The following is a 144,179-nucleotide window of genomic DNA, read 5'->3' on the forward strand; positions in this document are numbered from 1 at the left end:
AAGGCACCAGAGAAATCAAAAACTGTGATTCTCACAATGCCACCAGCATCATCAAGTGGGAGTGAGCTCTCTGCAACAGGTAGATGATGGCATCATCCATAAGGTTGAGGGTCCAATGAAGACCACACCTGCCGCCCAAGGTAAGTCAGGACCAGCCTATCCAGCACCTTCATCACATGATATGTGAAGGCAATCGGTCCTTAGTCATACAGTTCAGATGGAGTCGCCTTCTTGGGCACAGGAACCGAGCAGGAAGTCTCCCAGAGATAGGGAAGAGAAGGAAAAATGTAGGACAAAGAAAGAAATGGGGATAACTGGGTGAGGAAAGTACAGTCACACGGGCCATCACAAGACGACCGTTTTATTTTTTAAAAAGTACGGTTGGGGATAATATATTAAAATAATTATTTTATGATGAGACTTTTGTTGAAGTGCCTGCATTATTTCGTTCAGAATTCACAGTCTAAACAGTTCAAAAGCTCGTTTCCGTTTTTTCGCAACCTATATTGCTGCTGTTGAAGGCAGGGCTTCAACCTTGTTTGACACTTGATTAGCCAATGAAGCGTCGTACAGGGTGGCGTCCGGGAGAACGACCGGCGAATCAGGTCACCGCCGGCAGGCATCAGGTTCGGTTGACGTGCGACTGAAAAGGTGCGCATGCGCCAACAGGCCGCCAGTAATGTCGGCGATGATGGCGGGAGATGTGGCTGTTGAGAGGAAGCTGCCGCACCGGCCTTTCCTGATCGCTGTTAGCGGCGGCACCGCCAGCGGCAAGGTCAGTAGCGCTAACGGTATTCACCACGGGGGCCTTAAACTGGGTTATTGAGCTAGCCACAAGCTTTTAGTCCGGTATTAGATTGGGAACCGCGTGTCAACGAAGAGGCAGGCACACATTGTCGGTGGGTGTCCGACGTAAGCGCCGTGACGTTTTACGGTTTACGTTGAGGGGCGGAGCTAATCCATACGTCTGACGTTTTCAGTACTTTTGGATCAACTTGCCAAAGTTTTTAACCTCATTGAGCCTGTCACCAGGCAATGAAAACAAATTGACCTCCAAGACTCACAGGATATTAATTTGGAAATTTATGTCTAGTTTATATTAGGTATGCTAACTTGTGTTTGTCAAAATGTTAAAAGTAAATTTATTATCGAAATATATATACAGTGGTGAAGGGTCTCAGCCTGAAACGTCCTCTTCCTAGAGATGCTGCCTGGCCTGCTGCGTTCACCAGCAACTTTGATGTGTGTTGCTTATATACAGTGGTGCTAGGCAGTTTATGAACCCTGTAGAATTTTCCCAATTTCTGCATAAATATGACCTAAAATTTGATCAGATCTTCATGTAAGTCCTAAGACAGATAAACAGAACCCAATTAAATAAATAACACAAAAATTACACTTGTTCATTTTTTTATGTAACCAATTTTCCCCGGGATCAATAAAGTATGACTATGACTAGTGAGAAAAATGATTCAATAGTACATGTGTTTGTTGGAAAAAGTATGTGAATCTTTGCTTTCAGTATCTGGTGTGACGCCACCCTCCCACGTACAGCAATAACTTCAACCAAACGTTTCCTCTAACTGTTGATCAGTCCTGCACATTCGTTTGGAGGAATTTTAGGCCATTCCTTGCTGCTTCATCTCTGGGGTGTTGGTGGGCTTCCTTGCATCAAGAGCTTGCACAATCCTTCCACAATATTTTTATAGGATTAAAGTCAGGACTTTGACTCGTCCATTCCAAAAAAGTTTTCTTCTTTTTAAAGTGTTGTTTACTCTTGTCTTTCGAATCATTGTCTTCTTGCAATTTCCAACTTCTATTAAGCTTCAGGACAGCTACCCTGACGTTCTCCTGTAAAATGTTTTGATACAATTTTGAATTAATTGTTCCTTCAACAATTGCAAGCTGTCTAGGCCCTGAGGCAGCAAAGCACGATGCTCCTTCCACCATGCTTCACAGTTGGGATGAGGTGTTGGTGTGCAGTGTCCTTTTTCTTCCAAACATAGCAATGTGCATTTCTGCCAGAAAGTTCAACTTCTGTCTTATCTGCCCACTGAATATTGAGATGTGCAGCAATGTTTTTTTTGGAGAGCAGTGGTGTCCTTCCATGAACACCATTCTTGTTCAGTGTTTTTCTTATAGTGAACACGTGAACAGAGCCTTTAGTAAGTTCTGGAGATTTCTGCAGGTCTTTTGCTGTTACCCGGGTTCGTTTTCACCTCCTTCAGCATTGCATGTTGTGCTCTTGGTGTGATCTCTGCAGGATGCCCACTCCTAGGGAGAGTAGCAACAGTACTGAGTTTCCTCCATTTGTAGACAATTTCTCTTACTGTGGACTGATGAACACTCGGGTCTTTAGAAATGCTTTTGTAGCCTTTTCCAGCTTCATGCATCTCTACAATAATTCTTCTGAGGTCCCCTGAAAGTTGTTTTAATCGAGGCATGGTGCACATAAACAGATCTTTCTTGAGAAGAGCAGGTTCTGTCAGTAACCTGACTTTTTGTGACTTTTTTTTAAAGGGCCGGCCACCTCTACAACCCACACCTCCAATCTCATCTCATTAACTGGAACACCTGACTCCAAATAGCTTTTGTAGAAGGCATTACCCCAGAGGTTCACATACTTTTCCCAGCAAATACATGTAATATTCCCCCTCCCCCTCCCACTTTCAAATCTCTTACTAACTCTTCCTTCGGTTAGTCCTGATGAAGGGTCTCAGCCTGAAACGTCGACTGTACCTCTTCCTAGAGATGCTGCCTGGCCTGCTGCGTTCACCAGCAACTTTGATGTGTGTTACATGTAATATTGGATCATTTTTCTCAATAAATAAATGAACGAGTATAATGTTTTTGTGTTATTTATTTAATTGGGTGTTGTTAATCCAGCTTTAAGACTTGCATGGAGATCTGATCACATTTTAACTTATATTTATGCAGAAATAAAGAAAATTCTGCAAGGTCCACAAACTTGCTAGCACCACTGTATGTTACCAAATACAGTACTACAAATGGAATTTACAGCAAAAACCATATGTTCACAAAGACTGACAAAATAACATGCAAAAGAAAACAAAATGTGCAAATGAAAATAATACTGAGAACATAAGTTGTAACAAGTCCTTGAAGGTGAGTCTGTAACTCCTACGGTGGTCATTTTATGCAGCTACTTTTTATGATATTTGTACTATGTGTGTATTCAATTGACAACTATAACATTGAACTATTGCTGATCCAGTTTTATACCTAATGCTAGTGAAGGAATTTTCTACTTGACTGCATCAGTGTGCTTCACAACAAACTCTGGTGGTTCAATAGCATGATGTGCTCTGTTAAAGGCAATAATGTAAAGGTTAGCTGCAGATTATTTTTAGAAAAAAAGAATTTCTCACAACTCTTCGATTCCTGATGGAGTGGCCCTCTGGTTTGGCGACAACAAGAAATGTAATGTCCATTTCTGAGTTATTCGTGAGTATTGTGTGCACTGTCATTGATACTTTCCATCACTTTGCTGATGGAGAGGAGAACGAGCAGTAATTAGCTGGAATGGAATTGACCTGTCTGCAAACTACCTGGCTAATTTCCCCTGTTTGATAGATGGCAGTGTTATGCCTGTTCATAACCACTAAGTCAGGGGTATTGGTCATATTTTGATCGTGTTTAGATCCTTTGCTATGTTCAGGAATTTTGTCCCCACCTTGGTTAGAGGTTATCAGCTCCAATAAATACTCTGTCTGAATTTTGCAGTGGGCAAATGTGTCTCTGTCTGATTTTTGGTGCAATTAGAGCTGTTGAATAAATTAGAGAATTGAATTTGATGTTTTCTTTCTCTTGGACAGTCATCTGTGTGTCAGAAGATTGTTGAGCTGCTGGGACAGAACAAAGTGGATCAAGACCAGAGGCAAGTGGTAATCCTGAGCCAGGACAGCTTCTACAAGGTGCTGACTCCCGAGCAGAGGATGAAGGCCAGTAAAGGGCAGTATAACTTCGACCATCCAGGTACCTGTCGCCATTACAGATCAGAAGTTGATTGGGAGGACAGTGGAGCCGGACAGAAAAGCGAGCGAGGAGAATGGGAGGGGAGAGAGTGCCCACGGGAATTTTGCTGGGGGATGTGTGGCAAAGCTGGTGGTGGTGGGGATGTTGTTGTGGACATAAAGCATGACACAGTGCGCAGGGATAAAGGGAATGATGCAGTAGGAATTCCCTGTATAGAAGCGATTGTGTGTTACACTCGTGTCATGCTAGATCTTTGGGTCTTGCTGTTTTCTCCAGGCTCTGCCTTGTATTGATTGCACATTTCCACCACCCACAGATGCATTTGACAATGAGTTGATTCTCCGCACGCTCAAGGACATTATTAACGGACGGACGGTGCCAATTCCAGTTTATGACTTTGTTAATCATTCACGGTTTGTATCAAAGCAGTTGTTACATAAACCTTGAATTCTGAGTATTCTAAGGATAGGTGATCTACCCTGGCATGGAGCCCCAGTCAGAGTGATCTAGTGTCCTTGAGTGGAGTGTTCAAGAGTCTCAGTTTGTTTTACAGAGAACGGTGGGTAGGAGATTCACTTTGGTGTGTGACTAGCCCATGTGTTACCCTGGACCTTGTGCTTGCTTATTTATTGAGACATAAGGAACCCAGCAGAGCAGCTTGCTCAATCCCTCTCCCCCTTTTATTTCCCTGTAACTACGACTATTCCTTCTCGCATGCCTATGAATTGCTCTTTGATTCTTTTATCAGTGAATTACATGGGGGGGGGAATTAATGGTTTCCTAACCAAACCATGAATTATGAGGTGAACGAGAACATCCAAGAGGAAATACAAATGGCACTAAAGGTCAATCTGAGTCACTGAATTGTGAGGTAGCGTAGATGAGTCCTAATAAAGGGTCTCTGCCTGAAATGTTGGCCTTTTAGTCTTCTCCATAGATGCTGCCTGACCTGCTGTTCCTCCAGTATTTTGTATGTGTTACTCTAGATTTCAAGGTACATTTATTATCAGTGTGTGTACCGTACATCTCTGAGATTTGTCCTCTCCAGATAGCCATGTAACAAAGAAAACCATGGAAGCCATTCACAGAATAACATCACCCCCCCCGCACACACACACACACACACACACACACACACACACACACACACACACACACACACTCTCACACACTCTTACACAGCAAATGGCAACAAGACAGAATGGGCAAACTCACAGAATATATATATAAACATAAGACTGAAAGAGTCCAAGTGAGCTTCAGACCAATCCATAAATCACAGTTCCAGAACTTTGGTCCCATCCTCCGACAGCTTTGAGAGAGAGACTATTTGAAATTAGGGGCTCTCCCTCGGGAGCAGCACGCGAGAGGCTGCAGACAGCGCTGAATACTGGCTCGCTTCTATTTCAATCTTCAGCGAGAAATGTTTGATTATTTGAGGGCACTTGCCTCCTGGAACCTTCTCAGAGACAGCAAAATGCCAGATTGCTCAATTGATCTTCAAATTGTAGATCACAGGCTCTTAACAGGATCAGAAGCACGTTTACAATCGAAAGATGTAAAGGAAGTGAAAGAAACGGTTTTGTGGGCTACCTGAAAGGCGTCACATGTGGGAGCGATGTTCACTGGCGCCATCTTGAGCAGACTCCCAGCAACTGCAGGATCCCTTGTGTTCAGGTAGCATAAACTACTGTGTTATCCTGCCACCTCATTGAACGATGCATTGCCGAGACAGAGTGATTCTGTTTGGATCTTGGACAATGCCCCCGGTTTGACCAGGGTTCTGTGCTGCTTATTTGGAAGGTTCCTTTTTTTGAAAAAAAGAAAAGGATATTTATTTGTGCAGGATACACACAGAAGGAGGCAGGGTGGATGGATGGAGATGAATCTGATTGAAAGGCAGGGTAGACAGGAGGGTTTGGGAAGTTCATATGTCCTGTGATGAAAATCTGTCTGACAAGGTTTCTTGTTACAGGAAGCCAGAGATGGTGCCAGTTTATCCTGCGGATGTGGTTCTTTTCGAGGGCATTCTGGTTTTCTATTCCCAGGAGATCAGGGACTTGTTCCACATGAAGCTGTTCGTGGATACAGATGCTGATACTCGTCTCTCTCGCAGAGGTGAGGGGTCTGTGCTAGCAGAGGGGGGGAGAAGTTGGTGAGTGGGTTTGGGATGGTCATCTAGGGACTGAAATTGGTTGATGGGGCAGAGGAAACAGCTTTGGGAAAGCATATTAGGATGGGTCTCCCCTGTTGAAGCCGACTTTGAAATGCAAACAGTTAAGAATACCGTGGAATAGATGTATGGATTGATGGATGGAGAGAAGTGAAAGGATCATGTGGGGGATGAAATGGTTAACATGCATTTAAGGGAGGGGTGGAACTGTGGATATGTGGGACGAGGACCTGGGTGAAGAATGGATGGAATGAGAAGTGAGAGGGGCTTGATCTTATGGAGAAGAGGAGTTCTGTGGGTAATAAAATGGACGAGTTGACGGTGCTAGCCAGGAGTCAGAGAACATTTCGGAAGTGCAGTGATAAGTGTTTTACTGAAATGGGGCTGCACGAGGACATTCTCAACTAAAACTTTTCCATGGACGGCTTCCAGACCGTTTGGGCTGACCGTAACTGCACTGAGAGCGGTAAGCGTAAAGGAGTTGGGTGCTTACTGATCTGGTTAACAACAGATGGTGCAATCCGGGTCATATTACGATCGAGGAACGTGTTTGAACACCGGATATTGAACTTTTTGCTGTTGGACTCTGGCCATATTCCACCGAGATACAACACTGGGCGTCACGGGAGGTTGTTCCTGCCTGTGGCCATTGAACTTTGCAGCTCCTCCCGTGGAGGGTCAGACACCCTGAGCCAATAGGCTGGTCCTGGACTTATTTCCATCTGGCATAGTTTGCATTTTGTTGTTTGATTGTTTGTGGTTTTTGTATTGCTATATTTATGCTCTATTTTTGGTTGGTGCAGCTGTAACAATACCCAATTTCCCTCGGGATCAATAAAGTATATCTATCTATCTATCTATCTCACACCATCCTCTATTGCCATCTCAGAATTAAGTCCCATTGTTTCGATCCACATGAACTTGCTTCCAGTCAGATCCGAGGACTTTTGCTTTCCACGTATCCCCTCACCCCATTGCTCAGACTCCTGTTTCCCCCAAACTGTTTTGGTTCTGGTATTGGGGCAAGGGTCAGTGTAAAAGTGTGTTTGGATCACTGTTGAGCCAGTTTCCACCCTCTCCCCATGTTGGTGCATGCATTTTCCAATCTCACTGGCAATCCTAGTGCAGAGAGTGTAGCAAACGTACACATTTTTAATCCTTGTTTTATTTATCCTTCGCATCTCAGTTTTGCGAGACATCAATGAGAGGGGCCGTGACTTGGAACAGATTTTGACGCAGTACACTACATTCGTCAAGCCTGCCTTTGAGGAGTTCTGCCTTCCGGTGAGAAGGGGTATTGTGCATTGGGGTACAGGGACTGTTCTGGTCATAGCAGTCATCGCTGTAGGACCAATGAATTTCAGTCTGTCAGAGAACAGTCCAGGCCTTTGCTTGTGGAGGGGTTGTCCCAGTTGCATGACTGTTTGTGATGGGAGTGGTCCTTGTTCTATTGAGAATTTAATCATTTGTGTCTCATTCACAGACCAAGAAATATGCTGATGTTATTATCCCCAGGGGAGTTGAAAATCTCGGTGAGTTCAGAACCACTTGCAGTAGTTGACCTGGGCAGCATGCTGGTTATCAGGGGGGTTGGTACAGATCTACAGAGGTGTGAAGTTATAGAATCATTTTGTCTGCTGCTGTGATGGTGAGCTTGGATCAGTATGGGGGGGGGCGGTAGATGAGGGCTAAATGCTTTGGTCAGATTGAAGGGTGTTGCCAGTGGCGATGTCGGGAGGACTCAGACTTGAATGGGAAAGCTTAGAATTGTAGAACAAAGCAGCGATGTGGCTGGCAATGCTTGTGCTGTCTTTAGTAAGAGCAATGATGCTCAACTCACGACTGCTGATTTCTGATCTTAGTCACCTGACAATGAGGGTGTGGTAATCCAGAGATCGGAATTTAAATTCCTCCAATGCATTTACTGAATTTGAATCTCATTTCTAAATTGAAAATTAAAAAAAAAACTATTCAGTAATCTCAAAAATATATCCTTCAGATAAGGAAGCCCAGCCTGTGTGAATTCAGACCTACTAGCATTCTGGCTAGTTTTACTCTAATCGTGTCATTGAAACACAATCAATTTGTCATCTAGCATTGACTTGGACACTGAATTGACTAAACTTGATGTGCGGGCTTTGGTGTCTGATGCGCCCAGAGTTGACCGTGGTCTGCAAATTCCTGTCCAAATCACCGTTTGTCAATCACCATTAACTCCGAATCCTGGAACACACTCTCCAACAACAGTGGGAGTACAGACTGATGAGGTTTAGGAATCTCCATTTACACAGGGATGTAGGGGTGAACAATAAATGGTTCAATGGTTCCATGTAATATCAGAGAATGTATACAGTATACAACCTGAAATTCTTACTCTTAGCAGGCATCCGTGAAACAGAAGAAAAACCCCAAAGAACAAATAAACTAAATAATAAATGTTTGCGCTACCAGCACTGCTCCATTGGGGAAAGATTAAAAACTCCATTAAAGTTATTGATTGTCTGTTCCCATTGTCTTTTTAAATGGAACACAAAACATTTCCATTTCTATTTCTCTCCCCTTTTGGTCTTCTGCCAAAATAATCTTCTACCGATTGACTCACCAGTGGAAATATTTTCTAGTTTATTCAATCCAAATGCCTGATCCTGTAAACCTGGAGGTTGCCTCCTATTGTGGGTTGTCTCCAGCCCTGTCTAACCCCCGAATGCAAACTTGGTGTTCCTGCTCGATCTCTTCCAAGGACGTTGCATCTCCTGCAGCGTGGTGAGAATTACTGACAGTTCTCTGAGGGAGCTCTTCTATGTTGTTCTGTGGGTTTAGTATAATCCAGAAGGGCAATGGTTGAGGGTGTGGGAGTTAGGAAGTGTAGTGGGTTGGGGGAGGTTGCCTGGTTTGTCTGGTGCGTTCATTTGAAATCTTTGCTCTCTCTCTCTCTCTCTGCAGTTGCCATCAATCTGATTGTGCAGCATATTCAGGATATCCTGGCCGGTGGCCTGACCAAACGCAATGGTTACGTGAATGGACACACCATACTACGCACCCGCCACGCCTCAGAGTCCAGTACCCGGCCGCACTGATCCCAGACAGCAAAGACGGGGAGAGACCATCACTTGTTTACTTCCTCACAGTCGGAGTTTTACCTTGTGACTGACGATGCTACTTCTTCCTCACTTAAAAAGAGTCTCATTTTACTGTGGCCCTGGGTTTTCCCTCGTCTCTAGGTGCTGTTGGCAGCAAGTGAATGGGAACATTGATCGTTGGTTGGGATATACCGTCTGCAACTCTGGAACCAAGGGTATCGTCATCGTTGACTTGCTTTCCATAGTGTTTCACTCTGGGGAGAGGGGTGGAGCATTTGTGGTAAATAACGCCCTTCTTCTTGGTCTGGGGACTTTACCCCAGGATGTGTGCCATTGTGATATAATTTGGGTCTTCTCAGACTGGTGATTATAGGTGTTTGATTATCTGTATTATAGGATTGAGCCACCCCATACTGCCCTGTATGTGATGGTTATATTCAGTGAATTGACTGGAACAGGTAGCCATTTTGTTCGGAGCAAATTCCTAGTGCACAAGGAGACCCTGAAATAAATGTCATATTTGGCTCAGCTGAGCCAAGAAATGATTGTGCCACGTAAACTGTTCTTGTGTGGACTTGGTACAGGAGAGTGTGACTAGTGTCATTAATTTGCTTGTCTGTATGTGCATGCACACATGCATCCCAGCAGCACTTCCTATCCCTGCTGCAGGCTGCAATAATTGCCTTCCATTCATTCGCATTTGATAGATAAATCCTTTCTAAAATACAGCCCCATGAATGTGCACCGGGAGAACAGGGCTTTGAGTAGCTGCAGTGAAACAAGCTTTGCTCAAGCTGTGAAGTCTTGCACTTTGGTGAATGAGTTCAGTTACCATTGTCTAAAGTCGGAAATTCTGGCTTCATTTTGTCTCTCCCCCGGTTCCTGGAAGTGCTGTGTTTTGCTGGTGCACATTTGCCTTTTGTGTGACATGTTACAAGGCTTTTTTAAAAATTCAGTCGTGACAGTGTTGGCACAGGCAATGGGATGGGCCTGGATCATTTACAGTACCTACTTGGAGAAACTCAACTGGCAAGAATTCTGGCTGGTTGGCTCAGTGTTTCTAAGCCCTTTGTGGCTGTTTGTATTATCTGGATATATTCATGGGGTCACTGGAGGAGCCCAGCTGCATCAGTTGAATAAAAGGTTGCTGCTGATAGTTTAATGTTTGTGATTCTAAGGCTGGAATCTCCTTGGGATTTTTCTATAACGCAAAATTCTGGTGGGAACGTCTGCCTGTCTTTGAGTTGCAGCTCTCTGGTCTTTGTTGCAGCCCCACCATCCAAAGGTTCAGTGGGACTTATATAGCAAAATGAAAAACTTTATTAGCTTGGCAGTAGTCTCTGAAGAACAGCTTCCAGGTCTGTCCTGGGCTTGTAGTGTCAGATGCTGTGAAGAGAGTGTTTAACTGTGGAGATTGCAAAGCTGTGTAAAATCAAGCCTCCAGTTTTCCAGGAATTCATCCTCTGACTGGGTCATACAAACTCATCACTGGAATTCCCTGAAATAGTCACGAGGAATGGGGCATGGGGAAATAGTTAAGGGGCTTTGAGGGGTGCCTGGTGTATTCCACGTTTTATGCGGTAAGTCGATAACAAACTGTCAAATTCCTTGAAATGGGAATGTTTTGTTTAAGAGTTTCAAGTAGATGCAATGCTGCAATTTAAGGCATTCTGAGCTCGCACTAATCCAAGCCTGTTTGCCTCTAGATGTCAATTCATTCCTTCTCTGATCTCCTTGTGGCTCAAGGATATTTCTGAATTGTCTAATTTCAGTTCCCTAAATCCACCACTGTTCTGGATGAAGCGTAATCTCTGAACATCGTTTAATTAGTAGTTGGGATTCACCAGTTGCCTGGATTCCATTGCACTTTCTATAATCATGTAGTTTTTTTTTGATTGTGTGTTTGGGAGAGTGCCAGGACTTCACGGGATGTTTTTCCAACAGCTGTTGCGTATTTCTCTGTTCATTGGTCTACTGCCTGACACTGAACAGCAACCTTGCACTTAATAAATATTACTTGAACTTTATTGAACTGACACAATATTTAAGGATATGTCTGTGGCGTACGTGGTGAATATGCACTGAGCAATGAGGTGAAAAGACCAAGGTTTAATGTTGTGTGATTCATGCAGCTTGATTTATGTAATCTATTTGTTCATTACTACTCACGGTGAAGGATGAACTGAAAGTGTTCGTTTCCATCAGATGTTTATTTTTAGTATATGTACTGTATATTAACTTAAAAGGAGTTAACTCAATAAAAGGCTAAGGCTTGCAACACTGCTAACACCTGGCTGTTGGTAAGATTCTCTCTACATAATGAGCCACCCACTCTGAATTTGAGAAGTAGCAAAAGGCGGTCACTCAGATGGTGAGTATTCTCACTCTGTCAGAGCTGCCTCTTGAACTTACGGTCAGCTGATTCAAGAGGTAGCCACCCTTCACATAGGCTCCACCTGGACCCAAACAACAAGCAAGTCAGAGATCCGCATTCCATCCACATACAGGCGTAAATTGCAGAAGAAAAGGAATTAGGGGAGGATATGATTGGTGATGTCATGGCCTAGCATATGAGGCTGCAGCACTTGTATCTTTCCCATAAAGGGGTGACTTCCCGAGATTCCCATCATCACAACGGCAATTCCATTCACATCACACTGTATTGAGCATCCAGGTATGTCAAGTACTATCCAGGGAGATCACAATGAAAGAAGTGGTTCAGGGCTAGCTGGTTCTCTTGACTCAATAGCTCCAGCGGTTAAAACACCAATTTGCCTTTTGATATCAAAAAGGTATAGTCACATCCTCAAAAACTTCAATCAGGCTCATAAGGCACGGACTGCCTTTGACAAAGCCATGCTGACTATTCCTAATCATATTATACCTCTCCAAATGTTCATGAATCCTGCCTCTCAGGATCTCCATCAACTTACCAACCACTGAAGTAAGACTTGCTGGTCTATAATTTCCTGGGCTATCTCTACTCCCTTTCTTGAATAAGGGAACAACATCTGCAAACCTACAATCCTCTGGAACCTCTCCCATCCCCACTGATGATGCAAATATCATTGCCAGAGGCTCAGCAATCTCTTCCCTCACCTCCCATAGTAGCGTGGGGTACACCTCATCTGGTCCCAGAGACTTATTCAACTTCACACTTTCCAAAAGCTCCAGCACATCCTCTTTCTTAATGTCTGTATGCTCGAGCTTTTCAATCCGCTGTCAGGCATCCCTACAATCGCCAAGATCCTTTTTCATAGTGAATACAGTATTGAAGGAAAGTGTTCATTAAGTACCACTGCTATCTCCTCCGGTTCCATACACACTTTTCCATTGTCACACTTAATAGGTCCTATTCTCTCACATCTTACCCTCTTGCTCTTCACACACTTGTAGAATGCCTTAGGGTTTTCTTTAATTCTGCTCGCCAAGGCCTTCTCTTGGCCCCTTCTGGCTCTCCTAATTTCATTGTTAAACACCTTCCTGCTTGCCTTATAATCCTTTAGATCTCTATCATTACCTAGTTTTTTGAACCTTGTGTAAGCTTTTGTTTTCTTCTTGACTAGATTTACTACAGCCTTTGTACACCACGGTTCCTGTACCCTACCCATCCTTTCCCTGTCTCACTGGAAAATACCTATGCAGAACACCATGCAAATATCCCCTGAACATTTGCCACGTTTCTGCTGTACATTTCCATGAGAACATCTGTTCCCAATTTATGCTTCCAAGTTCCTGCCTGATAGCCTCATATTTCCCCTTACTCCAATTAAATGTTTCCCTAACTTGTCTGTTCCTATCCCTCTCCAATGTAATGGTAAGGGAGTTAGAATTGTGATCACTGTCTCCAAAATGCTCTCCCACTGAGAGACCTGACACCTGACCAGGTTCATTTCCCAATACCAGATTAAGTACAGCCTCTCTTGCAGGCTTACTTACATATTGTGTTAGGAAACCTTCCTGAACACACCTAACAAACTCCACCCCATCTAAACCCCTTGCTCTAGGGAAATACCAAATTAAAATCTCCCACCAGGACAACCCTGTTACTACTACACCTTTCCATAATCTATCTCCCTATCTGCTCCTCGTTGTCCCTGTTACTATTGGGCGGTCTATTTAAAAAAAAACACCCAGTAGAGTTATTGACCCCTTCCTGTTTTTAACTTCCACCCACAGAGACTCAGTAGACAATCCCTCCATGACTTCCTCCTTTTCTGCAGCCATGACACTATCTCTGATCAACATTGCCGCCCCCCCCCCACCTCTTTTGCCTCCCTCCGGGTCCTTTCAGAAACATCTAAAGCCTGGCACTTTAAGTAGCCATTCCTGCCCCTGAGCCATCCAAGTCTCGGTAATTGCCACAACATCATATCTCCAAGTACTAAATCGCGCTCTAAACTGATCTGCTTTGTTCATGATGCTTCTTGCATTAAAATAAACACATCTCAAACCTTCGGTCTGAGCGTATCCCTTCTCTGTCACCTGCCTATCCTCCCTCTCGCACTGTCTCCAAGCTTTCATTGGGTATCAACTGGAACGGAGCGCAGCATCTCTGAGCTGCTCAGCTTATGTTCTACAAGGATCACTACCCTTCAAACGAGGTGAAAGGGCCGAGTCCAGAAATGTGACTGCCCTTGACGAACTCAGTCTTTGATTTGGCGTAGCAGCAAGAGATCCAAATCAAGCTTATCACTGGACTAAATGTCACAGTTCCTAAGGGTGTGCAGTAACAGAGGATGCGTTAAACACGTAAAAAGACCCAGGTTTGTAGCGTCCCCCTAATTGCTGTACTGTAAGAGAAATGTGAAGGTCCTCTAACTGGGTCTTGACCAGGGTGATTCCAAGTACAGGTGATGCTCGTGTTATGGTCCAGCCTGCTGAGACTCGACCTACTAGGAAAGCATTTAGGATTTGGAATTAATGGGATTGTATAGCTGATGAGAATGGATTCAGCACTGAATAATCCTTAATGGGTGTTCTACTTACCCCACCCCCACTTCTTGAGTGTGTACATTTACAAATGTACCGCATTTACTTCCCCAAGCACCACCGTAAAAAGACAAAGGCAGCATATTAATATTATATTCTGCAAGTTGCTCCCGCGTTGCGCACTCCTCTGACTTGCACCTTGTATCACTTCTTCCTTGTATTACTGTCTAAATTCTGGAACTCCTATCCCGTATCACCCTGGGAACATCTTCACCACGATTCAAAAATGTGACTCCTCCAGTTCCCTACCAGCAATAAATGCTGGTCTTGATGCCCACAACCGGTGAACAGAAGAAAAATCAGACCTTTCCGGTTACCCTGTTGCCCTGATCACAAAAGCCTGTGAGACTGAGACAATCCCTGTCACCTGTACCCCGGCCCTTGTGTCTGACGGGTGGCGGTATTCCTTTCCCCGTTACTGTCCTGGAGCCAATTGTAGCTCAGGCTGACCGCAAGCGTGATTCGTTTTAATTCATTTATCTATCTCTCTCACTCACTCACTCACTCACTCACTCACTCACTCACTCACTCACACACACACACACACACACACTCACACACACTCTCACACACACACACTCTCACACACTCACACTCTCACACACACACACACACACTCTCACACACACACACTCTCACACACACACACTCTCACACACACACACACACACACACTCACACTCACACACACACACACACACACACACACACACACACACACACACACACACACACACACACGCACACACATCAAAACATAAAGAGAAACACATTGTTTGCGTTAACGACCAACACACCCAAGGATATGCAGAGGGCCAGCCAGCAAATGTGGCCGGAATGTGTGGCGACAGCACAGTATGCCAACCGTGTTCGACAGAATGGCGGCAGCAGCAGGAACAATAATTTCCCGCCTGGTGACCAGACTCTGCACCCAGTCACCTCACTAGCAGAATAAACTCCATCCTCACTCGCATAGTCAGGCTTCTAAATCCCAGGACAGACACCTCTGGGCCTCCAGGCCCTGACCTCAGACCCTCAACCTCCCGTAACCGGCCCGGACTCTCTGACCTCCGGACAAGCCAACCTATGGGCTTCTGCATCTGTCCACCCCAGGAATCGCCAAACGTGGATTTGACCTTCTGGACTCACAGCTCACCACCCCTCGCCGGTGCCCGGGAGGTGTTGGGGGGAGCTCCCCGGCCCCCGTGACTCCTGTGGCACGGGATTCGCCGATCTGGGGGTCGCTCGTCTCTTCAGCATCTGCCACCCCAGCCTCTGGGATCGCTGACACTCGACAGCGGAGTGTTCCGACCCGGACCCCGAACACCAGCTTCTACCCCCGACTTCTAACTCTCTCTGTCCCCGACCCCCAGCTCCCTGCGCTATCTATCCCCAAAACCATCCCCACGAACCGAAAACAACAACTAAATCCGACAGCTTATCCACTGATGTCTACTATAAGCCTACTGACTCTCACAGCTATCTGGACTATTCCTCTTCTCACCCTGTCTCTTGCAAAAACGCCATCCCCTTCTCGCAATTCCTCCGTCTCCGCCGCATCTGCTCTCAGGATGAGGCTTTTCATTCTAGGACGAGGGAGATGTCTTCATTTTTTAAACAAAGGGGCTTCCCTTCCTCCACTATCAACTCTGCTCTTAAACGCATCTCCTCCATTTCACGTACATCTGCTCTCACTCCATCCTCCCACCACCCCACTAGGAATAGGGTTCCCCTGGTCCTCACCTACCACCCCACCAGCCTCCGGGTCCAACATATTATTCTCCGTAACTTCCGCCACCTCCAACGGGATCCCACCACTAAGCACATCTTTCCCTCCCCCCCCTCTGCATTCCGCAGGGATCGCTCCCTACACAACTCCCTTGTCCATTCGTCCCCCCCATCCCTCCCCACTGATCTCCCTCCTGGCACTTATCCGTGTAAGCGGAACAAGTGCTACACATGCCCTTACACTTCCTCCCTTACCACCATTCAGGGCCCCAAACAGTCCTTCCAGGTGAGGCATCACTTCACCTGTGAGTCGACTGGGGTGATATACTGCGTCCGGTGCTCCCGATGTGGCCTTTTATATATTGGTGAGACCCGACGCAGACTGGGAGACCGCTTTGCTGAACATCTACGCTCTGTCCGCCAGAGAAAGCAGGATCTCCCAGTGGCCACACATTTTAATTCCACATCCCATTCCCATTCTGACATGTCTATCCACGGCCTCCTCTACTGTAAAGATGAAGCCACACTCAGGTTGGAGGAACAACACCTTATATTCCGTCTGGGTAGCCTCCAACCTGATGGCATGAACATTGACTTCTCTAACTTCCGCTAGGCCCCACCTCCCCCTCGTACCTCAGCTGTTACTCATTTTTATGCACACATTCTTTCTCTCACTCTCCTTTTTCTCCCTCTGTCCCTCTGAATATACCTCTTGCCCATCCTCTGGGTCACCCCCCCCCCGTCTTTCTTCCCGGACCTCCTGTCCCATGATCCTCTCGTATCCCCTTTTGCCAATCACCTGTCCAGCTCTCGGCTCTATCCCTCCCCCTCCTGTCTTCTCCTATCATTTTGCATCTCCCCCTCCCCCTCCAGCTTTCAAATCCCTTACTCACTCTTCCTTCAGTTAGTCCTGACGAAGGGTCTCGGCCTGAAACGTCGACTGCGCCTCTTCCTATAGATGCTGCTTGGCCTGCTGCGTTCACCAGCAACTTTGATGTATGTTGCTTAACTAAATCCGAGCCAGGCTGGGTCTGCGGATTATTACCATCCACACTGCATAAAATCCCCTGTTTACAATCTATTACTGTAGTCATGACCTGGAAAGAGATGAGCTGGCCAGGACTCTCGGCCCCTGTGTGCTGTGGGTAAATGAATAACTATTTGAGGAAATGAATGTATTTCTTGAGTTGTAAATGGAATTGAACACTCGATAGCTGTGAGGAAAATTGTTTTAAAATTCGTTCTGTGTTCTTTTCTGATTCAGCCCCGGGCAAAGGAGGCAGTGCACACGCTTTGAATGCCACAAGGAATTAGAACCAGCACAAATGCAATACAGAAAGGGGTGGGGGGGGGACAACTACAAATATCTATAAGTAGTACAAAAAGCAAAAGAATACTCGCAGTATCGTCTACAAAACGAGCTGATCTGCAGAACGCCAATAAACTTTCACACAGCCTTTCTCTCTCTAACTTGGTAAGTTTCTGGATGTACTTGTCCCCGTCTTCCCCAACTCTCAACACTCGCACTGGTCGTGACCTAGAATAGGAAAGCTCTCTGCTTTGTATGCCGTTTAAGATTCCTTCAATGCTGAACATAATCATAAGCCCAGTACTTCTCCACGCACTGGGTACCCTGCACCTGCACAATGATCTCAACTTCCCCAGGCCAGCACGTTTTTCACCATTACGGCCGTCGATGTGCCCTCCTTTAACTTTTTCTAAACATTGCTGTGGACTGCTTCTCTTGTACTTTCTCTAAACAATCTCACTCCAAGCTAACACCATTTTGTCTTACAATCCTCCATTTTTGTTTTAGCATGTACCAAGGAGGAATCACATTTAACTCTTTTTCCTTACAATATCATTAGTGGATCTCCCTTGTTCTGCCTTAATATTGGCAAGAAGGTCATACATAAAGTGGCTGAAAATGATTGGACTTACGAGTCTCCAACGGCAAAGTTCCGAAGCAAGGATGATTCACCTTATCCAGCCATAACCATCTTCTTTTGTGGTAGGCATGATTCCAACTCTTGGAATATTTTCCTCTTGATGTTTCAGTTATGCCTACATCGGTAATGCTCCCCAACTCTTTCTCTGCTGCATTAGTGAATGCATTGCTGCTGTTTCTTGCACCGATGTCGAGTTCATCAATTTTGCCTCCAACGTTCATATTGCTCTCAAATGTATTTGGTTCACCTCTGACCTTTCTCTCCATCTCCCCAGACAGATTATCTACCAACATCTTTTACAAAACCGTTGATATCCACATTTATCTTAACTATGCCTCTTCCCACCCTGTCACTTGTAAGGATGCTGTTCCCTTCTCTTAGGATGGGTTTTTCCTTTCCAGGACATCCGAGATATCCTCTGTTTTTCCTGAAATCAGGATTTCCTTTTCATCACTATTGATGCTTCCCTCAACCGTATTTATTCAATTTCTCACACATCAGTCCTCACCCCCTTTCCCTTCCCTGGGATAGCATTCTGCTTCTTCTCACCTAACATCCCATAAGCCTCGACATCCAACACATCATCCACGCAACTTTTGCGGCCTTCAATGGGATCCCAGTGTGTGCACACCTCTCCGCCGCCCCCACTCACACTTTCTGCAGGGATTGCACCCTCTACTGCTCCTTTGTCCACTCATCCCTCCCCACCCAATCTCCTTAGTGGGGCAAATGCTACACTTGTCTCTACACCACCACTCAAGGCCTTGAACTAGTAGTCTTCTTTTGGACTACTCTCCTCTCGTATCAGGTTCCCCCTTCCTCAGCCCTTTACCACTTATCACCTCCTAGCATCTCAATTCATTCCTCCTCTTCCCACCCACCTACCCACCTTCCCCTCACCTGGGCTCACCTTTCACCACCCCCCCCCAGCAATTTTATTCTGGCTCCTGAGCCGCCTTTTCCAGTCTTCCTGAGGGATTTCAGCCCGAAACTTCGATTGTTCATTTTCCCTCCATAGATACTGCCTGACCTGCTGAGTTTTTCCAGCATTTTGTGTGTGTGTGTGTGTTGACCATGGCAATTTGTTGCCTTGCTGCCAAAGGCAACCATTCTCAATCATCCCTTGAGTTCACGTTTAGAATAAGAGCATGGCGAACGAAATAACAGGACGGTCCTGGTAAAACTACTTATCGGTGAGTTGAGTACTGGCGGGTAAATTCTGTTTCCATCACGTTGCCAATGAATGAGATTAGACTGAGTTGGCAGAAGTCCTGCGATCCGTGCGTAAGACGTTCCCTAGATATATGCCCAAAATAACCAGCGGAAAAAGGATCTAGGGCTCGCCAAGCGGACGTTTTTACGGAACTGGCAGAGCTCGATCTCCCACCCTTCATCTTTTTCACAAAGGTCACTTCCTGCTCATTTTTTTATACGCGCTAGGCTTTGATTCCGGAAGTATCCATCTCCATGGTGACGGTAAACTATTCGAAATGACGACATAGCGGTAAAAGCCGGTGAACTGCCAGTTCGGAAGGGGCGAGGTAAAAGTCGGGTGACTTCATCAGCATCCAATCAGGATTTGGGTTAAGTTGATTGACGTCAACGAACGACAGCTCTGCTCCAGGGGTAACCGGGACCAAAGTTACGTAGGTGGTACAGGAGAACCAATCACAATCGGCAGTCATATGATTGACGTGAGGGGGAACCCAATTGCCGCCATAATAAGGCCAAATATTCAAAATTGGGAATAGATTAACCCAATAAGACTCGGCATCACTTTGATTGATGGGAACGTTGCCAAATAATATTAACGCTATAAATGATTGACGTGAAGGATAGTGCTACCCACTTCCTACAACCAATGTTTGATTAGTTGGATAGAGATGATTGACAGTACTTGTGACCAATGGACAAGGTCACAGGCAGGGTGGGAGCGGAAGCACAGGCCGCAGGCGGTGAGAGTGAACGAGTCCGGGCCGGGGGCCGGGATCGGGATCGCCGCCATGGGGAACCGGGGGATGGAGGAGCTGATTCCGCTGGTTAACAAGCTGCAGGATGCCTTCAGTTCCATCGGGCAGAGCTGTAATCTCGACTTGCCGCAGATCGCTGTGGTGGGCGGGCAGAGTGCCGGCAAGAGCTCGGTACTCGAGAACTTCGTCGGCAGGTGAGGCCCTGACAAGAGGCGGTAGGAGCTGCTACCCGCGGCCCTGCAACCGGATCCGAGGTCTGGCGCCGGGGGGGAGACTCGTAGTTCATCAGTGGTCAAAATAGGCGCCCCCCCACTTCCCGTTATTGAATTCCATTCCACCCACCGCATCCACACAGTGCACCCCTCCCATTCAACACCGAACCCTCCCGGGGAACTATTCAGCCCCACAGCCACCACCCCACTTACACTCTCATTCATCCCTCACCCCGCTCATTCACTCCCCATCCCCCCATTCAACACCACATCCACCTGCTGCACCCCTCCCATTCACTCCCCCACCCACCCACCCACCCCCATTCACCACAGCACCCATCTGCTGCACCCCTCCCATTCACTCCCCACCCACCCCCATTCACCACAGCACCCATCTGCTGCACCCCTCCCATTCACTCCCCACCCACCCCCATTCACCACAGCACCCATCTGCTGCACCCCTCCCATTCACTCCCCACCCACCCCCATTCACCACAGCACCCATCTGCTGCACCCCTCCCATTCACTCCCCACCCACCCCCATTCAACACCACACCCACCTGCTGCACCCCTCCCATTCACTCCCCCATTCACCACAGCACCCGTCTGCTGCACCCCTCCCATTCACTCCCCACCCACCCCCATTCAACACAGCACCCATCCGCTGCACCCCTCCCATTCACTCCCCACCCACCCCCATTCAACATAGCACCCATCTGCTGCATCCCTCCCATTCACTCCCCACCCACCCCATTCAACACAGCACCCATCTGCTGCACCCCTCCCATTCACTCCCCACCCACCCCCATTCAACATAGCACCCATCTGCTGCACCCCTCCCATTCACTCCCCACCCACCCCTATTCAACACAGCACCCATCCGCTGCACCTCTCCCATTCACTCCCCACCCACCCCCATTCAACATAGCACCCATCTGCTGTACCCCTCCCATTCACTCCCCACCCACCCCCATTCAACACAGCACCCATCCGTTGCACCCCTCCCATTCACTCCCCACCCACCCCCATTCAACACAGCACCCATCCGCTGCATCCCTCCCATTCACTCCCCACCCCCCCATTTAACATAGCACCCATCTGCTGCACCCCTCCCATTCACTCCCCACCCACCCCCATTCAACACAGCACCCATCCGCTGCACCCCTCCCATTCACTCCCTACCCACCCCCATTCAACATAGCACCCATCTGCTGCACCCCTCCCATTCACTCCCCACCCACCCCCATTCAACGCAGCACCCATCCACTGCACCCCTCCCATTCACTCCCCACCCACCCCCATTCAACATAGCGCCCATCTGCTGCACCCCTCCCATTCACTCCCCACCCACCCCCATTCAACACAGCAGCCATCCGCTGCACCCTTTCCATTCACTCCCCACCCACCCCCATTCAACATAGCACCCATCTGCTGCACCCCTCCCATTCACTCCCCACCCACCCCCATTCAACACAGCACCCATCCGCTGCACCCCTCCCGTTCACTCCCCACCCACCCCCATTCAACACAGCACCCATCCGCTGCACCCCTTCCATTCACTCCCCACCCACCCCCATTCAACACAGCACCCACCTGCTGCAATCCTCATCTTCACCCACCGCCTCTCCCCGACTCAACACTTCATCCACCTGACAAGTTATCTTCAACCCCCATCCACTACACCCCGGCGTTTGCCACCACACCCACCTGCTGCACCCCTCCCATTCACTCCCACCGCACCCTGTCACTCACTACACTCTATCATTCACCCACCTGTCTCTGAGATCTAATTCCCTGGGTCTCAATAAGCTGTCAACCATTTAGCATTGAAAATAGGAGAAGTACCCGTGCTTATGAATTGATTCTTTGGGGTTCTGTATTTGGCTGTGAAGGTTCAGTTTTCTGTGTATTAAAGAAATCTAGGAATATGTTCATAACAGAGCAGAATGGTGTTAAAGTAGAAGTTCAGACACAACCTTGAGTGGTCTAACTCTTCCTTATGTCAGGGGGAGCCTTGTTCTAGCTGCTCAACCCATGTCATGCCAGCTCTAGCCAGGGATAATTGTTTTTATGGGCAGCCCATCAAAATCAGAGATGGCGTTCATGTTTTGTGGTTGATGGGTCCTGTGTGGGAACAGGAGTGGCTGATAAGGTGACCAGGCGGAAAGTTTATGAAATGATACAAGGTCATTTCTCCTTCTTCCTGGTAACTCTCTCATGACGAAGATCAACACCGGTATTCCTCTAATTCTTTAGTTCCCCATTGTATAGTCAATGTCTCCTTAATGTGTGATTTGCCTCAAACAATCCCCATAGAGCAAGTTACGTGTTGATTTTCTTGTTCACCAACTTGCACTTAACCATTAGCTTTATGCTCTTAATGAGAATATCACTGGTTGGTCGGTGATCTTCCTTTAAGAGAAAGAGTAATATCTTTGAAAGTGATTCCAGAATCCTTTGAATTTTTCATCTTGCCGGACGCCAGGCTTCGTGAATGGAATTTGCTATGTGCTTTGTCAGGGCTCTGCCTGACAAATGTAACGTGGAATCTGATGTCTACCGGCCGAGGTTAAAATGGGAATTGTTGCACATTTACTGTCTCTGGGAGGGGACATTTTCCAAATATACAGACGAGACAACAGTAGCAGGTGTATCAAATACTCTAGGGAACAGGTAATCGACCGCCGTAATTTTATCAGGGCTAATGAAGTATTTACTAAATGTTGAAATTTTAAAATGATTAGCCAAGCACACTTCTGTTTACCTTAGTGAGGATGCAGAGGAAGTTCAGTAAAATTGTCCCAAAAGTTGGAGGTTTAAGCATAGGACACAGAATGGTAGCACACAAGAACAGGCCATTTGGCCCTCGGTGTTGAGCTGAACCAATTAAATTAGTAATCGGCTCAATTGCTTTCATGAAAATTTATACAAAAATCAAGGGGACTGAAGTGAATATTGCCGAAAAGAGAAATAAGGAAAGCCACTCCAATTGGTGGTTAGAGTGCAGATATAAGATATGGAAAGGAGAAGTTTAGAAATGTCTTCATTGGGACTTAGTGGTAAAACACTTGGACCCCAAGTGCTATAACACCCCTTACTAAACCTCAGTGCAATGATTCCTGATTTCTGAAAGCAAATTCTGAATCTATATTTGGGGTACAGCAGGAAAGAATGAGTGAGGAATTGGTAACGCCTGGAACTATGGACGGTTGTTTTGGTATGGTTTTACCACAAGGTGTGCATGTATTTGGTTTTTTACTGATCTTGGTCATCTTTTAATTAATAATGATCCCTAAAATACAATGTTACTGTTATGCTCTCCTTTACAGCAACCACCTTTCTTCTCAGATGTCTCTTGCCTATTGACCTAATATGACTTAGGAGATAGGGAGGGGAGCCATGCCCTCATTGGCTTTGGGCAAGGAGCAGGCTTGAGAATATTGAAATTAATCCAACTCTGGAGGCTTATCAGCTTGTCGAGGGGTGTGAATGCTGAGCGTTGAGTATTGCTGCAGCGCTTGGAGTGTGGCACCGATTATTTGTTCACTCAGCAGTCCGTGTTGTGATCGTCGACTGCGGTTCGTGGTTTCAGGGAGCCGATTGGCTGACAGCAGGCGCTGCGCCACAGCCCCCGTAAGGTTGGCGTGGGCTGCATGTCTGTGTCGCAGCGACGACCACGTGAGCGAGAGCGGGTGTGCTGCTGGATGAGCAGAGGGGTTATATGTAGCTTGATTTATTGTCACGTTACTCGCAGAGCAAGTGTAATGCTTGTGATTCATGAAAAGGAGGCTGGAGGGTTTGAGATAGAAACATAGAAACATAGGTGCAGGAGTAGGCCATTCATTTATTATGATCATGGCTGATCATCCAACTCAGAACCCCGCCCCAGCCTTCCCTCCATACCCCCTGACCCCCGTAGCCACAAGGGCCATATCTAACTCCCTCTTAAATATAGCCAATGAACTGGCCTCAACTGTTTCCTGTGGCAGAGAATTCCACAGATTCACCACTCTGTGTGAAGAAGTTTTTCCTAATCTCGGTCCTAAAAGGCTTCCCCTCTATCCCTCAAACTGTGGCCCCTCATTCTCGACTTCCCCAACATCGGAAACAATCTTCCTGCATCTAGCCTGTCCAATCCCTTTAGGATTTTATATGTTTCAATTAGATCCCCCCTCAATCTTCTAAATTCCAATGAGTACAAGCCCAGTTCATCCAGTCTTTCTTCATATGAAAGTCCTGCCATCCCAGGAATCAATCTGGTGAACCTTCTTTGTACTCCCTCTATGGCAAGGATGTCTTTCCTCAGATTAGGGGACCAAAACTGCACACAATACTCCAGGTGTGGTCTCACCAAGGCCTTGTACAACTGCAGTATTACCTCCCTGCTCCTGTACTCGAATCCTCTCGCTATAAATGCCAGCATACCGTTCGCCTTTTTCACTGCCTGCTGTACCTGCATGCCCACTTTCAATGACTGGTGTATAATGACACCCAGGTCTCGTTGCACCTCCCCTTTTCCTAATCGGCCACCATTCAGATAATAATCTGTTTTCCTATTTTTGCCACCAAAGTGGATAACTTCACATTTATCCACATTAAATTGCATCTGCCATGAATTTGCCCACTCACCCAACCTATCCAAGTCACCCTGCATCCTCTTAGCATCCTCCTCATTGCTAACACTGCCGCCCAGCTTTGTGTCATCCGCAAACTTGGAGATGCTGCATTTAATTCCCTCATCCAAGTCATTAATATATATTGTAAACAACTGGGGTCCCAGCACTGAGCCTTGCGGTACCCCACTAGTCACCGCCTGCCATTCTGAAAAGGTCCCGTTTATTCCCACTTTTTGCTTCCTGTCTGCTAACCAATTCTCCACCCACACCAATACCTTACCCCCAATACCGTGTGCTTTAAGTTTGCATATCACTTGTATTGTACTTCTCCATAATTGACTTATTCTGTGCACGTGCCTACCCTGAGTACGTGTGTGGATGTGTATATGTGCAAGCTCCCTGTGGAGCTTTGAATTAGAAGCATATCAAAGTAATTAAAAGTAAGGCAGTGTGTTGGAAATAATTTGGAAAATGCGTAGCTCGGGTGGCTCTGCTGTTCTCTGATTCTTTGATCCTGAGGGGACACAACTAACAGTGCACTGACGATGTCCCCTCGTATGGTGACAAAATGTTTGCAGGTAAATTGCCATATCAGAGAAGAACTCAACCCAACCAAGCAAAGCAATATGTTCTTTGTAAGTGCCGTTCTTTGCAATTATCGGCCTGTGAGTTTGACGTCAGTGGTGGGTAAATTGATGGAAAGTATTCTTAGAGATGGTATATATAATTTTCTGGATAGACGGGGTCTGATTAGGAACAGTCAACATGGATTTGTGCAGGGAAGGTCATGTTTGACAAATCTTATTGAATTTTTTGAAGAGGCTACTAAGAAAGTTGACGAGGGTAAAGTGGTGGATGTTGTCTATATGGACTTCAGTAAGGCCTTTGACAAAGTTCCACACGGAAGGTTAGTTAGGAAGGTTCAGTCGTTAGGCATTAATATGGAAGTAGTAAAATGGATTCAGCAGTGGCTGGATGGGAGATGCCAGAGAGTAGTGGTGGATAACTGTGTGTCAGATTGGAGGACGGTATGTAGCGGTGTGCCTCAGAGATCTGTACTGGGTCCAGTGTTGTTTGTAATATATATTAATGATCTGGATGATAGGGTGGTAAATTGGATTAGTAAGTATGCAGATGATACTAAGATAGGTAGTGTTGTGGATGATGAGGTAGGTTTTCAAAACTTGCGGGGAGATTTAGGACAGTTAGAAGAGTGCGCTGAAAGATGGCAGATGGAGTTTAATGCTGAAAAATGTGAGGTGCTACATTTTGGTAGAACTAATCAAATTATGACATACATGGTAAATGGTAGGGCATTAAAGAATGCTTTAGAACAGAGGGATCTAGGAATAATGGTGCATAGTTCCCTGAAGATGGAATTTCATGTGGATAGGGTGGTGAAGAAAACTTTTGGTTTGCTGGACTTTATTAATCAGAGCACTGAGTTTAGGAGTTGGGATGTAATGTTGAATTTGTATAAGGCATTGGTAAAGCCAAATCTGGAGCATTGTGTACAGTTCTGGTCACTGAATTATAGGAAAGATGTCAATAAAATTGAGAGAGTACAGAGGAGGTTTACTAAAATGTTGCCTGGGTTTCACCTCCAAAGTTACAGAGAAAGGTTGAACTAGTTAGGTCTTTATTCTTTGGAGTGTAGGAGGTTGCGGGGGGACTTGATAGAGGTGTTTAAAATTATGAGGAGGATTGATAGAGTTGACATGGCTAGACTTTTTCCCATTGAGGGTGGGGAAGATTCAAACAAGAGGACATGGGTTGAGAATTAGGGGACAAAAGTTTAGGGGTAACATGAGGGGGAACTTCTTTACTCAGGGAGTGGTAGCTGTGTGGAATGAGCTTCCAGCAGAAGTGGTTGAGGCAGGTTCGATATTGTCATTTAAAGTTAAATTGGGTAGATATATGGACAGGAAAGGAATGGAGGGTTATGGGCTGAGTGCAGGTCGGTGCAACTAGGATAGGGTAAGAGTTTGGCCTGTTTCCATGCTGTAATTGTTATATGGTTACATAAGGTTCTGAACCCTGTAGAGAGGGTTCTAGAATCCTGTTGCTCCGATGACACCTTGTGACCACCATTCAGTGGAGGAAAGACTCAATGGGTCTCTTCTGCTTTCAGGGATTTCCTTCCTCGTGGCTCAGGGATTGTCACTCGCCGACCGCTCATTCTGCAGCTGATCAATGCAAAAACAGGTACCTGTGTGACTGTGTCATGTAAGAGCATAAGGAATTGGAGTAGGAGTTGTTCATGTGGCACCTTGAGCCAAATCAGCTATCCAGTAAGGCCACAGTTTTGATTGTGATTGTTTCCTGCCTGATTCCATAATCCTCAACTCCCCTGTAGCCCGAACATCTATCTGTAGTCGGTGATGAAGTCTCCGCATTGAGAATTTTGAACAGTTTGTTTCCCTTTCCTCAGTCTCCATCTCAAATGGGCAACCCTTTTATTTTGAAACCATAGTCCCTGCTTCCAGGGAAGTAAATGACCATTCAGCATCCACCCTGTCAAGCCCTTTCATAAACTTGTATGTCTTGATAAGATCACCCTGTATTCTTTGAAAATCCATAGGTATAATCTACTCAAACTTTCCTTGTGGGATAGTTCCATGCAACCTTGCAGCTGGATTCCCCAATACCTACTGTCCACTTCAAGCCTTTTGCCATAAAGACCAATGTCCCATTTACCTTCCTAATTACTAGATAGGCTGTGTGATAAGCTCTTGTGTCTAGTGTATCGTATGAAGACATTGAGCTCACCCTGTAGCACAGCATTCTGTAGTATCTCTCCATTTAAAAATTATTCTGCTCCTGTATTTTTTAGCTTATTATTCCTATCGCTGTAGCTTAGATTGCTCATTGTGCTGTTGGAAAGCAGCAGCCTGTCCCAACACAGCTTCCTCTAACTCATCACTAACCTTTGGCTCCTTGCATGCTGGCATCGTTGTTGAAGGGTCTTTTATATTGTAGTACTCCCACCCCCACTATATTGGGTCCATTTCTGAGTCTGCATAATGGTTTGCTTTCTCTTCAGAACATGCTGAGTTCCTGCACTGCAAGGGGAAGAAGTTTACAGATTTTGATGAGGTTCGGCAGGAGATCGAAGTTGAGACAGACAGAGTCACCGGGAGTAATAAGGGGATCTCAGCAATTCCTATTAACCTAAGAGTGTATTCTCCACATGGTGAGTGGGATCTTCGAGGCATCATAGAAACTCTGAAGCACGCCTGGCTTTTAGGGCTGTACGTGGAGGAAGTGTTACCTGAGGCACTGTCGCCATCTGTAAAAGGGGTAGACCAGATTAAACATGGCGAGCATTTGAGTCTTTGCTGAATGCAAGTAACGTTCATAAACTGACCTTTGTAGTGTGTTGTATAGCTGCTGACTTGGCAAGTAAAAGAGATGTAATTGTTACCATATGGACTAAGTAACCACAGGAAGTGAGAAGTCCTAGTGACCGAGCTACTAGCTTCAGATTAACAGGTTTATGAGTAGGTGGTGCAGCAACACCAGGAAGATGTGGAAGATGAAACCAGTCTCACAGATCCCAATACGGTTGTCAGTGTGTGCTCAGTACGCGGTTATATCAGGGAAACTCTACTGACAGCTGGCGAAAGGTGTGCTTAACTTGATTCATACTTGTATTTGCGAAGATAAAGTACAAACAGTTCCAGCTTCAACAGTATACTACCCATCAAGTCGTGTGGGTAACCAGTCTCAGATGGGTGATTTTCCCTTGCTCCCAAGTCTCAGATTCATGTTTTGTCCTTCGTCCAAATTTCTCCTTGCATTAAGGTTCTCGTGTTGGTCCAGGGTTCAGTAACAAGTTACATTGCCAGATTTCTTCTCCCTCCTGCTTTTCTCCAGTGGGTTACAGTCCAGTCCAGGTTGGACCCATTTGTTCTATTGTTTCTGAGCTGTCGCTTTTTATGCTTCCACCTTCATTTTCCACTTCAGTCGTGTAACATCCCAGTTACTGGTATTGACTGAATCAAGTAAACAGGGAGACATACTATTGATTTCTCCTTACAGTTGAAGCAGGGACTTCACACCTCACGAGTTTGATCACGTCTCAACACGAGCTATTTTGCAGTGTTGAATTAGGCATCTTGTTATCTTACTACTATGTTTCGGCTAGCTTTTCTGATGCTGAGACCTTGGATGCCATCAGAGTATTCATAGACTAAACCCATTGCGCCTTATCTCAGGGCAGCCAAGTAGCCAGTTTCTGTATTGCTAAATTTCTTTAATGCTAGAGGTTCCCACCTTCAAAGAAGTCGTCTTAAGTCTTGGTCCTATTTGGCAATTATCAAGAACATCCTGGACTGTTAACCATCTCTGTATGAAGTAATCTCCAAATATTGCTTCAGACTGAAAACATTTGTCGTTCTGTTTCTCTGTGATTGTTTTAACCCTTTGACTGCTACACTAGAGACAGCTGTGTGTGACTGTGTTCTGAGCACCCGATCCTGCAAAACGTGTGGCAAGACCATAATTTCTCACTGGCGGGTAGGTGTTGACAGTTTGTTATCATGCGGGCTGCATTGGCCCTGAATAAGGCGGGTGGCTGCCTCTAAGGTGAGGGTGGGTTTGTCTTCAGTAGTGTGGGCATATCATGGTTTCCGTGTTAAGTTACTATTGGTCCTAATTCATCCCCCTGTGTTCTCTGTTGCTAGTTTTAAATTTGACTCTGATCGATTTGCCGGGCATCACCAAGGTGCCTGTTGGTGACCAGCCTGCCGACATTGAATACCAGATCAAGGAAATGATCATGCAGTTCATCAGTAAGGATAACTGTCTCATCTTGGCTGTCACTCCAGCAAACTCTGACCTTGCCAATTCAGATGCACTGAAGATCGCGAAGGAGGTGGACCCACAAGGTAAGAGTGTTCTTCACCTTGACCACCTACAGTACGGGTACTGGTAATGGATTGACGAGGCAAAACTCGAGCATACTAATACATGTTCAGATCTGCCTCTGATATTGGGAGAAATTCCCAGATGAGGCAAAGACAAAAGGATTGCCTGAAACCAGGGGTTCCCAACCTTATTTATGCCATGGACCCCTACCATTAACTGAGGGGTCTGTGGACCCTGGTTGGGAACCCCTGCCCTTCACTGGGGCGTACCTAGGAGCTTACTTATCTGTTTTGTGAGTGCACTGACCATAATATCCCTAATGTACTTGGTTAATGTTGAAGTCTATCTGCGGTTACTGAATGGAGAACTGAAAGAATGGTAAAAGCATGCAGTCTGCTCAGGAAGTTCATTTATAACACCACTTCACAGCTTCTACGTTCGCATTTTCAAACCCGTGAAACTGTCCTATCTTTTGTTATCTATTATCTATTGTTTAGATAATGCAAGCTGTAAATTGTTTCTCTCTCTGCATAGGTTTAAGGATCATTGGTGTGATCACTAAGTTGGATCTAATGGATGAAGGGACGGATGCGAGGGATATTCTAGAAAATCGTCTCCTGCCTCTCCGTAGGGGTGAGCGGAACTCAGACCATTTGACACAACTGTCCTGTATCAGTGTTTATGCTTCAAATTGCTTTATCTTCTGAATACTACCCATCCCTCTTTATCTTATCCCATCATTGTGACCTCCGATCTTTTCTTTCCCTCTTTTTTTTCAAATCCAGCTACTCCTTGAGTGTTTTCCCCTCAATCACCTGTGTGACAGTGAGTTGACTTTCATTGGACAAGGTTGCACGAGAATTCCCATTGGATTTATTGAAACACATTCTTTACCTGCAAGTGAAAATGTGTTCACTTCCTTCTGTCCAACCCACTCGCAGCCTTAAAGGGTCAAGAAAAAGAGATCCACCCAGTTCAATCACTCGTGAGGGGTAGTTTCTCTTGGGTTCTTTTCTCCAAGTATTTGACACTTGGGAACATAATGTACAATAACAAGAACTGGACCCAGTGCTTTGCTCTGTTGGTTCCATCACCCTACCCAAAACCCTGTTGCTTATGAATATCATAAACCATAGTTTATGGTATCATAAATTATGCTTATTTTCTCTCAAATTGCTCGGTATAGGAGATCACTCTGGCTTGAATTTCCCTACCTGCTGTAAGAGGTGCCATGTACACCCTACACAAATGGATCCATCGTTGGAACTCAGAGGTTCAGAAGTGACTGTGAGCTCGTTACCCTTTTCAGAGACACCCTGTCATGGCCCTCATAGACGGGTCTAGTCATACCTTTCTTCAAATTGGTATATAATGTATGATCTATGGATTCGTCAATTCAGTTCCACTCAGCAGGCCATAAGCCACCCTTCCTTTCTGCCTTTTTACCTATACTTACCTGGGAGCCGTCAACAGTAGGTTGAAGGACCGCACAGCGCCGTGTTTAATAATTACCATGAACTAATGGGAAGAAAATCTGTGTATTAGAAGATAAAATAGGTTGACGTCACAGATTTGCCCAGTGCTCAGAAATGTGGGCAAATCGAGATAGACGTCTGGGTACAGAGCCTTCACACTGGGGGAAGAAAGACAATCTGCCCCCCCCCGAAAAAGCCAATAAAGTCACACTGCACAGGCAAATAGTTTGCAAACGCATTTGCAAACATTGCAAATATTCAAATCAGATCATTTAGAAAATGATGTAAAATTTAAAGGTATAAAGCTTTTTCAAAAAAAAAAGCTCAAAATTGCAATACAAAAAAACACAGAAAAGGCACACTTATTTATGCTTATACGGAACACGGTTAAGTTTCTGGAAGCTTAACTATCAACTTTGGTTCCTCTGATTTCTGCTAGAAGACAAAACAAATGTTGATGCTCCTCTTACTGGATATGTGAGGAAGTCCAGCATCACAATATGTTCAGAACGAAAGCATGGAGGACCTCCCAAAGTTTTGAAATTGTGCCCTTGAAATAACTTGGATTGTCCATTCACGTTTCCCATTATTCTGTACACCTTAACCTATCTTATACTAGCATCAAGAGTATGGTGATACTGGCTACTCAAAATGGGGAATGTTTCACTCAACAGCAAGAGCTTGCATGCAGGGAGTACTAAAGTCAAACAATGAAAGGCTTTTTTCTGAACTATAATTCTGTTCCTATTGTTCACAGGTTACATTGGTGTGGTGAATAGAAGTCAGAAAGACATAGATGGGAAGAAAGATATCCGTGCAGCCCTTGCAGCTGAAAGGAAGTTTTTCCTGTCGCACCCCTCATACAGGCATATGGCTGATCGCATGGGGACTCCGCATCTGCAGAAGATACTGAACCAGGTGAATGGCGTCACACACTCAATGGCCACTTTATTTGGGACTTCCTGTATCTAATAAAGTAGCCACTGGGCGTATGTTTCTTGTCTGCTGCTGCTGTAGCCCATCCACTTCAAGGTTTAACGTGTTGTGTGTTCGAAGATGCTGTTCTGCACACTATAAGACATAGGAGCAGAAAACAGGCTATTCAACCCATGCAGTCTGTTCTGCATTCCATCATAGCTCATATATTATTCTTCTCAAACTCATTCTCCTGCCTTCTCCCTGTTAGCTTTGATGCCCTTTCTAATCAAGAGTCTTGTCAACCTCTGCTTTAAATATGCCACGTTACTTTGGCTTCCACGGTTGCCTGTGGCAATGAATTCCACAGATTCACCACCCACTGGCTAAAGAAATTCCTCATTTCTGTTCCAAAGGTATGTCACTCTATTCTGAGGCTGTGCTCTCTGGGCCCAGACTCACCCAGCTAGGAAACTTCCTCTCCACATCCAGTCTGTCTAGGCCTTTCAATATTTGATAGTTTTCAGTAAAAACCAACCCTCCTCCTCCTCCTAAATTGCAGCGAGTACAGGCCCAGAGCCATTAAATGCTTATTATACGTTAACTCTTTAATTCCTGGAATCATTCTTGTGAATCTTCTCTGGACCCTCACCAATGCCAGCACATCTTTTCTTAGATATAGGGCCCAAAGCTGCTCCCAATACTCTCGATGCAGTCTGATCAATGTCTTATAAAGCCTCACTGCTACATCCTTGCATTTATATTCTGGTCCTCTTGAAATGAATGCTAGCAATTGCATTCTCCTTTCTTATCACTGACTCGACTTGCAAGTTAACGTTTAGGGAATCCCAAGTCCCTTTGCAACTCTGATTTCTGAATTTGCTCCCTGTTTGGAAAATAGCCTATGCCTTTATTCCTTCTTTCGAAGTGCATGACCATATACTTCCCTGCACTATATTCCATCTGCCACTTCTTTGCCTATTCTCCAAATCTGTCTAAGCCACTGTTGCAATGTGTGTTTATTTGTGATACTGGTGCCTTCCTGTCAGCTTGAACCAGTCTGACTTCTCATTATCAAGGTATTTTAATCTACAGAACTGCTACTCACTGGATTTTTTTTTTTTGTTTTTCACACCATTTTCTGTAAACTCTAGAGACTGTTGTATGTGGAAGTCCCAGGAAATCCAGCAGTTTCTGAGATACTCAAACCACCCCATCTGGCACCAGCAGTCATTCCATGGTCAAAGTCACTTGGATCACATTTCTTTTCCATTCTAATGTTTGGTCTGAACAACAAGTGAATCTCTTGGCAATGCCTGCATGCTTTTATATATTCAGTATCTGACAATGAATAGTTAATTAGATATTTGAGCACTATAGTCATTAATGCAATGTTACAGCTAGGGGTGCTGGAGTTCAGAGCTCAATTGTGACATCATCTGTTAGGAGTCTGTATGTCCACCATAAAACATCAGCAGAATTAGCCCATTCACCCCATCGAGTCTGCTGTGCAATTCTGCCGTGGCTGACTCATTATCTCTCTCCGCCCCATTCATGGGTTTTCTCCAGGTGCACCGGTATCCTCCCTCAGTCCAATGACATACTGGTAGGTTAATTGGTCAATGTAAATTGTCCCATGATCAGGCTACGGTTAAATTGGGAAATTGCTGGATGGTGGCGTGGCTCGAAGGGTCAGAAGGGCTTGTTCGCTGTATCTCAATAAATAAACATTTGCATTAATGCGCAGGTGTACTATTTCTCTATTAAAATGCTGTTCTTTTTATTTTCTTCTGTGGGACGAAAAAGCCAATGATATGAATAACCGTGTTGGGAGTTTGCAAATTAATGTTGTTATCTGAAATCTTGTAGTCCATCTGCAGGGGTTGGAACTGTATCAGAAAGCTGTAGCTTTTTTCTGAAGTCCAAGATGACATTTGGTGGTATCTACAAATGCCACCAAAGGCAAGACGTGACTGAGTGGAATGATCGGTAACATCATGGGGGTTAAGCAAAGAGTCTCGGGTGGGGGGCCCCATTTCAGTGGGAATTGGAAGTTCAGCTGCGGCTGGGTTGCTTGATGGGACGCAGTTTAGGTTTGTGCCCCAGTTCCCGCCACTGTAGTCTTCTGTTTTGATTTTGTTTGTGTTCTCCATCACAGCAACTGACAAACCACATCCGTGAAACCTTGCCTGCATTACGAAACAAGCTGCAGAGCCAGATGCTTTCCCTGGAGAAGGAGGTAGAGGAATATAAAAACTTCCGACCAGATGATCCCACAAGAAAAACCAAAGCACTCCTCCAGTAAGTGGCATAGTGAGCCGGGTAAGCTCTACTGGTCTGTTTGCTCCGCTGTTCGCCCAGAGTTGCATGATTTGTGATTTCTGGTATGAATGAATTCATTCCAGAGCAGAGTTAGGTGGCAATTGATTTGCTGTGGGTTTGAAGTAATAACACCAATACTACAGCCTCTCCCTGGTGTTGTAATCTTTTATAAACCAAACTGTTCTCAATGTTCAAGTTGTTACTGCTTCTCATATACATCCATTAGCATTGGTAAGTTAAGCATGTGATTCTTGGCCTTGGATTCGAGCTTTTAATCAGACTTTAGCAGAGAAGGACAATGTGATGGTTATCATTACTGGGGTGATTTTATATTTTTTGGGGGATCTGAATGTTTTATAGAATGCCAGCATTTATTGTCCATCCCTAGCTGCCTTTGCTGGGCTAGTTAAGAATGGAGAACTTTGCTGGTGCGGAGTTTCAAATATGTGGGGGCAAATTCTCCCCGGTACGACCAAGTGCCTTTTCAGATCTAAAGGCCTTCTTCTGAGGTTATGAGTTCAGGTACCACCGTGGTGACTGAGGGATTTAAACCGTAAAGGTGACTGTGAACGACTGGCTAGTTGCAGAAATCCACCTGCTTCATCAGTCTATAGGGAAGGGAATCTGCTGCTTCTACCTGGTTTGGCAATCATGCTGCTCCAACGCTATCAGTATGTTTAACTTCCTTTGACAAAGCAAAGCAAGCCATTTGCTGCAAAAAAAAAAGGAGTGTTCAGGAAATATTTGTATAAAACAAATAATTGGTAGCCATTAGCAGGAACACCCAAATCTTCACAGAAACAGTCCTAACAGGTTCTGTTTTTATTTTGGAGGGAGATGCTCACCTTATGAGGTGTTCAATTAAAGCCCTTCAGCACATGAAGTTGCGGAAGAGTTGACCTATGTACTGGTTATTGTTCCCTTTTTAAGCTGGTTCCGAATCGGATGGTGGTGTGTAAGGCACTCCTTCCCTCTGCTGACCTGCAGTTTGCTTGGGCAAGGTGTAGAACCTGCTTAGCCTCCCCACCCCCAGCTGATTCGGGTCACGTGAAGCTTTGGAAGCAAGTGGTGCATGTCACAAGTCCCAGTTATGCGACCGCCAGCACTAGGCAAACAATCTCTGAGGAGTATTGATCAAGGTTGGGGTCACCCGTCTTGTGGAGACGCTGCCCAGAAGAAGGCAGTGACAAACCATTTCAGTAGAAAAATTTGCTATGAGCAATCATTTACGTATAGAGAAAAGAATAAGAACAACAGCATAAAGGCAACAATCAGGTTAAAGACAGATGGAAGAGTGTGATCGCCTTTGTCATACGACACAGCACATAATAATGGTAATGATGGTCAATAGGGTGGTGGACGGAATATTGGTGCTGGTTATGAGAACTGCTTTGATTGTGGGGCGCCTAGGCGTGCCTTGAGTGGCAGCAGTACTCTCAATGGATACATTTAAATATTCCCGTTTCAGCCTGGTACAGCTAAAAAGCACAACTTCAGTACAGTCGGCAAAGATGTCTTAATGCATTTAAACAAGCTATCGCTGCTTAAAACTGATGGAAACAACACCGATTATGGTCAGAAATGCCCATGGAGATCTATAGAGTCTCTCAGAAGCAGAGGTGGAGGAGTATGCCTCATGATCAACTCTTCTTGGTGCACAAATATTTCTGTGCTGTCCCAATTCTGTTCAGCAGACCTGAGATATCTAGCAGTAAAGTGCCTTCCTTTTTACCTACCACGAGAGTTCTCTGGGGTCATTTTGGTAGCAGTTTACATTCCACCTCAGGCCAATGTCAAGCAGGTTTTAGATGATCTGAGTAATGGGATCAACATGCACGAAACAGCGCACTCTAATGCCTTCACCATCGTTTTGGGAGATTTTAACCAGGCCAGTCTGAAAAAAATCACCAAGCAATTACCATCAACAGATCACTTGCAATACCAGAGGAAACAACACACTGGACAATTGCTACACCACCATCAAGAATGCCTACCATGCTATTCCACGCCCTCACTTCGGGAAGTCTGATCACCTGGCTGTACTTCTACTCCCTGAGTATAGGCAGAGACTGAAGACTGCAGCACCAGCAGTGAGGACCAAGACGGTTTGGACAAGGGAAGCACAGGAGCACCTACAGGACTGCTTTGAATCAGTGGACTGGACTGTATTCAGGGATTCATCTTCGAACCGGGATGAGTATGCTGCAGATGTGACTGACTTCATTAAAACCTGTGTGGATGAGTGTGTGCCCACAAAGACTTACTGTATATTCCCAAACCAAAAGCTGTGGATGAACCAGGAGGTACATTGTCTGCTGAAGGCTGGATCTGTGGCATTCAAGTCTGGTGACCCAGGCCTGCACCAGAAAACCAGGTATGATTTACAGAAGGCTATTTCAAGGGTGACGAGACAATTGCGAACGAGGTTGGAGGCAACATTGGATGCACGGCAACTCTGGCAGAGTTGACATTAAGTAAGACATTACTTCCTACAAAGCGAAACCCAATAGCATAAATGGCAGCAATGCCTCACTGCCAGCTGAACTCAACGCCTTCTATGCCCGTTTTGAAAGGGAGAATATAACTACAGCTGTGAAGATCCCTGCTGCACCTGGTGACCCTGTGATCTCTGTCTTAGAGGCCGATGTTAGGCTATCTTTAAAGAGAGTGAACCCTCGCAAGGCGGAAGGTCCCGATGGAGTACCTGGTAAGGCTCTGAAAACCTGTGCCAACCAACTAGTGGGAGTATTCAAGGACATTTTCAACCTCTCACTGCTACGGGCAGAAGTTCCCACTTGCTTCAGAAAGGCAACAATTATACCAGTGCCTAAGAAGAACAATGTGAGCTGCCTTAATGACTATCGCCTGGTAGCACTCAAATCGACAGTGATGAAATGCTGTGAGAGGTTGGTCATGACTAGACTGAACTCCTGCCTCAGCAAGGACCTGGACCCATTGCAATTTGCCTGTCACCACAATAGGTCAACAGCAGACGCGATCTCAATGGCTCCCCACACAGCTTTTGACCTCCTGGACAACACAAACACCTGCGACAGGTTGCTGTTCATCGACTATAGCTCAGCATTTAATACCGTCATTCCCACAATCCTAATTGAGAAGTTGCAGAACCTGGGCCTCTGTACCTCCCTCTGCAATTGGATCCTTGACTTCCTAATTGGGAGACCACTATCTATGCGGATTGGTGATAACATATCCTCCTCGCTGATGATTAACACTGGCACACCTCAGGGGTCTACTCTATATAAACTAGACTGTGTGGCTAGGCATAGCTCAAATACCATCTATAAATTTGCTGACGATACAACCATTGTTGATAGAATCTCAGGTGGTGACGAGAGGGCGTACAGGAGTGAGATATGCCAACTAGTGGAATGGTGCCACAGCAACAACCTGGCATTCAACGTCAGTAAGACAAAAGAGCTGATTGTGGACTTCAGGAAGGGTAAGAGAAGGAACACATACCAATCCTCATACAGGGATCAGAAATGGAGAGTGAGCATCTTCAAGTTCCTGGGTGTCAAGATCTCTGAGGATTTAACCTCGTCCCAACATAGCGATGTAGTTATAAAGAAGGCAAGACAGCAGCTGTACCTTATTAGGAGTTTGAAGAGATTTGGCTTGTCAACAAATACACTCAAAAACTTGTACCGTGGAGAGCATTCTGACAGGCTGCATCACTGTCTGGTATAGAGGGGCTACTGCACAGGACCGAAAGAAGCTGCAGAAGGTTGTAAATCTAGTCAGCTCCATCTTGGGTACTAGCCTACAAAATACCCAGGACATTTTTAGGGAGCGGTGTCTCAGAAAGGCAGAGTCCATTATTAAGGACCTCCAGCACCCAGGACATGCCCTTTTCTCACAGTTACCATCAGGTAGGAGGTACAGAAGCCTGAAGGCACACACTCAGTGATTCAGGAACAGCTTCTTCCCCTCTGCCATCCAATTCCTAAGTGGACAGTACCTCACTTTTTTTTAATGTACAGTATTTCTGTTGTTGCATGTTTTGTTAATCTATTCAATAAATGTAATTGATTTACTTGTTTACTATTTTTATTTTATTTATTATTATTATTATTATTTTTCTCTGCTAGATTATGTAATGCATTGAACTGCTGCTGCTAAGTTAACAAATTTCATGTCACATGCCAGTGATAATAAACCTGATTCTGAGAGGTGACTTCTCATTCAAATACAGTTTATAATTATGTGTGTCCTGAAACGTGGGATGGCAATGATGTGAATGAAAGCCTCTCTTTCACTGCTACTTTTCTACTTTCAGGATGGTGCAACAGTTTGGGGTGGATTTTGAGAAGAGAATTGAAGGCTCGGGGGACCAAGTGGATACAGTCGAACTGTCTGGTGGTGCAAGAATTAATCGTATCTTCCATGAGCGGTTCCCGTTTGAGCTTGTGAAGGTTCGTGGTGCCGTGGAAGGATAATTATACTCAGTGGTCACTTTATTAAGTACTTGTGTGGACTCCTGCTGCTGTAGCCCATCCAGTTCAAGGTTCAAACATGTTGTGTATTCAGAGATGCTGTTCTGCACACCACTGTTGTAACATGTGATTACTGAGTTCCCGTCAGCTTGAACCAGTCTGGAAATTCTCCTCTAACCTCTTTCAATGTGTTTTCATCCACAGAACTGCCGCCCGCAGGATTTTTTTTTGCACCATTCTCTGTAAACTCTAGAAACTTGTGCAGGAGCATCCTATGAGATCAGCAGTTTTTGAGATATTCAAACCTCCTTGTCTCACACCAACAATCATTCCATGGTCATGGTTACTTAGAACTCATTTCTTCCTCATTCTGATGTTTGGTTTGAACTATAACTGAACCTCCTGACCATGTCTGCATGCTTGTATGCATTGAGTTGTCTCACGATTGGCTGATTAAGTATTTGTATCAACAAGCAGGTGTACCTAATAAAGTGGCCATTGAGTGTATTTCTTCATGCATGCTTTGCTGATATTGGTCTGACTCAGCAAATTCACAGTGTTGTAAATTCAAACTTTTCTGTACAGATGGAGTTTGATGAAAAGGATCTGAGAAGAGAGATCAGTTATGCAATCAAAAATATCCATGGCGTTAGGCAAGTATAATCGGCCACACGAACTCTCACAGAGAACGGAGTGCGGCCAAAACCAAGGGCCTCCTTGTAGCACTAAACGAGAGAGAGAGAGAAAGGACTAGAACAAGACACAAACCAGCTGGAACATTGCACTGTTGGGATTGATTCATTAATAGCATCCTTGATCGTTCCTGATTTGCACAGTGAGTGGTACTGTGTACTAGATCGTGTCTGTTCATGTAGTGAGTGATGCAGTGTCTTCGATTGTGTAGTGTTTGTGCAGTAGATAGTGTGGAATCCTGGACTGCAAACCGTGTGCGGAGTGACTGTTCCATCACCTTGGATTATAAACCCTTTGGACAGTGGGTGTTGCCACATCTAGGAATGTGTGCTTGGTACTGGATCGCTAACTTTATATGGTATGTGAGAAGCAATATCTTGTGTAATGTTTGCTCAGTGGATAGTGCTGTGCCCTTGACCAAACGTTGTTTGCTCAGTGAGTGGTGCTGTGTCGTGGATTGTATTTCAGAGTGAGTGGTATTGAATTCTGGATCACGCATTCTTTGTACAGCGAGCGGTGCTGTGTCCTGGTCCCTAATCTTTTATGTAGCATGGCTGCTTGAACAGAACACACCCTCTCAAGCAGCAGATTCAGGGGTGTGGGATGTGCTTGTGGTGAAATGAGTCATGCGCTTGTTATGGGGCAACCCTGCTGATCAAATCTTCAGCAGTAAAAAAAAATGTGTAAGTGAGTTTAGTGTTTTGCAGATAGGACTGTAGGAATCTTTTGTAAATTCAGCAAGTGGCTGAAAATGGGAGGGGTGGAGAGTTGGGGGTTGGGAGAAAGGAAAAAAATACAGATGTTGTCTGCCTGGAATAAAATCACAAAATGCTGGAAATTCTCAGCAAGTCAGCCAGCACCTATAGAGTGAGAAACAAAGATGATATTTCCAGCCAATGGTCTCTCATGATCAGTGATGAAAATTCCAATGAAAGGTTATTGTCCTGAAATGTGAACTCAGTCTCCAGAGATACTGCCTAACCTGTTAGCAGTTCCCACCATCTTCCCGTTTAATTTATTTTGCAGAACGTGCTCTTTAAACCCACAAGTTAACGTCTCAATTGGGTTTGGGCAAGTGCTAAGTGTTGTGGGGGGGCGGGTCATGGCACAATGCACAGCAGCAAGGGACTGAGGATTTACATTTGCAAGATCACACACCAGATGTGTTGTGAGTGTGAGGCTGCTATGGCCATACGCATGGATATCTTTAGAATAAAATTCACTTTCAGGGCAATAATCGGATGAGCTAGAGAGGCTGCATTGTCATCACCTTGGCTCTCTGAATGCAGCCAGCAATCTTAACCCACATCTATGGATGTAGGTCCTCATACGTTTACAAACACTCAATTTGCATACGTACAAAAGAGCATTTAGGAGACCAGAGGGACGGATTTGCTGGGTGCTGTCGGGCTGCAGGCACCTTCTACCGCAAGCAAGCGCTGATGATGGCAACGTTTCTGACTTGCAAGCTGCTCCGGTTGTGAATAGTTCACAAGAACAGAACTCTGTCATAACCTGGGAAAGACCTGCGAGTCTGTCACGTCTTGCCTGAAAGATTGGGAAGGTGCTTGCCCGACAGCACGTTGTTAATGAATATGCGAATATAGTGTACAGATCACTCTGAATTGCACGCTGCAATCACATAGAAGCGTGGTTGAAGAGCTTGCTGACCAGAAGACAAAAAGCCCCAGTCTCATGCAGGAACAAATCTCCGCGGCTTTGGGACCGTAGCCTTGTAGATCCTGCTCGTTCCGAGCTGGCTTCCCAATGTTCCAAATTGTGTTTGACTTTTTTTTTTGTTTTGTTTTGTTTTGTTTTCTTTCCCTTACCCGGCTTTAGAACGGGGCTGTTCACCCCGGACTTGGCGTTTGAAGCAATTGTGAAAAAGCAGGTGGTGAAGCTGAAAGCTCCGTGTTTGAAGTGTGTGGACATGGTAATCCAGGAGCTGGTAAACACAGTCAGACAGTGCACACTGAAGGTTTTCCCCTCCGCCCCCCCCCCCCGCCGCCCTGGTGGCTCACGTGCACCAGCACCCTTGTCCTGTGTAGTTGTGTGCATGATCTAACATGTAAACGGTCAGCTATGCATGAGGACCAGTTGGGTACAAGGGGCTGCAGACGAAGAGTACAGTGTGGCTGCAGAGATCCTGACCTCTGCAAACGTCCCCCAGCGCCCTTTTTGGGCGGAAGGTACCTATTGTAGATTGCACAGTCAAAGGGCAACGTTTGCAGCATGTTACTGATACTTTACAACCGAAATACAGGGAGATGTGGCCATTCTGTCATTTTGCTTTTTCATGCCTGCTCTGTGCCCCATCTGGGCAATGCAGATGGCTCTCATCAGTTTCCTGGAATCCTTTTCCTCCTCTCAAGGCTATGGAGACCTACAACGTGATTCACTTTTAACAGTCTGGGGAAGGGAAGCTTCCTGACTGGTGATGGCCACTGTGTTTCTTTGTTTTGGGGTGATGCTGATTTGATAAATTTACTGCTCTGCGCCTCCCAAGTGTTTAATCCTTGGTGTGGGTATCTGAGTTAATCGCACTGACAGTAATGCATTAGACTTGCTGCCATGTTCCTTCAGCTGTCCCACGATCTGTGGAATTCTTCCCCCTGTGCTGCAGTGGGTGAGGCCAGGTTGGATATTGAGACGGAGTGTGGTTATGTGCCGGTAAATCGTGATATTGATGTTAATAAATTCAGTCAGCAAACATTTTATTTTGGGAAAGATTGTGAGAAGGATTAACCAGGTAGCCAATAGACTTTGGTACCACTCTTCTGATTCAAAGAACACGCCGTTCTCTGTGGCTTCATCCGACTGAAGGTACTTTCTGGTCTGTGTCTTAAAATTTTAAACTGGATCAAAGCAAACCTGGCTGATATTCTATTCCCCAGGCCATAGTTGCTGAATTCTGAGTTGTTCACTAACTGTTTAAATAGTTCATTTTCAATATCCCATTTTGGGGGGGGAAAAAAAGGGTTTCCTTACCTTTGTGAAGTACCCAGATTCTTTAGGTTCATCACTTTCGAACATAGAACACAGGAACAGGGCATTCGGCCCACAATGTTGTACTGAACCAGCTAAGACAAATCAAAAACACATCGAACAGGGAGAGTACAGCACAGGAACAGGCCATTCAGCCTTCTTTGTTCCAGTATCACTCTGTTAGTGCTGAGTGAAAACTATGGGGACTACACTTCAAGTGTAGTGTCACTTCCTACTTTGTAAGCTCCCTTACATTAGGGTCTGGTGAAAGATCTCCTGGTGTGCCCAGTGAACTGGATCAGTGTTGGGGGGTGGAGGTGATTGAAACTCACACACAGCAGTCCACTGCTGTCTTGTTCTTCATGCATTCGGTGGACATGAGTCCGCAGTAAATGTTTCCGTTTTCATACCCCTGTGGAAAGGGGCACCGCTGGGCAGGAAAACTTCTGGTTTTATGGTCGATCTGGTAGTGAGAGAAACTGTCTCCCCCTGCCCTTCCCAAAAACAGAACATCTGAAGGAACACAAAGTGGGTGTAATGGTTTTGTCATAAGTAATGGTGCATGCATTACTTAGCAGCGAGAAGCAAACTGAGTTGGCAGAGGCTTTGTGAGTGCTGTGGATCGTTAGGAGGGTTGAACTGTCTGGAGTATCTGTTTGAAGCAGTCACCTACGATGATCTTGGGATAACCCAGTGGTAATGCCCCGTAGTTCTCCTTGTGCTTGCTTTTGGGAAATTAAAAGCAGCAGATGTTATGCCACTCAATGGGTTGAGGGTGATACCTCTTTCCCCCTCCCCCTCCCGCCCCAGATTCTTGCCCTCTGCACACAGGAGCACAGTTAGTAGATGGTTTGGGAACTTCAGTCATGTGCCTGAGCACCAGAGAGCTGTTACTGTGGGAGCTGAGCTTCACGTTTAACTGATCTACGTCCTTGCAGCCTGGCTAGAGACTCCTCACAAGTCCCACAACACTCGTCACTGCGCCCTACCAGCTCAGTTTGCTCACCTTGATGATGGACGTGCTAACTCTCTTGCATTCTGTCTGTTTTGTTTTCTTTCTCCTTTCTATGCCTCTCTTGCTGGCTCTTGGTCCTGCTGTTCCCACACTGTCCCTGCCCCCCTCCCCCCCCACCCCGTTCTCTCTGCTCTGTGCTTGCTGTGTGTAGGACAGGGCTGTTCACCCCAGACATGGCATTCGAAGCCATTGTGAAAAAGCAGGTGCACAAGTTGAAGGAGCCGTGCTTGAAGTGCATTGATATGGTGGTCTCCGAACTAGCTACTGTCATCAGAAAGTGTAGTGACAAGGTAACAATATAATTGAACTTGTGTGGGGCTGATTCATTAATTACTGAGCGGTGTAAGGCAGCCTGTACTTGGGGATTAATCTTATTTCTTCAGTCACTCTGAGTGAAGTGTAGAAGTCACAAAATATCTAATGGGCCGAAAGAGCAATATAAGTTCAGTGTGCTCTCCCGTGTTGTGTATCCCTGGTACAGAGCAGGAATGATACGATACCCCAAAGGCTGTCGAGAGACTAATGTAGCGCTGAAAGAGGAGGCGTGAGCTTAGTCTGTCTGGAAACATACATAGTAGCATATCAGAGAATGTCAGGAGCCTTGGCCTAATGCCCAGCTTGCATTCGGCTGTTGTCTACTCTCTGTGTGGCCTCGTTGAGATGGAGGTTTGCCATAGTGACCTAGTAGTTCCCTATTCATCGCTTGGTCATAGTGAGTTAATAGCTAAACCATCAGAAGTATAATATTTAAGTATAATGTTCCCATTTTAATTTTCCCTAACATTGACCTTGGGATTTGCCATTCTAATGGAGTTGTGGTGACCTTAGGGTTTAGGTTGGGAGGGACAGTGCAGTAAAGGTTGTAGATTAAACGTAGTAGTGAGGCCTCCACGTTTAGTGTTGCTATTGCACTGCAAACACCAAGCCTGTTTATTGAATGTTGATGAAGCTCTTCCTGAAGAATGAGCCTTCTCAGGTTTCTTATAGGTCGATTCTTTATTGAGCTTTCCAATTGACGAGCCTGATACAGTGGGGCATAAAGTAGGACCTTCATTCTCTTCAAGGATGGAGTACTGAGTGCTGCCAGTTTACCTCCATGCCTGTGACCTGACCTCCTGCTCCCATCTCTTATCTTTAGTTTTCCATTTTGACCACTACTGTAGTTCAAGATTTAGATGGTGTTGACAGAGATCAACCTTTGCAATGTATTCTTTGCCCTGCAGGGTGCCCCTGGTCAGTCCACACATGCTGCCCTTGATACTCGTCCATCTCTCTGCATCACCCTGTCTTGTCTTGGCTGTGTCTGATTCCGTGGCTTGTGATGAAGTTTTGAATAAAGTTGCATTGTCACTCAAAACAGGTCCTTCAGTTTAAAACTTGTCCTAACTTGTCCCATTATCGATGTGCATCGTGCTGTGCATTTCATTCAAAACTTTCTCCACGGCCTGCTGGTTGTTGTTAGCTGATATGTGGTGGCAATGGGCTTGCTGTGTTTCATACTGAATCTGATCTGCTCCAGACCAGATTCCTTCTCACTATTACTGATCTGTTTGTGGTGCACTGTTTGTGACTGTTGGTTTGAGTTAGACCCCAGCAAACTGCAGTGCTGTCTGCTCTCCTCTCCTTGCAGCTGAACTCCTTTCCCAGGTTACGAGAAGAGACAGAGAGAATTGTAACCACTCATGTTCGAGACCGTGAAGGAAAGACCAAGGATCAGGTGAGTGAGTATCTTCCGGCTGGGACTGGGTTACATAAACCTGACTGGTGCATCTTGTCTATGGGTTATTCTCCCAGGCAGTGAAGAGCCGCTAACTTAAGCTCTGTTGACTGTGAATGCATCATAAAAAGGGATCATTTGTAACAGTCCTATTCTCTCCTAGATACTTCTGCTGATTGATATTGAATTATCTTACATCAACACAAACCACGAGGACTTTATTGGATTTGCCAAGTAAGTACGTGTGTATAATGTATTATGTATATAGTGTGGGCACGTGGCCAATGGTTAAGGCATTGGACTAGTGACCTGAAGGTCGTGAGTTCGAGCCCCTGCCGAAGGAATGTGTTGTGTCTTTGAGCAAGGCGCTTAATCACACATTGCTCTGCGACAACACTGGTGCCAAGCTGTATGGGTCCTAATGCCCTTCCCTTGGACACCATCGGTGTCGTGGAGAGGGGAGACTTGCAGCATGGGCAACTGCTGGTCTTCCATACAACCTTGCCCAGGCCTGCGCCCTGGAGAGTGAAGACTTTCCAGGTGCAGATCCGTGGTCCCGCAAGACTAACGGATGCCTTTACTTATATAATACATATGTATATGTGTGTGTGTGTGTGTGTATGTAAATGTATATGTGTGTGTGTGTGTGTGTATTGTTACGTACCCCGTAACTGGGTTGCCAAACCAGCAGAAATGGATCACTCAGTTGGAGTCTGGAGTACTAGAACTAAGAAAGTGTTATTAAAGAAACAAGCAACACATTAATCGAAAGGATAATAAATGCAACAGTTCAGCGATGATAAACGCACATGTGCACAGAATTAAGATAACCGCATCAATCAAGCTCTATCGTTGTCTAGGGGTAAATGACCAATTTCAAAATGACTCAAAGTTCAGTCCAGTTTGTAGTTCAGTTCGCAGTAATCGTTGTCATGGCGATGGACAAGGTGGGGAAGAGAGACATAGAATAGGAACAACTCATCATTCAGCACAGCTTCACTCACAGACCGGCAAGATGGCTCACAAACAGCATTTGGGCGGGTCCTTGGTGATGTCACCTGAGGTCACCGACTGTGACCCCTCCTCCAGATGCGGTCGATCCTCTGCAGTGAACCCGGCACCCAGGCAAGGGCGGACACACACCGGGTTCCCGCTGATCGTACCTTTCCACCCTGGTCGTTGTCTGGTACTTCTCACCCACTCGTGAGAAGCGCACCGCTTCCAGGGTCTCGTTACCTCGGGTGGCGTGTGTCTGTCTTAGCGAACCTGTCCCTTTTTATCCCCCTGCTGGGGTATCGCCTGTCCATCACTTCAAACAGTTCAGGGTTCAAAGGGGGGAGCCGCTCCAGACAGCTCTCCCTCCCACATCCCTTCATTACACATCTCCAGACGCTGCTCCATTGTTCCTTATCTCTCCTTCCCCTGAGGGCAGGTGGCAGACCAACTGCTGATGCCACTGATGCTAGCCCAGGCCAACAAACATCTTAATTTTATGTTTATTCTCGTAACAGTATGTAAATGTATATGTGTGTGTGTGTGTGTGTGTGTGTGTGTGTATGTATATGTGTGTGTGTGTGTGTGTGTGTGTGTGTATGTATGTGTGTGTGTGTGTGTATGTATATGTGTGTGTGTGTATGTATATGTATATGTGTGTGTATGTATATGTGTGTGTGTGTATATGTGTGTGTGTGTATATGTGTGTGTGTGTATATGTATGTGTGTGTGTGTATATGTGTGTGTGTGTGTGTATATGTATATGTGTGTGTGTGTGTATGTATATGTGTGTGTGTGTGTATGTGTGTTTGTATGTATATGTGTGTGTGTGTATGTATATGTGTGTGTGTGTATATAAATTATATAAATATATATATAATATGTGTGTGTGTGTGTATATGTAATATATTAGTTATAGTAGGCCATTGAGAGTGTCAAGTCTTCTCTGCTATGCAGTGATAATGGCTAAGTATCTAGTTTTTCCATTTTCCTGCTCTGTCCCCGTAATTTTTCAGTTGTATCGGTGAGCAAAGAATCTATTAGCCTGCACCTGAATTTTAAATTGCACTAAACCACCTCAGCTTCAACAGTGATCTGTGGTAGTTAAACACCATTTTCCCCAAGAGGGGATCGGCTGCTGACAGCAGCTTGCCGGAGTCCTCTGTCCTGGGCCAGTGTGGTGGTGGTCCTGAACGATAGAAGGTTGATTTGACCCTGTGCCTTCCACAGACTTTAGGCTTTCACCAGACTACTTCATATGTCTTCTAAGCGAAGATCCTTCCTCTCCCAGGGATGTGCTTTTTAGAGCTTCTGTTGGCATTTCTGTAGCACTGCGGTTTTATGGGATGGCGCTGCTAGCCCCTTGCCCAGCCCTCCTCCTTTTGCAGCTGGGCTTGGGACCGTCCATGGCAGAGTAGATATGTGGTAGTACATTACAAAAGTTCAGCAGTGTGAGTAAATAGATTTCACTTCCCTCGGTCCTAAATGCCCAATTCCTTCAGTCTGTAGTCCAAGATCCTGTAACTAGGGAAAATAGTTCTTTCATATTTATACCTGTAGTAATCATGTTTTAGTAAGGTAGCTCTCATTCATGTTCATATAAAACCACCAAATTCCTGTTGCTGTGAACTTGTGCTCTTCTGGGTTTCTGAAGCTCTGATGCTGTTAAGTAATGGGACTGGCTTGATTCAGCTGAAGTTTTCCTGCTTTTTTTTTTCCCTCCAAAATGGAAGCATCCACAAACAGACATTACCACTGTGAGCTGGGCAGAGGCTATTCCTTTATCACAGTGAGTGCCTGTGAGATGGTGTCTTGCTCGCTCTGCTGGGAGTTGATAAAGCTTCTGGTAGTCTATCTGTGTGAGTTGCCTTAGAAACGTTTTAGATCAGCAAGCTCCCAATTTGATAACCTATTGGTGTTGGTTTATTATTCGTTTCAAGAGGACTAGAATATAAAAAGCGAGGACATAACGTCGAGGCTCTATAATGCACTGGTGAGGCCTCATTTGGAGTATTGTGAGCAGTTTTGGGCCTCTTATTTAAGAAAGGATGTACTGACATTGGAGAGGGTTCAGAGGAGGTTCACAAGAATGATGGTGGTATTGAAAGGCATCATATGAGGAGTGTCTGATGGCTCTGGGACTCTACTCACTGGAATTGAGAAGAATGAGGGGTGGCCTCAAAGGTTCAAAAGGATTGTTTTATTGTCAGAGTATGAATGTACAATACAACTGATACTTGTCTACTCCAGAAAGCAATTCAATACAAAATGACCACGGGTGTTTAAATACATCAACTCAAACCCCCCCCCCCCCCACCGGTACGAAAAAGAAAAGAAACAAGACTTGCCGACCCCAACATCTCCCTCTCCCCAGCAGCTAAAAAAACAGCCACAATAACAATCACGATCTCCTAAACGCAACCATCCCCGAACCCCTCATTCACAGAGAAGAACTGCGATGGTAGTACCAAGTCCCAACACCCAAAAATGAACTGATCACCCACCCGCCAATCGTCCACAAGAAAGAAATCACTGAAAAACCAAAAGAAACTAATATCTAGTCCAATAATCACATAAATCTCCGAATATGGTAAACATCTTATCGTCTGCATACAGGCGGAGCAGCTGTACAAACTTTTTATATTTATTTCAGAATATCCCTGTTTTTTTGACTAGGAAGTTTTTTGATCGGATTGATTCTATTATTTTATCTTTTATTTGGAATAATAGAAGACCAAGTAAATGTCACGTACAAAAATTGAATAAGGCTGGAGGTCTCGCTTTGCCTAATCGAAGAATGTATTATTGGACTGTTAATGTGCGATACATGTCTTTTTGGTTATATTGGGTTGATAAGAGTGATCGGCCAATTTGGGTAGACCCGGAACTGAAAGTTGTAAAACAGTTTTATTTAACCTCGTTATTGGGAGCTGCTTTACCTATGCAATTAGTTAAAGTTGTTAATTTAAACCTATATCCTGTGATAATTCTTTACGAATTTGGCTCCAGTTCCGCAATTTTTTTAATCTTAAAAAATTTAAACTTTGTAGGTTAATTTTTCGAAATTACTTTTTTAAGCCTTCTTTGAGTGATCCAATTTTTTTTTTTTTTTTAACTTTGCAGAGGATGTTTCCTATGGTGGGGGAGTCTAAGACCAGAGGCCACAGCCTCGAAATAGAGGGGTGTCCTTTCAGAGCTGAGATGAGGAGGAATTTCTATAGCCAGAGAGTGGTGAATCTGTGGAATTGGTTGCTGCAGTCGGCTATGGAGGCCAAGTCATTAGGTATATTTAAGGTAGAGGTTGATAGATTCTTGATTAGTCAGGGCATGAAAAGATATGGAGAAGTGGCTGGAGATTGGGGCTGAGAGGGAGAATGGATCTGCCACAATGAAATGGCAGAGCAGACTCGATTGCCAAATAGCCTAATTCTGCTTCTATATCTTATAGTGTTGTATGTGCCAGGATACAGTGAAAAGCTTGTCTCATACTGTTCATATAGATCAAATCATTACACAGTACATTGACAGCAGCAATGCAGGATAAAGTGTAAATGCTGCTGAAAAAGTGCAGCATAGGTAAGTGGTAAAGTGTAAGTTCATAAATGAGCTGGATTGTGAAGTCAAGAGTCCATTTTGTTATACAAGTTGTCACAACAGTGGGATTTAGAAGCTGGCCTCGAGCCTGGTGGTACGTGCTCTCAGGTTTTTATGTCTTCTGCCTGCTGGAAGAGGGAGGAAGAGTGGATGTTGGGTGGGTGGGGTGTTTGATTATTTTGGCTGCTTTACCGAGTCCATCGAGGGGAGGGTGGTTCCTGTGAAGTGCTAAACCGTATCCGCGTCTCTGCGGTTCCCTGTAGTCGTGCGCAGAGCAGTTGCCAGATCGAGCTGTTCACTAAACGCTGCATCACTGCGTGGTACGGAAGCTCCCCAACACATCACTGGCACCAGCCTACCCAGCATCAAGAGCAAATATACAGAAAGGGGCTGGAGAAAGGCTAGTAAGATCATGAAGAGTCCCACCCACTTTGCTTATGGACTGTTTGTCCCACTCCCATCAGGGAGGAGGCTTTGTAGCACCCACACCAGGACCACCAGACTTAAAAACAGTTACTTTTGTCAAGCGGTAGGGTTGATCAAAACGTCTGCACTCTACCCCACCCCAAACCACCACTGCTTTGTAATTTCCTGTCAGTCACCTTATGTAGAGAGACTCCTGTGCCTGGGGTCTCTTTATGAACAAATGATCAATCTATTTGCACCAGGTATGAATTTAAATTACTGTGTTTTTATTATTATCATTGCGTTCTTTATCTTAGTGCTTTCATTGGATCAGACTAACAATTACTTTGTTCTCCTTTACACTGTACCAGAAATGACATTAAGCAATCTTGAATCGTGTGCATCTAACCTGAATGCTTTCTACAGTGCACGAATAAAAATTGGCGAGGGTCGACAGGGACGCACCAATTTTCTTTAGTCTCCTGAGGAAGTAGGGGCATTGCTGAGCTATCTTGGCTGTGAATCCTCATCCAGAACATGGCAAAAGGAGCAGATTATTCAAACTTCGCTTATTGTGGCCATTCCTGGAGTAGTAAAATGGGGAAAGAGGGGTTGGGGTCCAATCGGCTTGGAAGGAGATTCACCTGTAAATGAAAATATTTATTTGTTTTTAATTATACCCATGACAATGTTCAGGCTTGTGAACGTAGGCAGGGCTCTTTGTATTATGGGGATGACTGGAAGGCCAGGCGTCTGAATAGCAGTGGTGCATGAATTTATGCAAAGTGTGATGTGTTTACAGATTTAGCTGTTTCTTTCAGTGCACAACAAAGGAGCAGTCAGCTAGCAAAGAAACGGACGGTTCCCAATCAGGTAAGAGCAAGTGCCCCCAGCACCAGACCACATGTCTAAATATAAGTGCACGTTGCAACGGACTTCACTGTGTACTAATGTGTGGTTCTGTAATATCTGGATTTTGAGTGCCTGTGTTTCACCATTGGAATGAGTTTGCATCATTTTAACTGAGCTTTACAGACCAGATGCTGCTCACTGTGGAATGGGTGAGATTGGGGACATCAGGTCACTGCCAGTTGTACATGTCTCCCCTTGTTTCTTGGCCACTCAGGACCTGCACTAGTTGGGAGTGCAAGGCACTGCTTGGACAGTCCGTGGGGAAGCAACGCCTCCTGTCTGCCTCACTGCGACACCTACGGATATGGAGACAGGTTGCTGCCCCTCCCACCTCCCCTGTTCATTGTGTTGCACCATCCCCTACAGTCCTACTCATTCATCTCTGGCCTTTGACCTGTAGAAATGCCCTTGTACATCTGAAAGTAATGCTCTCTCTCTTCCTCTGTCCTCACTGTCCCTTGTGCATTGTACCTCTTGTCCCCACCTATGGCCACCCCAATTGAAGTAACGTCAATGTGATGGATCATCAAACCGCAGCACTTGTTTCTCCTGCCTGTAAGCACACCTTCCCCTCCCTGCCTGTGCACTCCCTCCCTTTTCAGTTACCTTTCTCCCCTTGCCCACCTTTCCTCCTGGACTATTCCGTCACTTGCTTTGTTTCCCCCACCTTCTCTATTGCCAGTAACATTAGTGGGAGAACGTGCCTGGTGTTATCCGCAGGGATCTGGTGTTGTAACAGTGATATTTCAGGTGTTTGGGGCTCTTGACGGTTTAATAACGGCATGTCCTTTTGTTTTCTCTCCTTACTGACCTCTGCTGCAACTCTTCACTTTCTCTTTGCCCCCTTTTCACTCCACCCCTCCCCACTTATGCATTTTCTCTCTGATATTCCAACTCCCTTAAACTTGTAACACTGCTAAAGGGTGAGATCTTGGTGAGTACCGTTTGTGTTGTGTGTTGCTGTAGCTTAGATATGAATCCAACCTGTCTCATGGTGAGAGGAGGGTTTAGATTTTGGGCTGTCCACAAAATGCTTCCCACTGACACCCTATCATCAACAGATCGTCTTCTGGGTTTTGATTTCCTTTCTGTGCTCTTGATATCAGATCATCCAATCATCCATGCTCTCAAATTCTTTCTTCAGTTAAAATGCAAAGCTGTATCTTTGCTAAATTGGCATGTTCTCTTCAGCAGTGGTGGGGTGGCGGGCCCGGACTCCATCAACTTGCTCCTAAGCAGCCATTGAATCATGGAATCTGCTCAGGTTAATGAAACCACAGTCCTTCCAATGCCCAGTTCTTTGTTGGAGTTGGAATGCCGCTAGCTGGCTCCACTCTCTGACATGTGACATTTAATGTCAGTGCTGTTGGACCGGTCGTCAATCACTGAACCTGGATCCAGTTAAATTAATTCCATAATTCAGTCCTGAAAACTCTTGCCCTCGGAGCAAGTCCAAAAAAAAGTACAAAGAGTGGCAGCTTTCTGCACTTCCGTCCCGTCTGCAAATCCTGTTTGCCCTCCCTCTCAACTGTGTTTGGACTCTTGCATTATTTTGGCCCCTGACCTGACATCCATGCGCTGAGGATTTGCCCCCTCTTACAGTGGCTTCCCACAGCACCTCCACCTTCCTGCATTCCCACCCACAATTCTTCAGAACCACTTCTGCTTTCCCAGATCTCACTTCCTTCTCTGATTACTCGGCCCTCCTCCTCCAGTTGTTAGTCTTTCTTTCTCACTGCATCAATATCACACCCCCTCCCATCTGATTAAACTATTTGGGGTGAAGTAGTGAGAAAGGAAATCTATCAATGGTTGGGGGGGTGGGGAAGCACTGAGTGATTAGTGGGAGTTATCTGGGGGGGCTGGAGGGAAGGGAGAAGAGGAACTGTGGCTGGGGGAGGCAGTAGGATGGAACTCTGTGGGAAGAAGTGACAAGCAAGATCCCAGGTGAATGGATGACAGGTCAGGGTCCAAGCTTTCCATCTGCTTTGGGACTGGTGATGTCATTGCTGCGAGCGGATTGGCCCCGGCCCTCCTCTGATTGTACCGAGGTAGATGACTAACCCAAGTTTGCGTTGGATTAACCCATCTGTTTTGTATAACTTGTCTCCGTAACATTGACAGGCACTGAGCTGGCGTCTGGCTGGCGGTGATTATGGCAAGTGCTGGTGGTGGCAATCCGCCCATCCTGCACTGTTTAATCCAAACCTGATTAATTGTGTTGTTCTGATGCTTCCTAACCACTTGTGAACTCGCTGAGAGTGTTGTCATAGGCTGAAGCTGCGTTTACCTGTTTGGATCTCTTCCCCACAGTCCATACTCATGTTAAACCTATTGTGATGAGGTATTTCCTGTGCCATGGGGTTACACTCGTGGGTCTGGGGGTTGGGGTGAGGTTGTTTGACCTGCATTGGAATAAATTGGTCACTGTCAATTGCCCCCGTTGTGTAGATGAGTGGTAGAATATGGGGGTGGGGGCAGTTAGTGGGAATGTGGGGGGGGGGAATAAAGTAGGTTGGGATAGGACTAACTTAGTAATGGGTGCTTGAAGGTCAGCACAGCCTTAATGGGCTGAAGGGCCTGTGCCTCTCTATGATCTAAATTAGTCATAGGGAGATAAAATGGCTGTTCTTGGATAGTGTTGGGGGAGGGGAGAGGTTACTGGAGGTGAGGGGGGAGAAAAAAACAATGGTGCAGAGGCAGGTTTGTAATTTGTAAGTGATAGAGGGAAGGGTATGCACAATAGGGGTAGGGCTGTGGGGATTTGCCATTCCTGAAATTGGGAAGTCCATGGAAATGTGTAATTCCAGGGATGCACCAGGGGAACGTGTTTGAGGTAGGGGATGCTGGGCCCAGACCTGAGGTACTTTCAGCACATACTGATAATTCTGCTGGCTGTTTCCAGGTCATCCGCAGGGGCTGGATCACTATCAACAACATCAGCCTCATGAAGGGTGGTTCAAAAGAATACTGGTTCGTGCTGACAGCAGAATCACTCTCCTGGTATAAGGATGATGAGGTGAGCCATTTACAATAATATTTATTGTTCTCAGTGGAGGGTTGGCAGAGGATGCCAGATTTAATGACAGGATCACTGGTCACTTTTGGAAGCAGCCCCTCCCAGACAAAGGAGGTTGACGCGACTGCAGAGTTACTCCATTCTACTTGAACCACTGAAACTTTTGCAAGTTTTCGTCTGGCCCATTCTGCCTTTGCCTGTTGTAGAAAAGTTGTCCAGCACTCTGTTACACTCCTGTTGACCAGGACATCAAGTGCTTTTCCAATGTGTTGAGTGTTTCTGCCCCACTATCTATGCATACCTGACCCTCACTCGTCGCTGTTTGGGTAAAAGTATATTCAACTTCTTTTAAAATCTTCTATCAATTTAAAGGTTCTAAGTTAATATTCATAATTTAATCATTTGCAATATCTCTCTCCCTTAATTTTCATCATATCCTGTATTTCACACATCACCTCTATTGTTGCGTGAATGAATCACCAGAAAAAAGTACTGGTCGATATGAAGCAGCTTCTTTATTTGACAGAACAAGATACAGCAGGCACCATACGGAGATGCTTGCGGTGGAAGGGTCTGCCTATGCCCAAATCCAGCACTACACACATTTTATTTGCTAAAGATATATATAAAAAAAATCAGGATAAGTCAAACAAATCCATATTTACAATCTTCCCACCATCACACCCAAAACGAGCGTTAACCGCTGTGGCATCCATGCAATGGAATGTTGGTTGGACTCGCACGTATGCTGACCGTCAGCTAAGTGCCTGTTTCCTGGCCTGCCTGGTCTGTGAACCTATTGTTCAGAGCTGTATTCAAATCAAATCCACAGTTCAGATCTGAAGACTGGTGGCCTCAGTTATCTGCTAAATGTGCTAAGCCCAAAAATCCCTCCAACAACTTCCATAATTAAATGGCCTATCCTTCTTTTGTGACAGATGCAGTAATGTCCACATACCTTTAGCAAATAATGTTCACTAATCATTCCCTGTGTTTTCTGTCTCACACACGTTGACATTTTGGCCTCTAAAGACTTCACCCTAATTAATTTGCAAAGTATCAGTGGATTTCATTGAATTTGTCTCTTTTTAAACCCCCTCCCCCCAAGAATACTGTACTTCCCTAAGTTACTTCCTAATTTTACCCCTGAGCTTTCTATACTCCAGGCGACTATGTATTTAAAACATTTCCCTTTTTGATGTTTTCTTTTGCACACATTTTCCTTTTTTGAATGCCTCACCATCATTTTGCCTTCCCCTTCTCTGACATTTATTTATATTAAAATTGCTGTTTCCAGTCCACTTCTAGAATTCACAAGAAAGGATTGACTAGTCCCAATTTTAAAATCTTTACTCCTGCTCCTTTTCTGTAACTTTGCTAAACTCAATGGTTATTAGCTAGTACTATTAAAATGCATTCCTGCTGATGCTCTCCCATCTGCCTAGTATTTCCTAAAACAAATGCCCTTCTTTTGTTGATTAAAGTTACCTTGAATGAACTATAAGAATTCTACTTCTAAATCATTTACAGTATCTACGATATTTCATGAGACGATAATTGAAATCTCCACTGTGACTTATTTGCATGTGCTTATCAGAACTTTGTCTATTTGCTCCCCTCTGGGAGCTATTTTTATGATCTTATTCCTTTGTTCAACGACCCAGATGACCTCATTTGAATTTTCTAGCTTATCAACCATGCTTCAATCAAATTGTGAAGCCCTTTTTGTTTAAACCTCTATCTCAATTTAATATCATTGATGGCACACTGCTATTTGTCTTTGACTTGGGAGCTTTAATCCACACCTCCTTGCATTAAGTGCTGCTGAACCTCTGCATTTCTTCAGCATTCGTTTTATTTGCTTTCTCAACTTTCTAATCACTTACATCCTTTTTAACTTTGCACTTATCCTTCCCAACAGCAGCGATGCTTTTCCTTAAGTGCTATGCAATTGCATTGAAGAAACTTCTCCCTGATAAATCTTGCCTTCGAGATGTAGTTTTGAATGTTTCCATGCGGTCACCTCTCATTCTGAAATTGTGCTGGATGTCAGTCAAATCTGCATAATCTCTTGCATGACAAGCCTACTATCCCAGGAATCAGTCTGTGGATCTTCACGGCATTACTTCCATTGCAAACATATTCTTCATTATGTAGGAAGACCAGCTTCTACAAATGATGCGGTCTCACCACGTTCTATATAATTGCTGCAAGCTCCCTGTATCCTTTTGCTCAAATTCTCTCACAATAATGGTCAAGGTACCTTTTATCTTTAATTACTCAAATATCTACACAGACACTCCGAACAAGTTTGAAATCGCTCATCATTTTAAAAAAATCCCATCTTTATATTTTACCAATGTTGGTTATTTCATAATTTTCCATCTTCTGTGCTCTTGTTAATAGATGCCAACATTTTCCTGAGTTTAGGGAGCAACCCTGTGGTTTCATAGTTAGAGATACCCAAGACACACTTTTTTCTGCTTTATTAAATGTAAGTTCTCCAGTTTTTGGATCATCGGTACAGACTCTGGCAATAGCCCAGTAATTTAACTGAGATCTTGTTTTTTTTTTAAAAATCTATCTCCTACTTGCTGCCTTTCTTGATATTTGTCTGCTTCACCCCTTCCAGCTGACACCTTTATACTGTAACGGAGCTGGTCCCCCTGGTGAGTCTAGTCAGCACTATTGCCCTCCCCTCATATGCACAGCTGAATACTGATTTGAAAGTAAAATGCACTGGGGATTTTTGTACTGGCTGCTTGAAGCTCTCGTCTGTCCTGCAGTCTCTAGTCCCTCTTTCCTGCATGGACTTTGGCTGCAGACTGACCACCTCCTGAAAAGTGCTCAGCACGCAGTTCAGCGACACTGCAGTGACACCAGCTGCCTGTCGAGCACAAAGGCACCAAGGTAACGGCGGAGTACACTGACGGGCTGTGGGTCTGCTAATAATGATCGTATAAATGTTACAGGAGAAAGAGAAGAAGTACATGCTGCCCCTCGACAACCTGAAGCTGAAGGATGTGGAGAAAGGTTTCATGTCCACTAAGCACATCTTTGCACTCTTCAACACTGAACACAGGTCGGTTCTCCAGTTTGCATCGCAGCCCTGTGGGGGAGTGAAATGTTGTACCCTATTGGGAATCTGAAGGGTCTCGATGAAGAGTGTATTTAAGGCAGAGGTTGATAGGTCCTCGATTGGTCAGGGTGTGAAAGATTATGGGAAGAAGACAAAGTTCGAGGTAAATTTATTATCAAAGTATCATATACAATTCTGAGATTCATTTTCTTGTGGGCATACTCAATAAATCCATATTAGAATAACCATAATAGCATCGATGAAAGACCGCAGCAAATTGGATGTTCAGACAATGTGCAAAAGGCAGCAAACTATGCAAATACAAAGGGAGATAATAATAATTAAGCAAGAAGTATCAAGAACATGAGAGGAATGATCTTTGAAAGTGGGTCATTGGCTGTGGGAACATCTCAGTGATAGGGCGAGTGAAGTTATGCTTTTGGTTCAAGAGCCTGATGACTGAGGGGTAATAAGTATTCCTGAACCTGGTGGTGAGAGTCCTGAGGCTCTTGAACCTTCTTCCTAATGGCAGGAGCGAGGAGAGAGCTGTCCTGGGTGGTGGGGGTTCCCTGATGATGGATGCTGTTTTCCTGCAACAACGCTTTGTGTAAATATGGTCAGTGATGGGGAACACTTTACCTGTGATGTACTGGGACGCATCCACTACTTTTTGTAAGATATTTTGTTTAAGGGCATTGGCGTTTCCATACCAGTCTGTGATGCATCCAGTCGATATACTCTCCACCACACATCTATAGAAGTTTTTCGAAGTCGTAGATGTCATGCCAAATCTTCACAAACTCCCGAGGGAGTAGAGGTGCAACCATGCTTTCTTTGTAATTATATTTGCGTGCTGAGTCCAGGGCAGGTCCTCTGAAATAATAGCACCGAGGAATTTGAAGTTGCTGACCCTCTCCTCTCTGATCTTCCGATGAGGACTGGCTCATGAACTTCTGGTTTCCTCCTCCTGAAGTCAATCACCAGCTTCTTGGTCTTGCAGACCTTGAGTAAGAGATTGTTGCTGTGACACCACTTGCCCAGGTTTTCAGTCTCCCTCCTACGTGCTGATTTGGCTAATGACAGTGGTATCGTCAGCAACTCGAATATGGGATTGGAGCTGTGCTTAGCCACACAGTCATAAGTGTACAGAGTCTTGACTATCAACTACCCGTTTTCATCTTGGTCTCTGACTGACGCAGGGAATGCAGTGCTGATCTGGAGCTGAGATGTTTGGAAATGAAAATCAGACTTGAAACAGTATGAAAATATGACAGGAAACTGTCGCTCTCGTGGCCTAATGCTCTGCTTCCTGGTGGCTCAGCGTTGGGAATTGCACAGTGATTGGTGGCAGGCGCTGAGGATTGACAATCTTTTCTCTTCTCCAGAAACGTTTATAAAGACTACCGGCAGATAGAGCTGGCCTGCGAGTCCCAGGAGGATGTGGACAGTTGGAAGGCTTCTTTCCTGAGAGCTGGGGTTTATCCAGAGAGGGAGAATGTAAGGTTCAGCGTGGTGCATGGTACAGTCAAAGGTTTCAGGGAGAAGGGAGGAGAATGAGGTTGAGAGAGATGAGAAGATAATGGGCCGAATGGCCTGACTCTGTTCCTATGTCTTATGGACTGTTCTCCACACTAGGCAGCTCAGATTGCTGCCTTGTAAAAATATTGCTTTTTCCATGTGTTCTGACGTGACCCTATCCACTCAGTAAAGGAAACTAAAAACAAAGGCAGTCCAAAACTCCCTCCTCCAAAATAATGTGGTTACGGGAAACTAGAGTTAATTTTCATGACCAGGATCAGTAGATCTTTATCAGTAATCGATGTCAAAGGCTGGAGGTCTGAGGTAGATGAATGGTGATTTAATGGCAGAAAGGCTCATGGAAGTGTTGGAGGGGACCAGTATTTCATATAATGATTGGCATTGCTCTGATCACCACCACCACTGAGATTTCAGTTCAGTGGCTTGGGTCAGTTAATTGTTCAATTGTACCATACACAGTGGGGAGCAGTGTATCCACTACAACTCGTATCCAGCATCCCTTGGCTGGAAGATGAGGGATTTTGATGAGCGTGTTGAGGTATGGGGTGTGAGGTATTGGGAAGGGTGGGATATGTCTTTAACTAGGGGAGTTATGTTCTCGTATAGAAGTATGGAATCAAAATCAGGTTTATTACCACTGACTTGTGTCGTGAAATTTGTTTTGTTGCAGCAGTACAGTGCAATACATAAAATATACTGAAAATTACAATAAGAATTATATATATACAGAGTGAGGTTAGTGTTCATGGACCATTCAGAAATCTGAAGGTAGAGGGGAAGAAGCTGTTCCTAACACATTGAGTGCGTGTCAGGCTCCTGTACCTCCTCCCTGATGGTAGTAATGAAAAAGGACATGTTTTGAGAGTTGACAATAGGGGTTTCAGTGGCTTTTGGAGCTGAGGAGGGGGCAGGGGCGTACTATGGAAAAGTGGGTTCTGGAGCGCTAGGGACAGGAAACGTTTCTGTGAAATGGGGAGTGGACACATTAACTGCTGGTAATGTTCCACAGGCAGAAGACGAGGAGAGCGGAAGCACTTCAGACACGTTTTCGATGGACCCTCAGCTGGAACGACAAGTGGAGACGATTCGCAACCTGGTGGATTCCTATATGGGCATTGTCAATAAGTCAATCAGGGATCTGATGCCAAAGACCATCATGCACCTCATGATCAACAATGTAATTTGGTTATGATCAATCATGGGGACAGGATTTTATTCATTTGGCGATACAGCATGGAATAAACCCATCGAGCCACGCTGCCCCAGCGACCCACAACCCTGATTAACCCTAACCTAATCACAGGACTAATTAACCTTCCCAGAACGTCTTTGGGCTGCGGGGAGAAACCGGGGCACCTGGGAAAAGCCCACCCATCACGTGGGGAAGACAGACAGCCAGACTCCTTACAGAACAGCGCTGGAATTGAACTCTGGAACGGCCTGAGCTGGAATAGTGAAGCTCTAACTGTTAGGCTACCGTGGCGTCCAATCCAGCTGGAGTGTGTGAGAGGGGGTGTGTTTGGGTGCAAGCTGGGGCAGTGGACTGTGTGTGCGAGAGTAGATAATGTGTGCGGTAGGAATGGGGCTTGTGTACGCTTCCAGTGGTTAGAGCACACGTGAGCAGGTGTGTGATTGATGGGGAAGAGAATAGAAGGTGCAGATGGGGGGTTAGGAGAGAAGATGTAAAGTGCCCTTTGGAGGAGGAGAGGTGAGGGTGGAGCTTGTAGTTAATATCAAGTTGGGGTCCTTGTAACAGTATTTTTGCCTTGGTCGTCACTGGGTGGGAGGACTGTTGGGAAGGGACATCCAAATCCCCCCTGTGAGGGCAGGGCACCGAGAAATGTGTGTGAACGTGTTCGTTCTTACGACAGACCAAGGACTTCATCCACTCGGAGCTGCTGGCCTTCCTGTACTCCTCCACGGACCAAAACAGCTTAATGGAAGAATCGGCTGAACAGGCACAGAGACGTGATGAGATGCTGCGGATGTATCACGCTATCAAGGAAGCGCTCCACATCATCGGGGACATCAGTACCAGCACCATCAGTGCGCCGCTGCCCCCACCGGTCGATGACTCCTGGCTGTCCACTCCGTCAGCGGGGCACAGGTAGGCAAAGCCAGGAGCAGCGTCGGGCCTGGTGTGGGTCCCACGTTGCTCTGGGCCACTTGGGGCAGCTGGATCCCCCAGTCTGCTGACCTGTTTACTCCCCATCCCGATTAGGCGGGGGTGTTGATGCAGGGTGACTGTGTGTCCCCATGGGTGGGTAATGGGGAAGAGGGGGTTTCATTGAATTGGCAGGGAGGTGGAAAGTGCCATGTTGATGTGGGAGGTGGAGATAGTATATCGATGCAGGAGGGATATGAGATGTTGCCTGTGGTAGGGAGGGTGTGCTTGGCTGTGACACGGGTAATGGAGTGTGGTTGATTAGTTGTGGGAGGGGTTTGGGCTGGTAACCCACCAGCAGTCTGTTGTGTTGGGGATGTCTCGGGAGGGTGTGCTTGGGGTTGAAGCCATTTGCAGTGTTGGGATGACGACACTGGTCTCGGTTTGTCCGGCAGCCCGAAGCTTCAGCGCCGACCGCACCCTGCAGCGGGACCACCCAGCAGACCGCCTGGGGTACGAGGACCAACCCCGGGACCCCCGCTGATCCTGACCCCGGTGCAGGCTTTCGGAGCCCCTCCCATTCCATCGAGGCCCGCTCCCACAAACGATGCCTTTGGGGCCCCGCCCCAGATTCCCTCCCGGCCGGCACGGATTCCACCTGGACCGCCGGGGCTGCCCAGGTAGGTATATCCCACTGTCTGTGGGGGCACATCCAGTGCAGGCGTTGCTGTGAAGGAGGGGTGTTTGTGACTTTCGGGATTGTCTACGGACAGGATTATCTCTTTTGGAATTTTTATTGCACCCTCTGCCCCATCTGCCCAAGGATCAGTTCCAGTGTGTGGAGTGGGGGGGTCTCCTCCCCACTCACACCCCCACCTGTATCCTGAGGGGGCACCAGTCTGTCTTGCAGTGTGTTGGGGAATGCCTCGGGCAGTGGAGCACCTGTCCATCTGTCCCACTGTCTCGAAGGCGTCTGTCTATCCACTTGTCAACCTGTGTGTTAAGTGTGTGTCTCCACCATGCCTGTCCGTCTGCGAGGGTGGGGTGAGAGTGGTGATGGGCTCTCTGTGTGTGTAGGGGTGAGAGTGGTGATGGGCTCTGTGTGTGTGTGTGTGTGTGTGTGTGTGAAGGTGGGTGAGAGTGGTTGTGAGCTCTGTGTGTGTGTGAAGGGATGAGAGTGGTGATGGGGTGTGGGTGTGTGTGTGAAGGTGGGTGAGAGTGGTTGTGAGCTCTGTGTGTGTGTGAAGGGATGAGAGTGGTGATGGGGTGTGGGTGTGTGTGTAGGGGTGAGAGTGGTTGTGAGCTCTGTGTGTATGTGAAGGTGGGTGAGAGTGGTTGTGGGCTCTGTTTGTGTGCCTTGGTTGTTATCCCCCCGCCCCCACCCCCCTCCCCATATGTCTGTCTGTAGATCTCCCTCATCATATACTCCACAGTGAAGTTTATTACCTGCACTCAATGTTCCTCACAATACACTCTTGTCACTTGAAATCCAGGCTATTGGGTTGCACTCACCCCCTCAAAAATATTCTCAGGTGTGTCCCATTATTCCTCTCTCTCATGTTCTCCGGTGAACATTTCAGCTGGTTGTAATTCATTTAAAATCCTCCTTTATTTAGGATTCGGTAGGTTACAATCTCATTTCCAAGTCAGTTTCGGCTCAGACTACACTTGAGAGCCTGAAGCACGAACTCCAGTGCAGAACTGATGGAGCATTATACTGGTGCTGGCATTGTCTTTCGAATGACAAGTTTAACAGAGATCCTGAGTTACCAGTACAAAGACTTGGGGAGCTTCTCAGTCGTGTCCCCTGTGTTCAATATATATCTCTCAGTCACCATCTCTGAGGCCGATAATCCCACTTGATGGCACGATTTATAATTAGCAGTTATGACTGTACTCCATGAATATTTAGCTACATAGGGCAGTGGGGTGTTTTGAACCCTACGTGAAAAAAGCTATAAAATTTGAAACTATTGATTTTGATTTCTATAACACAAAAACAGCCCACATCTTTACTGCCTTCATGCACATCTGCAGTGAATTACTTATCCAAGATTTTAGCAAACTCAATTTGCTACTACTGCCTGCTTTGAGTTCATTACTGTTTCATCTTCCAGTGTTGGGCACGTGGCCAAGTGGTTAAGGTGTTTGTCTAGTTACCTCAAGGTTGCTAGTTCGAGCCTCAGCTGTGGCAGCATGTTTGTGCCCTTGAGCAAGGCACTTAATCACACATTGCTCTAGTGTCTGTGTGAGGAGTGGCAACCCACAGAGACTTCTGATCTGCACCTTGTAAGGCATGAAAATGCCCGACGCAGGCCTCTCGTGGTCTGAGTCGACGTTCCCTCCCTCCCTTCCATTGTCTTTAAATGGTTCATAGTGACCCGCATCTTACCTGGAACACCTGGTTTGAAGGGATTTTTATCAGATTTTGGCTGCTGCCACACAGAACAGTGAATTGTTAAGTCACCAATGATGTCAAATACAATTGTGACCTTTTCTCTCAAGCTTCACTAATTGGGCCCTGTCTCTAACGTTATTAGCCACAAAGTCCTTGTCATCATTTTTCATCTGCATGAGACAGCATTTGCCTGATTGCATTCATTCACAGCCAGAGAATCACTGCAATGGCTTATCTCCCTACACCTACTTCTGGTGTTGTTGAAAAATTTATCCTTCAACCTTTCTACATCTCACCTGTTTTTTTCCCCCTTAATGACACACTTTCAGATGATATTACTCAACAGGATTACCCCTCCACTACCCCTATCTCTTCACTCTCAGACAGTTTAAAATCCAGGACTGAATGGGCAGAAATTTACCTTGACTGAAACAAAATAACAGGAACTTGGAGGGGATTCTCTTCCATGCTTCTCAGAGTCATCTTTATCCGTTTCCCGGTAGCAGAACCTCGCATCCTCAGTGTCATGTTTGGTTCCAAGCTCAGATAAGCCTTTTGTTGTTTGCTTCCATTTCAGTAACTGGTTTTGGGGCTGTCTCAGCTTGTCTGCCATTATTAACTCCACCCATAAATATCGCAATGCACCCCGGCCAGTTTCCCTTGTTCCTCCGTGTCCCCTGCCACGGCCCCAACCACCACCCCTGTAACCGCTGCCGTCCACGTTCATTCCCTGGAAAACACTGGTTCCCAGTTTTTTTTTTCCTCTTTTTCTTCAACCACATCCTCTTCCCCAGACTGAGGCCACTGCCACTCACGCCAGCACTTTGCTCCCTTCCACTGCCCTCATCACACCAAACCAGCGTGATGTTTTCCCTCCGCCTTGAGCCTCTCTCCCTACCTCCCACTTGTTAACCCTCCCGTATTGTTTTCCCCTTTTGTGTACACTCTGGAACAACGTGCGTGACTGAGAAAAACGCTGAGGCAGGTTCTGGCTTTGTACTCCGGCTGTGCCGTGTTGAAATGAACCCTGATTTGCTCCTGTCTCTTCCCGTTATATTGACCCCCGTTTTGTTTTGTCTCCCCCAGCAGAAGACCGCCCGCTGCTCCAAACCGGCCCACAATTATCCGGACAGCCGAGCATTCCCTACTGGATTAAACAGTGGGATTTATCCTGTGAAGCATTTTCTTATAGGCTATAGTTGATTAGCCCTACTTTTTTTGCGTATTTAACCGCTGAGGGGCAGTAGCGGTGTGAAACACAGGATCCACAGGGCTGCATTTACCCAAGTGTAATCCCGACCTTGCCTTTTCACACAAGCTGGAAGCACTAAGATGACCTTAACTGAACTTTATTTAAACAAAGATTTACCTCTTGGTTTTGTTGTTTTCCCCCAACACCAGACTCTAGGAAGCGGTATCTCTCACTCACTGCTCCTTTGATGTGCCCTCTTGAGAAACTTTGCACTTGCCAAATTGTTTTATGCCTTTGCCCGCTCCCTGGTTTACAGAACCACTGTATGTGAATGAATTCTAACCACATGACTTGCTGTCTCTGGGCACTTGTGTTGTGACTGCCTCCCGAACTGAAAGCCAGTACTTCAGGCACCATGCTCCGTCCCATCGCTGTTCCACTGCTGCTGGGTGTATGGCAGCCTTGAGGGCTCCAGGATCCGGAATGAGATCCGTGGCGTTGAATGATTTTGTGCAAAGTGGATTTGGGATCATGACCAGAATGCTCTGACATTGGAGTGGTCAGTAAGCAGGGGTCGTGTTAGAGGAATTAATAGGATGAGGGAGTGTAGTAGCAAATTAACCCCTTTTGACGTATGAGGGGTTATAAGGTGGGAAGCACCTGGTGGAGGTTGAGGGGATGAACGCGAAGCAGTGGCGGTAAAGAGTGAGTTCTCTGACTGGGATGACCGTTGAGGGACACACAAGAGGGACACTTGCTGGCAAAGATGCCCAGGTGTTATGAGAGCGGACCCTGGGTTCGCTGCTGTGAGTCGTCACCAACTACAAGCGCAGCTTTATAATTAGCTGATGAATTCTCTGCCAAGAGGATACAGCAACGTAATCTGATTGCCATTTGAATCTTAGATTCCAGTCACCTTATATGTAATATAGATGAGTTTAGAGTTGTTGCTGCAGGTAAGGTCACCCTTCTTCCTCTCGGTACTGCCTTTGTGCCTGATTTATTTCTTGTTGAGTACTGCCCAGGAAGAGGATTAGATTGGTAAATTGACCTAACACCACATCCTGAACCCATGCCATAGCTTCCCTTCAAGCTCTTGCAAGTGAGGCTCAGTCAGTTCTTGCAAGCCCTGAAATGAATTTCATGATGGAAATTAGATGTCCACAGTGTAGGTGGGATTGGTGAATCTGATTCTTAACCTGCCCTTTGTCTGTGCTTTGTCCCAGTTTTTCTAGCATTGTTTATGAAGCTGGAATCCATTTTCCTGGTTAAATTATTTTCACAAGCACATATTCGTGATGTAAATAGCCTGTTCATTGATTGTAGCAATATTCTGCTGGGGCTGTGTGGCCAGATGTTTGGGGCAGCTGCTGCTGAACAGTGAACTGGGCATTAACTTCTAATCTACAGCATTCTCTGTGCAAGTTGTGGGAGTTAAATACCAGTCATTCAGGTAGGTCAAAAAAAAATTAGGAACAATTTAAGAGTAGAGATTCCTCTGGTCTGTAATCAGCTCTCCCTCTCCTCTCCCTGGCATACTCCCCCACTCACCATCCCTAAATCCCACCAAATTTCAAAATGTCCAGGGTAAGATTGTCCAAAGCAGAATGGAACAGCATTTGAGAGTCCTCTGTACATTTGATGGGAGTGGGTTAAAAGCAATGTTCACCCAGCCTTCCCCAAGAAATCATTCTCAAATATCCTAATGGTCTTACTGTCCTGCTGTGGTGGGAGCAGTTTTATATAAAAGTATATATATTAGTTATTGAATCAAAACTAATTTCTCTCACTTTTAGAGGGAGAATTTGCTGGAGGCACTTGGGTATAATCCTTGAAACATTATCACCATTGCGATTAAGAGAACATAACTCATGCAATGTGGGACAGGGGGTTCCACCAGGTTTCGGGAGATTAGCACCAAACTCCTGTTGGTTTTTGTAATATAAATGGCAAATTCTGATCACTGATCTTTCCATAAACTATAATTTCTAGAGGGAAAAAAGATAACTGAATTAATTAACTATTTTACAAAGTAGTGACTGAGATCTTTTGCAATGATTATTTCATCAAATGTTCAGATCAGGGTTCTGCCTCAATTAACAGATACCTGAATGTTCTCTCTCCTGCTGTGTGATTCTATTGACTGTTAACTGATTTGAAATGAAGTGCCTGCATTCTGTATGGTAATGAATTGAAATAAAGGGATCTACAGTAGAAGGAGCTTTTTCCTTGTGTCTCTTTGTCTTCCGTTTTCCTCTGGCTTTGGGTTCCAGGAAATGGTGGAGGTGCTGGTGAATAAAAGTTTAACTAGATGATGGAAATTGGAAACTTAAAAAGTTGCTGGAAACACTCAAGGATTAAGCAGCATCTGTGGTAGGAGAAAGTTAATATTTTGGGTCCAGCGTCCACCACTTTCCGTTTTAGTGGGAGTTTGGGGTTGAGGTGAGACATGTACTCAGTGGCCACTTTATTAGATACAGGAGTAGAACCTGCTGCTGTAACCCATCCACAAAAAGGTTTGACGTGTTGTGCATTCAGAGATGCTCTTCTGCACACCATTGTTTGTAACATGGCTATATGAGTTACTGTTGCCTTCCTGTCAGCTTGAACCAGTCTGGCCATTCTCACAAGACATTTTCACCCACATAACTGTCGCTCACTGGATGTTTTAATTGTTTCTCACACCACTCTCTGTAAACTCTAGAGACTGTGGTGTGAGAAAATCCCAGCAGATCAGTAGTTTCTGAGATACTCAAACCACCCCATCTGGCATGAACGTTCCATGGTTAAAGTCATTTAGATCACATTTCTTCCCCATTCTGATCTTTGGTCTGGACAATAACTCTCAACCATGTCTGTATGCCTTTATGCGCTGAGTTGCTGCAGCATGATTGGCTGATTAGAGGTGTGCAGGTGTACCTAATGGTCTGGCCACTGAGTGTGTGCACAAAGGAAAATGCTACCATTAAACATTCTGAGTGGGTTTAACGCGGTTTTCGATCTTGTTGACTACTCAGGTTATTGGGACTGTTGATGCCCTTTACCTTTCTGATCTTCACAGTCACGATTTTCAGAACGCACTGTTTCCTGTGTTCAAAGTGTAGGTTGGTACTTCAGAAGAGTTAATCTAAAATGATAGTCATACTATCATACAAAGGGCCATTCAGTGCATCGTGACTGTGCTGTGAGTTTGTTTTGTTAAGACTGCATAATCTGTTTCTGCATTCTTCTCTGGCACCTTATCTGAAATCTATGTTGTGCGGTTACAGATTCTCCTGTCACTGGAAAGGTTCTCACTCATTCTGCAAGTTTGAAATGGCACCTAAACAACATTCAGTGTCACAGCTCCTCTCACTGTTCTGACGAATGGGGCACAAGTTTACAGCCACAGTTTGGTTAAGTTGCAGCCAGGATGATACCTCATATGTGAATATTTTCCTTTTTCCAAATTTAAAAAAAAATTATTGTTTATTTATTGAGACAGCGCGGAATAGGACCTTTTGGCTCTTTAATTCATGCTGCCTAACAACCCCTGATTTAATCCTAGCCTAATCACCGGATAATTTACAACGACGAATTATCCTACCAACCGGTATGTCTTTGGACTGTGGGAGGAATCTGGAGCACCAGGAGGAAACCCACATGCTTGCGGTTATAGAGTACAAACTCCTTACAGACAGTGGCGCGAATTAAACGTGAAGCGTTGTGCTAACCATTACGCTATCATTGTATCACTGTCTGTATTTTGCACATTCAGTAATGTACAGCATACATTATTCAATAATCTTGAAATTCTAAATAATTTACAAGCTTAACGTGAATAATTGCTCTGGAACTTTGTGTGCTCATCAACTTGTGCAGCACATCCTTTATTGTGGAGGCTTCAGTTTTCGGGTAAGCAAAGGCTTCTTCTGCACGACTGAATGTTTACTAAAGGTTCTAAGTCCCCTCCTTGGTTATTAATGTTCCTCTTTTTCTCTTGTGTTTAGGCGTCCGCCTCCAGCAGCTCCTTCAAGATCTGGCTATTGATTGTGTCCCAATGTGTTTCTGTAATTACTGTTGCATACTGGGAAACTATGAATACCTTGGCCCCAGACACTCAGCATCCTGCATCTAATGCTTCAGTGAATCTGAGTATCACACACCTGCTCCAGGAATCTAGGCACATCCTTCCTTCTCCAGTTCCTTTGTCACTACTATTTCATCTCATTTAAAGGATGAATTTGACTTCTGCATGATATTTGAAACTTGCAAATTTAATGGACTTCAATATGGGGTTGTCTAAGCCATACCTATCAATCATTTCTGTATATGATGGATTTTTGTGTACAGGTTGTTTGAACAATGAGGTAAAATGATGTAGCTAAATGGGTTTTAATACAAGAAATTAATAGAAACATAGACAAAATTTATTTGTATTTTTATTTGTTAGGTGTAAAGCACAGAAATGTGTCTTTCTACGCACCAGACCCACCAACATGCTGACCTTTCTGTCCACCTATACCACGTCCACTTGCCCACATTAAAGTTGTATTTTTCTACACCCTTGCCCAATTAAAACATACAGTTGCAAGAAAAAGTTTGTAAACCCTTTCTGCATCTGTTGTCTGCATTAATTACTCATGTGGTCTGATCATCCTCTAAGTCACAATAATAGCCAAACACAATCTGCCTAAACTAGTAACACACAATTGTACTTTCCATGTCTTTACTGAACACAGTGTTTAATCAGTCACAGTCCAGGCTGGAAAAAGTATGTGGACCCTTGTATCTAATAACTGGTAGAACCTTCTTTAGCAGCAAGACCTCCACCAAACATTCCCTTAGCTGCTGATCAGCCCTGCACAATGGCAAGGAAGAATTTTACTTAATTTATACTTTATAGTCACCAAACAATTGATACTAGAATGTACAGTCATCACAGTGATATTTGATTCTGCGCTTCCCGCTCCCTGGATTACAAATATTAAATATTAAAAATAGTAAAAATTAGTAAATATTAAAAATTTAAATTATAAATCATTAATAGAAAATAGAAAAATGGAAAGTGAGGTAGTGCAAAAAAACAGAGAGGCAGGTCCGAATATTTGGAGGGTACGGCCCAGATCCGGGTCAGGATCCGTTCAGCAGTCTTATCACAGTTGGAAAGAAGCTGTTCCTAAATCTGGCCATACGAGTCTTCAAGCTCCTGAGCCTTCTCCCGGAGGGAAGAGGGACGAAAAGTGTGTTGGCTGGGTGGGTCGTGTCCTTGATTATCCTGGCAGCACTGCTCCAACAGCGTGCGGTGTAAAGTGAGTCCAAGGACGGAAGATTGGTTTGTGTGATGTGCTGCGCCATGTTCACGATCTTCTGCAGCATCTTTCTGTCTTGGACAGGACAACTTCCATACCAGGTTGTGATGCACCCTAGAAGAATGCTTTCTACGGTGCATCTATAAAAATTAGTGAGGATTTTAGGGGACAGGCCAAATTTTAGACCATTCCTTGATACAAAACTGTTTCAATTCATTAATATTTCTGGGATATTTCTTCAGGTTATGCTACAGCATCTCAGTTGGGTTAAGGTCTGGACTCTGACTTGGCTATTCCAAAACACAAGTTTTCTTCTTTTTAAACCATTCTGTTGTTGATTTACTCTTGTGTTTTGGATCATTGTTGCATCATCCAACTTCTATTAAGCTTCAGGTGACGGACTGCTACCCTGACATTCTCCTGTAACATGTCTTGATACAAATTTGAATTAATTGTTCCTTCAACGATTGTAAGCTGTCCAGACCCTGAGGTAGCAAAGCAGCTCCAAACCATGATGCTCCTTTCACCATGCTTCACAGTTGGGGTGAAGTTTTGGTGTACAGTGCCCCTTTTCCTCCAAACATAGCGGTGTGCATTCTACTAAAACGTTTCACTTTTGTCTCATCTGTCCACAGAACATTGTCCCAGAAGCATTGTCAAAACATCCAGGTGGTCTTTTGCAAACTTGAGACATGCAGCAATGTTATTGTTTTTTCTTTGGAGAGCAGTGGTTTCCTCCATGGTGTCCTTCCATGAACACTATTCTTCTTCAGTATTTTTCTTATAGTGGACACATGAACAGAGAGCTTGGCATGTTCTAGAGATTTCTGCAGAAGTTTTCCGGTTACCTTTGGGTTCTTTTTCACCTCGTTCAGCATTGCACTTTGGTGTGATCTTTGCAGGATGTCCACTCCCAAGGAGAGTAGCAACAGTACTGAGTTTCCTGCATTTGTGGTCAATTTCTCTTATAGTGGACTGATGAACATTCAGATCTTTAGAAATGCTTTTGTAGCCTTTTCCAGCTTCATGCATCTCTGCAATTCTTCTTCTAAGGTCCTCTGAAAGTTGTTTTGATCGAGGATTGGTACACATAAATCTTCCTTAAGAAGAGCAGGTTCTGTCAGTAACCTGACTTTGTGTGTCTTTTTTATAGGGCAGAGCATCTCTACAACCCACACCTCCAATCTCATCTCATTGATTGCAATACCTGACTCCAAATAGCTTTTGTAGAAGGCATTACCCCAGAGGTTCACATACTTTTTATTTGAACCTAGACTGTGATTGTTTAAATGGTATACATGACGACAGTACTGACAAGAAGTACAATTGTTTATGTGTTATTAGTTTAGGCAGATTGTGTTTCTATTACTGTGACTTAGATGACGATCAGACCACATTTTATGAGTAATGAATGCAGAAAACCAGGTAATTGCAATGGGTTCACAAACTTGTTCTTGCATCTGTAGAACATTACAGAAGAATATTTTTCTGCATACAACACTCTCCATTTTCCTAATATCCCATGTCCTTAAGAGTTTTTTTTAATGTATCTGCCTTGACTACCTGGCAGGGTGTTGTACACATCCAACACTCTGTGTGAAAAAACACTTACTTCTTACATCCACCCCCCCCACCCACATTTTCCTCAAATCACCTTAATCAATCAGCCATTTCTGCCTTGGAAAAGTCTCTAAGCTAGCCTCTCTATCTATGGCTCTCATCTGATCCAAAGAGAGGCTTTGGACATGCCCTCTAGTCCAGGCAGCCCCCTGGCAAATCTACACCCTCGCTGAAGCTTCCACAACCTGCCTAAATGTGGGCTAACCAGGGTTTTCTACTTTACTTGCTGCCCATGACACCACTGGTGTTTAGGGCAGCAGTGAAGGTCCTCTTCCTCCGTCCATGGCCATTCAGATGTAGAAGGATTCTTCGTTGTTGTTTCTGTAACAGTTTTGTCTTACCACTCAGGGTTGTTAGTCCTGAGCTGAACTCCCAATCCTGGAGGACCGGCGGACCACTCTTCGTCTAGCCTCCACCCTTTGACCTGTTTGGCACAGATGAACCTACCAAGAGCCAAAGCCCTGACTCCAGCCAACAAAGCTCTCCGGTTATTGAGACACTCGAGCCTCCACACCCCATGACAAGGTTGTGGTCCTCTTGGAGGCAGGATTTTCTAGAGCAGTAATTTATAGTTTAAATTCCACAGGCAATGATTTTATCTATTCCAACATTTACTCTTGGCAGCATGTTCCAGCTATCAGTCACTATTTTAAGAAAACCTTTTGCCTCAGATTCCCTTTAAAACTAATTTACTTAACCTTAAACCTACACCCTTTTGTTTCTATATTGTTTCCATTGGAAAAAGTATTTTGACTTCCTACTATTTGGCTATTTCTGGAAGAACTGAGTGAAATATTGCACATGAACTACTGCAATGTCATGGGCTGGTTTGTTGGCTAGGAAACTGTACCAGACAATAGAATAATTGGTTTACTATCAAGGCACAGGGAGTGATTCATGCAACCAGACCTTCCTGACTTTTCCTGCACTGAGACAGCTGACTTAAATCCTGCTCACTTAGAAATAAAGAATAATAATTCATTGGTAGTGGTTAGTGGAAAGGGGCAGGAACTGGCAAAGTTGATTGAGCAAGTTATTCTGCATGATCTTTACAGCCTCTGGTGCTGAGGCAGTCAAATCATTTCAAAGTGGTTTTTAGCCTGGAAGGCATTCAGTTCACATCCCCTATAAGATTATTAGACCATAAGACATAGGAGCAGAATTAGGCAAATCAGCCCATCGAGCCTGCTCTGGCATTCCATCAAACTGCTTTATTATTCCCCTCAACTCCATTCACCTGTCTTCTTCCTGTAACCCTTGACAACCTAATCAACCTCTGCTTTAAATATACCCAATGACTTGGCCTTCACAGTGACTATGGATACGAATTCCACAGATTCCCCATCCTCCAGCTAAAGAAATTCCTCCTCACCTCTGTTCTAAAAAAAACAGCTGAGGTTATGCCCTCTGATCATCCATCCACTCTATCCAGGCTTTTCAATATCAGACTTCAAAGAGATTCCTCCTTTTTCTTCTATACTCCATCAAGCTGTGGTATCACACTACAGTTAGATCTTTAAACATGTAATTTCTGAAGGGTTTTTGATTTTCTCTCCACCCCACCGATTCACCTCCACCAAGGCCCGGAACCTCAGATTGTGAGGCTCACAAATGCACCTGACTCTTGGTAGAAAGAGTTTTCCCACGCCCATCCTCGAAACATCAATAAGATTTCTTCAGCCTCGAAACTAACCACCTCTTGATCCCTGAGGCATAGAGAGGGTCTTCACCATCTTTCCAAGGGTTCTCCCTAACCTTGCTGAACACGAGCTCCGTCCATGATATTTAAATAAATGTGGTCATTGATTTTTGTTGTGTCTACAGTTAGGGGTGAACACTCTCCCCTCTGGCTGAGTGACAATTTCATTCATACAACCCATACTTGTAGCCTTCACCTGTATATATTTTCTTTTAAATTATGAATAAATGATTATGTACAGGGTGGTTTGTGAGCGACTCAGACATTTTTTAAACTTTTAACTTGATGCGCTTTCAGAGAACCCGTGTGCTTTTTAAAATTAGTTGTTAACTTTTGCCCCTTAAAAGATGAAGGTTTCTTGGTCTTCATTTAAAAGTGCTAAAGAAGACCCTGCCTCTTCTCACACCAGTGAACACACAGGATCTGGGTCAGATTTAACCAGGTTTAATATAAAAGCGGCTATTTTCATGTAGTTTGACGGATTGTGTAACGTTATACAATGCCAGCAGTCCAGGTTCAATTCCCACTGCTGTATGTAAGGAGTTTTCACGTTCTCCCCTTGACTATGTGGTTTCCTCTCACTTTCTAAAGAGGTACGAGTTAGGGATAGCAAGTTGTGAGCATACTGTGTTGACACCAGAAATATGGCCACACTTGTAGGCTACCCCTCAGCTCTTCAGGACTGTGTAGATCGTTGACACAAATAAAACAATTCACCGTAAGTGTTGATGTAAATGTGAAAAATAAAATGAATATTGGCCAACCCCCAACAATATTTTAACTGTGCTAGCCTTTAAATATTTCATTGCCTTCTGCTAATCTTCAGCCTCATCATAGACAGTCTCTCAACTCAACCCAACCAAATCCTCTTTGAGAAATAAAAATCTCATTCAATTGATCTGTTAAATTTCTTAAATCAAATTAATTCTTTATTGATACTGTACACTTCGGGTAGGATGAGCTACCTGACACCCAGACCCTCTGCCCTAGTTTATTAACAATAAGCACACCGATATCAATGTAACACACATCAAAGTTGCTGGTGAACGCAGCAGGCCAAGCAGCATCTGTAGGAAGAGGTGCAGTCGACGTTTCAGGCCGAGACCCTTCGTCAGGACGACTTCGTCGACTGCACCTCTTCCTACAGATGCTGCTTGGCCTGCTGCGTTCACCAGCAACTTTGATGTGTGTTGCTTGAATTTCCAGCATCTGCAGAATTCCTGTTGTTTCCGATATCAATGTACATATTTAACATTCTCAGTATTCTGTAAGTCACTTACAGCCACTGTAAGTACAATTTGCATCAATCATCCCCTCATCCTCCTGTTTCCCAGTTGCCCAAAGAATCCAGCATACGCCACGCATACCCCAAACAAAGGGAAAAAGCCGCATCTAATCAGCCGTACCAGTTCACACCTCTGCTTCAACTTACAGTTTCTTAAATTACGTTTGGACTTTTCTCCGATCATCGAAAAGACTTTTCAACATGTAGACCTGGACAAAAGACACCACCAACATCACTCCCAGATTAACAGCAGACCAAAAATTCACTCTGCCCAAGTTGCCCTCCTGCAGGTTGCGATCTCGTGCCTCAAAGGCGCGCAGAGTGGCCTGGATCTGCACGCTCTTGTCCAGCTTGTGGTTCATATTCCCAATCGCCTCCTGAGGAATGAGGGATGGACAGTCAGGGTGAATGTGAGCCGTGAAAACCATGGGCAGCAATCAATCTATTCTATTTAAATTCTTCCTATATGGCAAAGCACAAGGAGGACTTCAAGTGATCAGAAGTGAATAGACTGGATGGGTTGTTAGGTGCAATATGAGTAAATCAGTTGAAATGGTTTGGGAGAGAAACCAGACAAAGCATTGCATCAGACATAGCACAAAGGTGGAGGACAAACTAGTAAAACTGAAGCAAACAGAAACACAGGTTTTAATTATGGTCTTAATTTCTTCAGCCAGAGGGCAGTGAATCTGTGGAATTCATTACCACATGTGGCTGTGGATGTTGTAATTGGGTGGAAGTTGATAGGTTTTTGATCAGTCAAGTTGTGAAAGGTTATGGAGGGAAGGCAGAAGATTGGGGTTGACAGCGAAATGGTTCAGCCACAAAGAGATGGTGGAGCAGACTCATTGGGCCGAATGGCCCAATTTTGCTCCTATGTCTTATGATCTAATTATGGTAAACACAAGAGGTTCTGCGGATGCTAGAAATCCACAGTAACACACAAAAAGTGCTGGAGGAGCTCAGCAGCATCTACAGGGAGGAACAGTCGGCGTTTTAGGCTGAGACCCTTCATCAGGACTGGAGGGTGGGGGGAAGAAGCCAGAATAAGGTGGTGGGTAGGGGAGGGGAAGGAGTACAAGCTGCCAGTTGAGGGGGATTGAATAGCCCTTCACATGCATGATGTTCTGAAAGGCAATTGTTATGTTGCACTGGCGATGTGTGCTCTCTATCATGCTCACTTTTGGGGGTTTTAAAACGTGTTTGATTGCTCCAAAGCCGCCATGAAGTCTTGGTGCTATTAAAACTTAATGGCGATCCATATTTTCTTGAAAGTGGCATCACAGGTCATAAAGAGGGTTTTTGACACATTGCCCTGTATAGATCAAAGCACTGAATGCATTAATTAGACTGTTGTGTTGAAGTTGTAAACAACATTGGTGAGGCCTAATTTGGAGTATTCTGTACAGTTCTGGTCAACTACTTACAGGAAAGATATCAATATAAGATTGAAAGAGTACAGAGAAAATTTACAAGGATTTTGCTGGGACACGAGGACCTGAGTTAAAGGGAAAGATTAAATAGGTTAGGACTTTATTCCTAGGAGAATAAGGGAAGATTTGATAGAGGTATACAAAATTATGAGGGGCATGCATAGTTAGGGTAAATGCAAGCAGCCCTTTTCCACCAGTTGGATAAAACTAGAACAAGAAGTCATAGGTTAAGGGTGAAAGGTGAAATGTTTAAGGAAAACGTCTTCACTCAGAGGGTGGTGAGAGTGTGAAACAAGCAATGGATGCAGGTCTGATTTCAACACCCAAGAGAAATTTGGTTAAGTACATGGACAGGAGGTTTAACTATGGTTCTATTGCAGGTCAATGGGACTAAGCAGAAATAATAGCATCATCTAGATGGGCTGAAGGGCCTGTTTGTGTGCTGCAATGCTGTGTGACTTTAATGCTCACTCTGAATATGTGTTCATCGTCTTCCAGTCACACAGAAATTGTGGAGCCTTTTCTCCCAGCCTTGGGTCTAACGGTCCACTGCATGCTGGCAGCACATCTGTCAGCTGACAGTTCCATGGATAATGTTGGACTGAAGACACTAAGGTTATTCTCCTTGGCACAAAGGGGATTTCATGCAGTGCAGGACAGTGACTGGTTTAGACGGAGTGGTCTCCATTAGTAGATAGCGTAGGATAGTTTACGTATTCCTGCACACACTCCTCTAAATTTATTGACATACAGTACAGAGTACATTCTTCCGGCCCTTCGAGCTGTGCTGCTCAGCAATCACCCAATTTAATCCTATCCTAACCACAGCACAATCTACAATGACCAATAAACCTACCAACTGGTAGGTCTTTGTAATGTAGGAGGAAACCAGAGCACCTGGAGGAAACCCACACGGTCATGGGGAGAACATACAAACTCCTTACAGGGAGTGGCTGGAATTGAACCCGGGTCGCTGGTACGGTAAAGCGTTGTGCTAACCGCTATGCTACCATGTCAGCCCAACACTACTATGCTGCCCTAATTAGGTCTAACCAACGTCGTATACAACATCAACATAACATCCCAACTCCTGTATTCAGTACTTTGATTTATGAAGGTCAATGTGCCAAGAGCTCTCTTTACAGCCCTATCTATCTGTGGTGCCACTTTCAAAGAAATACCTAACATATTGGGAAAAAGATCCAAGGGAGGAGTGAGGAAAATCTTTTCTCATTAATTAGAGCAGACATGATCTGGATCTCAGTGCCCGTAAGGCTGAACTTTCCAATGGGATTTGGATAGCTACTTGCAAAGTTGGAGAAAAAGAAGCATGTCTGATTACAGTACTTTAAAATAGCAAAGAGTTGAAGGAGCAAATAGTTTTCTGTTTTGATTCTGTTTAATGGACACAGCTCTGGGTCAGTATTAACGCATTCAACATTGGGCAGAAATGCTGCAGCTTTCCTCGGAGGGTAGGGTCTGAAAGTGATTCCAACTTACCTTGATGTCGTCAATCTTAACATCCAGCAGCTCCTCGGGTTCTACGATCTCTGACCAGTCCTCCTGAACATCATCAAAAATTACCTCAAAGAAGATGAGCTTCTCAGAAATGGTGCTGAAGGAATTGTCAAAGCAGATTTTATAATCCCCTTCCATTGTAGGTTCGATGCTATGGACCAAAAATAGAAAATACTCAGCAAAAGATTTCACTGCTGGCCTGCCTTGGATTCATTTCTAGCAAAGTGGTTGTGACACATCTAAAGCAAACGAAACAGCCTGCTTCAATCACTGCTTTTAAAAGTGTGTACCCAGATAGCAATTCCACCTAGACACAGGAAGTCATTTGGGCAAATTCAGTGAGGTAAGTAAAAGAAGTTTACCTTCAGATGACTGAAGACTCAGTCAAGAGATCTAAATGAAGTGATATGATCAGAGAAACAATAGTGGATAAACATCAAGAAACAAGGATTGTTTGGTGGACGGGATGGGTCCGTGGCAGGAATTAAATACAATAAGAACTCTAAAAACTGAGGCATTAGCAGACCACAGGTCTATGGCATTTGAAATGTAAACAGAAGTAGTTAAACTCTCAGTAGGTCAGACAGAATCCATAGAACGAGAGAGATGCTATCTGACCTGCTGAATAATGAAAGTCTGAAATAAAAGTAGAAAATGCTGGAACGATTCTGCAGGGCAGATAACATCTCCCTCTATAGATTCAGCCTGACCTGCTGAGTTTAAACATGTCTGTTTTTCATTCCATATGCGATATAGATTTGCATTAACCCCTTGAGGGCTGGATGGATAACCTTCATGGAAAATAGTTCAATTTGTATAATAACACATTGTATTTAAATTTAATTTGTATGATAATGCATTGTATTTCAGTTCTTATCCCACATTTCCAGAATCACATCCGAACATGCAGTCTCCAGTTAATGTCCCATCAAATACTGAGGAAGCCATTTCTAAGAGAGAGGTATTCATGTTGAAAAGGCAAATGATAAATACTGCAAATCAGTTTTAGACTGGAGAAACACAGGCATGGAAACTGATTAACCGTTTTATTGCTCTTAGTACCAGGCAATGCTAGACCACTTCTCTAGGACTTTGGGCTTTGGACTCAGGATGGGTCTGTTGGGTTAGTTGACCCCCAACCCAGAAGCTACCTTTGACCTCTGTACCTGTACCGATGAGATAGGAAAGGGAATGAAAGCTGGTCTCCAGATAATCAACAGAATTCAGCAGTTTTGTGAATGAGCGCTGGGTGCCCTGCAGAGTCAGATAGACAACCACAGGTGGTTAAGTGAAGAATGGCTGAGGGGCTGGGCTGACGCATGACATCACACACATGACGCTGTCTGTACGGTTAAACTCACGTGTGGACACCGTCGGACCGCTTGGATTCGGTGATCAGGTTTTCACCACTTGGGCCAAACACAGAGAAATCAACGTCGAGGCCTGCTCCTCCAATCACCTGTAGGGAGATCACAAGGAAGTTTCAGACACACCCAACCTGATGCTTTGTCTTCACCCTTAGCGCTTGGCAATGGAAACAAGCCGCTACTGAACGCCAGTGATCCTTAGAGAGACACAAGAGAATACAGGCTTGGAATCTGGGTCACATGAAAAGTGCTGGAGAAACTCAGCAGGTCAGGCAGCATCCATGCAGGAAAACAGACAGTTGATGTTTCAGGTGGACTGCCCATTTCCCTCCACAGATGTCAAGTTCCTCCAGCACCTTTTGTGCTCTTGCCAAAGCCACCTAAGTTATCAAGAAAAGGCAGAACCAGAAGTGAACACAATTCAAAAGCTGAAACAAGAAACCACAACAGGTTAAGCTGACGGAAATGGCTTTGCCACTTTAGCTGAGGCCAATATTTTACTCCAGTCATGTGGCATTCGCTTAGTGCACCTTCCAGAATGAGACAACACCAAGAGGGTATCGTCTCTGCCTAGAACTGGGAAATAGATCAGAAAAGGAGCAAATGTACAAATGTCAAAGTTGCTGGTGAACGCAGCAGGCCAGGCAGCACCTATAGGAAGAGGTACAGTCAACGTTTCAGGCCGAAACCCTTCGTCAGGACCATCTCGGCCCAAAACGTCGACTGTACCTCTTCCTAGAGATGCTGCCTGGCCTGCTGCATTCACCAGCAACTTTGATGTGTGTTGCTTGAATTTCCAGCATCTGCAGAATTCCTCGTGTTTGCGTTTTTAAGTGTACAAATGTCTCTGTTTGCTACTCATCTGGGCAAGCTCCTATAGCTCTGGTCTGCCCACCTGTCTATGACTTTACAGAAAGCCAGTTTTTTTTAATGGTGAAAGGTGGTGGGATCTGCGCATTTTTGTGTTTCAATCACAAGTTAATACACCCACAGCCAGTGATTATGGAAGCAAGTGGTATGTTCGCTGTTACTAGGATTAGAAATATCTTCCTCTGATTATCTGCAGATTAATGTGAAAAAGCCTAAGGAGCTGGTGGTAGACCTGAGGAGAGCTAAGGTACCGGTGACCCCTGTTTCCATCCAGGGGGTCAGTGTGGACATGGTGGAGGATTACACATACCTGGGGATACGAATTGACAATAAACTGGACTGGTCAAAGAACACCGAGGTTGTCTACAAGAAGGGTCAGAGCCGTCTCTATTTCCTGAGGAGACTGAGGTCCTTTAACATCTGCCGGACGATGCTGAGGATGTTCTACGAGTCTGTGGTGGCCAGTGCGATCATGTTTGCTGTTGTGTGCTGGGGCAGCAGGCTGAGGGTAGCAGACACCAACAGAATCAACAAACTCATTCGTAAGGCCAGTGATGTTGTGGGGATGGAACTGGACTCTCTGATGGTGGTGTCTGAAAAGAGGATGCTGTCTAAGTTGCATGCCATCTTGGACAATGTCTCCCATCCACTACATAATGTACTGGGTGGGCACAGGAGTACATTCAGCCAGAGACTCATTCCACCGAGATGCAGCACAGAGCGTCATAGGAAGTCATTCCTGCCTGTAGCCATCAAACTTTATAACTCCTCCCTTGGAGGGTCAGACACCCTGAGCCGATAGGCTGGTCATGGACTTATTTCATAATTTACTGGCATAATTTACATATTACTATTTAACTATTTATGGTTCTATTACTATTTATTATTTATGGAGGAACTGTAACGAAAACCAATTTCCCCCGGGATTAATAAAGTACGACTATGACTATGATTAATAATTCAGGGCACTGGTGAGATCATGTCTGCAGTATCGTGAACATGTACGGCTTCCCTACCCAAACAGAGATATATTCTTGAGATAGAGGGAATGTAGCAGATGTTCATCAGATACAAAGAGATAAAATTCCTATTCTTGTTGAGCAGTTTCTCGCTATTGGGGTAGCTACAACCAGAGATACAGTCATCTACAAAGGCACCCACTGTCCAGGATAGTTCTGAAGTGCTCCTTCACCCCAACAGGGCAGTAGAGCATATAACACAGAACGGTAAGCACAGGGCAGGCTCTTCCGCCCACAGTGTTATGCCAAACTAATTAAATTAGCAATCAAATGTGCAACTAAAGGAATCTCTTCTGCCTGCACCATGTCCACATCCACCATTTCCCGCACATTCATGTATCAGGCCAGGTGACAGAAGTTTGTGCAGGAGGACACTTTGCAACTAGTGATGACAATGCCATTAGTTTCAAAGTGAATATGCAAAAACACTGGTTAGGCCTGCAGGTTGAGAAAGGCCAATTCTTATGGCATCCGAAAGGATCTGGCAGGCGTGGACTGGGTCAGGCTGTTCTCTGGCAAAGGTGTACCTGCTAAGTGGGAGGTCTTCAAAAGTGAAATTTTGAGAATACAAAGTTTGTACGTACCCATCAGAATAAAAGGTAAAGATAACGGGTATAGGGAACCTTGGTTTTCGAGAGATATTGAGGCCCTAATTAAGAAAAAAAAAGGGAGGTGCATAGAAGATACAGGCAGGTAGGAACAAATGAGGTGCTTATGGAGTATAAGAAATGTAAGACGAGGCTTAAAGAAATCAGGAGGGCTAAAAGGAGGCATGAGGTTGCCCTAGCAGACAAGGTGAAGGAGAATCCTAAGGGATTCTACAGATCTGTGAAGGGCAAAAGGATTGCAAGGGACAAAACTGGTCCACTGGAACAGGGGTCCCCAACCTTTTTTGCACTGGTTTACTATTGACAATATTCTTGCAATATTCTTATGAGTGACTAATACACTCAATTTTGTTTCTAAAAGGGTTTATCTAACGAATTTAATATTAAACACACAGCGCATATTCTCCTCACATGAGTATAGTGATAAGTCAGCTATAGTCACTTATAAGTCAATATTTTAAGTAACGTTTGGATATTAAACACACAGCGCATATTTTCCTCGTATGAACATATAATATCATTGCAACACACCAATATCGCTGAATCAGTGGGAGCCCTGGGCCTGTTTTCCTGCAACAAGACGGTCCCATCGAGGGGTGATGGGAGACAGCGATACTCGAAGGGGGTTCCTTACGTCCAGTCTATTCCGCAATTTAGTTTTCGTTGCATTCATTGCAGAAAACTCCGCTTCGCAGCGATATGCTGTTGGAAATGGAAGCAATGTTTTCAGTGCTTTCGTGGCTACCTCAGGATATTTAGCCTTGACTTTGATCCAGAATGCCGGCAGAGATGTTATGTCAAACATACTTTTCAGCCCGTCGTCACCTGCAAGCTTGAGGAGTTGATCTCCTTCCCGCGCTGACATGGATGATTTACCGGGGACATTCACAAATGGGTCACGGACCCATTCCTTTGCATACCTTGGGTCACTGATGACCTCGCGTGTGTTCAAGTTCAACAGTGGCCGTGACAGGGCATGAGGAAAGGTGCAGCTGACTCATATCGCCAAATCATATCGTTTCCTCGCGGCCCGGTAGCGCATGCTTTGTGGCCCGGTACCGTGGTTGGAGACCACTGCACTGGAAGATCAGAATGGTAATCCATGTGTGGCGCCAAAGAGATTGGGGCAGGGGGGATCTTAAATGGATTTTTTTGCATCTGTATTTACTCAGGAGACAGAGTCTGCAGAACTGAGGCAAAGAAACATAAACTTCATGGACCCAAGACAGATTACAGAGGAGGAGGTGTTTGCTGTCCTGAGGCAAATCAGGGTGGATAAATCCCCAGGGCCTGACAAGGTGTTCCCTCGGACCCTACGGGAAGCAAGTGCAGAAATTACCGGGGCCCAAGCAAAGCTGTTTAAATCATAGGAACATAGAAAACCTGCAGCACAATACAGATCCTTTGACCCACAATGCTGTGCCGAACATGTACTTACTTTAGAAGTTACCTAGGGTTACCCATAGTTCTCTATTTTTCTGAGCTCCATGTACCTGTCCAGGAGTCTCTTAAAAGACCCTATTGTATCCACCTCCACCACCGTCGCCAGCAGCCCATTCCATGCACTCACCACTCTCTGTGTAAAAAACTTACCCCTGACATCTCCTCTGTACTTCCTTCCAAGCACCTTAAAACTATGCCCTCTTGTGCCAGCCATTTCAGCCCTGGGAAAAAGCCTGTGACTATCCACATGGTCAATGCCTCTCATCACCTTATACACCTCTATCAGGTCTCCTTGCCTGAGGTGACCAGGACTGAGCACAGTACTCCAAGTGGGGTCTGACCAGGGTCCTATATAGTTGTAACATTATCTCTCGGCTCTTGAACTCAATCCCAGGGTTGATGAAGGCCAATGCAATTTTAAGTGTCCTATGGACTCGGACCCCAAGATCCCTCTGATCCTCCACACTGCCAAGAGTCTTGCCATTAATGCTATATTCTGCCATCATATTTGACCTACCAAAATGAAGCACTACACACTTATCTGGGTTGAACTCCAACTGCCACTTCTTAGCCCAGTTTTGTACCTTATCAATGTCCCCATTGTAACCTCTGACAGCCCTCCATATCATCAGCAAATTTACTAACCCATCCCTCCGCTTCTTCATCCAGGTCATTTATAAAAATCACAAAGAGAAGGGGTCCCAGAACAGATCCTGAGGCACACCACTGGTCACCAACCTCCATGCAGAATATGACCCATCTATAATCACTCCTTGCTTTCTGTGGGCAAGCCAGTTCTGGATCCACAAAGCAAGATCCCCTTGGATCCCATGTCTCCTTACTTTCTCAATAAGCCTAGCATAGTGTACCTTATCAAATGCCTTGCTGAAATCCATATACACTACATCTACTGCTCTATCTTCATCAATGTGTTTAGTCACATCATCAAAAAATTCAATCAGGCTCATAAGGCACAACCTGCCTTTGAAAAGGCCATGCTGACTATTCCTAATCATACTATGCCTCTCCAGATGTTCATAAATCCTGCCTCTCAGGATCTTTTCCATCAACTTACCAACCACTGAAGTCAGACTCACTGGCCTATAATTTCCTGGGCTATCTCTACTCCCTTTCTTGAATAATGGAACAACATCCGCAACCCTCCAATCCTCCACAACCTCTCCCATCCACATTGATAATGCAAAGATCATCGCCAGAGGATCAGTAATCTCCTCCCTCACCTCCCACAGTAGCCTGGGGTACATCCCATCCAGTCCCGGTGACTTATCCAACTTGATGCTTTGCAAAAGCTCCTGCACATCATCTTTCTTAATGTCTATATGCTCAAGCTTTTCAGTCCGTTGTTCCCTACAAACGTCAATGTCCTTTTCTGTAATGAATACTTTGCTTCAGAATTCACTAAGTACCTCCGCTATCTCTTCCAGTTCCATACGTTTTTCCACTGTCACACTTGATTGGTCCTATTCTCTCACGTATCCTCTTGCTCTTCACATCCTGCTCGCCAAGGACTTCTCACGGCCCCTTCTGGCTCTCCTAATTTCATTCTTAAGCTCCTTCCTGCTTGCCTTATAATTTTCTAGATCTTGATCATTACCTAGCTTTTTGAACCTTTTGTAAGCTTTTCTTTTCTTCTTGACTAAATTTTCAACAGCCTTTGTACACCATAGTTCCTGTATCCTACCATCCTTTCCTTGTCTCCCTGGAACGTACCTATGCAGAACACCACACAAATATCCCCTTAACATTTGCAACATTTCTTCTGTACTCTTCCCTGAGAACATCTGTTCCCAATTTACGCTTCCAGGTTCCTGCCCGATAGCTTCATATTTCCCCTTACTCCAATTAAGCGCTTTCCTAACTTGTCTGTTCCTATCTCTCTCCAATGCTATGGTAAAACAGTTAGAATTATGATCACTATCTCCAAAATGCTCTCCCCCTGAGACGTGACACCTGACCAGGTTCATTTCCCAATACCAGATCAAGTACACCTCTTCCTTTGTAGGCTTATCTACATATTGTGTCAGGAAACCTTCCTGAACACACCTAACAAACTCCACCCCATCTAAACCCCTTGCTCTAGGGAAATGCCAATCAATATTGGGGAAATTAAATTCTCCCATCACGACAACCTTGTTATTATTGCACCATTCCCAAATCTGTCTCCCTATCCGCTCCTCGATGTCCCTGTTACTATTGGGTGGTCTATAAAGAACACCCAGTAGAGTTATTGACCCCTTGCTGTTCCTAACCTCCACCCACAGAGACTCAGTAGACAAACCCTCCATGACTTCCTCCTTTTCTGCAGCCGTGACACTATCTCTGATCAACAGTGCCACGCCCCCACTGCTTTTGCCTCATCTTTAACAATAGGTGAAGTACCAGAGGATTGGAGTTTAAGGCTCTAAAAATAAACCAGGAAGTTATAGGCTGGTGAGTCTGAGATTGGTAATGGGAAAATTATTGAAGGTATTCTAAGGGACCTGATATATAAGTGTTTGGATAGACATGAACTGATTAAGGATAGTCAGTATGGCTTCATGTGTGGTGGTTCATGTCTAACCAATCTTAAGAGTTTTCAAAAGGATACAAGGAAAGTTGATGAAGGCAAGGCAGTGAATGAACGTTGGCAAGGCACTTGACAAGGTCAGGTCCTGCATGGGAGGTTGATCAAAAACATTCAGCTGCTCCGCATTCAAGATGAGGTAGTAAATTGGATTAGACATTGGCTTTGTGGGAAGGCCAGACAGTGGTAATACAGGGTTACCTCTCTTACTGGAGGCCTGTGACAAGTGGTGTGCCGCAGGGATCAGTGCTGGGACTATTGCTGTTTGTCATCTATATCTACAATCTGGATGATAATGTGGTTAACTGGATCACCAACTTTATGGATGACACCAAGGTTGGGGGTGTAGAGGACAGTGAGGAAGGCTATCATGGCTTGCAGAGAGATCTGGACCAGCTGGAAAAATGGCAGATGGAATTTAATGCAGTCAAGTGCGAGGTGTTGCACTGCAGTAGGACCAATCAGGGTCGGTCTTACCCAGCGAACAGTAGGGCACTGAGGAGTGTGGTTGAACAAAGGGATCTGGGAATACAGGTCCATAACTCATTGAAAGTGGTGTCACAGGTAATTGGGTTATAAAGAAAGTTTACGACAGATTGGCTTTCACAAATTTAAGTATTGAGTACAGGAGATAGGATGTTATGTTGAAGTTGTAAAAGACATTAGTGAGGTCTAAATTTGGAGTATTTTGTGCAGTTTTGGTCACCTTCCTATAGAAAAGATGTAAATAAGGTTGAAAGAGTACAGAGAAAATTTACAAGGATGTTGCTGGGTCTGGAGGACCTGAGTTATGGGGAAATATTGAATTGGTTAAGGCTTTATTCTTTGGAACATAGAAGATTGTGACATTTGATAGAGGTATTCAAAATTATAAGTGGTATAGATAGGATAAATGCAAGCACTGACGTTGGGTGGGTCTACAACCAGAGGTCATGGGTTAAGGGTGAAAGATGAAAAGTTTAAGGGGAACATGAAGGTCCTAAGTGTGTGGAACGAGCTTCCCACACCAGTGACGCATGCGAGCTTGATTTCAATGCTTAAGGGAGGATAGGTACATGAATAGTAGGGGTATGGAGGGTTATGGTCCCCGTGCAGGTCGATTGGATCAGGCAGTTGAAATGGTTTGGCACATAGATGGGCCAAAGGGCCTGTTTCTGAGCTGTACTTTTCTAGGACTCTGTCAAAGATCCTCTTAACCACTTCTCTCACATCTATCTCCAACACAACCCTAGGCATCACGTCTGGGCAGCCACCACTTTCTGTGTAAAAAAAAATAGCCCCGTAATCTCCTTTGAACTTAAATCCTCTCACCTTCAATGCACGCCCTCTGGTGTTAAGACATTTCAATACTGGGTAAGTGATACTGAATGTCTTCTTTTCTATACCTCTCATAAGCTTATAAACTTCTATCAGATCTCCCCCTCATCCTCCATCGCTCCAGAGAAAACAACCCAAGTTTGTCCAAGCTCTTCTCACAGCACATGCTCTAATCCAGGCAGCATGCTGGCAAACCTCTTCCTCACCCTCTCCAACGTCTCAATATACTTCCTATGATGGGGTGACCTAAACTCCAGATGTAGCCCAGCAAGATTTTATAAATCTGCAAATACAACTTCTGCACTCTTCAAGCGTGCCATATCTGTGTCGCCACTTTCAGGAAGCCAAGGACTTAAGATCCCAAAATCCCTCTGTACACCAACACTGCCAACCATTACCAGTGCACTGTCCCCTTAGAGTTGATCCTCCACAGTGCAACACTTTGCTTTGGCTGGATTAGACTTAATCCGCCATTTCTCTGCTCATATCTGCAATTGAAATACAGGTTTCCCCCGCCATCTGAAGGTAGAGCGTTCCTATGAAACAGTTCGTAAGCCGAAATGTCGTAAAGCGAAGAAGCAATTACCATTTATTTATATGGGAAAATTTTGTGAGCGTTCGCAGACCCAAAAATAACCTACCAAATCATGCCAAATAACACATAAAACCTAAAATAACAGTAACATATAGTAAAAGCAGGAATGATATAGTCATACTCATACTTTATTGATCCCGGGGGAAATTGGTTTTCGTTACAGTTGCTCCATAAATAATAAATAGTAATAGAACCATAAATAGTTAAACAGTAATATGTAAATTATGCCAGTAAATTATGAAATAAGTCCAGGACCAGCCTATTGGCTCAGGGTGTCTGACCCTCCAAGGGAGGAGTTGTAAAGTTTGATGGCCACAGGCAGGAATGACTTCCTGTGACACTCTGTGCTGCATCTCGGTGGATATGATAAATGCACAGCCTATGTAAAGTAGAAACACTTTTCCACAGTCATTACTGAACTGTTCTCCGTACCGAAAATCTCACGCAAGCGCCGTTGGCAGAAAATCTCACGCAAGCGCCGTTGGCAGAAAATCTCACGCAAGCGCTGTTGGCAAGAACACTCTCTCCAGTAACCTTTAAACTATGAAGCTGCCAAATCATACCAAATAACACGTAAAAATACACAGCCTATATAAAGTAGAAATAATGTATGTACAGTGTAGTATCACTTACGGGAATCGGGAAGACAGCACAGAGCACACTGATGATGGTGTGTTAGACTGAGTCGTCACAGGCTGGGGTGGTGCAGTGGCCCCCACCCTCCGGGCCGCTGACCGATACATTGCCGCGAAGAACGCAGTGGTAGCTGGGAGGCACACAGCACATCTTTAAGAAAAAATGCCGAAATAAAGATGCTAATTAATTAGGTGCCGCCTGGCATGTAATTGTCGGCCCAGATCAGAGCCGATTTCTGATTGCATCACCTCTGATCTGGGCCGACAATTATGTGTCGGCGGCACCTAATTGATTAGCATGTTTATTTCGGCTTTTTTCTTAAAGATGTGCTGTATGCCTCCTGGCTACTGCTGCATTCTCCGCGAATCGGTATCTGTCCGTGGCCATCGTCTGTTTCCATCAGGCAGGCAGCTCATCCTCTCCTATGACTGCTCGCCTCGATGTCGAAGGTCGAGGTTTGTCGTCTGCTGTGGCTGATGTGGAAGGCTTGCTTGACTGCTGAGCCTCGTGCATTTTTCTATCACACAGTTCTTTAATAAGGACTCAAACCATCCTGCAAATATCTCCTAAACCGACGTACCCTTTCAAAAGTCGTACTTTATCATTACTCATTCGGTTTCGATTGTTATCCTTTTTTCTTCCAATTGCATCAGCTCTTCACCTGTCAGTTCTTGGTCATGGGATGCCAAAACCTCTTCAACATCATGTTCGTCAGCTTCCACAAGCCAAACTCACGTTGTCCTTACTTCGTTCACCACGATCAAAATGCTTAATTATGTCTAGTTTTACCATAAGTGTAACACCCTTACAAGCTCTTTCACGCTTTTCCGATACCTCAGAACTCATCTTGTAAATGGCTGCTCACAGGCACGTGTTTAAGCAATGCCGGCGAGAATGCAGTTCCGAATCCGGGGGAGAGCGGCTGCTCGGGGCGCGTGCTGCCTTTTATCGCGTGCTGAATTTTTTTTTGTAACAGTGAAAACACCTTCCGAAAGCGAAAACAGGGTACTAATGTAGGTCTTTCGTAACAGTGAGGTTTCGTAAAGCGAACGTTCGAAAAGCAAGGGATACCTGTATATCCTGAAAAAGGATCTAGTGCTTTCCTGGTGTAAACTGTTCCCGGGCTTCCAGCCAGGTCCAGGTGTCGATTATACCTGATGTTTCGATGACAAACTCCGCCATCTTCATCAGGGTCATGTCTAGTCCGGTAGTATATATACTCAGCTCCCCTCGTCTGTCCCTCCTGAATGGTTAGTCCTCAACCAGTCAAGTTCCTGCTATCCCATCTTGTTTGATCATATTCCAATTCTTATTTGGAGAGAGACCTTCACCTTTGTTGAAATTCTTATCCTCTAGTTTTATTTCAATAGCTTCCTTTACCAGGCAGTCCCAAAAGCCACTGCACAGTATTTTTGTGCCCTCTAAGTCAATCCTGTGGTCATCGCGTATGCAATGTTCTGCTACCTCCAATTTCTCGGGGTAAACCAAACGGATACACCTGCTGTGCTCCCTGATGTGTGTCTGTCTGGCCGATACACGCTGGTCTGCATTCACCGAGAATCCTGTAAACGCCAGCTGCCCTGAGTCCCAGGTCACCTTTGACCTGCACAAGCTGGGATTTCAGCTTCTTTACGGGTTTGTGGATGGTATTAACCTGGTATTTCTTCACTGTTACTCGTGAGGCTGACAGGGAGCATCTCCAAAATTTCAAGAGTGTTAAAAGATGAATAGAACATATAGAATAGTACAGCACAGTACAGGCCCTTCGGCCCACAATGTTGTGCCAACCCTCAAACCCTGCCTCCCATACAAGCCCCCACTTTAAATTCCTCAATATATCTGTCTAGTAGTCTCTTAAACTTCACTAGTGTATCTGCTTCCACCACTGACTCAGGCAGTGCATTCCACGCACCAACCACACTCTGAGTAAAAAACCTTCCTCTAATATCCCCCTTGAACTTCCCACCCCTTACCTTAAAGCCATGTCCTCTTGTATTGAGCAGTGGTGCCCTGGGGAAGAGGCGCTGGCTATCCACTCTATCTATTCCTCTTAATATCTTGTATACCTCTATCATGTCTCCTCTCATCCTCCTTCTCTCCAAAGAGTAAAGCCCTAGCTCCCTTAATCTCTGATCATAATGCATACCCTCTAAACCAGGCAGCATCCTGGTAAATCTCCTCTGTACCCTTTCTAATGCTTCCACATCCTTCCTATAGTGAGGTGACCAGAACTGGACACAGTACTCCAAGTGCGGCCTAACCAGAGTTTTATAGAGCTGTGTCATTACATCGCGACTCTTAAACTCTATCCCTCGACTTATGAAAGCTAACACCCCATAAGCTTTCTTAACTACCTATCCACCTGTGAGGCAACTTTCAGGGATCAGAAAAATTAGAAGATAATGGGCTCAGAGTATGACATTGACAAGTGTGAATTCTTTAAACCAAGCATCACTTAGTATGGTCACACAGATGATGCACAAGTTTACACAAATATGCTTAGAAAATTCAAGCGGTGGTGTATGCCCCAAGGCCAAAGGATGCATTACAGCTGAAGTCCTTGTTAGGATTTGTCAATTAATACAACAGGTTCCTGCCAAACCTGGCTACTGTGCACCACCCCTTGAACCCAGATTTTGAAGAAAACGTTATGACAAAGCAGTATTTGGCGGCTTTCCAGAAGCCAAAAGAAATGGTGACGTCAGATACTACATTCACACATTATGCAAAGCTTGCCTGTGACAGCTCTCCTACGGTATATATACAGTCATGTCACGTTATGAGTGAAGGAAGTGAACACCCTACAGCCTTTGCCTCGTATTTCCTTACAGAGACATGTTCCACAAACAGCCATAGCGTAAATTCAGAGAATTTCTTGGAAGGCACAATTACGAGACCGAATTCACGAGAACAACTAATTATGGAAATGCTGACAGACTGTCCCTTTAAAAAGGAAATATCTGAAAAATTTACAAAAGAGGACACTTTTCTTGGCACATTCTCTGCAATGCAAATCGAAAGTCTTGCTATTACAGCAGAGATATTCCAAAAGGGAAACCAGAAAAGATCCCACACTGTCTCACGTCTTACATGGTAACCCAAAATGGCTGGAACGTGCAACAGAAATTCCAGTCCTCATTTTCACCAACAATAACAGTCACCATCATGCCTCCTTCTACTTTGATTAACTATGTGAAAATTATTTCAGACCCAGAGAGTCTCCATGAGGATATGAGACGATCATGCACAACATTCCTACAGAACTTGCCCCTGATGGGGGTGGCCTTATGTACAGATTGAGATTTGTTGTATTTCTAAATGACAATAAACGAGGACTGAGTGTCCTCATAATCTAATCTAATCTAATCCAGGCGAAAGCTAAAGTGTTGGAGGAGCTACATGCCAGTAATCTTGGCGTGGTCAAAATGAAAGTGTTGGCTTGAAGCTTTGTCTGGTGGCCTAGGATAGATCAGCAGATCGGGCAGCTTTCCATGCACTGTTCGAGATCCAACACATCCAGAAGATGCCAGGAGCGGCACGTCTCCATCCCTGGGAACGGCCTGCATTGCCCTGGCAGAGGATTCATGTGGACTTTGCCAGACCATTCATAGGCACAAATTTGTTGGTAGTAGTGGATGCAGCTACGAAGTGGCCAGAAGTTTTCCCAATAACCTCCACTACAGCCTTGCTTTATATATTGAGAAGCTTCTTCACAAGGACTGGTCGGTGACAACTCACCACCGTTTGTTGTGAAACAGTTTCTGTCATTCCTGAAAATGAATGGTTTAAGGCACATTACATCTCATATTATATCAAACTGAGGGCTTCTCAAACAAGGTGGTTCCATGTTTCACTCCTGGACAAGCAGTCCAGGGACTACAGAGGTGATCAAAAGGGGGTAATTGGCAAGGTCAAGGACAGAACCGGACCACTCTCCCACACAGTGGGGACTGTGTCTGACGTCATCTGGAGATGACACATTGAACAGTTGAGGAAAGCAGAGTCAACTGTTGGAGAAGTAAGGTGCCCAAAGCTGTCAAAACCACCCCCTGCAGTCTCAGACTCGACTCCTGCAACCACCACAGAGGGGGCCCCAGAACCTGACGTTGTTTCACAGGCACAAGTCTCACCTGCCAGGCAGAGTGACTCCCTTGTCAGGAAAGATGTTATCCTCCAAGAGTAAGAAATCCTCCATAGCCATTAAAATTTTAGGCCGAATGGGACAATTTCAAATTTACTATGCTATGGCTATCTATATAGTAACTGTATTATATAGTATACTGTGTATCCAGTGCCTTTAAAATTAAAAATTATTCCCCCCACCCCTCGGAAGTTTTCATGCTCTATTGTTTTACAATATTGTATCACAATGGATTTAATTTGGCTTTTTTGACACTGATCAACAGAAAAAAACCCTTTCGCCTCTAAGTGAAAACAGATCTTTACAAAGTGATCTAAATTAATTACAAATATAAAAAACAAAATAATTGATTGCAGAAGTATTCACCCCCCCCCCCCCACCACTGGTGCAGCCAATTGGTCTTAGAAGCCGCACGAGTTAAGTGAAGATCTGTGTGCAGTCAGGGTGTTTCAAATGATTGTAGTAAAAATACACCTGTATCTGGAAGGTCCAACTGCTGGTGAGTCAGTACCTTGGCAAAAACTACACAGTGAAGACAAAAGAACACTCCAACCAACACCATAAAAAGGTTATTGAAAAGCACAAGTCAAGAGATGGATACAAGAAAGTTTCCATGTCACTGAATTTCCCTTGGTGTACAGTTAAGTCAATTATCAAGAAATGGAAAGAATATTGCACAGCTGTAAATCTGCCTAGAGCAGGTTGTCCTCAAAAACTGAGTGTCCGTGCAAGAAGGGGACTAGTGAGGGAGGCCACCAAGAGACCAATGACAACTCTGGAGGAGTTACAAGCTTGAGTGGCTGAGATGGGAGAGAAAACACATACAACTCTTGCCCGGGTGCTTCACGAGTCGCAGCTTTATGGGAGGGTGGCAAAGAGAAAGCCACTGTTGAAAAAAACTCACATGAAATCTCGGCTAGAGTTTGCCAGAAGGCATGTGGGAGTCTCTGAAGTCAGCTGGAAGAAGGTTCTATGGTCTGATGAAACTAAAATTGAGCTTTTTGGCCATCAGACTAAACGCTATGTTTGGTATAAACCAAACACCGCACGTCATCAAAAACACACCAACCCTACTATGAAGCATGGTGGTGGCTGCATCATGCTGTGGGGATGCTTCACTGCAGCAGGCCCTGCAAGGCTTGTGAAGGTAGAGGGTAAAATGAATACAGCAGAATACCGGGAAATCCTGGAGGAAAACCTGATGCAGTCTGCAAGATAACTGTGACTTGGGAGAAGGTTTGTTTTCCAGCAAGACAATGACCCCAAGCATAAAGCCAAAGCTACACAACAAAGTTAATGCCCCGGAGTGGCCAAGTTAGAGTCCAGACCTGAATCCAATTGAGAAGTTGTGGCTGGACTTGAAAAAGGCTGTTCACTCATGATCCCCATGCAACTTGACAGAGCTTGAGCAGTTTTGTAAATAAGAATGGGGAAAAGTTATGTTAACAAACAAAATGCTTAATCAAACAATATATTTACGAAATTACTGAAAGATTAAACATGTCCAGATGTGCAAAGCTGAATACCTATCCACACAGACTCAAGGCTGTAATTGCTGCCAAAAGTGCATCTACTAAATCCTGACCTGAAGGAGGTGAATACTTTGCAATTGATTACTTTGTGTTTTATTTTTGCGATTAATTTAGATCACTTTGTAGAGATCAATTTTCACGTTGACACGAGAGAGTCCTTTTCTGTTGATCAGTGTCAAAAAAGCCAAATTAAGTCCACTGTGATTCAATGTTGTAAAACAATCAAAGATGAAAATTTCCAAGTGGGTTGAATACTTTTTATAGGCACCGTATATGTGTGTATATATATTCATATATAGATGACTAGAGGGCAATACATTACATATTTGAGTCAAAGCATTTTATATTGAGGTGGAGTTTATAACTAAGCAGTGAGTTTAATCTTTCAGTAACTTTGTAAATATATTGTTTAAGTATTTTATTTGTTTACATAATTTATTATGGGTTATATGTAAAAGTGTATGAATGGCATATGTCATTATGCTGCCACGTGGTATGTGAGCAAACACTAAAAAGAAACTACTCATATCCTGACTCCCTTGTTTTCCTTTCAGTTAGTTTTTTGAGGTTACAACCTCAAAACACCAAGCATCCCAGTACAGATCCCTGTGGAACACCATTAGTTACAGACCTCCAGCCAGACTAAATCCCATTGACGACTACCCTTTGTCTTTTACGGACAAGCCACGGAGGTCCATGTAGACAACATCCACAGCTCAACTTTCACCAATCACCTTCATCACCTCCTGGGAAAACTCAATGCAGTTAGTAAGACACAACTTGCCCTGCACTATGCCAGGCTGACTGCCTCTACTTACATTTCCAAATGTTCATAAATCCATTCCCTAAGAATCTTTGGAATTCTCTGCTCAAGAGGAGTGTGAGGCTCAGTTACTTTGCATTTTCAGGAGAGGGCCGCACAGTAGCGTAGTGGTTAGCAAAACGTTTTACAATACCAGCGATCCACGTTCAATTCACATTGCTGCCTGTAAAGAGTTTGTACGTTCTCCCCGTGACCGTGCAAGTTTCCTTCTGGTGCTCCAGTTTCCTCCCACTTTCTAAAGACGTAACGGCTGCTAAGTTAGCAGCTTTAATTTCTGGGTGTTACTATTTAGAGGACCTGCCCTGGACCAGCCACAATGTAAGTGCATTGCAAAGAAAGCACAGCCGCACCTCTACTTCTTTTGGAGTCTGTGGAGAATCGGCGTGGCATTTAAAACTTTGACAAACTTCTATAGATATGTAGCGGAGAGTGTACTGATTGGCATCACAGCTTGGTATGGAAACACCAATGCCACTGAATAGAAAATTCTACAAAACGTAGTGGATTCAGACCAGAGCATCACGGGTAAAGACCTCCCAACCATTGAGAACATCTACATGAAAATCTATAGTAGGAAAGCAGCATCCATCATCAGAGATCTCCACCACCCAGGCCATGCTCTCTTCTCACTGCTGCCATCAGGTAGAAGGTACAAAAGCCTCAGGACTCGCACCACCAGGTTCAAGAACAGTTACTACCCCTCAACCATCAGGCTCTTGAACAAAAGGGGATGACTACACTCACTTGCCCATCCATTGAGATGTTCCCACAACCAATGATCTCATTTTAAGGTCTCTATCTCATCATCTCATGTTCTTGTTACTTATTACTATTTACTTACATTTGCATTTGCGTAGTTAGTTGTCTTCTGTGCTCTGCTTGATCTTTCATTGTTATAGTTACTATTCTGTAGATTTGCTGAGTATGCCCGCAGGAAAATGAATCTCAGGGTTGTATATGGTGACATATATATACTTTGATAATAAAATTTACTTTGAACTAGAATTTGATACATTCAGCAACAGGAAAGTGGACAAGACTCTGACTAGGTTATGTCTCTGTACCCCAGCCTCCTTCTTTAATGTCTGCAGGTAAGTTACAAATTAACGTGTTGAATTACAGCCAGTCTGGTTGTTGTCTCTGGACCTTTCCTAATTGAGTGCTCCCTGTTGTGAAGCCCTCAATCTCTTGCAATGACTGTAAGTAGACCTCTTGCCACCCAGCAACATTCCCCCCCCCCAAACCCACTGAACTGCCCCTGTTCCTCCAATATTTACTTTCTGCATTTTATGTACCAACACTCAGGCCCTCTTGCACACAATAACTTCCATGTTTGAATAATCCATTGGAGTACTGTACAAAGTAGAAGATATTGATCACTTGATAATTGTACTGCTGCCGCAAAGACAACAGGTTTCATAACATATGCTGGTGATATTAAGCCTGATTCTGAAGTGGACAGTTGGCTGGATCAGTGCAGATGAAGGGAGGGTCTTAACTCAAAACGTTGACGGTTTATTTCTCCGCTCAGATTGAGCTTTGCCATCGAGTTTGTCCAGCGTTTGCTTTTAGAACACAGACAGAAAGCAAAAACTGGGAGTAAACGTGTCTTTTTGGGCTATGACTAGTGAATGAGCCCCAGCCCAGGCATTCATAATCTGCGTTAAAGGTTAGTTGTGGGGACAATATTAATTTGGATAGGACTGTAAATACGGAAGAGGATGTAAAGAACCTGCAAGGGGGTGGGTTAAATAGGCAGAAACATGACAGCTAGAATATTATCACCATCATTACGTGTCATGTTGTATGACGTGGACAATCATGGTCTATGACCAAACATTGCCCTTGGCAAGTTTTTCTACAGAAAGTGGTTTGCCCATTGCCTTCTTCTGGGCACTGTCTTTAGGAGGCGAGTGAGCCCAGCCATTACCAATGCTCTTCAGAGATTGTCTGTGACAAAAAAACAGCGAAGTTATCTGCTTTGATCACAAAGGTGAAAGAGATAGGGAAGCGTTGTAAAGGGACACCGGTAACCTTGATCACCGACAGTAAGGAATTAGAAAGCAAATGATAAAGACTTAGTCTATATTCAAAGGCTTTAGAAGAATGAGAGATAACCTCGTCTAGACTTGTACAATTCTCATATGGTTCCACACGACAGGTAGTGGATATTCGCTCAGGTACAGTACACAATACACGGTGGAGCTCAGAATGAGGGATCATGGTCTCATAATAATAAAAAAAAATCAAAATTAAGGATCAAGACAGAGATTTCACAGAGATATCTCAATCTTAAATGGTGTTGAAGCTTAGAAATTCCCCTGCTCTGGACGTTTGAGTGTCGCTGAGTTAAGTCAGAACAGAGATCGATACATTCCTGTGCATTAAGGGAATCATGGATATGGGGACAGTGCGGGAAAATGGAGGCGCGGTAGAGGATGATACTGAATGAGCAACAGCTTCCAAGGGCCCAGGAGCCTAACGGTACGAATGCAGCCCCACCTGGTACTCGAGCTCCATGGTGTTGTTGCGAGCAGCGCTTTGGTAGAAGCACTCCTCTCTCCCGGGCGGAAGCACGAAGGTAAACTCCGAGTCCGAGGGCTGGCTGAAAGTCGCCGCAACGCCAGGCCAGCGGGAGAGCAGCGTGAGCAGCAGCAGTGGCCCGCCAGCCCCGATCGCCGGCCTCCGCATCCATCTGGCCCCGAGCTCCATGACCCAAGCGCCAACTTCCCCACCAAAAAAAACTTCCCACTTCCGCACAACTTTCCGCTCTCCTGATTTGCCCACCTTAGCATACCAATAGGCGATCGGAGAGTATCAACCAATCGGAAATCGAGATTTCGTAGAGTGACAGACTAGTTTCCAATCAGAGGCAACTAGAAAGCCGGTTAGGGCGGATTAAACCAATCAGCATAAAGTACATCTTTCTCCCGGGTTATACATTTCCCTGGTCCTATTAATCAACCGGTAGATGAGTACAAAAGGATCTATAAATTGTATGTTTATGTATTTGCCATACTAAGTTGAGTATTTCCCTGTTCAGAATTAATATGCATGATATTGGTATCTGTAGGAAGTGCACTTGTCAAAAAACAGTATGGCATATATTGTTTAAAGCGGTTCCTATGAGGTACGGAGGAATTGAGATCTTTGGGACAAACGGAGATTAACATAGAAAGTTTATTAGGATATCTACCATCATAAGGTATATAAGTACGTATTGGACTTTCTGAAAAGCATTCACCATCGTCATAAGCCCTGGTGAAGGGTCTTGGCCCGAAACGTTGACTGTTTACTCTTTTTCATAGCTGCTGTTTGATCTGGCAAGTTCTCCCCATCATTTTGCGTGGGTTGCTTTGGATTTCCGGCTTCTGCAGATCTCCTTGTGTTCATGATCATCGTTTTGTGGCGTGTTGTGTGACACAGGCGACACTGTCTTTGACTAGGAATCAGAATCAGGTTTATAAAAGAAATAATATATATTAAACAAAGAGAAAAACTATGTGAGGTAGTGTTCCTGGGATCAACGTCCATTTTGAAATCAGATGCCAGAGGGGAAGAAGCTGTTCCCGAATCACTGAGTGTGTGCCTTCAGGCTTCTGTACCTCCTTCCTGACGGTAACAGTGAGGACAGGGCATAGCCTGGGTGGTGGGGATCCTTAATAATGGATGTCGCTTTTCTGAGGCACTGCTCCTTGAAGATGGCTTGGATACTACGGAGACTAGTACCCAAGATGGAGCTGACTAATTTTACAACTTTCAGTAGGTTCTTTTGGTCTCGTGCATCAGCAACCCCCCCCCACCCCCCATACCAGACAGTGATGCAGCCTGTCAGAATGTTCTTCACAGCACATCTGTGGAAGTTTTCGAGTATTTTAGGTGACAAACTCCTAATGAAATGCCTTGCCTTACTTATAGCTGCATCGATATGTTGGGACCAGGTTAGAGCCTCAGAGATCTTGACACCCAGGAACTTGAAATTGCTCATTTTCTCCACTTCTGAACCCTCTGTGAAGATTGGTATTAAGTTCACAATCAGCTTTTTGGTCTTACTGACATTGAGTGCAGAGTTGTTGCTGCGACACCACTCCACTAGCTGGTACATCTCACGCCTGTACGCCCTCTCATCTCCATCTGAGATTCTACCAACAATAGTTGTATCATCAGCAAACTTATAGGTGGTATTTGAGCTGTGCCTAGCCACACAGTCATGGGTATGGAGAGAGTAGAGCAGTTGGGTATGATTGTTCTTGACAAGCATTTTTTTCTACAGAAAGTGCTTAGCCATTATCTTCTTCTGGGCAATGTCTTTACAAGACAGGTGTCATTATCTGCCTGGTGTCAGTGGTCACATAACCAGGACGTGATATGCACCAGTTGCTCATACCATCTGCTTCCATGGCTTCACATGACCCATATCGGGGGGGGCAGGGCTGGGTGGGATGGTGGGGTGCTACACTTTGCCCAAGGTGCCTTGCAGGCTAGCAGAGGGATGAAGCACCTTGCACCTCCTTTGGTAGAGACATATCTCCAGCCTACCACCCATTAGACTTTTTGATATCATTTGAGTTTGTTTTTTTGGGGGGGGGTGAATTTTGTGGGTATTCTTCCTGAATCTTTGCTCCAGTCTCCAACTCAGTAGGTGGCGGTAATGCACCTTATGTTGGTCTTGTCGCCCTGGCAAGATATTGTTAGGTCGTAATAGAATAAGTAGCCTACAACTAGGAAGAATATATAAACATTCTGCTCGGACATGAAATATGGTTGCCTGGGAATTTCTGAGTACTCTCACATCAAGTGTGTTCATAGGTCATCCTCAAGGACATTGCAAGAGATTGATTAGATTAATTGAAGGTGTATTAGGAAAGATACAATGGTATCCCAGATTGCTGAGGAGCAGGTATGTTAATTATGTAGAGTGGTTTGAGAAACTGGGATGTTCTCGTCAGAGCAAAGCAGCTCTAAGATAGTAATATTTGGGTTACACAGTAAGGTTACAGTACTAGTAATCAGTTATAGGTGAGGAGATGGATCCACTCAGTTAATAAAAGAGTATTTTGCTCTTTACCATGACAGAGGATGACTCTGTTTTATTCCATACATGATACTGACCTGATGAGTGTTTCCAGCATTTCCTGTACCATGATTTTAGGAATAATCAAAGATTGACAGGATACAGAGTAGTCAGAAATGGAAAGGAAAAGAGTGAACAGTCAACATTTCAGGCTGAGACCCTTCATCAGGACATCCCAAACGTCTACTGTTTACTCTTTTCCATAGGTGCTGCCCAATCTGCTGAGTTCCTCCACCATATTGTGTGTGTGGCTTTGGATATCCAGCATCTGCAGATTTTCACGTGTTTGTAGTTGGAAATGGCCCTTCTACATTACCAATCATTCGCTGCATAACAATGCTTTTTCTCATATCACTTTAGATACTTTTGCATATCACAATAACGAACGACCCTTCTGCTAAAGGAAACAATTTAACTCTTGCAACACACAGGAAGAGTCATCAGGTCAGGCAGCATCTATGGAAAGTCAACATTTCGGGGCAAGACCCCTCTTCAGGACTGGAAGGAAGGGGGAAGATGACAGAATAAAAAGGTGGGGGGAGGGGGTTAACAGGATAGCTAGAAGGGTGATAGGTGAAGCCTGGTGGGTGGGAAAGGGCTGGAGAGGAAGGAATCTGATAGAAGAGTAGAGCGGACCACAGGAGAAAGGGAAGGAGGGAGGGGCACCAGGGGAGGTGATAGGCAGGTGAGAAGAGTTAAGAGGCCAGAGTGGGCAATAGAAGAAGAGGGAAGAGGGAGGAAGTTTTTTCTTACCAGAAGGAGCAATCGATATTCATGCTATCAGGTTGGAGGCTACCCAGACAGAATATAAAGTGTGACTCCTTCACACTGAGGGTGGCCTCCTCATGGCACAAGAGGAGGTCAGGAATCAACACTTTGGGATGTTAATGGGAATTGGAATTAAAATGTTTGGCCACTGGGAAGTTCCACTTTTGGCAGATGTTGCAGAGGTGCTCGATGAAATGTTCCCCAGTTTACGACAGGTCACATCAGTGTAAAGGCTGCATCGGGAGAGTTGAGAATGGATATAGGACCACTAGAAATTGAGGCCAGAGAAATAATAACAGGGGCAAAGGAGATGGCAGATGAACTGAATGAGTATTTTGCATCAGTCTTCACTGTGGAAGACACTAGCAGTGTGCCAGATGTTGAAGGGTGTGAGTGAAGAGAAGTGGGTGCAGTTACTATTACAAGGGAGCAGGTGCTCAAAAAGCTGAAAGACCTAAAGGTACGTAAGTCACCCGGACCAGACGAACTACACCCAAGAGTTCTGAAAGAGGTAGTGGCAGAGATTGTGGAGGCATTAGTAATGATCTTTCAAAAATCATTGGACTCTGGCATAGTGCTAGAAGACTGGAAAATTGCAAATGTCACTCCACTCTTTAAGAAAGGAGGAAAGCAGCAGAAAGGAAATTATAGACCAGTTAGCCTGACCTCAGTGGTTGGGAAGATGTTGGAGCCAATTGTTAAGGATGAGGTTATGGACCACTTGGTGACACAGGACAAGATAGGACGAAGTCAGCACAGTTTCCTTAAAGGAAAATCATGCCTGTTGAACCTGTTGGAGTTCTTTGAGATTACAAGTGGGATAGATAAAGGGGATGCAGTGGATGTTGTATATTTCAACTTTCAGAAGGCCTTTGACAAGGTGCCAAACATGAGGCTGCTTACCAAGTTAAGAGTCCATGGTATTACAGGAAAGTTACTGGCATGGTTAGAACATTGGCTGATTGGTAGGAGGCAGTGAGTGAGAATAAAAGGATTCTTTTCTGATTGGCTGCCAGTGACTAGTGGTGTTCCATAGGGGTCAGTGTTGGGACCGCTTCTTTTTATGCTGTATTTCAATGATTTAGATGATGGAATAGATGGCTTTGTTGACAAGTTTGCAGATGATATGAAAGTTGGTGGAGGGCAGGTAGTGTTGAGGAAACAGGTAAGATGAAGAAGGACTTAGACAGATTAGGAGAATGGGCAAGAGAGTGGCAAATGAAATACAATGTTGGAAAATGTATGGTATTGCACTTTGGTAGAAGAAATAAATGTGCAGACTATTTTCTAATTTTCAGAGCATCATAGGAAGTCATTCCTGCCTGTGGCCATCAAACTTTACAACTCCTCCCTTGGAGGGTCAGATACCCTGAGCCAACAGGCTGGTCCTGAACTTATTTCCTGGCGTAATTTGCATATTACTGTTTAACTATTTATGGTTTTATTACTATTTATTATTTATGGTGCAACTGTAACGAAAACCAATTTCCCCCGGGATCAATAAAGTATAACTATGACTATAAACGGGGAGAAAATCCAAAAATCTGAGACGCAAAGGGACCTAGGAGTCCTTGTGCAGAACACCCTGAAGGTTAACTTGCAGGTTGAGTCAGTGGTGAGGAAGGCAAATGCCATGTTAGCATTCATTTCAAGAGGTCTAGAATACAAGAACTGGGATGTGATACTGAGGCTTTATAAGGCACAGGTGAGACTTGAGTATTGCGAACAGTTTTGGGCTCCTCATCTACGAAAAGATGTGCTGGCATCAGAGAGAGTTCAGAGGAGGTTCACAAGGATGATTCCCGGAACGAGAATGTTATCATAAGAGGAACATTTGATAGTCCTGGGTCTGTACTCGCTATTTAGAGGGATGAGGGGAGATATCTCATTGAAACCTTTTGAATGTTGAAAGGCCTAGAAAGTGTAAATGTGGAAAGGTTGTTTCCCATGATGGGAGAATCTAGGACAAAAAGGACACAACCTCAGGATAGAGGGGTGTCCATTTAAAACAGAGATGTGGAGAAATTTCTTTAGCCAGAGAGTGGTGAATTTGTGGAACTTATTACCACAGGCAGCTGTAGAGGCCAGGTTGCTGGGTGTATTTAAGGCAGAGCTTGATAGGTTCTTGATTGGACACAGCATCAAAGGCTACAGGGAGAAGGCCGGGGAGTGGGGCTGAGGAGGGGAAAGAAGGATCAGCCATGATTAAACGGTGGAGCAGACTCAGTGAGCCAAATGGCCTAATTCTGCTCCTATGTCTTATGGTCTTGTGGATACAATAGATGGCCCCAACAGATTTACAGGTGAAGTGTTGCCTCTGCTGGAAGGAGTGGTTAGGTCCTTGAATGGAGGTGGAGGGGCAGATGTAGCATTTTGTTTGCTTGCAGGGCTAAGTGCTGGGAGGGATATTAATGGGGAGGGATAACTGGACGAGGGAATCATGGAGGGAGCGATCCCTGCCTTATGCCGGTAGTGGAGGTAGAGGTAAAGAAGCGTTTGATAGTGGGATCCCTTTGGAGTTCCTTAATGATGACTAATGCATCTAAGCAAGGGGTCGTGGACCCTGGACTTGGAGATGCCCTCTCAATCTCTTATATTCTAAGTGAACATCCGAGCTTCTCCTGTCAGTCCGCAAAACTATGTTTGGTTAGTAAACAGTAAAGTTCAAAGTGTATTTATCATCAATGTATGTAAATTTCTCCATATACTACCATGAGATTCATTTTCTTGAGGGCATTCACAGTAGAATAAAGTAATACATTAGAATCAATGAAAAACTACACACAGATGGATAAACAACTAATGTGCAAAAGACAACAAAATGTGCAAATGTAAAAATAAATAAATAATATTGCGAACAGGAGTTGTAACGTCTTCGAAAGTGAGTCAATAGGCTGTGGAATCAGTTCAGTGTTGAGGTGATTGAAGTAATGGCTGGTGATGGCATTAAATCCCATCTTCCTGCTGTATTGGACCCTTTCCAGTTCACCTATTGCTCAAATTCAGATGTCTGCTCATCCAGTCCCACCTGGATAATGGTGCCTTGTATGTCAGGATGCAAATTATCAAACTCAGCTCAACATTTAATATCATCAACCCTCAGAAACTGGTGGATAAACTGCCCTTGTTGGGTCTTAAAACCTCTCTCTGTAACTGGATCCTGGACTTCTTGGTATTAGGAACTGGAGGATGTCCAAGTTACCAATGGCAACCATGTTAACATTGAGGAATACGTGGATTCTGTGACAGGTTACATAGAAAAGTGTACTGAGGATGTTACCATCACAAAACACATCTGGGTGAGGGAAAATCAGAAGCCATGGCTTACTGCTGGGGTCCAAGCATGGCTGAGGGAAGGCACGTGATTCTGCCTTTAGATCGGGGGATGTGACAGCTCTCAGGGAAGCAAGAACTGTGCTTTCCTGCTCCGGGAAGGTGAAATGGGAACACTCTCAGAAAACTTACAGCCACTTCTGCAATACCAGTGACACAGGGCACATGTGGCAGGGAATTCAGAGGATAACAGACTACAAGTCTACCCTGTGTGTCAGTGACCAGGATGCTTCACTCCCTGAAAGGCTGAATGTCTTCTATGCCCGGTTTGATGTACAGAACAAAGTGCTGGTGAGGAAGGCACCCTTCCCCCAGGGAGCAGACACTCTGTCTGACTGAAGCAGAGGTGAGGAAGACCTTGGCCAGAGTTAACCCACACAAGGCTGCAGGGCCTGATAACATACCCAGGTCAGGTTCTGAAAGACTGTGCAGCCCACTGCACAGAGGAGCTGATGTATATATTCAACACTTCTCTGGAACAATCCATTGTCCCTCAGTTTTCAAGGTGTAAAGCATCATTCCAATGCTAAAGAAGGTGACAGTAGACTGCCTAAATGACTATTGCCCAGTGGCTTTAACATCAACCATTATGAAATGCTTTGAGCGGCTGGTCATGGAGCACATTAAAGCCTCTCACTCGGCTACAGTGAACACTTTCTAGTTTGCTTAATACTCAAATCGATCCTCTGCTATGCAATAGTTTCTGCCCTCCACTCTGTCCTGTCTCACCTGGAGAATGGGGTCTCGTATGCCAGGCTGCTGTTTATAGACTTCACCATCATACCCCAGAAGCTGGTGGGGAAACTGTCCTCACTGGGTCTCCACACCTCCCTCTGTAACTGGATAGTGGACTAATGAAGAGTAAGGCCACAGTCAGTCCGTGTGGGCAGCAACATCTCATTTCGCCAAGCACTGGCACTCCCAAGCCTGTGTGCTCAGCCCACTGCTGTTCACACTGCTGACGCATGACTGTGTCTCAGGATCCGGCTCAAACCGTGTGTCAGGACACTGGAGCAGGGACCCAATCACAGACCCAGTACTGTGCACACAGTGATATTAATTGAGCAACAAATCTCAAGGTGCAAATAAAGTCAGCATCAAAGTTCAGGCAGAGATCAAAAACATCCAGAGAAATCCAACAACCAGAATCAGGAATCAGACAGAATACAGATACAAATACTGGACAGGCTGAGGAAAATTCACCAGCACAATCTGGCCACAAACAGGTGAAAACACAGGACTGAAATACACTGACAATAACCAGAGAGGCAGATGATAGGTGGAGCACGATGAGACACAGGTGGCAGCAATACAGGTAATAATGAGAAACAGATGAGAGACGGAGTACTCAGTAATACAGGGGCCAGAGTACAGCAGGAGTGGGGACAGGAGCACATGGCAATACAAAACCACAGACTGACAGCTAGGGGGAAACACACAAAAAGACAGAGTTCAGCTGGAGGTACTGACACCGTGTCATCAAATTTGTGGATAACACAACAATGGTTGGCCTCATCCAGAATGATGAGGAGACAGAGTACAGAGTGGAAGTAGAGCAGCTGGTGAATTGGTGTGGGAACAATCTGAGCCTGAACATGGAGAAGACAAAGGAAATGATTGTTGGCTGCAGGAAGGTGCAGATGAACCATCCCCCTCTGCAAATGCGTGGCTCCTCCGTAGAGAATTAAGTGCACCAAGTTCCTGGAAGCTCACATGATGGATGACCTCACCTGCTCCCTTAATATCACCTCCGTGAGCAAGAAGGCACAGCAGCGTCTCCGCTTCCTAAGAAGATTGAGTCAAGCAAGGCTCCCCTGCCATCTTAACTCCGTTTTACAGGAGCATCATTGAGAGGGTCCTGACAAGTTGCATCTCCATCTGGTATGGGAGCAGCTGAAAACTGCACCAGAAGTCCCTATGAAGGACCATGAGAACAGCCTGAGAGGATCATGGGGGTGTCCCACTGGGGACATTTATCAGGAACGCTGCGTACGCAGGGCCCTTAGTATTATTAAGGATCCCACCTATCCATTCAGCGTCCCCTTTGACTTCCTACCATCAGGCAGGAGATTATGATGAATGGTGAGGATGAGAAACAGTTTCTTCCCCCAGGCCATTAGCTTCTGAACTCCCGGCTGGATCGTATTCGAAGTGTCACTGGTTAACTCGTTCTGTACCTTACAATATTTACTATTAATGCACTTTAGTTTGTTACTTATGTGTGATTCATCTGTAGATTTTATCCTTATCTTCATAGGTTATCATGTGTTATGTATACTATTGTGCTTTACACCCTGGTTCAGAGAAACGTTGTCTTGTTTCTATCAACATTATATGGTTATATATGTTATATACGTGTATATAGTTAAATGACAATAAACTTGACCTGGCTTGAAAGTCCACAGTCAGTCCATGTTGGTAGCAACATCTTTAGCTCCATCATGCTGAGCACTGGCAGCCCTCAGGACTGCTGCTGATCCATGACTGTACTGATCGATCCAGTTTAAACTGAGTCATCGAGTTTACTGATGACGCAACGGGAGGTTGGCCTCATCAGCAACAATGGTGAGACGGCTTTCAGAGGAGAGGGAGAGTGGAATGGTGGAATGCGAGCACAGCAAGTTGAGTGGAATTGTGGACAAGGCCAAAGAGATGATTGTGCACCTTAGGAAGGTTTGGGCTGACCACTCCTCACTGCTCCGTGGAGAGAGTTTGGAGCACCAAGTTTCTCGGAGTGCACATAACGGATGATCTCACCTGGCCCCTCAACGCCACCTCTTTGGTTATGAAAGCACAGCAGCCTCTCCAGTTCTTGAGGAGATTGAGATGAGTGAGGGCTCCCCACCTCCCAACCGCCCCCATTCTAACCAATTTTTACAGGAGCACCATTGAGAGTATCTTGCGCAGCTATATCACTATCTGGTACAGAAATTGCTAGGCATCTGACCGCAAGGCCCTACAAAGGATTGTAAGGACTGCTGAGAGGATCATTAGGGTCTCTCTTCCAACCATGGGAGATATTTATCAGGAGTGCTGTGTATGCAGGGCCCTTAGCATTGTCAATGATCCCTGCCATCCGTCCACAATCTCTTTGACCCCCTACCATCAGGCAGCATGTATCATAGCATTAGGACAAGGACTGTTAGGATGGGAAACAGCTTCTTCCCCTAGGTTGTAAGACAACTGAACTCCCTGCCACCACCCAGGTCTCATCAGGTATGAAGCACTAGTAGCATTATACAGTTTACTTTTTAACTTGTGTCATACATACACCTTATCATTTGTTAATTTATTTGTGGTAATATTACTTTATGCGTTGTGTGTGAGTTATACATACTGTGTTGTGCAGCTGGGTCCATACGAACGTTTCATTTACCATTCTACAGTACTGTGCAAAAGATCTATACTAAGACTTTTGCATTGTACTGCTGCTGCAAAAACAAACAGATTTCATGATATGTGAGTGATGAAAAACCTGATTCTGATACGAGTCTCTATTGTGGATGCGAGTGCGAGGGGAATGGTGGTCGGGAAGAGGGGAAGGGAGAGGGGAATCATGGTTGGGAAAAGGGGAAGGGAGAGGGCAGGGAGCAGGAAGCACCAGAGAGACATTCTGTAGTGATCAATAAACCCTTTGTTTGGAATCCCGTCTCCCTGCCTCATTGCCTGGTGTCTCAGGGCTGGGTGCGTCTGCACCCGCGACCACCCTCTGTCACTGGCACTCCTTGTCTCCCAGCTACCCCACACCCCTCCCGCGGTGCTCCACCCTCACCAATTCCAACATCCTTTGCTCCCGCTCCACGCCGACGAATACAGTACAGTGCCAAAGTCTGAGGCACCTGGTTACATATACAGTATGAGCCTAAAACTTCCCCGCAGTCCTGCACTTGTATACGGCTGGATGACAATAAACTTGAACCTGAATAAATTTGAAGAAAGGATTTCCTCATGTAGTGGGTTGATAGCTTAAGATGACAAATTTGAAATAGCTTGTCAAAAACAACAAGCAAAAGAAGGAGAGATTTATTCATACAGAACACAACCTCGTTGTTGGGGGGCTTGGGCTTCTGACTGTCCCTGACGCATGCTTTTGGCTTATGCTCAGTCAAGTCAAGTGCAAGTGTGAAGGGTCAAGCAGCTGTAGTATCAACCTTTGACACTTCGACACTCGAGTCAGGCTCAAGTTCACCCACTTATCGCGAGTACATTGCAACATGCAGCGAACTGCGTCACTTGCATTAACAGCCAACGTAACCGAAGGACGTGCTGGGGGCAGCCTGCAAGCCGGCCGGCGCTATCACAGCATATGCCCTGCGCGTTTGCCAGGCACGCAATCTTTTATACTTTATTGTCGCCAAACAGTTGATACTAGAACGTACGATCATCACAGCGATATTTGATTCTGCGCTTCCCGCTCCCTGGATTACAAATATTAAATATTAAAAATAGTAAAAATTAGTAAATATTAAAAATTTAAATTTTAAATCATAAATAGAAAATAGAAAAATGGAAAGTAAGGTAGTGCAAAAAAACCGAGAGGCAGGTCCGGATATTTGGAGGGTACGGCCCAGATCCGGGTCAGGATCCGTTCAGCAGTCTTATCACAATTGGAAAGAAGCTGTTCCCAAATCTGGCCATACGAGTCTTCAAGCTCCTGAGCCTTCTCCCGGAGGGAAGAGGGATGAAAAGTCTGTTGGCTGGGTGGGCCGTGTCCTTGATTATCCTGGCAGCACTGCTCCGACAGCGTGCGGTGTAAAGTGAGTCCAAAGACGGAAGATTGGTTTGTGTGATGTGCTGCGCCGTGTTCACGATCTTCTGCAGCTTCTTTCGGTCTTGGACAGGACAACTTCCATACCAGGTTGTGATGCACCCTAGAAGAATGCTTTCTAGGTGCATCTATAAAAGTTAGTGAGGGTTTTAGGGGACAGGTCAAATTTGAATAACAACAACAGCAAAACTGGTGTCTTTCCTCCCTCCCTCCCACCCTCCCAATGTACACATAGACAGCCCTCTAAACCCGTGACAGGCTGCCTGTCGGCCTCCAGCCTCAAACAGACGCAGACTTGCAGCTTTTAAAAATTTATTCGTTTATGGAATGTGGGCGTTGCCAGCTACGCCAGCATTTATTGCCCATCCCTAGCTGCCCTTGAGAACGTGGTGATGAGCTGCCTTCTTGAACCACTACAGTCCCTACTGCGCCTTCAACTTCTCCAGTGGATTTTTAAGACCAGTGTGCCTTGACTTCCAGTGCTGACTGACCTTTGGGCTTCCTTCTTTGGCATCGGAGAAGTGGTGTACTACATCACCTGTAAAGATCCCTTCCTAAGGTTAAAAATTCCAAAGTTCAAAGTAAATTTATCATCAGGGTCACCCATATTCAACTCTGAGATTCATTTTCTTGCAGGCATTCTCAATAAGTACACAAGAGAATAATAACCATAATAGTGTCAATCGAAGACCGTTACAACTTGGGCATTCAACCAGCGTGGAAAAGACAACACACAAAAAAAAGAAATAATACTAATAATAAATAAATAAGCAATAAATATAGAGAACATGAGATGAAGAGCCCTTGAAAGTGAGTCCATATGTTGTGTGAGCAGTTCAGTGATGGGGCAAGTGAAGTTATTTCATCTGGTTCAAGAGCCTGATGGTTGAGGGGTAATAACTGTTCCTGAACCTGGTGCTGTGAGTCCTGAGGATCTTGAACCTTCTTCCTGATGGCAGCAGTGAGAGGAGAGGATGGCCTGGGGTGATGGGGGGTGGTGAGGGGTGTGGGGGGGGGGGGGTCCCTGACTCTCTAACTTTCCAAGATATTGAAAAATAATTGTTAATTCAAACTAGAGGAAGAGTACTACTGAACAGGATCATGCACATTTCTTTTAGGGAGCTTTGGTTTATTTCCACTTTTGACCAATTTTTTACTAAACAATATTGTATTTGAGAGAGCATGGTCCCACGATCTTAAAATGGGCAAAAACAATACTATGGAAAACACATAAGTTACACTGACTGGCTTCAAGCTACCGGGGCATGGGCTGGCACTTGAGACTGTTCTAGTGTGGCATAAAGATTGCCATCTCAGTTCTAAAAAAAGATCGCTCTTGTTGACTCTATCTCTTTTATTTATGAGGTGTACACCATATTTCCTTACAACACAGAGGAGATTACTTTGACCCATCAAGTCCATGTCAGATCATAGAGCACACATTTTCCTTGTGACTATTCTCCCTGTATTTCCATATTCTACCGACACCAGAGAGCAGCTAGGAAAGCTGTTGGCTTGCACCTCTGGAGACCTGGGTTCAATCATAGTCATAGTCATACTTTATTAATCCTGAGGGGATCTGGTTTTCGTTACAGTTGCACCATAAATAATAAATAGTAATAGAACCATAAATAGTTAAATAGTAATATGTAAATTATGCCAGTAAATTATGAAATAAGTCCAGGACCAGCCTATTGGCTCAGGGTGTCTGACCCTCCAAGGGAGAAGTTGTAAAGTTTGATGGCCACAGGCAGGAATGACTTCCTATGACGCTCTGTGCTGCATCTTGGAGGAATGAGTCTCTGGCGGAATGTACTCCTGTGCCCACCCAGTACATTATGTAGTGGATGGGAGACATTGACCAAGATGGCATGCAACTTAGACAGCATCCTCTTTTCAGACACCACAGTGAGAGAGTCCAGTTCCATCCCCACAACATCACTAGCCTTACGAATGAGTTTGTTGATTCTGTTGGTGTCTGCTACCCTCAGCCTGCTGCCCCAGCACACAACAGCAAACATGATAGCACTGGCCACCACAGACTCATAGAACATCCTCAGCATCGTCCTACAGATGTTAAAGGACCTCAGTCTCCTCAGGAAATAGAGACGGCTCTGACCCTTCTTGTAGACAGCCTCAGTGTTCTTTGACCAGTCCAGTTTATTGTCGATTCGTATCCCCAGGTATTTGTAACCCTCCACCATGTCCACACTGACCCCCTGGATGGAAACAGGGGTCACCGGTACCTTAGCTCTCCTCAGGTCTACCACCAGCTCCTTAGTCTTTTTCACATTAAGCTGCAGATAATTCTGCTCACACCATGTGACAAAGTTTCCTACCGTAGCCCTGTACTCAGCCTCATCTCCCTTACTGATGCATCCAACTATGGCAGAGTCATCTGAAAACTTCTGAAGATGACAAGACTCTGTGCAGTAGTTGAACTCCGAGGTGTGAATGGTGAAGAGAAAGGGAGACAAGACAGTCCCCTGTGGAGCCCCAGTGCTGCTGATCACTCTGTCGGACACACAGTGTTGCAAGCACACGTACTGTGGTCTGCCAGGTTGGGTGCCGGGGTTTCCAACCTGGGGGTCCACAGACCCCTCGGTTAATGGTAGGGGCCCATGGCATAAGAAGGGTTGGGAGCCTCTGCTGAGTGCTGTCTGTGTGGAGTTTGCAGGTTCCTCCTGGGACTGCATGTGTTTCCTCTGGGTGGTCTGCTTCCCTCCGAAGTCCTACAGACATGCAGGTTAGTAGGATTATCAGCCACTATAAATTAACCTCATTGTCTAGGCAAATGGTGGAATCCACAGGGAGTTACGTAAAACATGGAATACAGAACATAGAACATAGAACTGTACAGCTCTGGAACAGGCCCTTCGGCCCAATTTGTGCTGAACCAGCTAAAAAGCAAATCAAAAACACCCAAAACTAATTCCTACCTACACAATGCCCATATCCCTCCATCTTCCTTACATCCATGTGCCTATCTAACGTCTCTTAAAAGCCTCTAATGTATTTACCTCTTTCACCTTACCAGGCAGTGCATCCACCACCCTTGAGTAAAAAACTTACCCCTCACATCCTCTTTGAATCTACTCCCACTCATCTTCAATGCATGCCCTCTGGTATTTGGCATTTCTACCCTGGGAAACAGATACTCCCTGCCTATTCTATCTAATCCTCTCATAATCTTACAAACCTCTATCAGTTAATGAGAAAATACGGAGAAATCAGTGTGAGTCGAGGATTAGTGTCGGTAGATGCTTGATTTGGCTCATTGAGCCAAAGGGCCTGTTTCCATTTTGTACGACTGCCATTCTAAATCCCTGCCTGCTTCTGCCACTCACCCAATTTACAGCAACCAGTTAACCTACCCACCCATCCTGGGATGTAGGTAGAAACCGGAATACCAGGGAATTTTCCACATTGTTACGAAGAAAGTGTTGGCGCGTGGCCAAGTGGTTAAGGCGTTCGTCTAATGATTTGAAGGTCGCTAGTTCGAGTCTTGGCTGAGGCAGCAAGGCACTTAACCACACATTGCTCTGCGACGACACCGGTGCCAAGCTGTATGGGTCCTAATGCCCTTCCCTTGGACAACATCGGTGGCGTGGAGAGGGGAGACTTGCCCAGGCCTGCGCCCTGGAAACTTTCCAAGGCACAAATCTATGGTCTCATGAGACTAACGGATGCCCATATACAAAGAAAATGCAAAAGCTTTGTGCAGTAGAGTGCCAAAGGTCATTGTTGAAATTGGTACACGAGAGCCATGAGGGAATAGCTCTCCTGGCTGTGTTAGTGTGCCACCCCCTGTATCTGAGAAGTAATTTGGGTCAATGTGAGAAGACACAACTCAACGAAGTAGCAGGAGGACAAAGTGTTCAAATGGTTTGCGAAGGAGGGGATGCATAAGCGAAACAGAAAGCCTTCCTGACTGCGTACATACTGAGAGAGAAATTGTTTGTATAAATAGTAGTACAACCCAGGCTCTTCAGGTGTTGACAAAATCGGTATGATGTCAAGACATGAACCCTCAGTGTCAGCAAAATGGTGGAACTGGTCATTACTTCAGGAAGCGGGGTGAAGTAAATGCCCCTGTCTGTATCAATAGTGGTGAGGTGAAGTGTTTAAAAGATTCCCTCACCAGCGATTTGTCCTGTTCCGGCCACATAATGGCCAAAACAAAAATCACACCAATGCCTCTACTTTCTCGCAAGGCTAATGAAATTCAGCATGTCCTCAATGAATCAACAGTTTTTCCAGGAAGTGTCCTATCCAGAAGCATCACATCTGCCTAAGGCAACTACTCTGCCCAAGATCGCAAGAAATGACACGGAGCAGCCCAATCGAATATGAAAATCAGGCTCCCCTCCATGGCCTCTGTCTGCACTTCCTGCCGTCTCGGGACAGTAGCCAACATAAACAAGGACTCCTCCCCGCTCGGTTCTCAATTCCTCCATCTCCTGCCAGGCACCCACAGTTATCATATGCTAAATGAGGAACTGTTAATTTTCCAGTCTTTCTTGTAGCAGCCCTTACACTTTGTCTCCTTGCACTGGACTTTTTCTGTAACTGCAACAATATATTCTACGTTCTGCTTTATTTTCCTCTCTCGGTGTAATCCGTCTGGCATGCATAACAGATGCTTTTAGCCTTAGTACACAGTACATTAATAAACCAATACCAATATCACCCCGCCTCCATGAAATATTTTCTCAGCAAGTAACCAGCAGGAACTAGATCCTTGCGGGCGTCTTCAAGCTCCTGGTAATATTCCAGGGTAAATACTTTTTATGACAAGGAGAGATGGAGCAATAAGGGATTCTTCAACAGAGTCTCTACCTGCATTGCTGGATAATTGTATGTCCTCCTGACATGCAATATTCAGTGAACGCCATGCTCATCCTCGCCTCGTCTCTCCCCGTTTCAGCCTCAGGTTATTTCAGAAATTGCAAATGAGAACCAGACCCGCTCAGATCACTGATATATGTGCTTAAATATCTGATTTTTAAAATTATTTTCCAACAAAAATCTATATGTAAGGGGGTTTTGATTTTTATGTTACTGCGGAGGCTAATTAAAATGGCGTCTTTGTTGTGTTAATCTGGGGAATGCGGCTTTGTTGTCTTAAACGCTGAGAAAGTTTGCGCTAGCAGCTTGTTGTGGTTTAGAGGGTGATAAGAAATACGTTATTAACCAATTGGGACAGTTGTTATGGTTTTGGTGTATTTGAAGATACTGTTTGCGAGGGGGTTTTGGGGGCAGAAGGCGAGAGAGCGAGACAGAGGATGGACGAGGTGCTGTGAGTCCGCTAATGGGGTCGGACCCCGAGCGGAACATTCGGCGAGGAAACTGAGACGGACTCGTGTGGAGCATCTGGTCGACCACCGTTGTTGGTCCCAGGCGGCTGGTCGAGGTGGTTTGAGGGGGTCGCAGGGTGAAGAAGAAGGTCCTTGAGCTCCAACTGTTTTGTGCACGAAGAGATTGAACTTTGATAAGTGTGGCGCCTTTTATTTTCCTTTTATATTTTATTCTCTTTTAAATATATAGTTCCAGTAATATCTATAAACTGTATATCATTTAATTGCATCTGGTGTATTGTCTGTTATTTGGGCAGGGTGGGGTACCTCACACAGCATCCACACAAACGAATTATCCAGTTTGCCGGGGCCGAGGCTGTTTCCCTAGACGACAGCGAGCTGAGCGACCCTGAGGGTGGTCAGAAGGGGCTATATTGTGTGGGCTTTGTCCGGGATTGAGTCTGCTGGTATGCTGTGTGGGTGCCCTGTTTAAATCTGTAATGTGTGTCTCTGTGGGTTATTTGCTGGTGATTGCTGTATGCGTGGTGGGTGCGGTCTTTGTTCGAGTTCAGACTAGCATTGATGAGTTGGAGGTGGCACTAGGGGCTGTCCATGCGGTTGGGAGAGAGAGGATAGAGTGGTCTGATTTGGAGGTAGAGTCTGCTAATAAATGTTCTAGCTCTGGCAGGCTCCGCCTGGCACTTGGGACAGTGTCCACCCCAAGAGGGGCAGAGGCGTGTGAGACGTGGGCAGAGTGGATCTCTCAGTTGTTAGATGAGTGGCAGTGCTCGGTTGAGGGAGAGCGACAGGGATTGGTTGAAAGTTTGAGTAGGTGGGCTGGTGACGGTGTTAGAGCTGTCAGGTTCACTTACACCGTAATGACAGCTGTCAGTTATTTGAAAGAGGGGGGAAAGTATTCAGTGTGTCTTCTCTGGCTAGGAGGACAGATCTCGGAAAAGGGAGGCGAACGCTTGAAAGGAACCTGAAGATGACTATCGCGAGTTTAAATGAAGTGGAAGAACTGAACGTTGACCTGGAGGACGCCCTCAGGAAGAAACAACCGGAGGCTGAACACCCTTTAACTGCTGCTTTTCAGGTCAGGGAGGAAGAAGCTGGTGGGGTAACTGCGTCCCAGGTTGAGATGGCCAGGAACCCTGAGTCAGAACTGCTGGGGCTGTGGCGAGAGTTGAAGGAGTCCCTGAAGAAGCTGACGTCTCGACTGCAGGAGACTGAAGGGGTAGCCCCGGCTAAATGTTTCAGTTTGGAGAAACTTAACCAGCAGCTATCGATTGAGAGAATGAGGAAGGATACGGATTCGAAGGATGATGTGCTGCACATGTGGAACATGCTGCCTTACGCTAACTTCCCCGTGATTGAGGAAGAGACCTTTGGCCCTTCTCCCACTGAGTCAGGTGTAGTGGGGAGGGCTAGCTGTGGGCAGTCTGAGTTGCGGCAGGATCAGGAAGGAGGAGAGGCGGGGCCCTGGACACGGGACTGGGGGCTCCGAGCTGTAGTGGTGGCCTGAGTGAGAGAGGAGTTGGCAAGCAGGCCCGAGGTATCCCTAGTAGTGTCTGAGCCTTTTGGGTTTAGGTGAGGGGGTACGGAGGTCTCGGAGGGTTAAGAAGCTCCCAGATAGGTTGGCCTATGTAGCTCCCGTGGGACGGGAGTAAGGTCCACTGTTTGGGGAGCACTGTCACTGTGTGTATCTGTGTATGTGTGTGTTGTGTGTCTGTAGGACTGGTTAGCGAGTTATTTAGAAGTCATGAGGACATGACTTTATTTGGTGGGGGGAGAGTGTAAGGGGGTTTCGATTTTTATGTTACTGCGGAGGCTAATTAAAATGACGACTTTGTTATGTTAATCTGGGGAATGCGGCTTTGTTGTCTTAAACGCTGAGAAAGTTTGCGCTAGCAGCTTGTTGTGGTTTAGAGGGTGATAAGAAATATGTTATTAACCAATTGGGATAGTTGTTATGGTTTTGGTGTATTTGAAGATACTGTATGAGCGGGGTTTGGGGGCAGAAGGCGGGAGAGCGAGACAGAGGATGGACGAGGTGCTGTGAGTCCGCTAACGGGGTCGGACCTCGAGCGGGACATTCGGCGAGGAAACTGAGACGGACTCGTGTGGAGTGTCTGGTCGACCACCGTTGTTGGTCCCAGGCGGCCAGTTGAGGTGGTCTGAGGGGGTCGCAGGGTGAAGAAGAAGGTCCTTGAGCTCCAACTGTTTTGTGCACGAAGAGATTGAACTCTGATAAGTGTGGTGCCTTTTATTTTCCTTTTATATTTTATTCTCTTTTAAATATATAGTTCCAGTAATATCTATAAACTGTATATCATTTAATTGCATCTGGTGTATTGTCTGTTATTTGGGTGGGGTGGGGTACCTCACACAGCATCCACACAAACGAATTACCCAGTTTGCCGGGGCCGAGGCTGTTTCCCTAGACGACAGCGAGCCGAGCGACCCTAAGGGTGGCCGGGGGGGCTACATATATATTTAGCACTTTTATATTTAAAATATTACATTCTACTGTTTTCATGGCAGGTTTGTCCATGATTATCAACCCAGTCAAAAAGAGTTTCACATAAACCCATTCAAAGTCCAAAGTACATTGATTGTCGGAGTACATATTTGTCACCATATACAACCCTGAGATTCATTTTCTTATGGGCATACTCAAAAAATCTATAATAGAATAATAATGAATAATAACCATAATAGTATCAATAAAAGACAGCACCAACTTGGGCATTCAACCCCAGTGTGCAAAAGACAAAAAACTGTGCAAATACTAAAAGAAAGAAATAATAATAATAATAATAATAATAATAACAACAATAATAAATAAATAAACAAAACTATCAAGAACGTGAGATGAAGAGTCCTTGAAAGCAAGTCCATAGGTTGTGGGAGTATTTCAGTGATGGGGCAAGTGAAGTTGAGTGAAGATATCCCCTTTGGTTCAGGAGCCTGATGATTGAGAGGTAATAACTGTTCCTGAACCTGGTGGTGAGAGTCCTGATGTTCCTGTAGCATCATCCTGGCAGCAGCAGTGAGAAGAGAGCATGACCTGGGTGGCGAGGGTCTCTGATTATCAATGCTGCTTTCCTGCCTTCCTCCTGTGATCAATGGTGGGGTGGGCTTTACCCGTGATGGACTAGGTCATATCCACTGCATTTTGTAGGATTTTGTAGGACCCTTCGTGAACCTTGATAAAGGGTCTAAGCCTGAAACGTTGACTGTTTATTCATTTTCATAGACGCTGCCTGACATGCTGGGTTCCTCTAGCATTTTGTGTGTGTTCCTCTGCTAATTTATTCTGCCTGCATTCCCATCAGTTCTTTCCAGGTTCTACCACTAGGGGGCAGAATTCAAATCAGGTTTAATAGCACCCACATATGTTGTGAAATAACTTTGCAGCAGCAGCGTAATGCAATACATGATAATATAGAAAAAAAACTGTGAATTACAGTAAGTATAGATATGTAAAATAGTTAAATTAAATAAGTAGTGGAAAATAAGCTTCACTAGCAGATGAACTCAATGCCTCTACGCCCACTTTGAAAGGGAGAATATCCCTGATGCACCTGATGACCCTGTGATCGCTGTCACAGAGGCCAATATTAGGCTGTCTTTAAAGAGAGTGAACCCTCACAAGGCAGAAGGTCCCGATGGAGTAGCTGGTAAGGCTCTGAAAACCTGTGCCATCCAACTGGTGGGAATATTCAAGGACATTTTCAACCTCTCACTGCTACGGGTGGAAGTACCCACTTACTTCAAAAAGGCAACAATTATACCAGTGCCTAAGCAGAATAATGTGAGCTGCCTTAATGACTATTGCCCGGTTGCGCTCACGTCGACAGTGATGAAATGCTTTGAGAGGTTGGTCATGACTAGACTGAACTCCTGCCTCAGCAAGGACCTGGACCCACTGCAATTTGCTTATTGCCACAATAGGTCAACGGCAGACACAATCTCAATGGCTCTCCACACGGCCTTAGTTGAAGAACCTGGGACTCTGTACCTCCCTCTGCAAATTGATTGATTTCCTAACCAGAAGACGACAGTCTGTGCGGATTGGTGATAACATCTCCTCCTCGCTGACGATCAACACTGGTGCACCTCAGGGGTGTGTGCTTAGCCCACTGCTCTACTCTCTCTATACCCATGACTGTGTGGCTTGGAATAGCTCAAATACCATCCATAAATTTGCTGACGATACAACCATTGTTGGTAGAATCTCAGGTGGTGACGAGAGGGCGTACAGGAGTGAGATATGCCAACGAGTGGAGTGGTGTCGCAGCAACAACCTGGCACTCAATGTCAGTAAGACAAAAGAGCTGATTGTGGACTTCAGGAAGGGTAAAATGAAGGAACACATACCAATCCTCATAGAGGGATCAGAAGTGGAGAGAGTGAGCAGTTTCAAGTTCCTGGGTGTCAAGATCTCTGAGGATCTAACCTGGTCCCAACATATCGATGTAGTTATAAAGAAGGCAAGACAGTGGCTATACTTCATTAGGAGTTTGAAGAGATTTGGCATGTCAATAAATATACTCGAAAACTTCTATAGTTGTACCGTGGAGAGCATTCTGACAGGCTGCATCACTGTCTGGTATGGAGGGGCTACTGCACAGGACCGAAAAAAGCTGCAGAAGGTTGTAAATCTAGTCAGCTCCATCTTGGGTACTAGCCTGCAAAGTACCCAGGACATCTTCAAGGAGTAGTGTCTCAGAAAGGCAGCGTCCATTATTAAGGACCTCCAGCACCCAGGGCATGCCCTTTTCTCACTGTTACCATCAGGTAGGAGATACAGAAGCCTGAAGGGACACACTCAGTGATTCAGGAACAGCTTCTTCCCCTCTGCTGTCTGATTCCTAAATGAACATTGAACCCGTTGACACTACCTCACTTGTTTAATATATATTATTTCTATTTTTTTGCACAATTTTTAATCGATTCCTTATACATATACTGTAATTGATTGAATGATTTATTATTATTATTATTTCCTCTTCTTCTATATTATGTATTGCATTGAACTTCTGCTGCTAAGTTAACAAATTTCATGACACATGCTGGTAATACTAAACTTGATTCTATTAGATTAGATTAGATTCAACTTTATTGTCATTGTGCCGAGTACAGATACATAGCCAATGAAATGCATTTAGCATCTGACCAGAAATGCAAAGAATAGTGTTATTTACAAAATAACTGCAAATAAAAAAAGTGCTACAGCAAACAAATATACAAGTACTGAGACAGTACAATACAGATGCAATACTGCTTAGCGCTGTGATGTGAGGTTCAGCAGGGTCACAGCCTCAGGGAAGAAGCTCTTCCTGTGCCTGCTGGTGCGGGAGCGGAGGCTCCTGTAGCGCCTACCGGATGGGAGGAGAGTAAAAGGTCCATGGTTCGGGTGAGATGCATCCCTGATAATGCTTTTCACCCTGCCCAGGTAGCGTTTATGGTAGATGTTCTCAATGGTGGGCAATTGGGTGCCGATAATCCGCTGGGCAGTCTTCACCACACGCTGGAGTGCTTTGCGGTCCGATACGGGACAATTGCTGTACCACACTGAGATGCAGTTGGTGAGTATGCTCTCAGTGGTACAGCGGTAAAAGTCTGTCAGTATCCTGGGACAGAGGTGAGCTTTCTTGATGCTCCGCCGGAAATAAAGGTGCTGTTGCGTTATTCTGAAATTAGAATAAAAAAGTAGTGAGGTAGTGTTCATGGGTTCAATGTCCATTTAGAAATCAGACGGCAGAAGGGATGAAGCTGTTCCTGAATCGCTGAGTGTTTGCCTTCAGGCTTCTGTACCCCCTACCTGATGGTAACAATGAGAAGGGGGCCAATCATCTGACCAATATTTGGAAATGGCATTGATTTTTCTCAGCCTGAGCACACACCCCTCAGCATCAGCGGCTCCACAGTGGAGAGAGTGGAAAACATCAAGTTCCTTCGGGTGCAGATCTCGGACAATCTCACCTGGTCCAGGAACACCACTGGGATTGTGAAATGGGCCCAGCAGAGATTGCACTTTCTGAGGAAGCTTAAACAAGCATCACCCCCCACTAACATCTTAACTACATTCTACAGAGGCGTGGTTGAGAGTGTGCTGACCGTTAGCATCACAACCTGGTACTCCAGCTGCAGTGCTGTCGACAAAAAAGCCTTGCAGAGGGTGGTTAGGGGAGCAGAGAAGGTTATTGGGGTCTCCCTACCTTCTGTCCAAGACCTCTTACTGGAGCATCAAAACTAAAACCACAAGGCTACTAAACAGCTTCCTCCCACAGGCAGTCAGACTGCTAAATAGCTGCTCTACCTGACTCTGCTTTGGACACTTTTAACTTGCACTGGGTACTTCTAACTGATTTAACTGATGTGGCTGTTGTGTTTTACTATTTATTGTTATGTTTATTATTTAGTGTTGACGTTTGTTATGTTATGATTGCCCTGCTCCTGGGAAACGCTGTCTCACTCTGCCCTGCAGAGCTGATGTATGATTAGAATGACAATAAAGTTTTTTGAATCCTTTTGAATCCCTTGAATTTATTGTCATATGTACTGAGGTACAGTTGAAAACTTGTCTTGCATACTACTCATGCAGATCAAATTATTACACGGTGTACCTGTACTGAGGTAGAACAAGGTAAAGCAATAACTGAGTGCAGGATAAAGTGCAACAGCTACAGAGAAGGTGCTGTGCAGGTAGACAATAAAGTGCGAGGCCTGAAGATAGATTGCGCAGCCAAGAATCCATCTCATCGTATTAGGGGACCATTCAGAAGTCTTCTAACAGGGAGGTCGAAGCTGTCTTTGAGCCTGGTGGTACGTGCCTTTGTATCTTCAGGATGTGGGAGGAAACTGGGGAAATCCATGCTGGACAGAAAGTGAAGAAGGGAGAATGTGAAAACACAAGGAGTCAGAATAGACCCTGGATTGTTGGAAGTGCGAGGTGGCAGCTCCACAGCTCAAATTGCTGCCCCAAGCAAGTTCAGAACCTCTATTTAAATGACGGCTAATTCTGTATAATTTTTTCACCTTTCACTAGTTGCCCCTGGGTTATTTGAACATTCTGCCTGGAGTATCTTCTCCCCCACTTTGCCATCACTGAAGAAAGGGGCTCCAATGTTCCGCCTCTGATTTAGCAGATACTTTTCTTCTCAAGCAAACTTTCTCCACACTGGCTCCACCTGCTGGTCAGTTTGAGTAGGGTGGCCTCCTCCCCACGACAATTTCATCAGAAGTAGGAACAATAGTTAATATGCCATTTTAAGCTTCCTGTAATATCCAGTAAAATCCCAACTGGCTCCCTACTTTGCCTTTATTGCCACCTGCTCTCCAAAACTTTTTTTTTAGATTATGAGGACACACAGTGCTCTTTTATTGTCATTTAGTAATGCATGCATTAAGAAATGATACAATATTCCTCCGGTGTGATATCACAGAAACACAAGACAGACCAAGACTGAAAAACTAACAAAAAATGCATAATTATAACATATAGTTACAACAGTGCAGGCAATACCGTAACTTGATGAAGAACAGGCCATGGGCACGGTAAAAAAAGTTCGAAGTCTCTCGAAGGTCCCACATCTCATGCAGACGGGAGAAGGAAGAAAACTCTCCCTGCCTTGCCCGACCACAGTCCGACTCTGAGTCGTCCGAAAACTTCGAGCCTCCGACCAGCCCTCCGACGCCAAGCACCGAGCACCATCTCTGCCGAGCACTTCGACCCCGGCCCCGGTTGCCAGCAGCAGGCAAAGCCGAGGATTTGGGGCCTTCCCTCTGGAGATTCTCGATCGCACAGTAGCAGCAGCAGCGAACCAGGCATTTCAGAAGTTTCTCCAGATGTTCCTCCGTGCTTCTCATGACTGTCTCCACCAAATCAGAATTGTGCATGGTACCCTATTTAACAAATACGATATCATTTCACCGGAGAGGCTGCGCGCACTGCGTCGCGCCACCATTTTCTCCTCCCGTCGTAAGACAAAACACTTTGCAAGACAGAACACTGTAAACCTGAAATAATTAGCCTGATGCAACACACAGGGAACACTGGAGGAACTCAGCAGGCCAGGCAGCCTCTATGGAAAAGAGAAAAACAGTAAACAGTCCAGGACTGGAAAGGAAGGGGAGAAGTCAAGATCAGAAGGTGGGGGGGGGGAGGGGAGAAAGAAGTACAAGGTGGCAGGTGATAGGTGAAACCAGGAGAGGGGGAGAGGGTGAAATACAGAGCTGGGGAGTTGATTAGTGAAAGGGATAAAGGGCTGGAGAAGGGGGAATCTGACAGGAGAGGACAGAAGACCATGGAAGAAAGGGAAGGGGGAGGAGCACTAGAGGGAGGTGATGGGCAGGTAAGGAGTTGAGGTGACAGAGGGAAACAAGAATGGGGAATGGTGAAGGAGAGGAGGGGGGAAATTACTGGAAGTTTGAGAAATTGATGTTCATGCCATCAGGTTGTAGGCTACCCAAATGGAATATAAGGTGTTGCTCCTACACCTTGTGTTTGTGAATTAGCCTGAACCATTAGCTCTATTTCTCACTCTAGATATGTTGCCTGGCCTGCTGAATATCTCTAGGTTTTTTTCTGCTCTTACCCAAGATCTTCCTATTCCCTTGATGACAAAAACTCGGTGAATTTTACTCTGGAATCTTCTACTTGGACAGTCCCTCAGGAATGAGGACGGTTTGCTCGCTTCCACTCTGGTTTTGCACTTTTTGGGGTGGTTTATGAAGTCCATTAGCCGTCGACTCTTCCATAGGTCAGGTAGGAGGTGGCTGACGGAGTATCAGGTGGATAAGTGAGGGCTTTGCTGAGGATCGTCACCTTGTCACGGTGGAGAAGCTTGTGAATTCCTGAGATCCAGGGAGTGATACCGTCTGGTAGGGTCACCCATGGCGGAAAGGTCAAGGACTGGGTTCAAGAAAAAGTGCGATCCAACCAAGACATCGACACTGGAGCTGATGGAAGATGATGACACGTTACAACGGCAGTGAACGGGAAGGAAGGCTGCAGCAGTGAAAGGTCCCCAGTCATCTTGCATTCGATGTCACTGGACCCTGACCCCGACCTATCAAGGATCGTGGGGTGGCTGCCCGTGCATCAGCCACCCCACATTAAAGAAGGTATGCATAGGCATTCTCCATTAATGGAAATTGGTGAGGTGATGTGCCCGCCCTGTTGCCTTGCACAGGGCTTCTGAAAGCTACTGATCTCGAGAACTTGTGGTTCTCAATACCATCCCGAATGTTCCTTCTGTACCTGGAGAGGTTGTAAGCCAGGCCCTCCCGGGAATCAGTGGGGATGGAGAACCTTTTCAAGGAGGCTTTGAGCACATTCTTGAATCTTTTCCTTTCTCTGCCTGTGGTAGGGATGGCATGGTAGCGTAGTGCTTAGCACACCGCTTTCTGTCGACAGCGATAGAGCTTCTGTCCGTATATTCTCCCTGTGACCATGTGGGTTCCCTCTAGGTGCTCCGGTTTCCGCCCACATTTCAAAGACAGACTGGAGATATTAGGGTTAGTAAGTTGTGGGTACCTTATGTTGGCACCTCTTCCCGGCACATCCTCGGACTGCGTTTGTCAATGACGCAAACCATGTATTACACTTAATGCTTCAACCTATATGTGACAGATAAAGGTAATTTTATCTTTATGAGCTTGGAAAAATATCAGTTTTGACTGTCATTTATTTATTTAATTTCGCAATGCTGCGTGGAGTAGGCCTTTCTACTCCTTTCGACAGCATTATCCTAGCAACCCCCGACAACCTGATTCAACCCCGACCTAATCACAGGACAATTTACAACGACTGATTAACCCACCCCGTACGTCTTTCGGATGAAATCATAGCAGCCAGGGAAAAGTCACGCATTCTAGGGGGAGGAGAGGCCTTACAGAGGATGCTGGGATTGAACTCTGAACTGCGATGCCCTAAGCTGTAATAGTGTTGCACTAACCTCTGTGCTACTGTAGCGCCCTTGCGTTGGGCAAGTGGACAATGTGTCCTCTTCTGGATAGCAAACTGAATGTAAATCAGGCCACATTGCCGCAAATGTTGACTTGTTTCATTCCAGTGAATTTAAAACAATTCTGTGGACACCGTTGGTGTTATTGGCTTAGTGCCTGGAGGGTCAAGTTCAAGGCAGTGCAAATTCCAGAAGAATATGGGAGGGCAGCCACCGCTGCTGCCTGGCATATTGTGACCTTTGTGCCAGGGTTCAGGTTTTCGTGGTCAGATAAGCTTTTTCTCAAAGACTGAAGTTACAGATATCTAGGGTTCAAAGGTTAATTTATTATCAAAGTATGTATGCTGTATACAACCCCGAGATTCGTCTTCTCCGGATAGCAACAAAACAAAGAAAACCATGCAAGTCATTCAAAGAAAAACATCAGACCCACCCCCGCTTCAGACAAAAGAACAGCAACAAGATCATCAACCCCCAGACCCAGCTCCACCAAACGAAAAAAAATGAACAAAATGCACCAATAAGAAAGAACGGGCAAGAATACAGACTATAAAAACCATAACACTGATAAAGTCTAGTCCATAAATGTAGAACCTCGTAAGGTACTGGTGAATTACATTACTGATGTATGGTGACGGATTCCTCCCAAGGTATGGAAAATGGTTCACATCTTCCCATCAGTTTTTTTTAGATTATGAGGACACATAATCTTTTATTGTCATTTAGTAATGCATGCATTAAGAAATGATACAATATTCCTCCGGTGTGATATCACAAAAACACAGGACAGACCAAGACTGAAAAACTAACAAAACCACATAATTATAACATATAGTTACAACAGTGCAACAATACCATAACTTGATGAAGAACAGGCCATGACACAGTAAAAAAGTTCAAAGTTTCTCTAAAGTCCCACATCTCACACAGACAGGAGAAGGAAGAAAACTCTCCCTGCCATGCCTGACCACAGTCCGACTCTGAGTCGTCCGAAAACTTTGAGCCTCCGATCAGCCCTCCGACACCGAGTACCGAGCACCATCTGTATCCGAACGCTTCGACCTCAGCCTCGGTCGCCAGCAGCAGGCAAAGCCGGGGATTTTGGGGCCTACCCTCTGGAGATTCTCGATTGCACAGTAACAACAGCAGCGAACCAGGCATTTCAGAAGTTTCTCCAGATGCTCCTCTGCTTCTCACGTCTGTCTTCATCAAATCAGAATTGTCCATGACCCCTATTTAACAGAAACGATATCATTTCACCGGAGAGCTGTGCGTGCTGCGTCATGCTGCCATCTTCTCCCGCCTCCAGATTCTACCACTCACCTGCAAACAAGGGGCAAACAACAGTGGTGCATTAACCTACCAACCTGCATGAATTTTTGGATGTCAGAGCAAAGTGTTCCTCCAAGAGAGACACAACCTTGTCGTAGGGCTTGGCGGCTTGCGTACCTCAATGTCCCGGAGAGCTATGTTGGTTGGAGTCAGGGCCTTGTGCTTTGGCTCTTGGTAGGGTCACACATGCCAAACAGGTCAAAGGGTAGAGGCCAGACTAAGAGTGGTCCACCGGTCCTCCAAGTTCAGGTGTTCAACCTTGACCTTGACTGGTAAAACAAAACTGTTACGGAAACAGCAATGAAGAATCCTTCTACATCTGAGTGCGATGGTATTCCTGAGTCTCCACCCGGGACTTTATACTTTATACTTTACACTTTATTGTCGCCAAACAATTGGTACTAGAACGTACAATCATCACAGCGATATTTGATTCTGTGCTTCACACTCCCTGGATTACAAATATTAAATATTAAAGGTCTGAAAAATAGTTAAAATTAGTAAATATTAAAAATCTAAATTATAAATCATAAATAGAGAATAGAAAAATGGGAATTAAGGTAATGCAAAAAAACCGAGAGGCAGGTCCGGATATTTGGAGGGTATGGTCCAGATCTGGGTCAGGATCCGTTTAGCAGTCTTATCACAGTTGGAAAGAAGCTGTTCCCAAATCTGGCCGTACGAGTCTTCAAGCTCCTGAACCTTCTCCCAGAGGGAAGAGGGACGAAAAGTCTGTTGGCTGGGTGGGTCGTGTCCTTGATTATCCTGGCAGCACTGCTCCGACAGCGTGTGGTGTAAAGTGAGTCCAAAGACGGAAGATTGGTTTGTGTGATGTGCTGCGCGGTGTTCACGATCTTCTGCAGTTTCTTTCGGTCTTGGACAGGACAACTTCCATACCAGGTTGTGATGCACCCTAGAAGAATGCTTTCTACGGTGCATCTATAAAAATTAGTGAGGGTTTTAGGGGACAGGCCAAATTTCTTTAGTTTTCTCAGGAAGTAAAGGCGCTGACTTGCACAACTGACGGTAGTGAAAACCGAAAGGAAGCCACTCACATCTTGAAGGAAGCCCTGAGCACTACCAGAGCTGGAGGATCTTCACTGCTGCGCTAAAAGCCTGCGGCGTGACGGGAAGTAGGAGAGGGCAAACAGGAGCATCTCAAAGCACCCCATGTGGTGCTAACAGTGCAGAACGTGTGCTGGAGGTCAGCATTGAGCCTGGGTGAAGGAGGTGTGAGTTTAGCAGCGCAATTAGCTGCCAGTTGGTTATGCTGAGCCCATGCCTGTGGATGCCCTTGGATTTTGCCTCTGCAAAACTGAGCAACAATTTCTCAGTAACAGACTTGTCCCTCCCCCACGGAATCTAATTTCTCAGTAATAACACCTCACCACTTAAATTCTCATTTTTAAAACTCATTCATGGGTTTCGGCAGAACTGGCAGGAGCGCAGTTTCACACTTTCCTAATTGATGTTGACAAGGGGGAAGTTACCTTGAACTCCTGAAATCCTTCTGGTGTAACACAAACACGAGGACAGTGCTGTTCGGTGAGGAGTTTGCACCTTACTCCGTTCCAGGCAGTTCCAATCTATAAGACGTGCAGGTTAGGGTTAGTAGGTCCTGTACCAGCTATGCTGGTGCTGGAAACATGGTGTCACCCATGGGCTGCCCCCTATATCGGACTATATCGGTTGTTGATATGAATGATGCATTTCTCTATATGTTTCAATGTTTTGATGTACATGTGAGAAATAAAGCTAATCTAATTTTAATATTTTCATATGCCATAACATAGCCTGTAAATAGCTTGATCAATAAGAGATGAGGTCCTCCATCAGTCAGAGTCGACCATGGGTATTGCCTCCTAGCCGTTTGGATACACAACTTTGGGCAGTACGATATGGAGTATTGTACTGCCCATGTAACAAGCGACCACTCTCCATGCACCTGATGAACCAAAACGAACGGCAGAGACCGATACAGTTTGGTACCAGCAGGGTCACAGGAGCTGCCAGTCAGCATTGAACTCAACGTAGGACTGCCTTAGTGACTCCAGCTCCAGACTGCTCCCTTAGGGTTTACTCCCAAAGCCTCCCCCCATGAGTGGGTATAGCCACAAGGCAGTGGAGGTTTGAGATCAGAGATTTCCTTCTCCCAGCTGAGCTGCCAAGCACGGCTGGCGAGCTTGATCTGCCCAAAGCGACTGGTTTGAAGGCACCTGTAACCCACCTTTGCCCCTTCTCCTGTCGGTAGAAAGGGATCCGCCAGGCTTGGTAGCTAAGACACACGTGAAGGCCAGAAGAAGGATTTGGTTGTCAGAGGCTATTTGAGACGCATGCCATTGGGAGCATTGAATGGGTAGTGGGAGCTTATCCCCATTTCCACCCCCGGCTATAACAACCTTAAGAAACCAGTGTGGCACCCCACTAATAATATACTGTCAACTTGCTAAAGGCTATTTATTCTCATTCTCAGTTTTCTGAACTTCCACTAATCTGCTCTCCCTGTTATCAATTATTCAGTGAGCCATTACTTTCAGTAATATCCCGAGCGGCATCTTAACAAATCTTACAATTTTCTAACTCTGCTCTGCTCTGATATGATACTATTAATTATAGACAGTGCTGGCTAGCGCTAAAGATAAACTGGGCTTTTGTTTCCTGTATTCTTCCATAACTTTTTCTGAACTAAAGAATTCTGCATTTGCTGATTTATAATTCGACGGGATTGTATCAGATTCTTGTCAATTTGGAAGATCAGTGCTGGTACGTTCGGTTTCACTCGAGGCACCACTTTTAAAATCCTGATCTGCAATGTTCAAAGTTCAAAGTAAATTTATTATCAAAGTTTCATTTTCATGTGGGTATACTCAACAAATGTTTAGAATAGTAACTGTAACAGAATCAACGAAAGGCCACCTAACCAGTGTGTTCAATCAGCAGCGAGAAGAAAGCACATCCTGGATTGTGGGGGTCCCTGATGATGGATGCTGCTTTCCTGAAACAGCGTTTCATGTAGATGTGATCACTAATGGGGAGGGCTTTACCCATGACGGACTAGGGCATATCCACTACTTTTTGTAGGATTTTTCATCCAAGGGATTTGTATGGTTTTAATCCCATTAATTTCTGCAATACTCGCTCTTTGGTAGTATCAGTTTCTTTACTTCATTTACATTTTAATTTCATGCTACTCTTTGTACATTTATTGTGCTTCTTGCTGTGAAGTCAAGTTCAAAATATTAGCCATTCTCCCATTTGGACCTGGGTGCTGCGTCACACAAATAACCAGAAGAAATCCTAGTCGAGTTCATTCTTGAAATCCGTTCAGACATCATGTTCTGCTATCTGAACCACCACCAAAGGAAGCTGACATCTGTTCTCACTCCATCCTCCCGCCACCCCACTAGGAATAGGGTTCCCCTGGTCCTCACCTACCACCCCACCAGCCTCCGGGTCCTATATATTATTCTCCGTAACTTCTGCCACCTGCAACGGGATCCCACCACTATGCACATCTTTCCCTTCGCCCCCCCGCTTTCTGCAGGGATCGCTCCCTATGTGACTCCCTTGTCCATTCGTCCCCCCCATCCCTCCCCACTGATCTCCTTCCTGGCACTTATCCCTGTCAGCGGAACAAGTGCTACACATGCCCTTACACTTCCTCCCTTACCACCATTCAGGGCCCCAGACAGTCCTTCCAGGTGAGGCGACACTTCACCTGTGAGTCGGCTGGGGTGATATACTGCGTCCGGTGCTCCCGATGTGGCCTTCTATATGTTGGCGAGACCCAACGCAGACTGGGAGATCGTTTTGCTGAACACCTATGCTCTGTCCGCCAGAGAAAGCAGGATCTCCCAGTGGCCACACATTTTAATTCCACATCCCATTCCCATTCTGATATGTCTATCCACGGCCTCCTCTAGTGTAAAGATGAAGCCACACTCAGGTTGGAGAAACAACACCTTATATTCTGTCTGGGTAGCCTCCAACCTGATGGCATGAACATTGACTTCTCTAACTTCCGCTAATACCCCACCTCCCCCTTGTAGCCCATCTGTTATTTATTTATATACACACATTCTTTCTCTCACTCTCCTTTTTCTCCCTCTGTCCCTCTCACTATACCCCTTGCCCATCCTCTGGGTTTTTTCCCCCCTGCCCCCTTTCCTTCTTCCTGGGCCTCCTGTCCCATGATCCTCTCATATACCCTTTGCCAATTACCTGTCCAGCTCTTGGCTCTATCCCTCCCCCTCCTGTCTTCTCCTATCATTTCGGATCGCCCCCTCCCCCTCCCACTTTCAAATCTCTTACTCGCTCTTTCTTCAGTTAGTCCTGACGAAGGGTCTCGGCCTGAAACGTCGACTGAACCTCTTCCTACAGATGCTGCCTGGCCTGCTGCGTTCACCAGCAACTTTGATGTGTGTTGCTTGAATTTCCAGCATCTGCAGAATTTCTCGTATAAACATTTGGAAATCACAGCATTCCCCAAAAATCTAAAAATTATCAACATATCCATCTGACATTGATTTGTGAAGCAGCTGGTTATCTAAAACTGTAGTGCCGGCAATCATTAATTATTAATTTCTCTACTTTCCCATTATTAAGCTTCAAGATCTGGGCCTCTAGTACCTCCCTGTGCAACTGGTTATGCAACTTCCTCATCAGCAGACCTCAATCAGTGAGGATTAGTAACAGCATCTCCTCCTCGCTGATCAGCAGCAGAGGTGCACCTCAAGGCTGTGTGCTTCGCCTCCTGATCTATTCTCTATACACACATGATTGTGCGGCTAAGCACAGCTCCAATGCCATCTTCAGGTCTGCTAACAAAACCATTGTTGTTAGACAACCCACAGGTGGCGATGAATTGGCTTATTGGATACCAGGCTGAGTGGTGCTGCAGGAGAGACGACTGGCACAATGGTAGCAAAACTAAAGAAGATGGCAGCGCGACACAGCTCGCAGCGGCCACTCCGGTGATGAATATCTGTCATCTGTCAAGTAGGGTGCCGTGCACAATCCTGATTTGATGGCGACAGACGTGAGAGTACGGAGGAACAGCTAGTGAAACTTCCGAAATGCCCGCTCTGCTGCCGCTGCTACTGTGTGATCCAGAATCTCCGGAGGGGAAGGCCCCGAGTCCTCGGCTTTGCCTCTTGCTTGGCGGCTGGGGCGGGGTCGAAGTGCTCGGCAGAGATGGTGCTCGGTGCTCGGTGTCGGAGGGCTGGTCGGAGGCTCGAAGTTTTCGGACAGACTCAGAGTCGGCTGCGATCGGGTGCTTCCAATGCATCGGCAAGTTTGCGGCGCTTCCGTCTGCGTGAGATGATGGGGCTATCGGGACTTGAGACTTTTTTTTACCGTGTCCATGGTCTGCTCTTTATCAAATTACGGTATTGCTTTGCACTGTTGTAACTATATGTTATAATTATGTGGCTTTGTCAGTTTTAGTCTTGGTTTGTCCTGTGTTTCTGTGATATCTTTCCGGAGGAACATTGTATCATTTTTAATGCATTTCTAAATGACAATAAACGAGGACTGAGTGTCCTCATAATCTAATCTAAAGAGCTGATTACTGATTCAGGAAAGGGAAGGAGGAGGGAGGATCGGAGGTAGGGAGGGTCCATCATCATCATTACGTTTCATGTTGCATGACATGGGCAATCATGGTCTTCTATCTGTCTTTAATCTGATCGATGTCTGTGGGGAAGACCCTCTTCATGCTGTTGTCCTTATTCTTTTCTCTATCCATGACCATGATTGTTCATGGCAAGTTTTTCTACAGAAGTGGTGTGCCATTGCTTTCTTCTGGGCAGTGTCTTCACAAGGTGACCCCAGCCTTTATCAATACTCTTCAGAGATTGTCCGCCTGGCGTCAGCAGTCACATAACCAGGACTTGTGATGTGTACCGGCTGCTCACAAGACTATCCATCACCTGCTCCCGAGGCTCCATGTGACACTTATCAGGGGGTACACATTGCCCAAGGGTGACCTGTAGGCTAGCGGAGGGAAGGACAGTCTTCCACCTCCTTTGGTAGAGACATATCTCCACCCCTTCATACAGAGGGTTATCAGTTTTAAATTTCCAGGTGTTACTGTATTGGATGTCCTGTTCTGGGCCCAGCACATTGATAGTATGCAAAAGTATGCCAGGATCTTTACTTTTTTAGAAATTTAAAGAAATTCAATTTGTCACTGAATATTCAAACAAACTTCTACAGAGGTACTTCTGAAAGTATCCAGCACATAATTCTCCGTAACTTCTACCACCTCCTAGGAGTTCCCACAACCAAGCACATCTTTCCCTTCCCCCCCACTTTCTACTTTCCACAGGAATCGCTCCCTACGCGACTCCCTTCTCCATTCATCCCTCCCCACTGATCTCCCTCCTGGCGCTTATCCTTGCACGCGCTACACCTACCCTGACACCTCCTCCCTCACCACCATTCAAGACCCTAAACAGTTCTTCCAGGTGAGGCGACACTTCACCTGTGAGACTACTGGGATCACCTACTGTATCCAGTACACCCGGTGTGGCCTCCTGTATATCAGTGAGACCTGACGTAGATTGGGAGACCACTTCGCCGAGCACCTATCCTCAGTCCGCTAGAGAAAGCAAGATGGCTACCCATTTCAATTCTACTTCTCATTCCCATTCCGACATGTCAGTCCATGGCCTCCTCTGCTATCGCAACGAGGCCACGCTCAGGCTGGAGGAGCAACACCTGATATTCCGTGTGGGTAGCCTCCAACCTTTTGCCATGAACATAGGTTTCTTGAACTTATGGTACTTGCCAACCCCCTTTCATCCCCCATCCCCATTTCCCTCTCTCACCTTATCTTCTTACCTGCCCATCACCTCCCTTTGGTGTCCCTCCCCCTTCCCTTTCTACCACGGTCTTCAATCCTCTCCTATCAGATCCCCTCCATCTCCAGTCCTTTATCTCTTTCACCATCGACTTTTTACTTCACCTCTCCCCCTCTCCCACTTCACCTATCACCTACCTCCTTGTACTTATTCATCCCCTCCCCCCCCATCTTCTTACTCTGACCTCGATTCTTTTTTCCAGTCCTGACGAAGGGTCTCAGCCTGAAACGTCGACTGCTTCCTCTTTTCCATAGTTGCTGCCTGGCCTGCTGAGTTCCTCCAGCATTTTGTGTGCATCACTTTGGATTTCCAGCATCTGCAGATCTTCTCATGACCGAAAGTATCCTGACTGCATCATGGTTTGATGCAGCAATTCGAATGAGCAGGAATGCTAGAAGCTGCTGCTCAATATGTCACCGTCACTACTGGCGATGTCTACAGGAGGTGGGGCCTGAAGAACGCAAGATCCATCATCAAAGATCCCCACCATCCAGGTCATGCCATCTTCTCACAGCTCCCATTGGGCAGGAGGTACAGAAGCCGGAAGTCCCACGCCCTCAAGCTCAAGGCATCTGTTAGTCTTGCAGGACCATGGATCTGCAGGCTCAGGGCGCAGGCCTGGGCAAGGTTGTATGGAAGACCAGCAGTTGCCCATGCTGCAAGTCTCCCCTCTCCACGACACCAATGTTGTCCAAGGGAAGGGCATTAGGACCCATACAGCTTGGCACCGGTGTCGTCGTAGAGCACTGTGTGATTAAGTGCCTTGCTCAGGGACACAACATGTTGCCTCGGCTGGGGCTCGAACTCACGACCTTCAGGTCGCCAGTCCAATGCCTTAACCACTTGGCCACATGCTCACAGCTCAAGGACAGGTTAACCATTCTGTTCTTGAGCAAACCAAACAAAACTGTAATCACTATAGTTTAAAATTATAGTCTATAATCACAGCTATAAGCACTATAACCATGTTGCACTAAAATCGACTTTATTTTGTTCTAGTTGTGTTCTTTGCTGTGAAAATTATGTATAATTAATGTTTCGCTTGTGAATGCTGTTTATCTGATGCGATGTACCTGTGATGCAGCAGCAAGTAGGTTTTTCATTGCATCTGTGCACAATGTATTTGTGAAGATAACAGTAAACCCAACTGTGATTTCTGTCCATTCTTTTCAAACTCAGCAGTGGCCAAGGTTTAGCTTAGCACTTGGGTTACTCCCAGGCCGGCGAACAAGGAGTGAGGCTTGATTTAAGCACCAGGCCAGATTGGAAAGGTTGGGTATGGGCCAATCTGAGGCCTGGGCCTGAGAGCCTAAGGAAGTGGCAAGGAACGAACTGATGTTTGGTCAATTTAAGCGCTGAGCCAGAATGAAAATATCAGGGTGTCGGGGCCAGATACAAGGGACCGGCCAGTGTCCAGCTTGTTGCTGTACAACACCTACTCGTCTCTGTGCTAAACTGAAGCTGTGGCCGCTAACTAACAGGCTTCTGGATTGGCTGCAGTGATGACTGGCTGTGGCTGTGGACTCACTTTTGTGAACTTCAGTTCCGGCTGTTATTTGCCTACTTTTATTGTTTGCGCAATTTGTTCTTTTTTTGCATGTTGGGTGTTTGACGGTCTTTTTTACGGGTTCTATTGGGTATCTTTGTTTTGTGACTGCCTGTAAGGAGAAAAATCTCGAGGCTATGTAAATTATACAACTTTGATGATAAATGTTCTTTGCATTTTGAACTTCGGTTCCTCAATTTAGATTAAGTATCAGTATAAACATCGTTAAGAATAGGAAGTACACATCAGATTAGAGAGGAGGTACACATCGAAGGGCGCAGGCTTAACCCTCGACGTTGAATGTTAAATTGAGCAATTTCAGATATCAGTCTTTCCATTTTGTACCAGAAGTTATGTGAAGTCATCAACGTGCAGCACCCATGGGTGTTCAGGAATATGGATACTCTTGGTGTCCCCATCACAGTCAATTCCTCCATTCCCTACACCTCTCTCCCTTCTCTGTAAATCTAGATTCCCATAGGTGGTCAGGGAAGAAAAAGGAAAATATATGAAAGCTTATGTAAGGTACAAAGAGCTCGACATTTGACAAAGCCTAGTGGAATATGCAAGCTACTGGGTAGAATTAAATTTTAAAAAGTTGAAAGGAGGGGGGAGGAGAAGATGATGGCGCGACGCAGCACGCGCAGCTCTCCGGTGAAATTATATCATATTTGTTAAATAGGGGCCGTGGACAATTCTGATTTGATGGAGACAGATGTGAGAAGGCACAGAGGAACATCTGGAGAAATTTCCGAAATGCCCGGTTCACTGCCGCTGCTACTGTGCGATAATCTCTGAGGGAAGGCCCCAAAATCCCCAGCTTTGCCTGCTGCTGGCAACCGAGGCTGAGGTCGAAGTGTTCAGCAGAGATGGCGCTCAGTACTCGGTGTCGGAGGGCTGATCAGAGCTCGAAGTTTTCGGACGACTCAGAGTCGGACTGTGGTCGGGCATGGCAGGGAGAGTTTTCTTCCTTCTCCCATCTGCGTGCGACGTGGGACTTCGAGAGACTTTGAACTTTTTTTACCGTGCTCATGGCCTGTTCTTATGGTATTGCTTGCACTGTTGTAATTATATGTTATAATTATGTGTTTTTTGTTAGTTTTTCAGTCTTGGTCTGTCCTGTGTTTTGTGATATCACACCGGAGGAATATTGTATCATTTCTTAATGCATGCATTACTAAATGACAATAAAAGAGGACAGCGTGTCCTCATGATCTAATCTAATCTAATTTAAAGTCTCATTAAAAATATTGGCAAGTAAAATCAAAAGATAACTGCTGCCCATTACGCAGCAATGAAGATCCTCCATCTATGCCGGTGCTCAGGGCTTCGTTCATAATGTCAGTAGATTCCTCTCATTTTTCATTACAGTCTGTCACACGAATCCAGGGAGGAGAATGAGGAATACCATTGCATTCAGATGCAGAAGGATTCTTCATTGCTGTTTCTGTAACAATTTTGTTTTCTCAGTCAGGGTTGTTAGCCCTGAGCTGAACCCCTGAACCTGGAGGACCGGTGGACCACTCTTAGGCTGACCTTTGACCTGCTTGGCATGAAGTCCTGACTCCAGCCAGCATAGCCCTCCGGGTCATTCAGCCACACAAGCCTCCAAACCCAACGACAAGGTTGTGGTCCTCTTGGGGAAAAATCAAAAGATGCACCAGGGTTACTAATATGTAGCGGACACTAGCGTAGTGATTAGTGCAATCATTTTCCAGCACCAATGATCGATTCCTGCCACTGTTTGTAAGGAGTTTGTATGTTCTCCCCAGGCGAGCTAGGTAGAAAGCTGAGAAGCAGGACCTCCAGGGTAGTAATTTCTGGATTGCTGCCTGTGCCGCACACCAGGAAGGGTAGAAACAGGATAACTTGGCAGCTTAATATGTGACTAAAAAGCTGGTGTAGGGGGCAGGGCTTCAGGTCCTTGGATCATAGGGATCTTTTCTGGGGGAGGTATGACAAAAGGGACAGGTTGCACCTGGACCTGAGGGAACCAATATTCTCACGGGCAGGTTTGTTAGAGCTGTTGGGGAGGGTTTAAACTAATTTGGCAGGGGGTTGGGAACTGGAGTGAAGGGACTCAGGATAGGACGGATGGTAAAAAAACAAAGATAATGTGCAGTCAGACCGTCAGGAAGGGCAGGCAGATGATAGGACAAAATTGCAGCCAGCAGGGTGACTATCAGTGCATTAGGGATGCAGAGTCAAAAAGGGTAGCAAATACAGCACTCAAAGGGTTATATCTCAATGCATAGAGTATAAGAAATAAGGTGGATGATTTTGTTACACTTTTACAGATTGTTGGGTATGATGTTGTGGCCATCACTGGATCTTGGCTGAAGGATGGTTGTAGTTGGGAACTGAATGTTCAAGGTTACACGTTATATCGGAGGGATAGGAAGGTAGGCAGAGGGGATGCTGTGGCTCTACTGGTAAAGAATGGCATCAAATCGTTAGAAAGATGTGACATAGGATCAGAAGATGTTGAATCCTTGTGGGTTGAGTTAAGAAACTGAAAGGGTAAAAGGACCCTGATGACAGTTATATACAGGCCTCCCAACAGTTTCTGGGATGTGGACCACAGATTACAACGGGAAATAGAAAAGGCATGCCAAAGGAGCAATGTCATGGGAGATTTCAACATGCAGGTCTATTGGGACAATCAGGTTGGTAATGGATCTCAAGAGAGTTGGTTTGTTGAATGCCTAAGAGATAGCTTTTTAAAGCAGTTTGTCGTCGATCCTACCAGGGGATCAGCAAAACTGGACCGGATTATTATGTGATGAACCCAAAGTGATTAGGGAGCTTAAGGTAAAAGAACCCTTAGGGGCAGTGATTACAATATGATTGAGTTCAACTTGAAATTGATATGGAGAAAGTAAAGTCTGATGTAGCAGTATTTCAGTGGAGTAAAGGAAATTACAGTGGCATGAGAGAGGAACTGGCCAAAGTAAATTGGAAGGAGATGCTGGCAGGGATGACAGCAGAGCAGAAATGGCGTGACTTTCTGGGAAAATGAGGAAGGTGTAGGATAGATGTATTCCAAAAACAAAGAAATCCTCAAATTGCAAAATAGTACAACCTTGGCTGACAAGAGAAGTCAAAGCTAATGTAAAGATAAAAGAGAGTGCATACAACAAAGTAAAAAATAGTGGTAAGACAGAGGATTGGGAAGCTTTTAAAAGCCTACAGAGAGCAACTAAAAGAATCATTAGGAGGGAAAAGATGAAATATGAAAGCAAGCTAGAAATAATATCAAAGTGAATAGTAAAAGTTTTTTCAAGTATGTAAAAAATAAAAGAGAGATGAGAGTGGATATAGGACTGCTAGAAAATGAGACCAGAGAAATAATAACAGGGGCCAAGGAGATGGCAAATGAATGGGTATTTTGCATCAGTCTTCACTGTGGAAGACAGTAGCAGTGTGACAGATGTTGACGGGTGTGAGGGAAGAGAAATGAGTGCAGTTACTATTTCAAGGAGAAGGTACTCAAAAAACTGAAAGACCTGAGGGTAGATAAATCACCTGGACCGGATGAACTGCACCTGAGAGTTCTAAAAGAGGTAGCGGTACAGATCATGGAGGCATTAGGAATGATCTTTCAAAAATCATTGGACTCAGGCATAGTGCCAGAGGACTGGAAAATTGCAACTGTCACTCCACGCTTTAAGAAAGGAGGAAGGCAGCAGAAAGGAAATTATAGACCAGTTAGCCTGAACCCCTGAAATCCTTCTGGTGTAAGTAGTTCTACAGTGCTGTTTGATGTTATTAAGGATGAGGCTATGGAGTCCTTGGTGACACAGGACAAGATAGGACAACGTCAGCACAGTTTTCTTTCTTTTCAAATCTTTTTATTGTTACACAAAGGAAATAACACAAGTACATTGAAGTAACAACACTTACAATGTCTCAAAAAAGACATTATCTTAAAGATTGAAAAAAAATTTGTGATAACAAAAAAGACCTACTAAGCAGAAAAAGTGAGAAAAAAAACCCCATTAGATGTACAACCCCAGACCCACGCATCATACAAAAAAGCATCTAAAAATAAACATCAAACCACCAGCAAGAAAAGAAAATATACCAAAAAATTTACAATTAGATCGTGGAAAAAATCTATCAATCAGCTCAAATGATAATAACGAGTAAATGAGTCCCATCTTTTCTCAAAATCAAATAAAGGTTCAAAGGTTTGACTTCTAATTTTCTCCAAACTAAGACATAGCATCACTTGAGAGAACCATTGTGACAAAGTGGGAGCTGATGTATCTTTCCACTTCAACAAAATGGCCTTCCTAGCTATTAATGTAACAAATGCAATAACATGTTGGTCAGACACAGAAATACCATGAATATTTTGAGGAATTATTCCAAAAAGCACAGTTAATTTATTAGGTTGTAGATTAATTTTAAGTGCTTTAGAAATTATTGAAAAAAACTGACTTCCAGAACTGTTCCAATATAGAACAAGACCAAAACATATGTGTTAGTGTAGCTATCTCAGTTTTACATCTATCACAATAACTATCAACATTAGAAAAGATTTTAGGAAGTCTCTCCTTTGTCAAATGATAACAATGTACAATTTTAAATTGAATCAATGAACGGCTAGCACAAATTGAAGAAGAGTTAACCAACTTCAAAATCTGCATCCAATCCTCCGTCATAAAAGTCAAATTGAGATTCTTTTCCCAATCCTGTTTAATCTTAGATAAAGGATGCTTATCCCATTGTAATAATAAATTATAAATTCTTCCAAAAGAACCCTTGATCAAAGGATTCATACTCATAATAGTATCTAACAGGTCAGCCTCCAATATGTAAGGAAAATTACTTAAATATTTTTGTAAAAAATGTCTAACTTGAAGGTATTGCAGAAAGTGTGAGTATGAAAGAGAATATTTATCAAAAGACATAAATCTATCTTCTTTAAATAAATCCAAAAAAGAATTAATACCTTTATTTTTCCAAAGTAAAAAAATTGGATCACTCAAAGAAGGCTTAAAAAAGTAATTTTGATAAATTAAACTACAAAGTTTATATTTTTTAAGATTAAAAAAATTGCAGAACTGGAGCCAAATTTGTAAAGAATACTTAATCACAGGATATAGGTTTAAATTAGCAACGTGAGCTAATTGTATAGGTAAAGCAGCTCCCAATAATGATGTTGAATAAAACTATTTTAACACTTTCAGTTCCAGGTCTACCCAAATTGGCCGATCACTCTTATCAACTCAATATAACCAGAAAGACATGTATCGCACATTAACAGCCCAATAATACATTCTTAGATTAGGCAAAGCAAGACCTCCATCCTTTTTCAATTTTTGTAAGTGACATTTACTAATTCTTGGTCTTTTATTATTCCAAATAAAAGATAAAATAATAGAATCAATCCAATCAAAAAACTCCCTAGTCAAAAAAACAGGGATATTCTGAAATAAATATAAAAATTTTGGTAAAATCATCATTTTAACTATATGAATACGACCAACAGGTGAAAATGTAAGTGGACTCCATCTACTAAGTAAATATTTCATAGTCTACTAAAGGAACAAAGTTGGCTTCATAAAGATCCTTATTTTTTTTTAGTAACTATAATACCTAAATATCTAAAAGAGTCCGTAACTTTAAAAGGAGTGTTATCATATATAGAGACAGAATCATTTAAAGGAAACAATTCAACTGAAATTTATTTCATACCCTGAAAAATCTCCAAATTCATTAAATAATTTTAGCAAGGCAAGAATAGATTCGTCAGGATTAGATATATAAACCAATAAATCGTCAGCGTAAAGAGAGATCTTATGCATGGTCTCATTCACAAAAATCCCATGGATATTTTTAGCTTCACAAAGAGTAATAGAAAGGGGTTCTAATATTAAATTAAACAACAAAGGACTTGTCTTGCCTTGTCCCCCATGAAAGCTAAAAAAAAAAGGAGACCTACAACTGTTAGTGAGAACAGCAGCAATAGGGGCTTTATATATCATTTTAATCCAATTATTAAAATTAGCACCAAAGCCAAATTTCTCTAAAACATTGAATAAATAAATAAATATTTCTATTCGACTCGATCGAACGCTTTTTTCAGCATCCAAAGATACAAAACATTGTGGAGTTTTAAAAGAGGATGAATATATAATGTTAAATAGTCTCTGAACATTTGAAAAAGAATATCGACCCTTTATAGTCATAGTCATACTTTATTGATCCTGGGGGAAATTGGTTTTCGTTACAGTTGCACCATAAATAATAAATAGTAATAGAACCATAAATAGTTAAATAGTAATATGTAAATTATGCCAGTAAATTATGAAGTAAATCCAGGACCAGCCTATCGGCTCAGGGTGTCTGACCCTCCAAGGGAGGAGTTGTAAAGTTTGATGGCCACAGGCAGGAATGACTTCCTATGATGCTCTGTGCTGCATCTCGGAGGAATGAGTCTCTGGCTGAATGTACTTCTGTGCCCACCCAGTACATTATCTAGTGGATGGGAGACATCGACCAAGATGGCATGCAACTTGGACAGCATCCTCTTTTCAGACACCACCGTCAGAGAGACCAGTTCCATCCCTACAACATCACTGGCCTTACGGATGAGTTTGTTGATTCTGTTGGTGTCTGCTACCCTCAGCCTGCTGCCCCAGCACACAACAGCAAACATGATAGCACTGGCCACCACAGACTCGTAGAACATCCTCAGCATCGTCCGGCAGATGTTAAAGGACCTCAGTCTCCTCAGGAAATAGAGACGACTCTGAACCTTCTTGTAGACAGCCTCCGTGTTCTTTGGCCAGTCCAGTTTATTGTCAATTTGTGTCCCCAGGTATTTGTAATCCTCCACCATGTCCACACTGACCCCCTGGATGGAAACAGGGGTCACCAGTACCTTAGCTCTCCTCAGGTCTACCACCAGCTCCTTAGTCTTTTTCACATTAAGCTGCAGATAATTCTGCTCACACCATGTGACAAAGTTTCCCACCGTAGCCCTGTACTCAACCTCATCTCCCTTGCTGATGCATCCAACTATGGCAGAGACATCCGAAAACTTCTGAAGGTGACAAGACTCTGTGCAGTAGTTGAAGTCCGAGGTGTAAATGGTGAAGAGAAAGGGAGACAAGACAGTCCCCTGTGGAGCCCTAGTGCTGCTGATCACTCTGTCGGACACACAGTGTTGCAAGCACACGTACTGTGGTCTGCCAGTCAGGTAATCAAGAATCCATGACACCAGGGAAGCATCCACCTGCATCGTTGTCAGCTTCTCCCCCAGCAGAGCAGAGTGGAGGGTGTTGAACGCACTGGAGAAGTCTAAAAACATGACCCTCACAGTGCTCGCTGGCTTGTGCAGGTGGGCGTAGACACGGTTCAGCAGGTAGACGATGGCATCCTCAACTCCTAGTCAGGGCTGGTAGGCGAACTGGAGGAGATCTAAGTGTGGCCTGACCATAGGCCGGAGCAGCTCCAGAACAAGTCTCTCCAGGGTCTTCATGATGTGGGAGGTCAATGCCACCGGTCTGTAGTCATTGAGGCCGCTGGGGCGCGGCATCTTCGGCACAGGGACGAGGCAGGACGTCTTCCACAGCACAGGAACCCTCCGGAGCCTTGGGCTCAGGTTGAAGACATGGCGAAGTACTCCACATAGCTGAGGGGCACAGGCTTTGAGCACCCTGGTACTGACACCATCCGGTCCTGCAGCCTTGCTTGGGTTGAGACGTTTCAGCTGTCTTCTCACCTGTTATAAAGCCTGTTTGATCTTTAAAAATAATTTTACTCAAAATATTCTCCAACCGATTAGCCATTATCTTTGACAGAATCTTAGCGTCAACATTCAGTAACGAAATAGGTCTATATGAAGCACAGTCAGTGAGATCTTTATCTTTTTTAAGAATTAAAGAAATAGAAGCCTCATAAAAAGTAGAGGGTAAGTCACCTTTCTCAAAAGAATCCTTAAACATTTCCAACATATACGGAGAAAGCAACTTTACAAATTTTTAATAAAATTCTACAGGATAACCATCAAGTCCTGGGGACTTACCAGATTGCATTGAAAAAATAGCTTTATGAATTTCGGCTTCAGTGATTTGAGCATCAAGAGTTTTTTGATCCTCAGCCGAGATTTTAGGAAAAACAATCTTTCATAAAAAAACATTCATTTCAGAGGAATCTAACAGACATTGAGATGTATAAAGTTCAGCATAAAAATCTTGAAAAATCTTATTAATTTCTTCATATTCCTGAGCCAAGGTACTATCTTTCCTCCGAATTTTCATGATTTGCCTTTTGGCTGTAGCCATTTTTAATTGAGATACGAGCAGTTTATTATTTTTATCTCCAAACATATAAAATTGGCTCTTTAACTTAAGCAAATAGCCTTCAATGGGATGAGTTAATAACAGGTTATATTGTGATTGAGGTTCCACCCTTTGTTTAAATAAATCAATATTGGGGGAAATTGCATAAATATTATCTAAATCTTTAATTTGTTTTGAAATTCTATCTAATTCTGCTTTAGTCTGTTTTTCAAGTTTAGCTGAATAAGAAATAATCTGACCACGTAAAAATGCTTTAAATGTATCCCATATAATTAATTTAGACATACCCCCTATATCATTAAAAATAAAAAAAAAACTTTTTTCTGGGTTTCAACAAAACTGACAAAGTTAGATTTTTGCAATAATGTCTGAGACATGCGCCGTGGTGAATGTCTGAGACATGCGCCGTGGTGGGCAGACAAGAATGACATCATCAAATTCAAAAGACAAACTCAAAGGCGCATGATCAGATATAGCAATAGTGTCATATTTGCAATTTTTAACACTAGGCAAGAAGCGGGGATCGATTATAATATAATCGCTCCTCGAATATTTTTTATAAACATGTGAGAAGAAAGAATATTCTCTGTTATCGGGATGGAGATACCTCCACAAATCAATTTAAAGTTTTTTTAGGGAGTTAATGTTAAACTTAAAGATGGTGCTGGTTTTTCTCTCTAAGAGATAACATTATTTTGGTTGTTTCTTGTTTATTAGATGATGGAATGTAAATGCTTTTCTTTGCTGAGACTTTATTGTCTTGTTTACAAGGTCACTTTACTCTTTTTACTAACTGGGGGGAGGGAAAGAAAATACAGATGGAGCGGTCATTGGCTTTGAACTCTATCATAGATTGCTTGCCTTTTTCTTGGGTTTTTGGGAAGGGCGTGAAATTAGAGTTAGTGGCTTTTTCCCATTGGGTGGTTCTGGAGCATGTGTATTTTCTATCTGGTTGTATTCTTCATCACCGCCATTTTTGATCATCCTGTATTGGTATGTGCTCTGTACATGTATAAAGTACAATAACATTATAGTATGGTATTTAAATGGCTTAATATAATGAGTTGGAATGTCAGCACAGTTTTCTTAAGGGAAAATCTTGCCTGATGAACCTTTTGGAATTCTTTGAGGAGCTTACAAGTAGGATGGATAAAGGGGGTGTAGTGGATGTTGTATATTTGGACTTCCAGAAGGCCTTTGACAAGGTGCCACACATGAGGCTGCTTAACAAGTTAAGAGCCCATGGTATTACAGGAAAATTACTGACATGGGTAGAGCATTGGCTGTTTGGTAGGAGGCAGTGAGTGGGAATAAAAGGATCTTTTTCTGGTTGGTTGCCAGTGACTAGAGATGTTCCACAGGGGATTGTGTTGTCACCGCTTCTTTTTATGATAGTTGTTGCCAAGTTTGCAAATGAATCGAAGATTGGTGGAGGGGCAGGTAGTGTTGAGGAAACAGGTAGGCTGCAGAAGGACCTAGACAGATTAGGAGAATGGGCAAGAGAGTGGCAAATGAAATACAATGTTGGAAAATGCATGGTTATGTACTTTGGTAGTACAAATAAATGTGCAGACTATTTTCTAAATGGGAAGAAAATCCAAAAATCTAAGATGCAGAGGGACTTGCCTGTTGTAGGGATGGAACTGGACTCTCTCACAGTGGTGTCTGAAAAGAGAATGCTGTCTAAGTTGCATGCCATCTTGGACAATGCCTCCCATCCACTACATAACTGGAGTCAGTTATCAAGGATGTGATAACAGCACATTTGGAAAGCGGTGAAATGATCGGACAAAGTCAGCATGGATTTGTGAAAGGAAAATCATGTCTGACGAATCTCATAGAATTTTTTGAGGATGTAACTAGTAGAGTGGATAGGGGAGAACCAGTGGATGTGGTATATTTGGATTTTCAAAAGGCTTTTGACAAGGTCCCACATAGGAGATTAGTGTGCAAACTTAAAGCACACGGTATTGGGGGTAAGGTATTGGTGTGGGTGGAGAATTGGTTAGCAGACAGGAAGCAAAGAGTGGGAATAAACGGGACCTTTTCAGAATGGCAGGCGGTGACTAGTGGGGTACCGCAAGGCTCAGTGCTGGGACCCCAGTTGTTTACAATATATATTAATGACTTGGATGAGGGAATTAAATGCAGCATCTCCAAGTTTGCGGATGACACGAAGCTGGGTGGCAGTGTTAGCAGTGAGGAGGATGCTAAGAGGATGCAGGGTGACTTGGATAGGTTGGGTGAGTGGGCAAACTCATGGCAGATGCAATTTAATGTGGATAAATGTGAAGTTATCCACTTTGGTGGCAAAAATAGGAAAACAGATTATTATCTGAATGGTGGCCGATTAGGAAAAGGGGAGGTGCAACGAGACCTGGGTGTCATTATACACCAGTCATTGAAAGTGGGCATGCAGGTACAGCAGGCGGTGAAAAAGGCGAACGGTATGCTGGCATTTATAGCGAGAGGATTCGAGTACAGGAGCAGGGAGGTACTACTGCAGTTGTACAAGGCCTTGGTGAGACCACACCTGGAGTATTGTGTGCAGTTTTGGTCCCCTAATCTGAGGAAAGACATCTTTGCCATAGAGGGAGTACAAAGAAGGTTCACCAGATTGATTCCTGGGATGGCAGGTCTTTCATATGAAGAAAGACTGGATGAACTGGGCTTGTACTCGTTGGAATTTAGAAGATTGAGGGGGGATCTGATTGAAACGTATAAGA

The 144,179-nt window shown here is 44.8% G+C and overlaps 3 protein-coding genes across 13 annotated transcripts; 2 read left to right on the forward strand and 1 right to left on the reverse strand.

Moving 5' to 3' along the window:
• Positions 1-649: 649 nt before the first annotated feature.
• LOC134339336 (uridine-cytidine kinase 2-like) lies at positions 650-11,552 on the forward strand. 2 transcript variants are annotated; one of them, XM_063035746.1, is made up of 8 exons: positions 670-775; positions 2,938-3,126; positions 3,837-3,996; positions 4,313-4,409; positions 5,972-6,114; positions 7,356-7,453; positions 7,653-7,701; positions 9,113-11,552. In XM_063035746.1, exons 2-8 carry the CDS (start codon positions 3,058-3,060, stop codon positions 9,244-9,246), a joined length of 750 nt encoding a protein of 249 aa, XP_062891816.1. In that variant the 5' UTR covers positions 670-775; positions 2,938-3,057; the 3' UTR covers positions 9,247-11,552. The 2 variants fall into 2 exon arrangements, with proteins under 2 accessions (XP_062891817.1, XP_062891816.1); XM_063035747.1 differs by lacking the exon at positions 2,938-3,126 and having other exon boundaries at positions 650-775.
• An 8,291-nt stretch (positions 11,553-19,843) lies between these two features.
• Positions 19,844-68,569, forward strand: dnm2a (dynamin 2a). Of its 10 annotated transcripts, none has more exons than XM_063035773.1 (21): positions 19,844-20,082; positions 26,848-26,921; positions 27,760-27,909; positions 29,402-29,605; positions 30,120-30,218; positions 31,818-31,978; positions 34,134-34,276; positions 38,598-38,733; positions 39,340-39,407; positions 41,287-41,425; positions 45,078-45,164; positions 45,328-45,398; positions 50,978-51,029; positions 51,991-52,002; positions 53,974-54,087; positions 57,060-57,169; positions 58,552-58,663; positions 59,715-59,882; positions 60,577-60,812; positions 61,265-61,489; positions 68,389-68,569. In XM_063035773.1, the coding sequence occupies exons 1-21, from the start codon at positions 19,922-19,924 to the stop codon at positions 68,426-68,428; spliced, it is 2,562 nt and encodes an 853-aa protein (XP_062891843.1). In that variant the 5' UTR covers positions 19,844-19,921; the 3' UTR covers positions 68,429-68,569. The 10 variants fall into 10 exon arrangements, with proteins under 10 accessions (XP_062891843.1, XP_062891844.1, XP_062891836.1 ...); XM_063035774.1 differs by lacking the exon at positions 41,287-41,425 and adding an exon at positions 43,599-43,737; XM_063035766.1 differs by lacking the exon at positions 68,389-68,569 and adding an exon at positions 64,294-67,609.
• A 5,602-nt stretch (positions 68,570-74,171) lies between these two features.
• Positions 74,172-96,936, reverse strand: LOC134339350 (transmembrane emp24 domain-containing protein 1-like). Its single transcript, XM_063035776.1, has 4 exons — positions 96,683-96,936; positions 78,607-78,704; positions 77,228-77,396; positions 74,172-74,671 (listed from the first exon to the last, which is right to left on the reverse strand). The coding sequence occupies exons 1-4, from the start codon at positions 96,890-96,892 to the stop codon at positions 74,453-74,455; spliced, it is 696 nt and encodes a 231-aa protein (XP_062891846.1). The 5' UTR covers positions 96,893-96,936; the 3' UTR covers positions 74,172-74,452.
• Positions 96,937-144,179: the final 47,243 nt, after the last annotated feature.

The sequence above is a fragment of the Mobula hypostoma genome, chromosome 29 (assembly GCF_963921235.1).
Source record: "Mobula hypostoma chromosome 29, sMobHyp1.1, whole genome shotgun sequence".
Taxonomy (NCBI): domain Eukaryota; kingdom Metazoa; phylum Chordata; class Chondrichthyes; order Myliobatiformes; family Myliobatidae; genus Mobula; species Mobula hypostoma.

Excerpts from the sequence above, each read along its gene's own strand:
- LOC134339350 (XM_063035776.1), bottom strand. The coding sequence starts at position 96,892 with ATGGAGCTCGGGGCCAGATGGATGCGGAGGCCGGCGATCGGGGCTGGC. Across the intron at positions 78,705-96,682 it reads CCATGGAGCTCGAGTACCAG|GTGATTGGAGGAGCAGGCCT; the intron begins GTGGGGCTGCAT and ends ATCTCCCTACAG. Across the intron at positions 74,672-77,227 it reads TTAAGATTGACGACATCAAG|GAGGCGATTGGGAATATGAA; the intron begins GTAAGTTGGAAT and ends CTCATTCCTCAG.
- dnm2a (XM_063035766.1), top strand. The coding sequence starts at position 19,922 with ATGGGGAACCGGGGGATGGAGGAGCTGATTCCGCTGGTTAACAAGCTG. Across the intron at positions 31,979-34,133 it reads TGCAGAAGATACTGAACCAG|CAACTGACAAACCACATCCG; the intron begins GTGAATGGCGTC and ends TCTCCATCACAG. Across the intron at positions 45,399-50,977 it reads GACTTTATTGGATTTGCCAA|TGCACAACAAAGGAGCAGTC; the intron begins GTAAGTACGTGT and ends TGTTTCTTTCAG.
- LOC134339336 (XM_063035747.1), top strand. The coding sequence starts at position 680 with ATGTCGGCGATGATGGCGGGAGATGTGGCTGTTGAGAGGAAGCTGCCG. Across the intron at positions 3,997-4,312 it reads GTATAACTTCGACCATCCAG|ATGCATTTGACAATGAGTTG; the intron begins GTACCTGTCGCC and ends CACCACCCACAG. Across the intron at positions 6,115-7,355 it reads TACTCGTCTCTCTCGCAGAG|TTTTGCGAGACATCAATGAG; the intron begins GTGAGGGGTCTG and ends TTCGCATCTCAG.